We start from the raw sequence: 143726 nt of genomic DNA on the forward strand, positions 1-143726 counted from the left end.
AATCCACAGTGATTCTCTGTACATCCCCAAGACGCCTTTACGTTATATTTTCGTAATTTTGCTAAAATGCCTGTTAATGAATCTAAGCCATCGCAAAACTTCACAGCCTGGGATTTTTCTTGCTGGACTAGCGCGGATGTAGGGGGAAATTCTTCAAATTCAATCCCAATAGGATGTCGTTTCACCCTCTCCCATTTCCCATTGGTCTGTCCCACAGTCCTGTCCCCACATCCTGTGATGTGCTTCCTTTTTATCAGGGACTGGGAGCGCAGCGCAATACAACCTGTCTGATATATCAGCACACAGACCTCAAAATCCGTGAGACCGAGTTGAAATATCTCTGGATTTTTCAATTTCCGAAAATGAGTTCAATTTCCTCAGACACAAAACAAGCTCCACGTACATCCTGTGCGGTATAAAGTCATCTTGTAATTCAAGCCTCACTCTCAATGTATCAATTCTGTCTACCTCAACCACTCCATGTGACAGCAAGTTCCACATTCTCCCCATTCCCTGTGTGAAGAAACCCCGCCGGACATTAGAGGAGAGATTCCAATTCAAATATTCCCTCATCAGTTCAAAGCAAATTACTGCGGATGCTGGAATCTGACGAAGAGACATCCAGACTCGAAACGTTAGCTCTGTTCTCTCTCCACAGATGCTGTCAGACCTGCTGAGATTTTCCAGCATTTTTTTTTGCTCCATTATCAGTTGATGTTTCTCTGGGTTGGGGCCCCCGAGGGGCATCCATAAATATATATGAAACTACAAGTTTTTCGTCCTAGAAAATAAACCAAACTTCACAGATCGAACCCTCTAAATATCTTCCCTGTACTTGTTGTGTAAAATGTCTCCTTGACATTTGTGGCATTGTATGTTTTATTGTGAGCGGCTGCAGTCACGAACACAATTCACTTTCTGGATCTGGACCTCACACCGAGTTTCACCAGAGTGGTTTTAATCGACAGCGAGTTCAGACTGGTGAAAAATTCAATGGAATCTCTATCCCTCCCATCTCCACCACCTCTCTCTCTCCACTGCCAACATTCCCGGAGTCCAATCCACCCCCGACAGCTCAAAGATTTCCCTGCGCTAGTTCTCAGTTCGCGCCGGTTTTTATCTCCAGTGTGAAAGTGGTGAGGACATGGCCCGCTCTGTAATAATAATTCCCTGAGTGCTGCAGTGAACTTCATCGGGAAATAGCTGAACTGAGGATGTGCGGCAGTAACACCGAAACTGACTGCGGTTTGAATCAGGAAGTGCTGAGTGTGAAGATGGCTTCCATACAACAAGCAGAGAGTTGGACCGAGGAGACAATTTGTCCCATTTGTCTCGATTTCTTCACTGATCCAGTTTCACCGGAGTGCGGACACAACTTCTGCCGCTCCTGTATCACCCAGTGTTGGGAAAAGAAGGAGGAAAACTCCTGCCCGGAATGCAGAGAGGAGTTCCGGGAAGAAAACCTAATAGCCAACTGGGCCTTAGCGAATCTGGCCGAGAAAGCTCGACAATTAAAGTTAAATCCGAAAGAGAAGGAAAGTAAACTTCACTGTGAGAAACATCAGCAAGAACTGAAGCTGTTTTGTGAAACTGAGAAGAAATTGATCTGTCTGATTTGTGTGACTTCGGAGGAACACAGAGAACACCGCCTTCTGCAGATTAAAGAAGGTGTTGAAATCTACAAGGTAAAAGGGAAATATTATTTACCTGATAGTTTTATCACTTTTCAAAATCCAGCATTTCCATTCTGTGATTTTCTCACCCAATCCCAGGATCAGCTGAAATCTTCCTTAGATTCTCTCACAGAGGAGAAATCGGCGTTTCTGGAAACGGAACAGAAACAGAAAGGGAAGATTTCTGAAGTTCGGGTAAGGTCTCCCTGTGCTGGTTTTCTGGGATCTCGGTTAGTTTTGTTCCCTTTATCGCGGGACATTAATTATGTCTCACATTTCATTGGGTAGGAACAGTCGAGCACTCTGCATACCCACATCACAGCCGAGTTCACTAAAATGCACCAGATTCTCACTGAGAAAGAGCAGCGATTACTCAGAGATCTCAGGGAAGAAGAGGAGACGATTCTAGAACCAATGGAGAGAAACCTTCGGGAGATTCAGGAGAATTTAAATTCTATTGAGGAGAAACTCTCAAAGTTGCAAAAACAGATGGAGCAAAAAGACGAGCTGATATTTCTGAAGGTGAGGAAGTATATTGTGGCTCAGTTCAGGGAAACTTCACACAGTCACTAAATCACTGATGGTAACTGTGAAATTAATACAGAATTTACTGAAAAGTACTAACAGAATTGAACAGAATTTTGTGTCCTTGCCTGAACTGTTTTCCTGCTTTCTCTGAATTAATGACTCCCACACTGTCTGCAGATTCCCGGGTATGCCTGTAACATCCTGAGAATGAGTCTTCTTGATCTTCAAACTTGCTTTGTGATTATTTCTGTGTTTTCCAAGTTCAATTTCCTCCTGGAACTGCCATAGTAATCCAGTTCCACTTCCATGTTGTGAGTGTGTGGGTGTGTCTGATATGGTCACTTTGTCTGTGAGCGGGACTGATGTTCAATTCCAGTTTATTTGACTCTCCACAATCTTCCTTCCAAAACGCATCACTTTACATTTCCGTATGAAATCTCATCTGCTCTGAGTCTGCTCATTTCACCAGCCGGTCTAACTGCTCCTGAAATCTGTTACTGACACCTTCACTGTTCCTGATTCATTTCTTTCAGGAGGAAGCTTGTCAGAAGAGAAGGTAGGACATGTTCTTTACTGAAATTCTGCAAATGGTAAAATAACTCAGTAAAGTGTTGCTTCGTATTTATTTTCATTTCTTGTCAGAATTCTAAAATATTTTTTTTTCTGGTGCCAACCATTGACACACAATTCATTTGTGAGTATAATCCACACATACGTTTATTACAATAACAAGTTTTATTGCAGTGATTAAACACTGATAGATTCTATATAACTGTTCTGTTGTACTAAATGACAAGATGTCAGGTAAATAATACAACCTGGTTCCCAGTCCTGAAGTGATCACTGATGATGGTTGTTAGCATCTATCACCTCCCGACTGACCCTGAGAGAGCCATATGGCCCATGTTTCCAAAGAGTGAGCCATCCACACCCCTGCATGGAGCCTGACCAAACTTAGAATGTCTCACGTTAAAGGGGGAATGGGTTCTATTTTAATACGAAATACAAACTGTCTCTGTGCCCTTACCAACTACTACAGTAAACACTTGTATTTATATAGCACCTTTCATGTAATATAAGATCCTAAGGAGTTTCACAGGAGCACTATAAAGTAATTTGAGAAAGAGGCAAATAAGGACATATTAATCAGGATGACGGCAGTGGACTTTAGAGAATGTCTGAAAGGAAGAAAGAGAAATGGAGAGGATCAGTGAGGGAATTCCAGAGCTCAGAACCTCGGCAGCTGAAGTCCAGCTCCTAATGGGGGAGTGACTCAAATCAGAGATATGCAAGGTGCCGGAAGTAGAGGAGAGCAGGAGAGTTGTGGGGTCCAGGGATTGCAGAAATGGACATTCAGCTTTGGGATGTTTTCAGACTTTGTCTTTGTTCTACAAACTTTATTTATAATGCAGCAAGTGGACAGAGTAAATATTTATCTCTTCCTGCAGTCAGTGATGGCTGTTATCCAGTTTTGAACCTTATTCAGGACATGGCTGTTTCCATTGTCTGCCCTCGAATTTTCAAGGTAATCCTTTCTCAGTTCGAGAAACAAGGCTAACATTTCATTTTGGACATTTTCTTGCATTTTCTTAAACATTTACAGGATTAGTGTAGATGAGCAGAAACTCTCAGTATTTGATGCCGTCCTGTCTATCGGGAAGTTCAAAGAACTTTTTCAGTGCACAGCGTGGAGAGAAATGATGATTCCAGGTAAAATTCTTGCATTAATTTTCCTGATTATCAATTCATTTGTGAAGAAAGTAAATTGGCTTCAAACTCCCAGATTGAATATTCACATTTCCATTTGTTAACTCCTGGAGTCGCCCGTTCTCACATTTTACTTTCTATGGGTTTCTCTGGGTAAGTGTCTGAAGCCATCAGTGTGTCAGCAGTGAAGGAATCTTATAACCAGAGAAATAGAGCACCAACCTCAGGATGTAAAATATAATTCCTCAAGGAGAGTGGAGTGGTCTTGTCTGTCATTCTGGGAAACATTGTTGTAACATCAGCACTGTGTCAAAGCAGTGAAGAGATCTGTATAACCAAAGGAGTAGAGCACCAATCTCAGGATGTGAAATATAATTCCTCTCGGAGACTGGACTTGGTCTCCTCTGTCATTCTGAAACGGCAGATAATCTGTTTGGTTGAAATGGACACCTTAATCAAGAGGAGGGACTGCAGGAACTATGAATCTGCACTGGATCAGGGAGGGAGTGTGATGACCTTATTGAAATGTTCAACTTTCAAGTTCATGAGCATAGGAGCAGATTTAGGCCATTCGGCCCATTGAGTCTGCTCTGCAATTCTATCATGGCTGGTATGCTCCTCAAACCCATTTTCCTGCCTTCTCCCCATAACCTTCAACCCATTACCAATTAAAAATCTGTCTAACTCTTCCTTAAGTTTACGCACTATCCAAGCATTCGTCATGCTTTGCAGTAGCGAATTCTACAGATTCACAACCCTTTGGGAGAAGTAGTTTCTCTTCTACAATGTTTTAAATTTACTCCCCCTTATCGACCCCTCTTTGACCCTTCATCCTAGAATGCCCCACAAGAGTAAGCATCCGCTCCATGTCTACCTTATCCATACCTTTTATCATCTTATTTATCTCAATTTGATCTCCCCTCATTCTTCTAAATTCTAAAGAGTATAGGCCTAAACTGTTCAATCTCTCTTTATACGACAAACCCCACATCTCTGGAGTCAACCTAGTGAACCTCACCTGAACTGCCTCCAATGGCATTCTATCTTTCCTCAAACAAGGGAACCAAAACTAAGTGCACAATACTTCAGATGTGATCTCACCAATGCCTGTAGGGTTGCAACAATACCTTGATATTCTGTTCCTTTAGCTATAAATGCCAACATTCCATTCACTTTTTTAAATCATTTGTTGTACCTGCATTTAGTCTTCTGTGACTCACGAACGAGGACATCCAGATCCCTCTGCATCAGAAAACCCAAAGTCTCTGCCCATTTAGATAATAAGTCGTCTTCCCATTTTTTGACCAAATTGCATGACCTCACACTTGTACTCCAGCTGTCACACTTTGGCCCATTCTCCTCACCTATCTATATCCATTTGTAGGGTTCTTATTTCCCAGTAGTTACTTTTTGCCATCCAGATAATTAAAAAAATTATCCAGACTCTCTGCCTTCTGTCCATCAACCAGTCACCTACCCAAGCTAATAAATTCCCCCAATCCCATGTGATCCATCCTTGTGAATTAACCTTTTGTGCCTTATCAAACGACTTCCAGAAGTCGAGATATACTACAGCACCAGGGTCCCCATCATCCACTTTGCTGTTACATCTTCAAAGAACTGTAGCAAATTAGTCAAACATGATTTCCTTCCATAAAACCGTGCTGACTCTAATGGATAACGTTTTGACTTTCCAAATGCCCTGATATTGCTTCCTTGATAATTGATTCGAACACTTTCCCAGCAACAGACGTTAAACTACTTGATCTGTAATTTCCCAGATTTTGCCTCCTTCCCTTCTTGAATTAGGGTGTTACATTAGCATTTTTTCCAATCCACTAGAATATTTCCATGTCCAGGGAATTTTGGAATATTATAACCCCTACCTCCGCCGCCACTTCCTTTAACACCCTAGGATGTAGGCCATCAGGGCTGGGGAACTCGTCTGCTCTCAATCCCAATAGTTTGCTGAGTGCCTTTTCCTTATTAATGTTGATTGTTCGAAGTCCTACCCTTTCTATTACCTCTGACTTGCCGGTTCCTATAGGAATGGTGCTAGTGTCCTCCACTATGAAAACTGAGGCAAATAATTAATTTCGCATCTCTGCCATTCCAGTGTTCCCTACTGTTAACTCTCTAGTTTCATCTTCCAAGGGACCCACATTTGCCTTAGTGACTTCCCTCCCTTTTAAATACTTATAGAAGCTTTTGCTATTCTTTTTGATATTTTGCGTTATTTTAAATTTGCTTTTAAAAAGCTTTTAAATTTGTTCTGTTGGTAAATTTCCCTACTCTTTTATAAGTCCAAAAAGACATTCACCCATTCTGTCCCTCACCTTTATTGTCTGGTAACCATCCACTACATCGCTAACCTGCACTCTTACCTCTTTCTTTAAATTGCATTTGTTAATTTCCCCTCCAGTTGAACTCCCCCTCCCTCCCACCCCACCCATTGCTTTCACTTTGAAGCCCTATCTGCAGCCCTAGTTCTGTGATTCACTAGGAGTCAGGTTCTATTTAGCATGAATCAGATGAAGACTATTCTATCGGAACAGGTCCCTTCTTCCCCAATATTGGCGCCAATATCCCCAGAATTCAAACCCATTTCTCCCACACCAATCTTTAACGCATGCATTTACCTGCTTTTTCTTATTGATCCTGTGCCAATTAGCTTGTGGTTCAGGTAGTAATTCAGGGATTATCTTTTTGGTTGTGCTTTTATTTTAGCTTCTCGCTTTTCATACTCCCTTAGCAGAACCATTACCCTTGTTTTATCTATGTTGTTGGTATCTACATGGACTACGACAACTGGATCTTTACCCTCCCACACCAAGTTCCTTTGCAGCTCAGATGAGATATCCCGAACCCGTGCACCAGGTAGGCAACACAACCTTCAGGACTTTCAACCCTTGTCACAGAGAACAGCATCTATGCCCCAAACTATACTGTCCCCAATTACAACTATACTTCTTTTCTCTCTCACCTCTCCCACGCTGTTGCGATCAGTTGGCTCATCCTCCCTGCAGTCCTGAAGGGAGACAGTAACATCCACAGGATTGACACAGTCACACAGTCTAGATCCAAGAAGATGTAGCTTTAAATTTAGAACAGGGAGAATGACAAGGCAGTTTGGATTGAGTGAGGTGTGTTCTTGAGTGACTCCATTGAGATAGTGAACCCACCACTCAATCTATGAATTTGATCAGAGGTCCAATCCATTCTGAGGACTGATCTTCAGAACAATATCACTGTCCAGTTTCCCACTGGTTTACAGCGTGGGGAGATGTTCTGAGGACGGCACAGGAGACAAGGAATCCCCCTCTGAATCCGGAGAAGGAGTGACAGTGCGAGTGAGAGAGGGAAAGGAGCAGAAGTAAGAAAATTAACCCACCTGGTCATAAAAAAATCATCAAAAGCTGCCTTTATTCCCACAGTGTGAGCCTAAACACTTCAGAACCAGTGGAATAATTCTGAGGAACAGTCACTGTTGTCATGTAAGAAATGTAAAAATGAATTTCCAAACAAGATCACAGGAACAGCATTGTGATAATGATGAAGTTTTCTGTTTTGATGGTGTCGTTTCCGGTATAAATATTAGGTGGGAAACAGGAAATAAACTCCTTACATCATTTCCATCGGGGTTTCCAGTGGTCCCTTTAAGACCAGTGATTTGCCCATTCTACAGGCTTCATCCAATGGAAGATCAAGATTGTACGGAGCCTTCTGATATGCCAAATGCCTCCAGTTTGTACATGCAATGAGAATCCCCCTTATGTTTAGTGTGGGAACACTGAATACCGATTTTGAAGCTGCTACGTAATTGTGGGAGTTTGATAGCTGCCATTCTTGATATTCTGATAAGTCGTCTGACCTGCCATTCATCTTTGCGCAGTTATATGCTTTTTCCTTAAATTTGATGTTTCCTTAAATGCCTTAATGGATCGTGAATAGTAAGTTCTCCCATTGGGGATTTTCTTTACAGTAGGAATATATTTATTTTGTATATTCTTAAATACCCTCTGAAATATCTACCATTGCTTCTCTATTGATGTACCCCCAAGCCTGGGGACCCGGTTCACTGCAACTAGCTCAGCTTTCATGACCAGATAGTTGCTCCTTTTCAAGTTTAAAATACTGATCTTAGATCCACTCATTTCCCTTTCAAACTGGATTTCAAATGCAATCATATTGTAGTTACTGCTACGGAGAGCAGATGGACGACCCAGTAGTGCCAACAGCAAACTGTGTTGCCACATCCAGCCTCATGATGAGAATGGTAAAAGATCCCAGCTGCACAATGTTTTTGGCAGCTCAGCAGACAGGGTACCGCGCAGATACACCTAATCAAGGCCAGGAAGAATTCCAGGATAGAATTTCTGTTTTGTCCTGAGTGTTCACACTCAGATTGAATGATCTCCGGCAGGTATAGGAGTTATGCTTTATTTATACAGAGCATTAGTAAAAGCAGAATATGAGCACTATTTAAAAGCAAACACCATTTGATTCCTACTCTCGTGTTTTCTGTCCATTTACCTGTTATTATTCCATCAAATTTCTAGTGCTCTAATTTGTTTACTAATCTCTTGTGTGGGACATAACCAAAAACTTTCTCAAAATCTAATGCACTACACCCACCAGTTACACCTTCACTATTCTGCCGGTTTCTTCTTGCACAGTGGCACAATGGTTAGCACTGCTGACTCACAGCACCAAGGACCCGGGTTTAATTCCAGCCTTGAGTAACTGCCTGTGTGGAGTTTGTCCATACTCTGTGTCTGTGTTAGTTTCCTCAGGGTGCTCTGCTTTTATCCCACAGTCTAAAGATGTGCAGGCTAGAAGATTGGCCATGATAAAAAAAAAATGCCCTTTGGTGTCCCAAGATGTGTTGCTCAGATGGATTAGCCATGGTAAGTGTTTTGGACTGTGGGAAGAAGGTCTGGGTAAGATATTCTGTCAGAGTGTCAGTGCAGACTTAAAGGGCCAAATGTCCAATTTCTGCACTGGATTCCCTTTCATAAATCCATCTTGACTCTGCCCAAATTTACCATTATTTTCCATCACAGCCTTTGTTAAAGATTCTTGCATTTTCTCTCCTACTGATGTCAAGCTAATCAATCTGTCATTGCCCATATTCTCTCTTAAACATGGAGTTACATTTGCACCTTCCAATCTGCAGGAACAATTCTAGAGTCTGTAGAGTTTTGAAAGATGACCACCAATGCATCTATTTTCTCTGCATTCATCTCTTTCAGCATCTGAAGCCTGGGAGAATAATGGGATTAATCACATTATTTTCTCTACTATTAGTCTTACAAGCAAGATAAGAATAAAAGTCTTGCAGTTCGTCATTACTACAGTAATTTATTGTCTATAATTTATGGGAGGTTTTTGATGGCGATCATTGACGTTTGGGTGGATCATTGAGAATGTTGTGTGTTCTGCCTTGGTTGTTTAATTTAACATGTCGTTTGTTGTGCGTGTGACCAGTTTTCCTGTTAATTCATTCTTACCTAATGTTAATTATTTATTTTAGAGTATAAGATATGTAGCATTAACTGTTTGACTCTTGAACAGTAAAATTATTCTTCCTTTCACCATTTATTCTAATTCAAGATTCTGGGGAGTCAGAGTCTATCCCATTGGGTATTAATTGCAGTACACCCAGAATCAGACGCCAGTCTATCACAGGGCATACACTCACACACAAACTAAGGGCCATTCCCAATCGACCTAATTTGCACATCTTTGGTCTGTGCATGGAAACTGGAGCACCCGATGAAGTGGGGAGAGTGCGCAAACTCCACACTGACGTTCAAGGCTGGATTGGAACCAGGGTCCCTGGAGCTGCGAGGCAACAGTGTGCCACCTCTAAAAGTATTGTATTTCTTTAAAATTAGGGAATCTTATGATGTTACCTATTGCAAAGGCCAGTGGCACACTGGAAGATTGGGAAACTTATAATGATCAACAAATGTTCACGGAAAAAGAGCTAAAGGGAGCAGATAAATTATGAAAGTGCAAAATATAAAAAAGTACAGCAAAAGGCTCTATAAAGGATGTAAAGCGGAAGAGAGTAGCAAGACTGAATGTTGGTCTCTTGGAAAATGAGGCTGGGAAGTTAATACTGGGAAACACAGGAATGGTTTGCCTCAGTTTTCACGATGGAGGACAGGAGCACATCCCAATAACAACAGCAAATGCAGAGGTCATAGAAAGGGAGCAACTTGGGACTATCCTCACCACGAAGAAAAAGGGGCATTGGAACACAAGTAGGCCAATAATCCCCTCAAACTCACTCCGCCATTCAATAAGATCATGGCTGATTTGTGGCCGAACTCCATATACCTACCCCAGGCCCATATACCTTGATACCCCCGCTCAATAAAAGTACCACAGACTTAAAGTAGTGTGGCACAGTAGCACAGTAGTTAGCATTGCTGCCTCACAACACTAGGGGCCCAGGTTCAATCCTGGCCATGAATCACCGTCTATGTGGAGTTTGCACAATCTCCCCGTGTTTGTGTGGCTTTTCTCCAGGCGTTGTGGTTTCCTCCCATATTCCGAAGATGTGCGGGCTCGGTGGATTGGCCATGTTAAATTGCCCCTTAATGTCAGGGAAATTAGGGTACAGGGATAGTTGTTGGTGCAGACTTGATGGGCCAAATGACCTCCTTCTGCACTGCAGGGATTAAACCTAACAATTGAGCCAGCATCCACCACTGTTTGAGGAAGAGAGTTCCAAACCTCCACCACTCTCCACAGGGAGAATTGTTTTCCAACATCTTTCCTGAACAACTTGGTCCTAATTTTTAGATTATGGCCCCTGGTTCTAGAGCTTTCAACTAGTGGAAACAGTTAATCCTTATCCATTTCGACCTTCTCTGTGATTATTTTGTAGACGTCTATTAGATCGCACCTCAGTGGTTTCAGTGGTACTGTCCTCGGAGGATTCTTCAAAGCCTCCCTCCGAGGTGTCATCCAGGGGGGCAGTTTGCTCCAGAACATCAGAGGGGGCGGGGGGGTGGGGCGGGGGTTTGGTTGATGTCACCAACACCAAAGGACCGGGTTCCTCTGGCTCCAAAACTGCAACAAAAAAACACACATTAGGGGGAGGGAGGTAAAACGTTCTACACAGCATCACACTTACTTCAAGGAAGGCCGACGTTGAGGGCTACGCTTATGCTCACTTGCATGCTGGTCACCGACCTGGCTGTCCGTCACCATTCTGGCTGAACCATCTACTCCTGCCAACTCCAGGGCATGCTCTTCAACGCTGGTCAGCTGCCGCAGGTCAGGCACAGCATCACCAGTCTGTGCCCTTACATGGCAGTTATGCTTTTCTGCTGTAGGAGCAAAAGGTGCCTCGCAAGGATTAATATATTGAAATGCATGGTGTGTAATGCGTGCCTGTGTCTCGGGAGTTTTGTGCTGGCAGTTGCGGGGCAAAGGGTCACCACTGAAGGCTGCTTGTTGAGGGGTGAGGGGAAGGGGTTAGATTCTGTTCCTGGGGGAAGGAGGCCTTGTTGAATTCTCGCACAGGGTTTGAGATCTGTGCCAAGCAAGTGCGGATTTCCAAGTGGGATCCTCACTCACCCTTACTGTTCAAAAAAGGTCAAACAGTGTATCCTGACCCTGCCGGCCAGAGCACAGTGTCAGGCTCCAGGCATTCACCACTTCTGCCACCGCCTCCCACAATGCGGTGGTTGCTGCACCCCTTGGGCGAGGCCCCGGGCTGAGGAAGAGCTGCTGACGCCTCTCCTCCATGGCATCAAGCAGGCGCTACTGGTCGGCCTCAGTGAATCTTGGGGCTGATTTCCTCGAATGTATCTTTGTGGCGTGACTGGTTGTGTGTCCATTCCTGCAGCTTATATACAGCTCTTGGGGGGTGGGGCGCAGTGACTTTAGCCAGTCAAGGGCCAGTTGGTGAGAAATTTTGGAGGCTGCTTTCAATTGAATGTTGAATTTGAAAAAGTGACCAAAGAGGTGGATTAGGGTAAGGCAGTTGACGTGGTGTATATGGGTTTTAGCAAAGCGTTTGATAAGGTTCCCCATGGCAGGCTACTGCAGAAAATGCGGATGCATGGGATTGAGGGTGATTTAGCAGTTTGGATCAGGAATTGGCGAGCTGATAGAAGACAGAGGGTGGTAGTTGATGGGAAATATTCAACCTGGAGTTCAGTTACAAGTGGTGTACCTCAGGGATCTGTTTTGGGGCCACTGCTGTTTGTCATCTTTATAAATGACCTAGATGAGGGTGTAGAAGGATGGGTTAGTAAATTTGCTGACGACACCAAAGTCGGAGGAGTTGTACACAGTGAGGATGGATGTTACAGTTTGCAGAGGGAAATAGATAAGCTGCAGAGCTGGGCTGAGAGGTGGCAAATGGAGTTTAATGTGGAAAAGTGTGAGGTGATTCACTTTGGTAAGAGTAACAGGAGTACAGAATACAGGACTAATGGAAGGACTCTTGGTAGTGTCTGCGAGCAGAGAGCTCTCGGTGTACATGTGCATAGATCCCTGAAAGTTGGTACCCAGGTTGATAAGATTGTTAAGAAGGCATACGTTGTGTTAGCTTTTCTTGGTGGAGGGATTGAATTTCGGAGCTGTGAGGTCATGTTGCAACTGTACAAAACTCTGGTGCGGCCGCACTTGGAGAATTGCGTACAGTTCTGGTCGCTGCATTATAAAAAAGATGTGGAGGCATTGGAAAGGGTGCAGAGGAGGTTTACCAGGATGTTGCCTGGTATGGTGGGAAGGTCTTATGAGGAAAGGCTGAGGGACTTGAGGTTATTTTCGTTCGAGAGAAGAAGGTTAAGAGGTGACCTAATTGAGGCATACAAGATGATCAGAGGGTTAGATAGGGTGGATAGTGAGAGCCTTTTTCCTTGGATGGTGATGGCTAACACGAGGGGACATAGCTTTAAATTGAGGGGTGGTAATTATAGGACGGATATCAGAGCAGGTTCTTTACTCAGAGGGTAGTAAGGGTGTGGAATGCCCTGCCTGCAGCAGTTGTGGACTCGCCAACTTTAAGGACGTTCAAATGGTCAGTGGATAGGCATATGGATAACATTGGAATAGTTTAGGTTAGAGGGTCATTAGATTGGTTCCACTGGTCGGCGCAACATCGAGGGCTGAAGGGCCTGTACTGCGCTGTAGTGTTTTATGTTATGCATCCCTCGGGGTGCTGATTGGCTGCCATTCAATAAGCTGCTGTGTCCAGGCGGAGGTGCAATACTCTGGGCTCCAAATCAATAAGCTGCTGTGTTCAGGGCAGGTGCAATACTGAGGACTCCCATTCAAGAGAGGGAATGCTCACAAGCTGGGGTCGTGCATGAACATAGAACATAGAACATAGAACATTACAGCGCAGAACAGGCCCTTCGGCCCACGATGTTGCGCCGACCAGTTACAAAAACAATGACCCACTAGCCTATACCAATCCCTTTTCGTCCATGGTAGCACAACACAAGTTCTCTGCAGGGCAGCAGTGAGATCAGTATGTTCGAGGGATGGGGTATCCACATTATCCAGATCCGTGGAGCATAGGGTGAGTAGGCAGTAGTGACTGTGCGGGGTGGGGGTGGGGGCGCCAGAATGTCCTACAGGGAGGGCAGTGATATCAGTATTGGCGGGGGAGCGATGTTTGTATTGTGGGGGGAGCGATGTTTGTATGGGGGGCAGCAATGTTAGTATGGAGGAGACAGCGATGTCCATTTGTGGGGGGAGAGGGGGAAGGGGGGGAAGGGGGCAGCAATGTCTGTATGAGGGGGCATCAATGTCTGTAGTGGAGGGTGTTCATCAATGTCTGTTTCGAGGGGTGGGGGGAAGTGGTGCCAGCGATGAGGGCAGTGATGTCTGTATGGAGGTTATGGGACCAGCGGCGTCTCGGGGGAGGGGGAGGGGGGTGGGTTGTGGGGTCCAACGATGAGGCCAGCAATATCTGTGGGGGTGGGGGGGTGCTCTGAGGAGCAGTAGTGTTTGTAGGGGGGCTGTGGGGGCCAGCAATGTCTAAGGGGAAGCTGTGGGGGCCAGCAATGTCAGAGGGGGTTGGAGGGCAGTGATCTGAATGCTGGGAGATCTTTTCAGTGATCTCCCAGAGATGTGCACATACACGGGTTCCCGCTCATCCTACCGATTTCAGGCTGTTTGGTGTGAATATGCCGCGCCCCACAGCTTTTAATGGTATTCATGACTGTGATTTCTGCAATGCACTGAGTGTTGGAGATTCGAGTCTGAACATGCACTGGGCAGCCTGTCATGGTTTAAACCAGTTTTCTCACCAATTCCCTCACAGACATCGCAGGCTTCATCGCTGACCCCCCAAAACATCCCACAGATATTGGTGGCATCATCGCTGGCCCTCACAGCCGCCCACCCCGCCACCCCCCCAAACATCGCCAATTTTGGGAGAAATGGCCCCAACTTCTCGGAAAAGAGTCAGCAGTCTGTGGAATTCACCACCCCAAGAATGTGGTGAAGACCCGGACTTTGGGTGAGAAAGAGGTGGACAGATTTTTAATTAGTTTGGCATTGAAGGGTTGTATTGAAGGGGCAGGAAAGTAGAGTTGAGGCTGAGAAGAGATTAGCCAAGATTGCATTAAATGGTGGAGCAGGTTCGGAAGGCTAAATTGACTACTCCTGCTCCGAGTTCCAATGATTTATACTCTCAGTAAATAACTGGGATTTCAAATTAGATCCAAGAACTAAAACATGATTCTTCCGATTCTGAACATTACCAAATATTAAGGTTCCATCCAAGTTTTAACAAATTTGGGGTCTGGTCTAGTCTGGTATTGTACCAAGAGAAAATGCAGAACTCTAGGGTACAGAGGGAGCTGGATACCCTGGCGCACAAATCATAGGAAATTAGTCTGCAGGTCCAGCAAGTAGTTGTTTGTCCATCGTCATCGATGAGGACCACGACACCATTAGTCATTTTGAGGCTAGTTGCGGTGTGTCCGAAGATGACTGATCAGGCCTGGCACATATTGGCAGACTTGTGTAGACACTGTTGTTGTTACGCTGGTGGCTCTGGACTTGCACAGCTCACGCTTAAGTTGTGCTTCAGCAATACACCTTGCATCGTAAGCTTGACAGCCTTTGTGATGAGGCAGTGCCGGGTAGGGCGGTTTTGTGCCAGCATTTCCCAGGTGGTCATGTCTATGTCAAGCGACTTCAGGGAGGCCTTGAGTGTGTCTTTGAAATGTTTCTTCTGCCCTCCACGCGAGCGCCTTCCAGCAGAGAGTTCTCCAAAAAGGAGCTGCTTGGGTATACGCTCATCTGACACACGATGACATGCTCTGCCCACCGAGTCTGCCGTCTCATCAGCAGTGTGTGAACTGATGGTAGACTTGAGAGAACCTCAGTGTCTGGTACTCTCTCTTGCCATCTGATGCGTAATATTCTGCGAAGACAAGTCGTGTGGAAATGATTGAGCGGTCTTGCATGCCTTCGATACACAGTCCAGAAGCATACAGGAGGGTAATGAGTCCTGCGGCGCTATAGACCTTCAGTTTTGTTGCTGGGCTGATTCCTTGACGTTCCCATATAGTGGCGCGCAGTCTACCAAAAGCAGAACCTGCCTTTGCTATTCTGCAGTTAACTTCTGAGTCAATCCAGCAAGTAATTTGGAAGGTAAATAGGATGTTGGTATTTATTGCAAGGACACTCAGGTATAAAAATATGCAATTGTTCCTGCAGGGGCACAGGAACTTAATGAGACCATATCTGGAGTAATGAGTAGTATTTTTATCCCCTTATAAGATCATGAGACCATAAGACATGGGAACAGATGGAGGCCATTTGGCCCATCAAGTCTGCTTTGCCAGTTAATTTTACCATAACTGATCAAACAGAGGTGTTTTCTCCTCACCTATGTTTTAAATGGGTGACCCCTCACTCTGAGATTATGCCTCTTATCCTAGACTCTGCCACAAGGGGAAACAACACCTTAGCGTCTATCCTGTCAAGCCTGCAGAGAATTATATAGGTCTGAATAAAGTTCCTTCTCAATCTTCTAAACTGCAATGAGTACAGGTCCAACTCACTTACCCTCTCCTCATGAGAAAATGTCTCCATACCTGGAATCAATCTAGTGAACCTTCTCTGGACTGCCTCCAATGCCAGTATATCTTTCCTTAGATAAGGAGACCAGAATTGCTCACAGTATTCCAGCTGTTGTCTAACTAGTGCCTTGTATAGATCGCCCTATTTCTATATTCCATTCGCTTTTAAGAAGAACATTCCACTTGTCTTTCCTAATACCTGCTGAACTTGCATGCTAGCTTTTTGTAATCAATGCACGAGGACCCAGAAATCCCTCTGAGCTGCAGCTTTCTGCAGTCCTTCTCCATTTAAATAATGTCCAGCTTCTTTATTCTTCCTACCAATGTGCATAACTTCACATTTTCTTACATGATATTTCATCTGCCAAATGTTTGTCACACAGCAAACCTGTCTGTTTGCAGACTCTTTGGGGATGACATTACCATTGTGCCCCACCAGCTGATGGGCGGAGCGAGCTGGTAGAATCGCCAGAGAGCTGAGAAGTCAGGTTCACACCCGGTTTCTCACCTCACGCAATCTTACTGGCACTGGGTATCAGGCTCGATAAATCTTGCACCTGGAATGGATGCAAAGTTAAATGTATTACTTAAATTTATTATAATACTAATTTAAATTGAATAAGCGAGCCTGGGATAGAACTGCCTTGGATCACTTGCCTGTGTGGCCACACTCCTGCGAGGATCACGTATTGTCCCCATCAAGCTCTCCTTCTTACCTCAGCATTTTCCACTATCTCTCTCTCTACTTCACACAATCAATCTCCTTGTCATGCACTGAGCTTTCCCTCCCACTCTCTATCCCCATTCTCCACCCACTCTCCCTTTCATCTTCACATACATTCTACTCCTGCTCCTCCTCCTCAAAGAACATTAAGATCAATAGGTTACATTGGAAGAGCCACTTGAAGAGCAGTTGGGTGAGGAGGAGACGTTTCAGGAACGGGAAAGACAGATGGAGAGGTTAAAAGAACTCTGCTCGCCCCCAGTCTAGCAACACATACTACCCCCATTCCCCCCCACAGCCCCCCAGCAACACACACTCCCCCCAACATGGTCCCCCAACAACACACTCCCCATACCCCCCAACAGTCCCCCAGCAAACCACACTACCCACATTCCCCCACAGCTCCCCCACCTCCAAAATATACACTCTCCACATTTCCCAACTCATAGACCTCCAGCAACACACACTTCCCACATTTCCCAACCCACAGACCCCCAGAACACACACTCCCCATACCCCCACAGCTCCCCAGCAACACACACTCCCCACATCCCCCCACCCCCCAAGTTCACTAGCAACACAGCTGTCCTCATTTCCGCTCCACTCACAAACACAAACCTAGAGTCCATGCAGTCTGGGCTCCAAACAGCACTGCTTGATAGGTTCTGAGGCTGCAGCACTGCCACTTCAGAGAGTTTCCAGCCCATTCTCCCACCAGCAACAGTCCTTGCTGCTGCCAGGACAAGGACTCAGATTCAGCAGTAAGACCCAAGATCAGCACTCAGACCTGGGTCTGTGTTGAGAATCAAAAGTCGAACGCTATGAACAGCAACAGCCGCTCCTCACCCCCACATCCCACCGCCGCCGCGCCCCCCCCCCCTACTCTCCCGCACCCCAAAACGCAACCTGGACATCATGAAATACCCCAAAGCCGTTTGAAATCTGAGACTGACCTCCTCGCTAAACCTCTGCTCTCTGAATGCGACTGTTATACTTGAGGTATTTTCCTCACTGATTCCAACTGCAGCAAATGGGCTGGGATGATTCGGAGTGAATTTTGTTAACTACATTGTGATGAATACAACTGATGCAAATTGATGCTTTACCCATTTTGGGCAGGCTCCCGATCGTGCCAATTCTTTTGGTGGTAAAATGGGAATGGGTGCAAAAATGGTCTCCATTCCAGCTAGTCATAAGCTGGCAGATTTTATGACATTTTTCCAGCACAAAACGGTCACAATTAGGTCGTTAAATTCTGCCCATACACTCCACATCTTCATATTGTTCTCTTACAACCTGCCACAATATCTGCCACCCAGCTGCTGTCTATACACTGTATCTCAAACCTTCAGGCTCTGACTTGCCCTCTCCCTCATGTTGTTCTCACTCTCCCTCTTCACGATCCTGCTCCCTCTGGTTGCTGCCCTGTTTTCCCTCTTCCCACTTCAGTGCTCCATCTCCTTCTCTTCCTCCTCCCTTTCTCTCACTCTCTCCCTTCATCCTTGCATCTCCTTTCTGCTCTCCTCTCACTCCTCTCCCCTCCCTCTAGCTCCATGCACCCATCATATTCCTGCTGTTGTTCCCGTCCCCTTCACAAGTCTTTCTCCTCTCTTCCTCACTCCTCACTCTCTCTCTCCTCCCCACCCCCTCTCTCTAAATCACTGACTGTGTTATTTTAATTTTCCCCCAGCTCCAGCCTCTCTGACTCTGGATCCGAACACAGCGAATCCCCAGCTCATCCTGACTGAGGACCGGACCAGTGTGAGACTCGGAGACAAACGGCAGCCGCTCCCTGACACCCCGGAGAGGTTTGATCCCTGGTTCTTTGTCCTGGGATCAGAGGGATTCACATCAGGGAGGCATTACTGGGAGGTGGAGGTGGGGGAGAAGACTGCGTGGATTCTAGGGGTGGCCGGAGAGTCTGTGAAGAGGAAAGGGTTTATCTCCCTGAGCCCTGAGTCCGGATTCTGGATTGTGAGGCTGAGACCCAGAGGTGGTTATTTTGCCTTCACCTCCCCATCACAGACTCCCCTCACCCCGAGTGTGAATCCCCGGAAGATCGGGGTTTTCCTGGACTGTGAGGGTGGACAGGTGTCATTTTACAATGCGGACAACCTGTCCCATCTCCACACTTTCACCCACACTTTCACTGAGAGAATCTTTCCCATCTTCAACCCGGGATCGAATATCGACGGGAAAAACTCGGCACCGCTGACAATCTGCGGGATTAAAGGTCTCTAACAGATCCATCCCATAATTTCACACCGTCTCCCTGCCTCCTGCCAGCTGTAAACTGATGGAACCTGTTCATATTGTGGTTATTATATAGAATTATAATTTACATTGGGGGCTCCATGATTACATTTGTAAAATGATTCTTCAAACAGAACAATCTGAGAACCACTGGAATAGAAACAGTTTTTCTCAAAGATTCCACAGTTCATCATTAAATCCAAGAAGCAGAAACTCAACATGTTGTTTGTGTCTGTCACTGAGTGAGGGAGGCGGGATTCCGGGGAATGGAGAAGCCGATTGGCCGCAGCTCCTGTCACTCTGAGTGAGGGAGGCGGGATTCCAGACTCCTGGAAGCTGATTGGTTAGAATTCCGTCACTCTGAGCGGGGAAGACAGGTTTCGGGAGAGTCTGAAAGCCTATTGGTCAGAGTGCCTATCATTCAGAGCGAAGGGGCGGCCCTCCTGCGGAATGGGAAGCGGATTGGCCGCAGTGCCTTTCATTCAGCTGAAGAGGCGGGTTTCCTGGGTCTCGGAAACGGATTGGTCAGAGCTCCTGTCATTCACAGTGAGTGAGGCGGGTTTGAGCGGAATGGAGAAGCCGATTGGCCGGTGTGGTGTTATTTACATTGAGGGAGGCGGGGAATGTGAAAGCTCATTGGCGGTTCCGCCTGTTCATCAGAGAAGAAGAGGGTTTTCTCGGCAAACAGAAAGCGATTGGTCAGAGCTCCTTTCACCTGGGCAGAGGGAGGCGGAGATCATGAAACTTGGAAAGCGATTGGTTGATCCGCCTGTCACTCTGGGGGGATTGGGGGGTAGGTTGGTGTGGAGGGGGGGAGAGGAGGAGGGGGCGGTTGGGGGGGAGGAGGTGGGCGGTGGGGGGGAGGGGGAGGAGGCTCTTCACTCTCACCTCTCACCCCTCACACACTCTTCATCTCCGCCCCTCACACACTCTGCACCCCACTCCTCACACACACTCCATCCCCACCTCTCACGCACTCTCCACCCTCACCCCTCACACACTCTGCACCCCACTCCTCACACACACTCCATCCCCACCTCTCACACATTCTCCACCCTCACCCCTCACACATAGTGTGTTCAGAGTGAACCCCTTATAAAACATTGTTTCGACCTCAACTCGAGCATTGTGGCAAATTCTGGGCATCGCAGCTCCGAGCGTGTGAAGGCATCGGGTAGCGTGTAGAAAAAGATTTGTGAAATGGATCCATCAATGAGAGTGTGTGAGCTTTCATTACAAATGAGCATTCCATCCAATAAAACTTTTACCCTGGTTCTCTGTGTCTCCACAAATGCTGTGGATATGCCGGCGTTGGACTGGGGTAAACACAGTAAAAAGCCTGACAACACCAGGTTTAAGGCAACACGGTTTCATTAAAGGGAAGTCGTGTCTGACAAATTTACTGGAGTTCTATGAGGATGTGTCTAGGGCAGTGGATAGAGGAGAGCCGGTGGATGTGGTCTTTCTGGATTTTCAGAAGGCGTTTGACAAGGTACCTCACAAGAGGTTATTGCAGAAGGTCAGGGGACATGGAGTTGGGGGTAGGGTGTTAGCGTGGATAGAGGATTGGTTGTCAAATAGGAGGCAGAGAGTGGGGGTCAATGGGTGCTATTCGGATTGGCGGTTGGTGACTAGTGGGGTGCCCCAGGGGTCGGTGCTGGGGCCTCAGCTATTTACCATTTATATAGATGATCTGGAGGAGGGAACCGAGTGCAGGGTGTCGAAATTTGCTGATGACACCAAGATTGGGGGAAAGGCAAATTGTGCGGAGGGTGTGGAGAGTCTGCAGAAGGATCTAGATAGGCTGGGCGAATGGGCCAGGAAATGGCAAATGGAATTTAATGTTGGCAAGTGTGAGGTGGTCCACTTTGGTAGGAAGAATGGTAGGAAGGACTATTACTTACGTGGCGAAAAACTGCAGCAGGCGACGGTGCAGAGGGACCTCGGGGTCCTTGTGCATGAGTCGCAAAAACCCAGCTTGCAGGTGCAGCAGGTGGTCAGGAAGGCGAATGGGATGCTGGCCTTCATAGCGAAGGGGATTGAATATAAAAGTAGGGAGGTCTTGCTGCAGCTGTATAGGGCATTGGTGAGGCCGCAGCTGGAGTACTGTGTGCAGTTTTGGGCGCCGCACCTGCGCAAGGATATTTTGGCCCTGGAGGGAGTGCAGAGGAGGTTTACTAGGCTGATACCGGAGTTGAGGGGATTGAGCTATGAGGAGAGGCTGAATAAACTAGGCTTGTACTCGTTAGAGTTTAGAAGAATGAGGGGAGATCTCATTGAGACGTATAAGATGATGAATGGGATGGATAGGATAGAGGTGGAGAGACTCTTCCCGCTCAAAAAAGACAGTAGGACTAGGGGGCACAGCCTCAAGATAAAGGGGAGGCAGTTTAGAACGGAGTTGAGGAGGAACTTCTTCACTCAAAGGGTGGTGAATCTCTGGAATTCTCTGCCCGTTGAAGTGGTGGAGGCTGCCTCGCTAAATATTTTTAAGAAGCGGGTTGATGGGTTCTTGATAAGAGAGGGGATTAAGGGTTATGGGGAGAGGGCGGGAAAGTGGAACTGAGCCACAACAGATCAGCCATGATCTTATTGAATGGCGGGGCAGGCTCGAAGGGCTAGGTGGCCTACTCCTGCTCCTATTTCTTATGTTCTTATGTTCTTATGTTCAATTTGTTTGATAGTAAACTCACTAGCTTTCGGGGTTAGTCCCTTCGTCAGGTGAATGGAGAGTTCTGGCCTCACACAGAGCATATAAATCGGTTGGAATCAAACCTGGTGTTGTCAGACTTTTTACTGTCTCCACAAACGCTGCCCGAGCTGCTGAGTATTCGCAAAATTTTTTGTTTGAATACAGATTGGGAAATAGTATTTAGCTCTGAGATTGATAGGGCTGTAAACCTGTATCGATGAGTTCAGACTATTGCCCTGCTGTGCTCTCCTGCAGCTCACGTTGCTTTCCTTTGACAGTGTACTTGGCTCTTTCCTGATACTACACGCGGTTGCTTCCTTGTTCTCCTTTCATGGCCCCCCCTGAGGTATTGAATAAATCGTCCACATTTTAACGAAACCACAATTAAATCCACTTCTGTTGAATGCCAGAGAAGACGAGGATTTTTAATGTAACCAGCTGCCGTCCTCCGTCCGCTCCGGCCCGATTGCTGCTGTGAAAAAGATTTGTTTTGTTCTTTTTTGTTTTCAGAAACCACACTGTCCATATCAAATCTGTGTCGATGCAAATTTGCAACCTCTTCTGATCCGCAGCGGCCAAATAAGCCAAAAGCCCGGAGATATATATGCGTATTTTTAATATACGTGCTTATTAAAAGTTTGTTAACTCAAATTATTTTTATACAGAAGGAAAACCTTTATGACTATATCTAGATTTTGGGTTTGTATAATAAAACATATTGTTTTAACTCTCATAAAATCTGGTTCTGATATAATTTGTAGTCATGCATATCGAGTGTCCTACAGAGGCAGAAGTGGAAATTCAAGATTTTATGTAGCTAAGAATTACAGACAGCCACAACAAGAATTATATCGAGTTTAATGTAATTAAAGAAGGGTGAAGGGACTCCACAAATAGTCCAGTCCTCGGTGATGGGAGAGCTCAGAACATCAGTGCAAAAGACAAAGTGAAGCATTTGCAACAATCTTCAGTCAGAAGCGTCAAACTTGGCCTCGCCCTGAGATCCACAACACCACATAAGCCAGGTTTCAGCCAATATTATTCACTTCACATGTCATCATGAAATGACTGAAGGACTGAAGCCAGCTATGGAGTATTATAGTACAGAACCATTCAAAAGATATGGATTAGAAAGAGCCCATTCAGCCCATCTTGTCTGTGCCGGCCAAACAGACAGAGAAAACAAAACTAGCCACTCATTTTAATCCAATTTCCCAGCACCTAGTCCATTGCTCTGCAGATACAGCACTTCAGATGCAGATTGTCGAATCATATGGTCTTAGAATTTTACGCACAGGAAAAGGCCCTTTGACAATTGTGTCTGCGCCTACCATCAAGCACCTATCCATTCTAATCCCACTTTCCAGCACTTAGTCAGTCGCCTTGCATGCTATGGCATTCGAGTGCTCATCTAAATGCTTCTAAAATGTTTTGCGGGTTCCTTCCTCGATCACCATTTCATGATGTGAGTTCCAGGGTCTCACCATCCCCCGGGTGCAAAGGTTTTTTCCTAAAATCCCCTCTAAAGCTCCTGCCCTGACCTTAAATCTATGCCCCTGGCTATTGATCACTCTACTAAGGTGGGGCGGGAATGAAGTTTCGTCCTATCTACCGCATACACGACTGTCATAATTGTGCACACCTCGACCAGCTCCCCACCCCAAGCAGGCACCTCCCAGCCTCCTGTGCTGTAAGGGACAAAAACAGTCTCTCATAAACCATAAACAATTGTGGTCCCAACACTAATCCCTGAGGCACACCACTAGTGCCTTATTGCTGAGCAACTGCTGCTTGATAGCGCCATTGACGACCCCTTCCATCACTTGACTGATGTTCGAGAGTAGACTGATTGGACAGTATTTGTCCGGGTTGGATTTGTCCTGCTTTATGTGTATAGGACATACCTCGGCAATTCTCCACATTGTTGAGTAGGTGTCAGTGTTGTGACCACACTGGAAGAGCTTGGCTAGGGGAGCGACAAGTTCTGGAGCACAAGTCTTCAGTACTAATGTTGGAATGTTATCAGGCCCCATTGAATTTGCAGTATCCAGTGCCTCCAACTATTTCTTGATATCACGTGGAGTGAATCGAATTGGCTGGTGACTAGCATCTGAGATGCTGGGGACCAATGGAGGAGGCCGAGGTGGATCATCCAGTCCGCACTTCTGACCGAGGATTGCTGCAAATATCGTTGGTGCGATTGCTGCCTTATCGTCGGTGCAGGCTCGATGGGCCAAATGGCCTCCTTCTGCACCGATTCTATTCTATGATTCTATTCCTTATTAACACTGCAAAAAGAAGTGACCTATGAATTCACAATGAACAGTGCAGATATTCTCTCCAGTAAGCACTGCAGCCAGTGAAGCGGGTTGCGTTGTTCTTCATGGTGCTGAATTTCATGTGTGCTGTTAGAGCTACACTTTACTAGGTATCACTTCACAATCCTGATTTGTGCCTTTTGTAGGGGGGCAAACTTTGGCAGATGAGTTACCTACTGCAGCATTCCCAGCCTCCGATCTTGTCCAGCAGTTTATATATGATCCGCCCAACTCTGTTTCTGGTCAATAACACCACAGGTTGTTAATGGTGAGGGACTCAGTGCTGGCGATGCTGCTGAATAACAAGAGGCGTTGCTTAGATTCTCTCTTGTTGAAGATGTTCATTGCGTCATATTTAAGTTGCATGAATGTTACTCACCACTGATCATCCCAATTCAGGGTGTTGTCCAGTTCTTCCCGCATGCAGATACAAACTGTTTCAGTCGCTGAGGAGCTGCGATTGCAACTGAGCACTTCGCAATCATCACTTCACACCGAATATCGGAGAGAAGCTCAGTGAAACTCTCCGCCTGGTGTCTGGAAGCCATGGGGAGTTTCAGCACTTTCTCATTCAAATTGCTGAGGTCACATTTCTGTGAGTGAATCCCGCCCCTGTTCTGTTCAGCTCCCTGATGTGTGACTGTATTTACTCTACAGTGAGTGAAAGTTATATATCAGACATTAACAGACCCAATCCTTAATACATCATAAAATACAGGAAGCACTCAACAGATCAGGCAGCATCAACAGAGAGAGCAACACAATTCACTTTTCAAATCGATCGCCTTTCATCGGAACTGGAATATTTTACAGAGTAAATAATTTCTCAGCAAGGACAGTGTGGGGGAAAGGGCGGAGAATAACAACAGGGAAAGTTCTATGAAATGGTGCAGCACAGGAGAGGTGAAATGTCTAAAGGTGTAACGGTACAAAGTATAAGAGAATGGGGAATGGGACTGGTGAAGAAGCATAAGGTGGTTCCAGAGCAGTGTTAATGGTTACAGCAGAATGGTAACGGTGGTTAGAATCTGAAGTTCCTGAATTCAATGCTGAGGCTGAAAGGCTGGAAAGGGCAGAATGGGAATATTCCTAATTCCTGTCAGGAACAACTGACACTGCATTACCAGAGCTGTGTATAAGCGGCTGTTGGAAAGGAAGATGTGTCGATGTCCTTTTAGAAACGAATACAGCTGTTAACAGTGAACTCAGTAAATTAAGATTAATAATTATTTAAGAATACAGTTTAGATGGAACATATCGGGATCACAGTAGATTTTATGCTGTTCAGTGACTCTATGATCCCCTGTGAAGTCTAACGAGGTCCATGGAGAGAGTTCAGTGTCCAACATTTCATCCGGCAGAATGAATCCTATTGCGATTTTCACCAGCTGAACCGACAAACCAGGAGTGCAGTAGATTGGAGTTGACTTGTACAAGTCAGAGTCTAGATGCCAAGGCTGACAGTGACCCTGTTCAGATCCTGATTTCCCCAATCACTTGTTCTCCATTGTTACTGTTGTTAAATCCTCGTGTTAGCACAACAATTTATATTTAAATATTTTTATTGCAGATTTCAAAGCCAACTAATTGCATCAGCATAGATTGAATTATTGCAGAATTTCAGTGTGTAAATCCATCTCGTCGAATGGTGAGCTCATTTTTTTCAGACAAAAAACAAACTCCATATACAACCTGTGCGATATAAAATCATCTTGTAATCCAAGCCTCCCTATCAATGTACCAACTCTCTCTCCCTCAACCATTCCATGTGACGGCGAGTTCCACATTCTCCTCATTCTCTGTGTGAAGAAACTCCGCCGGATATTGGAGGAGAGATTCCACTTCAAATGTTCCCTCATCAGTTCAGAGCAAATTACTGCGGATGTTGGAATCTGACGAAGAGACATCCAGACTCGAAACGTTAGCTCTGTTCTCTCTCCACAGATGCTGTCAGACCTGCTGAGATTTTCCAGCATTTTCTGTATTTACTCCGTCTTCAGTTGATGTTTCTCTGGGTCAGGGTCCCCGGGACGGATTCATAAGCATTTATAAAACCGCAAGTTATTCTTTCTAGAAAATGAACCAAACTTCACAGATCGAACCCTCTAAATATCTTCCCTGTAGCTTTTGTGTAAATTTCACTTTGATATTTATAGTATTTGATGTTTTCATGTGAGCGGCTGCAGTCATGAACACAATTCAGTTTCTGGATCTGGATCTCACACCGAGTTTCACCAGGGTGGTTTTAATCGACAGCGAGTTCAGACTGAAGAGAAATGTAATGGAATCTCGATCCCGTTTATCTCTCCCTCCTTTCTCCCTCACGCTCTCCCTCTTTCCACTGTCAACATTTCCGGGAGCCCAACCCCCATCACCACCACCCCCACCCACCCCCCACCCCCGACAGGGCTCAATGATTCCCCACCATCATCCTCGAGACCGCGCCAGTTTTTATCTCCAGTGTGAAAGTGGTGAGGACATGGCCCGCTCTGTAATAATAATTCCCTGAGTGCTGCAGTGAACTTCATCGGGAAATAGCAGAACTGAGGATGTGCGGCAGGAACACCGAAACTGAAAGCGGTTTGAATCAGAAAGTGCTGAGTATGGACATGGCTTCCAGACAACAGCTCCAGAGTTGGACCGAGGAGACAATTTGTCCCATTTGTCTCGATTTTTTCACCGACCCGGTAACACTGGAATGTGGTCACAACTTCTGCTGCTCCTGTATCACCCAGAGTTGGGAAAAGAAGGAGATAAACCCCTGCCCGGAATGTAGAGAGGAGTTTCCAGAAAAAAACCTCAGGGTAAATCGGGCCTTAGCGAACCTGGCCGGGAAAGCTCGAGAATTAAAGCTGAATTCGAAAGAGAAGGAAAGTAAACTTCACTGTGAGAAACATCAGGAAGAACTGAAGCTGTTTTGTGAAACTGACAAGAAATTGATCTGTTACACTTGTGTAGTTTCGCGGGAACACAAATCCCACAACTTCCTGCCCATTGATGAAGCTGTTGAAATCTACAAGGTAAATGGAAAATATTTTATAAGATGATACTTTTATCACATTTTCAACATCCAGCACTTTCATTCTGTGATTTTTTTTCTCCCAATCCCAGGATCAGCTGAAATCTTCCTTAGATTCTCTCACAGAGAAGAAATTGGCTGTTCTGGATACGGAACAGAAACAGAAAGGGAAGATTTCTGAAGTTAGGGTGAGGTCTCCCTGTGCTGATTTTCTGGGATCTCGGTTAGTTTTGTTTCCTTTATCGCGGGTTATTAATTATGTCTCACATTTCATTGGGCAGGAACAGTCGAACAGTCTGCAGACCCACATCACATCCGAGTTCACTAAAATGCACCAGATTCTCACTGAGAGAGAGCGGCGATTACTCAGAGATCTCAGGGAAGAAGAGGAGAGGATTCTAGAACCAATGGAGAGGAACCTTCGAGAGATTCAGGAGAATTTAAATTCTATTGAGGAGAAACTCTCAAAGTTGCAGAAACAGATGGAGCAAAAAGACGATCTGATATTTCTGAAGGTGAGGGTATGTATTGTGGCTCAGTTCAGGGAAACTTCACGCAGTCACTAAGTAACTTATGGTAACTGTGAAATTAATATAGAATTTACTGAAAATACTAACCAAATTGAACAGAATTTTGTGTCCCTTCCTGAACTGTTTTTCTGCTGTCTCTGAACGAACGGCTCCCACACTGTCTGCAGATTCCTGGGAATATCTGAAACCTCCTGAGAATGAGTCTTGATCTTCACACTTGCCTTGTGATTATTTCTGTGTTTCCCGAGTTCGACTTTCTCCTGGAACTCCCATTGTAATCCAGTTCCAGTTCCATGTTGTGAGTGTGTGTGTGTCTGGCACGGTGTGTGAGAGTCACTGTGTCTGTGACCGGGACTGATGTTCAATTCCAGTTCATTTGACTCTCCACAATCTTCCTTCCAAAATGCATCACTTTACATTTCCGTGTGAAATCTCATCTGCTCTGAGTCTGCTCATTTCGTGGGTATGCCGGCGTTGGACTGGCGTAAACACAGTAAAAAGTCTGACAACACCAGGTTTTAATCCAACCGATTTATTTGATAGTAAACGCACAAGTTTTCGGGGTTAGTCCCTTCGTCAGGTGAATGGAGAGTTCTGGCCTCAGACAGAGCATATAAATCGGTTGGAATCAAACCTGGTGTTGTCAGACTTTTTACTGTCTCCACAAATGCTGCCCGAGCTGCTGAGTATTCGCAAAATTTTCTGTTTGAATACAGATTGGGAAATAGTATTTAGCTCTGAGATTGGTAGGGACTAACCCCGAAAGCTTGTGCGTTTACTATCAAATAAATCGGTTGGATTAAAACCTGGTGTTGTCAGACTTTTTACTCTGCTCATTTCACCAGCCTGTCTAACTGCTCCTGAAATCTGTTACTGTCACCCTCACTGTTCCTGATTCATTTCTTTCAGGAGGAAGCTTGTCGGGAGAAAAGGTAGGACATGTTCTTGACTGAAATCCGCTGTTTATTAAAATAAAATGTCATTTTCGTTTATTTATTGGTTGTTGTCACAACATTAAATGACCTGTCATTGGGCCATGGAAATTCAGTGTGTAGTTCACGGACCAGACTTTTAAAAAACTGCCTTTATTACAATTATTTTACATAACTGCTACAATATCGTAATAAATAACCGGGAAGTGTAATTAATACAATCTGGTTCCCAGGCCGGAAGTGATCACGCCCGATGTTGGCTGCTAGTGTCTGTGACCTTCCCACTGACCCTGAGAGAACCGCAGAGTCCATGTTTCCAATGAGTGGGTCACCCATGTCCCTGCATGGAGCCTGACCAACCCGAGAAGGACTCACATTAAAGGGGGAACCGATTCTATTTTTATCCTAAATACAAACTGGCTCTGTGCCCTTAACAACCACAGTAGGAAAGACCTGTCTTCATATAGCACCTTCATTGTAAGTTAATATCATAAAGAGTTTCACAGGAGCGTTATAAACTAAACTGACACAGAGCCAAATAAGGAAATATTAATCCGGATGACAGAGGTGGATATCAGAAGGACAAAAGAGAAATAGAGAGGATCAGGGAGGGAATTCCAGCGCTCAGGATCTCGGCAGCTCAAGGTCCAGCTCTCAATGGGGGAATGACCAAAATCAGAGATGTTCAAGGTGTGGGAAGTAGAAGAGAACAGGATTCTGGGAGAGTTGTGGGGCCCAGGGATTGTCGAATTGGATATTCAGCTTTGGGATGTTTTCAGCCTTTGTCTTTGTTCTACAAACTTTGTCTATAATACACCAAGTGGACAGGCTGAATGTTCAATCTTTCCTGCAGTGTGTGATGGCTATTATCAGATTTTGAACCTTTTTCAGGGCATGGCTGTTTCCATTCTCTGCCTTAGAATTTATAAATTATCCATTTTTTAATTAAAAAAAACAAGATTATCATTTCACTTTGGATATTTTCTTGTATTTTTTTAACATTTACAGGATTAGTGATGGTGAGCGCACACTCTCAGTATTTGATGCCGCCCTGTCTATCAGGAAGTTCAAATACCTTTCTCAGTGCACAGCGTGGAGAGAAATGATGAAACCCAGTATTGCCGGTAAAACTCTTATATTCATTTTCCTGATTACCAATACAGTTGTGAAGAAACTAAACAGACTTTAAGATCCCAGATTCACATTTCCACTTGTTAATCCCTAAAGTCTCCCGTACTCATATTTATCTTTCTGTGGGTTCCTCTGGGTAAGTGTCTGAACAGAGTAAGAAGTCTCACAACACCAGGTTACCGTCCAACAAGTTTATTTGGTAGCAAAAGCCACTAGCTTTCAGAGCGCTGCTCCTTCATCAGGTGATTGAGATTTCAGTTCACAAACAGGGCATATAAAGATACAAACTCAATTTATAAAATACTGGTTGGAATGCAAGTCTTAACAAGTAATCAAGTTTTTAAGTTACAAACAATGTGAGTGGAGAAAGGGTTAAGCGCAAGTTAAAGAGATGTTTATTGTCTCCAGCCAGGACAGTTAGTGAGATTTTGCATGCCCAGACAAGTTGTGGCAGTTACAGATAGTGCGACATGAACCCAAGATCCTGATTGAGGCTGTCCTCATGTGTGTGGAACCTGGCTATCAGTCTCTGCTCAGCGACTCTGCGTTGTCGTGTGTCATGAAGGCTGCCTTGGGGAACGCTTACCGGAAGATCAGAAGTCGAATGCCCGTGACCACTGAAGTGTTCCCCAACAGGAAGAGAACACTCTTCCCCGGTGATTGTCGAGCGATGTTCATTCATCCGTTGTTGTAGCATCTGTATGGTCTCCCCAATGAACCATGCCTCAAGACATCCTTTCCTGCAGCATATCAGGTAGACAACATTGGCCGAGTTGCAAGTGTACTTGGGGGATGGTGTTTTCACGTGAGATGATGGCATCCGTGTCGATGACCCAGTCCGTCTTGCAGAGGTTGCTTTGGCAGGGTTGTGTGCTGTCGAGGTCACAGTTCTCCTGAAGGCTGGGTAGTTTGCTGCGCACAATGGTCTGTTTGAGATTGTGTGGTTGTTTGAAGGCAAAAAGTGGGGGTGTGAGGGTGGCTTTGGTGTGATGTTCGTCTTCATCAATGACATGTTGAAGGCTCCGGAGAAGGTGTCATAGCTTCTCCACTTTGGTGAAGTACTGGTCGACGAAGGGTGCTCTGTCCACTGTGTCCAAAGTCTGAAGTGTCTGAAGCCATCAGCACTGTGTGTCAAAGAAGTGAAGAGATCTGTATAACCAGAGGAATAGAGCATGAATCTCAGGATGTGAAATAGAATTGCTCTTGGATTTTGGACTGGTCTCCTTGTTATTCTGGGAAATATTTTTTTAATCATCATTTATCAGGAAGGCATACAGACATTCGAGAACAAGTAATGAGCTGTAGATAATCTGTTTGGTGGAATTGGATGACCCAGCAGTGCTGACAGCAAACTATATGCCACATCCAACTTCATGAGGAGAATGGTAAAAGACCCCAAGCTGCACAATACTTTTAGCAGCTCAGTTGACAGGGTGCTGCACAGATACACCTAATCAAGGCCAGGCAGATCCGCCTGTTCCAGCATAGAATTCCTGTTTCATCCTGATTTTTCACAGTCAGATTGAGTGCTCTCCAGCAGGTCTAGAGTTTATGCTTTATTTATACAGAGCATTGGTGAGAGCAGAACATGAACACTGTCTAAAAGAAAACACCAATTGATTCCTACTCTCGTGTTTTCTGTCCATTTACTTGTTATTATTCCATCACATTTCTAGTGCACTAAGTTGTTCACTAATCTCTTGTGTGGTCTTAATTGAAAACTTACTGAAAATCTAAATATTCTACATCCATCAGCTTTAGTTCCACTGTTCTGCCAATTGCATTTTGCACAGTGGCACAGTGGTTAGCACTGCTGACTCACAGCACCAAGGACCCGGGTTTAATTCCGGCCTTGAGTAACTGTCTGTGTGGAGTTTGTACATTCTCCCCATGTCTGTGTCGCTTTCCTCAGGATGCTCCGGTTTTCTCCCACAGTCTAAAGACGTGCAGGCTAGTAGATTGGCCATGTTTAAAAAAAAATGCCCTTGAGTGTCCCAGGATGTGTTGGTTAAATGGATTAGCAATTGTAAGTGTTTTGGGTTACGAAGAGAGGGTCTGGGTAAAATGTTCTGTCAAAGTCAGTGCAGACTTTAAGGGCCAAATGTCCAACTTTTGCACTGGATTCCCTTTCATGGGTCAATCTTGACTGTGCCCAAATTTACCATTATTTTTTACCACATTCTTTGTTAAAGATTCTTACATTTTCTCTCCTACTGATGTCAGACTAATCGATCTGTCATTCCCCATATTCTCTCCCCCTCCTCGATGACCCCTGCTGAATAAAAGTATCTCAGACTTAAAGTATGGTGGCACGGTAGCACAGTAGTTAGCATCGCTGCCTCACAGCGGCAGGGTCCCAGGTTCAATTCTGGCCACAGGTCACTGTCTGTGTGCATTTTGCACATTCTGCCTGTGTCTGTGTGGATTTCCTCTGGGAGCTGTGGTTTCCCCCCACAGTCCAAAGATGTGCAGGTTAGGTGGATTGGCCATGTTAATTTGCCCCTTAGTATCATGGAGATTAAATACGTAGGGTTACAGGGCTAGTTGTTGATGCAGACTTAAGAACATAAGAACATAAGAAATAGGAGCAGGAGTAGGCCATCTAGCCCTTCGAGCCTGCCCCGCCATTCAATAAGATCATGGCTGATCTGTTGTGGCTCAGTTCCACTTTCCCGCCCTCTCCCCATAACCCTTAATCCCCTCTCTTATCAAGAACCCATCAACCCGCTTCTTAAAAATATTTAGCGAGGCAGCCTCCACCACTTCAACGGGCAGAGAATTCCAGAGATTCACCACCCTTTGAGTGAAGAAGTTCCTCCTCAACTCCGTTCTAAACCGCCTCCCCTTTATCTTGAGGCTGTGCCCCCTAGTCCTACTGTCTTTTTTGAGCGGGAAGAGTCTCTCCACCTCTATCCTATCCATCCCATTCATCATCTTATACGTCTCAATGAGATCTCCCCTCATTCTTCTAAACTCTAACGAGTACAAGCCTAGTTTATTCAGCCTCTCCTCATAGCTCAATCCCCTCAACTCCGGTATCAGCCTAGTAAACCTCCTCTGCACTCCCTCCAGGGCCAAAATATCCTTGCGCAGGTGCGGCGCCCAAAACTGCACACAGTACTCCAGCTGCGGCCTCACCAATGCCCTATACAGCTGCAGCAAGACCTCTCTACTTTTATATTCAATCCCCCTCGCTATGAAGGCCAGCATCCCATTCGCCTTCCTGACCACCTGCTGCACCTGCAAGCTGGGTTTTTGCGACTCATGCACAAGGACCCCGAGGTCCCTCTGCACCGTCGCCTGCTGCAGTTTTTCGCCACGTAAGTAATAGTCCTTCCTACCATTCTTCCTACCAAAGTGGACCACCTCACACTTGCCAACATTAAATTCCATTTGCCATTTCCTGGCCCATTCGCCCAGCCTATCTAGATCCTTCTGCAGACTCTTCACACCCTCCGCACAATTTGCCTTTCCCCCAATCTTGGTGTCATCAGCAAATTTCGACACCCTGCACTCGGTTCCCTCCTCCAGATCATCTATATAAATGGTAAATAGCTGAGGCCCCAGCACCGACCCCTGGGGCACCCCACTAGTCACCAACCGCCAATCCGAATAGCACCCATTGACCCCCACTCTCTGCCTCCTATTTGACAACCAATCCTCTATCCACGCTAACACCCTACCCCCAACTCCATGTCCCCTGACCTTCTGCAATAACCTCTTGTGAGGTACCTTGTCAAACGCCTTCTGAAAATCCAGAAAGACCACATCCACCGGCTCTCCTCTATCCACTGCCCTAGACACATCCTCATAGAACTCCAGTAAATTTGTCAGACACGACTTCCCTTTAATGAAACCGTGTTGCGTCCGCCCTATCAAGCAATTCCCTTCAAGATGCCTCGCAATTTCCTCCTTAATGACGGTTTCTAACATTTTACCTACCACAGACGTTAAACTAACCGGCCTATAATTCCCCGCCTTTTGCCTGGCACCCTTCTTAAACAACGGCGTAACATTAGCCGTTTTCCAATCTTCCGGCACTTCCCCGGAATCCAGCGACGTCTGGAAAATAACCACCAAGGCATCCACTATCACCTCCGCCATTTGATGGGCCAAATGGCCTCCTTCTGCAATGTAGGAATTAAAATTAACAACTGTTTGAGGAAAAGGGTTCCAAACATCCACCTCTCTCGACGTGGAGAATTGATTTCTAACATCACTTCTGAGCAACTTGGTTCTAATTTTTAGGTTATGGCCCCTGGTTCTAGGCCTTCAACTAGTGGAAATAGTTTATCCTTATCCACCCTGACCTTCCCTGTGAATATTTTGTAGACTTCTATTAAATCACCCCTCAACCTTCTGAATTCGAGAGAATAAAGGCCAAATTTTTCTAATCTCTCCTTGTAACTCAATCCTTGAAGCCTAGGTATCATTCTTGTAAACCTGCTTGGAACTTCCTCCATGGTCAAATCATCCTTCTTAAGATATGATGTCCATACGCCCAGTGAGGTCTAACTCAGGTTTTAGACAACTGAAGGGCAAATCTTTGACAAATTTGCTTGAGTTCTTCAAAAATGTAACAAGCAAAGTGGATACTGATGATCCTGTAGATGTAGTATAACTGGAGTTGCAGAAATCATTTGATAAGGTGTCACACAAAAGTTTTGTTCATCATGGGATGAGGGATAGTTTATTATTTTTGATAGAACATTGGCAAACAAGCAGATAGCAGGAAGTCAGGATAAATGGGTGCTTTTTGAGTTGGCTAGATGTAACTATTGGGGTGCCAAAGGGTTCAGCCCTCGGACCCCAACTATTTATAATCTACATTAATCACCCGCATTCAGGGAATAGTGGATACCATAACCAAATTTTCAGATGACACTAAAATAGATGGGAAAGTAAGTTGTGATAACAAAAGAAGAAATTTATAAATGGGTATGGAGAGTTTAAGTGAATAGGACAAAATTTGGCAGATGGGATTAAAGTGAATAAGTGTAAGGTTATCCATTTTGATAGGAAAAATACAAAGGCAAATGATAACGACCTGGGTGTCCTCATGCACGAATGGCAAAAAAACTAGGATGAAGGTATAGCAGGTAATAAGGAAAGCAAATGGAATCTTCATATTTATTGTTAAAGGTATAGAACATAAAAGTAGTGAAGTGTTATTGCTATTGTGTAAAGCATTTGTGAGACTGCACTTGTGTACAGTTTTCGTGCCCTTTCTTGAGGAGGGATGGAATTGCATTGGAGTTGGTTCAGAGAAGGTTCACTTGCTTGATTCTGGAGATGAAGGGTTTGTCTTATGAAGAGAGGTTAGCCAGTTTAGGCCGATTCTCTCTGGAGCTGAGAAAAACGTGAGGAGATATAATTGAGGTATAGAAGATGCTAAGGGGCATTGACAAAGCAGACTCAGAGCAGATGTTTCCTCCTGTGGGGTGATTTAAACCGAAAGCTGACAGTTTTAAGATATGGGGTGGCAGATTTAAAACACAGACGAGTAGAAATTACGGGGGCGATTCTCCCATTGCAATGCACTCATTTTGTTGTCGGGTTGGGTTGGGAGATGCTTGTGTCAACCTTTCCGTGGGTTCCCCAGAGTGTTTACAACCTGCGCACATCTCCTAACCGGGGAAAAAATGGGCCGCCGGGACCGCACTGAAAACTGTCCGACCACTGATTTCCATCACTTACCGTACTTTGGAATGTCATTATCGGGATCGACATGACAATCTCCACCCAGGTTAGCGTCTCCCACCTCTTTGGCGTGATGTCACTTTGACACAAATCAGAGTAGATATGTAAAAGACTCAACTTGGTGTGGCAGCCTTGAACTGGCATCAGGAGGTAAGCGCAGCGTGCAGAGTGCGAGGGACATTGTCGGCAGGCCCTGGAGATGCTTGGTGGGCTTCTTCCTGCTGCCTTCGGATGTTGGCCTGCGGATCAGTGATATCTGGGTTGCGGGCAGGGGTGCTTCTATTTTCTCAGAGCTGTGTGGGTGAGGGTCCCTGAAGGAATCCTGCTCAGCCTTTCCCTCCAGAGCACTGTGCAGTGGCATTGTCTTGCTGTGGGCTATGGTCAGGGGATACACTGAGTGCTGGGAGAGGAGTGCACCATGTGCTGACTGAGGCCTAACTAGATGAAGCAGTTACTGCTCCAGACTGGCATGCCGAGGTTCAGACATGGACTGCACAGAATCTGCTGTCACTGGGCACACATCTGCTAATGATTTGCAATCTGTCCCGGCCCTTTGCTGTTTGTAATATATACAAATGATTTGGAAGAAAATGTAACTGGTTTGATTAGTAAGTTTACGGACAACACAAAGGTTAGTGGATTTGCAGATATCGATGAGGACCATCCGAGGATACAGCAGGATATAGATCAGTTGGAGACTTGGATGGAGATGGCAGGTGGAGTTTAATCTGGAGAAATGAGAGGTAATGCATTTCGGAAAGTCTAATACAGATAGCAAATATACACTAAATGGCAGATCCCTTCAGAGTATTGATAGGCAAAGGGCTCTGGGTGCACAGGTACACAGGTCACTGAAAGTGGCAATGCAGATGGAGAAGGTCGTCAAAAAGGCAAAAGGCATGCTTGCCTTCATCGGCCAGGGGATGAGTTTAAAAATTGGCAAGTCATGTTGCAGCTTTATAGCTTAGTTGGGCTGCACTTGGAATACAGTATTCTGGTCACCACACTACCAAAAGGATGTGGAGGCTTTGGAGAGAGCACAGAAAAGATTTACCATGATGTTGCCTGGTATGAGGGCATTAGCTATGAGGGGAGGTTGGAGAAACTTGGTTTGTTCTCACTGGAACGACGGAGGTTGAGGGGCGACTGAGAAAAGTCTACAAGATTATGAAAGGCATGGACAGAACTTTTTCCCAGGATGGAAGAATCAATTACCAGGGGCACGGGTTTAAGGTGCAAGGCGCAAGGTTTAAACAAAACAGAAGCAGATTGTTTTTTTACGCAAAGTAGTGGGTGCCTGGAACTTGTTGCTGGGAGAGGTACTGGAAGCAGATATAGTAGTGACTTTTAAAGGGCATCTTGATAAATACATGAATAGGATGGGAATAGGGGGATATTGTCCCCAGAAGGGTCGGGGTTTTTAGTTCAGTCGGACAGCATGGTCGGTGCAGGCTTGGAGGGCCAAAGGGCCTGTTCCTGTGTTGTAATTCTTTTAGTTCTTTGAAAGGGTTCCACTCCCTAAATGTGCAGATCATATGTGACCATCGAATGGAGACCATGCAGGTCGATGCATGCCATCCAGGGAGTGTCAATGACAGTTTTGTGCTCAGGCAGTCGGACATCCCCGGCCTCTTTGAAGACCGGCCCAGGCTACCAGGATGGCTACTGAGTGACAAAGGTTACCCACTGAGGTCACGGCTGATGACACCTGTGCGGAGGCCCGAGACCGAGGTGGAGACCTGCTACAACGAGACCCATGCAGCACCCATGTCGAGCAGTGCATCATCCTGCTGAAAATGCGGTGCCGCTGTTTGGACCACTCTGGCGGGGTCTCCAGTTTGACCCTGTGTGTGCCTCACACATTATAATTATCTGCTGTGTGCTGCACAACATCAACCAGCAGCAGGGAGACCAGCTGGAGCAGGAGGAGGAAGAGGAGGAGGATGAGGGGCAAGGGGGCGAAGTGGTCGTCCCACCATATGAGGAGAAGGAGGAAAGAGGATGGAGGCGATAGCAGGTGCCCGGCCGGGAAGGGCAGCGAGGGACGCCTTGATTACAGCCCGCTTCACCGAGCTGGTGCTGTGCAGTGAGGGGGCTGCAACCACCACACTCCAGGAGCAATTGCAGCCGCTATTCCCCCTCCAAACCGATCTGGGCCCTCAAACCGCCACATCACCCTTCCACAGCCTCTGTCAACCCACCACCATATCCCTCCAGAAAGATCCAAACCTGTTAATCTGCCTGGACTGGCAGTGGTTGTGTGTCTTGGTTGAAAGCTGGAGGATGATGACCTCTCACTGTTGTGCACACTGGGATCCTGTCCCTGGGGCCACTCAAGCCTGATCCCTAACCTCTACTCTGAATGCACGCTGCCACCCTGGCCCAAGTAGCTGTAAGGGTTGGGGAGACATGTTTGTTGGGTAATTGGGGGATGGGGGTGGTGGAGGGGCTCACTTGCACTCAGAGTCTGGTGGGTGTTGGAGAAGGTAGGACAGGCACTCTCTAACATGTGGCTGAGTCTCCAAGCACCTCTATGCAAGGGAATGGGAACAACTCTGCACTTTGGGGTGGGGTGGGGCAGGGAGGTGTGGAATTAGAGACACATTAGTCACAGCTGTGAAGTGCAAATAAAAGTTTATTGTGCTCTTAACGTTAGTGATAGAACATAGAACATAGAACACTACAGCACAAACAGGCCCTTCGGCCCATGAGTTGCGCCGATCACATCAACACCTACCAATCCATAGACCTATCTATAACCCCCAATCCCATTAAATCCCATATACTCATCCAGAAGTCTTTTAAAAGACCCCAGCGAGTTCGCCTCCACCACCACTGACGGCAGCCGATTCCATTCACTCACCATCCTCTGAGTGAAAAACTTACCCCTAACATCACTTCTGTACTTGCCTCCCCGCACCTTAAAGCTGTGTCCTCTCATAGCGACCATTTCAACCCTGGGAAATAGCCTCTGAGAATCCACCCTATCTATTCCTCTCAACATTTTATAAACTTCTATCAGGTCGCCTCTCAACCTTCGTCTCCCCAGGGAGAAGAGTCCCAGCTCCCTCAACCTAACTTCATAAGACATGCCTCCCAGTCCAGGCAACATCCTTGTAAATCTCCTTTGTACCCTTTCAATAGCTTCTACGTCCTTCCTATAGTGAGGCGACCAGAACTGCGCACAGTACTCCAAGTGGGGCCTGACAAGGGTCTTAGAAAGTTGCAGCATTACCTCCCGATTCCTAAACTCAATCCCTCGATTAATGAAGGCCAGTACACCATACGCCTTCTTGACCACGTCCTCCACCTGCGAGGCCAATTTAAGAGTCCTGTGGACCCGGACCTCAAGATCCTTCTGCTCTTCAACACTACTAAGTCTCCTGCCCTTGATAGTGTACTCGTTCATCCCATTGGTCCTGCCAAAATGGACGACTACACATTTATCCGCGTTGAAGTCCATCTGCCACTTCTCCGCCCAGTCCTGCTTCCTATTTATGTCCTGCTGCAACTTCTGACACCCTTCCAGACCATCCACAACACCACCGACCTTCGTGTCATCAGCGAACTTACTAACCCATCCCTCCACTTCCTCATCTAGGTCATTTATGAAAATGACAAACAGCAAGGGTCCTAGAACAGATCCCTGGGGCACTCCACTGGTGACTGACCTCCATGCAGAAAAAGACCCATCCACAACCACTCTCTGCCTTCTGCAGGCAAGCCAGTTCTGGATCCACAAGGCCAAAGCCCCTTGGATCCCGTGCCCTCTCACCTTCTCAAGAAGTCTTGCATGGGGGACCTTATCAAACGCCTTGCTGAAGTCCATGTACACCACGTCCACTGCACTTCCTTCGTCAATGTGTTCAGTCACATTTTCGAAGAAAATGATCAATAAACCCTGACTACTGATAACCTTCACCAATGTTCTCTTACTGAACTCGAACTTTCCAACTTTCTGTGGTCTACTGCTGCTTCTATGTGCGACCCCAGGATGCACACCAGAGGTGGAGGTGTCCAGCAATGATGCACACCGCGTTGCCTGTGATGACCTTGGCGGGTGTCCGCTGGGTGGCCGGGACCTGGAGGGCCCCAGCTGACTGGCCGCTGGCACTATTTTGGTGCCACCCTGTTCTTCTAGCTGGCCCTGAGATGCCCCGGTGTGCGGAAGGGGGGGAATCAGAAGGTCTCAGGACGTCTGGGATCACTTGGGCGGAAGGACCCGGCATGGGCCCCAGCCCTCCCTCCTCACTTGTGGGGCCCAGAGGCCCCAGGGACACTCCATGGGACGCCTGGGTAGCTGGACTGAGCTCCAGGAACTCCGGTATCACCTGGCCGTGCCAGTCCTGGAGGCTCAGATGCGTCTCCCCATGATCAGTGATCCCTCAGTTCTGGCCCTCTGAGACTGGGCCAAGCTCTGGAGCCCCTCCACTGCAGCATTCTGTGAGCAAGCCAGGCTCTGGAGCCCCTCAGCAGTAGCCCTCTGACGCTGGGCTAAGTTATCGAGGCTCACAGACACGGCCAACTGTGTCTCCAGAATGCCAGTGAAAGTCCCAGCCATGGCCAACAGTTTCACCCACACGCTCCCAACACCCATGGCTAAGGAAGGCTGTGCCTCCTGGCTGGCGCCAACACCCTCGCTCGTGGCCTGCTGTGTCTCCAGGATGTCCTGGACCCTGTCACCCATGAGGACAGACCCCTGGGTCAGACTTTCCACTGTGGTCGCAACACTTGTAATGTTGGCCTGGTTCACAGACTGTGTCAGCACAACCTCCTGCAGCAGCACTCTGTTGGACTCCCCTAAACAGCCTTGCAGTCGCAGCATGGTTGCTGACAGCCCTTCCACAACCCTCCGTGTTTCCTGTGCATCACCACCAACCTTGGCCCCGAGGCGTAGCATCTGGCTTGAGGATAGGTGAATCCTCGCCTCTGGCTGACCTCTATGTGCCCGAGCCCTAGGATGTGCATCAGTGTCTGTGATGTGCTCACCAGATAGTGACCCGAAGCCTCAACACTAAAGCTACCCACTGTGGTGATAGTCTCTGTATTCGTGGGTTGTGTGGTAGATGCCAGTGCCGTTTCAGTGGTGCTGTCCTCAGAACATAAGAACTTAAGAACATAAGAAATAGGAGCAGGAGTAGGCCATCTGGCCCTTCGAGCCCACCCTGCTATTCAATAAGATCATGGCTGATCTGTCGTGGCTCAGTTCCACGTTCCCGCCCTCTCCCCATAACCCTTAATCCCCTCTCTTATCAAAAACCCATCAACCCGCGTCTTAAAAATATTTAGCGAGGTAGCCTCCACCACTTCAACGGGCAGAGAATTCCAGAGATTCACCACCCTTTGAGTGAAGAAGTTCTTATTCCGTTCTAAACCACCCCCCCTTTATCTTGAGGCTGTGCCCCCTAGTCCTACTGTCCTTTCTGAGTGGGAAGAGACTCTCCACCTCTATCCTATCCATCCCATTCATCATCTTATACGTCTCAATGAGATCTCCCCTCAGTCTTCTAAAGTCTAACGATTCTTCAAAGTCTCCCTCCAAGGTGTTGTCCAGGGGGATCGTGGGCAGTTTGCTCCAGAACAGCGGAAGCTGGGGTGGTGGTGGGATCACCAATACCCAAAGGGCCAGGTTCCTCTGGGTCCAAATCTGCAAAGAAAACACACATTAGGGGAAGGGAGGTCAAACATTCTGCACAGCATCACACTTTTTTCAAAGAGCACTTACATTGAGGGCTATGCCTATGCTCACTTGCAAACTGGATGCCAACCTGGCTGAATGTCACCATTCTGGATGAACTATCTCCCCCTGCCAACTCCATGGTACGCTCTTCAACGCTGGTCAGCTGCTGCAGGTCAGGCACACCATCACCACTCTGTGCCCTCACGTAGCGGTTATGCTTTTCTGCTGTAGGAGCATAAGGTGTCTCGCAAGCATTAATATATTCAAATGCATGGTGTGTAATGTGTGCCTGTGTCTTGGGAGTTTTGTGCTGGCAGTTGAGGGGAGAAGGGTCACCACTGAAGGGTGCTCGTTGAGGGGTGAGGGGAAGGGGTTAGATTCTGTTCCTGGGGGAAGGGGGCCTTGTTGAATGCTCGCACAGGGTTTGAGATCTGTGCCAAGAAAGTGCGGAGTTCCAAGTGGGATGCTCACTCACCCTTGCTGCTTAAAGAAGGTTGTACAGTGTTTTCTGCCCCTGCCGGCCAGAGCACAGTGTCGGGCTCCAGGCATTCACCACTTCTCCCACCTCCTCCCACAATGCCATGGTGACTGCACCCCTTGGACGAGGCGCCTGGCTGGGGAAGAGCGACTGAATTCTCTCCTCCATGGCATCAAGCAGGCGCTCTTGGTCGGCCTCAGTGAACCTTGGGGCTGATTTCCTCAAATATATCTTTGTGGTGTGATTAGTTGTGTGTCCATTCCTGCAGCTTATATACAGCTCTTGGGGGGTGGAGGTTGCAGGGACTTTGGCCAGTCAAGGGACAGTTGGCAACAAATCCTTGTGAGAAATTTTGAAGGCTGCTTTCAATTGAATGTTATGCATCCCTCGGGGTGCTGATTGACTGCCATTCAATAAGCCGCTGTGTCCAGGGGGAGGTGCAATACTCAGAGCTCCGAATTAATAAGCTGCTGTGTTCAGGGCAGGTGCAATACTGAGGAATCCCATTCAAGAGGGGGAATGCTCACAAGCTGGGGTTGTGTATGGTAGCACAATGCAAGTTCTCTGCAGGGCAGCAGTGAAGTCAGCATGTTCAAGGGGTGGGGTATCCACATTATCCAGATCCGTGGGGCATGGGGTGAGTAGGCAGCAATGTCAGTGCGAGGGGAGGGGTGGGGGGGCAGGGTGTGCAGTGATGTCTGTACGGCGGGGATGGGGGCGGGGGGGGGAATCGATGTCTGTAAGGAAGGGGCAGCAATGTCTGTGTGGGGTGGGGGGAGGGATCTTTGTATGGGGAGGGCAGCGTTCTCTGTCTGGGGGTGGGGGGGGGTGGCAAAGTCACTAGCGGGTGCGGTTGCCAACGATAAGGTCGGTGATGTCTGTATGGAGGTTGTGGGGCCAGCGATATCTCTGGGGAGGCGGGGAAGTGGTTTGGGGGTCACCGATGAGGCCAGCAATATCTGTGGGGGTGGGAGGGTGTTGTGGGGAGCAGCAGTGTTTGTAGGGGGGCTGTGGGGGCAAGCAATGTCTGAGGGGGTTGGAGGTCAGTGATCTGAATGCTGGGCGATCTTTTCAGTGATCTCCCAGAGATGTGCACGTGCACAGATTCCCGCTCATCCTACAGATTTCAGGCTGTTTGTTGTGAGTATGCTGTGCCCCACAGCATTTAATGATATTCATGATTGTGATCCCTGCAATGCACTGAGTGTGGGAGATTCAGGTCTGAAGTTGCACTGAACAGACAGTCGTGGTTTAAACCAGTTTTCTCACCATTTCCCTCACAGACATCGCAGACCTCATCACTGACCCCCGAAACCATCCCACAGACATGATCTGGACAGATTTTTAATTAGTTTGGCACTGAAGGGTTGGATTGAAGGAGCAGGAATGTGGAGTTGAGGCTGAGAAGAGATTAACCAGGGTTGTATTAAATGGCGGAGCAGGTTCAAGAGGCTAAATTGCCTACTCCTGCTCCGAATTCTTACGACTTACACTCTTAGTAAACACCTGGGATTTCAAATTAGATCCAACAACTAAAACATGATTGTTCCTATCCTGGACATTACCAAATATTAAGGTTTCATCCAAGATCGTAACAAATTTAGGGTTTGGTCTGGTCTGGTATTGTACCAAGAGAAAATGAAGAACTCGAGGGTACAGAGTGAGCTGGATGTCCTGGTGCATAAATCACAAAAAGTTAGTCTGCAGGTCCAGCAAGTAATTAGGAATATAAATAGGACGTTAGTATCTATTGCAAAGATACCCAGGTATAAAAATATGCAATTGTTCCTGCAGGGGCACAGGACCTCAGTGAGACCATATCTGGAGTAATGAGTACTATTTCTATCCCCTTATGAGATCATGAGACCATAAGATATGGGAACAGATGGAGGCCATTTGGCCTATCAAGTCTGCTCTGCCATTTAATGTTACCATAACTGATCAAACAGAGGCGTTTTCTCCTCACCTATGTCTTAAATGGGCGACCCCTTACTCTGAGATTATGCCCTCTTATCCAGGACTCTGCCACAAGGGAAACAATGCCTTAGTGTCTGTCCTGTCAAGCCTGCAGAGAATTATATAGGTCTGAATAAAGTCCCCTCTCAATCTTCTAAACTCCAATGAGTACAGGTCCAACTCACTTACCCTCTCCTCATGAGAAAATGTCTCCATACCTGGAAGCAACCTAGTGAACCTTCTCTGGACTGCCTCCAATGCCAGTATATCTTTCCTTAGATAAGGGGACCAGAATTGCTCACAGTATTCCAGCTGTTGTCTAACTCATGTCTTGTATAGATTGCCCTATTTTTAAACTCCATTCCCTTTTAAGTAAAGACGAACATACCACTTGTCTTTCCTGATACCTGCTGAACTTGCACGCTAGCTTTTTGTAACCAATGCCTGAGGACCTAGAAATCCCTCTGAGCTGCAGCTTTCTGCAGTCCATCTCCATTTAAATAATATTCAGCTTCTTTATTCTTCCTATCAATGTGCATAACTTCACATTTTCTTACATGATATTTCATCTGCCAAATGTTTGTCACACAGCAAACCTGTCTGTTTGTAGACTCTTTGGGGATGACATTACCATTGTGCCCCACCAGCTGATGGGCGGAGCGAGCTGGTAAGATTGCCAGAGAGCTGAGAAGTCAGGTTCACACCCAGTTTCACACCTCATGCGATCTTACCGGCACCGGGTATCAGGCTTGATAAATCTTGCACCTGGAACAGATGCAAGTTTGAAAGCATTATTTAAATTTATTGTAATACTAACTTAAACGGAATAAGCAAGCCTGGGATAGAATTGTCTGGGATCACTTGCCTGTGTGGCCACACTCCAGTGAGGATCATGTATTGTCCCCCATCAATCTCTTCTTCTTACCTCAGTATTTTCCACTATCTCTCTCGCTACTTCACACAATCAATCTCTCTGTCAAGCACTTACCTTTCCCTCCCACTCTCTATCCCCATTCTCCATCCACTCTCCCAGTTGGCCCCTTCCCATGCTCTTATTCATTTTCACATGCATTCTCCTCCTGCCCCTCCTCCTCAAAGAACAGTAAGATCAATAGGTTACATTGGAAGAGCCATTTGAAGAGCAGGTGGGTGTGGAGGGGGTGTTTCAGGAAGAGGAGAGACAGATGGAGAGGTTAAAAGAACTCTGCTCGCCCCCAGCTCAGTAACACATACTACCCCCATTCCCCACCACAGCTCTCCAGCAACTCACACTCCCCCTTACACGGTCCCCCAACAATGCACACTCCCTATACCCCCAACTGTCCCCCAGCAGCCCACACTACTCACATTTCATCACAGAACTCAGCAACATGCACTCCCCACATTTCCAAACCCACAGACCCCCCAGCAACACACACTTCCCACATTCTCCAACCCACAGACCCGCAGCAACACACACTCCTTATACCTCCCCAGTACCCCTGCAATGCACACTCACCACATTACCCCTCCCCACAGATCCCCAGCAAAACATACTCCCCACATCATCTCCCCAGCCTCAAGACCACCAGCAACACAGCTGTCCTCATTTCCCCTCCACTCACAAACACAAACCTAGAATCCATGCTGTCCAGGCCTCAAACAGCACTTCTTAACAAATTCTCAGGCTGCAGCACTGCCACTTCAGAGAGTTTCCAGCCCATTCCCTGCCAGCAAAAGCCCTTGCTACTGCCAGCACTAGGACCCAGATTCAGCAATAAGACCCAAGATCAGCGCTCAGACTTGGGTCAGCGTTGAGAATCCAAAGTCGAACCCCGTGAACAGCAGCAGCCTCTCACCCGCACTCCAAAATGCAACCTGTACAGCATGAAACAACTTCCCCCCCACCCCCCAGCAACACAGAGCCATTTGAAATCTGAGACCTCCTCACTCACCCTCTCTGCTCTCTGAATGCGACTGTTGTACTTTCCTCACTGATTCCAACTGCAGCATATAAGCTGGGATGATTCAGAGTGAAATTTGTTAACTACATTGTGATGAATACAAATGATGCAAATTGATGCTTCACCCATTTTGGGCAGGCTCCCGATTGTGCCAATTTTTTTGGTGGTAAAATGGGAATGGGTGCAAAAATAGGCTCCATTCCAGCTAGTCATATCATGCCAGATTTTATGACATTTTTCCAGCACAAAACGGCCACAATGAGGTCGTTAAATTCTGCCCATACACTCCACATCTTCATATTGTTCTCTTACAGCCTGCCACAATATCTGCCACCCAGTTGCTGTCTATACACTGTATCTCAAACCTTCAGGCTCTGACTTGCCCTCTCCCCCATGTTGCTCTCATTCTCTCTCTTCACCCTCCTGCTCCCTCTGTTTGCTGCTCTGTTTTCCCTTTGCCCACTTCAGTGCTCCATCTCCTTCTCTTCCTCCTCCCTTTCTCTCACTCTCTCCCTTCATCCTCACATCTCCTTTCCGCTCTCTTCCCACTCCTCTCCCCTCCCTCTGTTCCATGCACCCATCACATTCCTGCTGTTTTTCCCCTCCCCCTCACAAACCTCTCTCCTCTCTTCCTCACTCCTCACACTCTCTCCCCTCCCCACCCCCTCTCTCTAAATCACTGACTGTGTTATTTTAACTTTCCCCCAGTTCCAGCCTCTCTGACTCTGGATCCGAACACAGCGCATCCCCGGCTCATCCTGTCTGAGGACCGGACCAGTGTGAGACTCGGAGACAAACGGCAGCCGCTCCCTGACACCCCGGAGAGGTTTGATCCCTGGGAATGTGTCCTGGGATCAGAGGGATTCACATCAGGGAGACATTACTGGGAGGTGGAGGTGGGGGAGAAGACACGGTGGTTTCTGGGAGTGGCCCGAGAGTCTGTGAACAGGAAAGGGGAAATCCCCCTGAGCCCTGAGTCCGGATTCTGGTTTGTGGGGTTGAGACCCGAAAGAGGTTATTTTGCCCTCACCTCCCCCTCACTGACCCCCCTCACCCCGAGTGTGAATCTCCGGAAGATCGGGGTCTCCCTGGACTATGAGGGTGGACAGGTGTCATTTTACAATGCGGGCAACATGTCCCATCTTCACACTTTCACCCACACTTTCACTGCGAGAATCTTTCCCATCTTCTGTCCGGGATCGAATAAGAACGGGGAAAATTCGGCGCCGCTGACAATCTGCGGGATTAAAGGTCTCTAACAGATCCATCCCATAATTTCACACCGTCTCCCTTCCTCCTGCCAGCTGTAAACTGATGGAACCTGTTCATATTGTGGTTATTATATAGAATTATAATTTACATTGGGGGCTCCATGATTACATTTGTAAAATGATTCTTCAAACAAAACAATCTGAGAACCACTGGAATAGAAACAGTTTTTCTCAAAGATTCCACAGTTCATCATTAAATCCAAGAAGCAGAAACTCAACATGTTGTTTGTGTCTGTCACTGAGTGAGGGAGGCGGGATTCCGGGGATGGAGACGTCGATTGGCCGGATCCCCTGTCACTCTGAATGAGGAAGGCGGGATTCCGGGATTTCGTGAGTCGATTGGTCAGTTCACCTGTCCATCCAAACAAAGAGACGGCCCTCGGGAAAGCGTGGGAGCTGATTGGCCTTAATGACTGTCATTCAGAGTGAGGAACGGGTTTCCTTGGACTTGGCATCCGATTGGTCAACGCAGCCGTCATTGAAAGAGAGGTGTGGCCAGCCGCAAGGTGGGGAAGCGGATTGGCTAAGATCCCTTTCATCCAGAGTCAGGGGCGGGTTTCCTGGGAACGGGAATCCGATTGGACAGCGTCCTGTCACTCAGACTGAAGGGGCAGCGTCTCGGAAAAAGATGTCAGTTGGTGGCTGCATCTGTCATTTATAGTGAGTAGTCTTACAACACCAGGATAAAGTCCAACAGCTTTATTTGGTAGCAAACACCACTAACGTTCGGAATGGTGACTCACCGGACGAAGGAGCAACGCTCCGAAAGCTAGTGGCTTGTGCTATCAAATAAACCTGTTGGCCTTTAACCTGGTGTTGTGAGACTTCTTACTGTGCTTACCCGAGTCCAACGCCGGCATCGCCACATCGTGCGGTTAATTTATACCGTGGGAGGCGGTTCTGGGGAATGGCCAAGTCGATTGGCCGAGGTTCCTGTCAATCAGAGCAGAGAACGTCATTTCCTTGGCATCCGGAATGGGAAAGTTCCTGCCACTGAAACGGCGGGAGGCGGGTTTGATAGTCCTTGGATGGCGATTGGTGAATCCTCCTGTCTCTCTGCGCCAGAAGCACAGCTTTCCGGGAAATCTGTAAGTGGATTGGTTTAAGTGCCTGTCAGTCACAGTTGGAAGGCGGGTTTTTAAATTGTTTGTTGGTGGAATGGTCAGACCAGCTGTCATTCATGAGTAGCCATTCACCTGACGAAGGGGCTAACCCCGAAAGCTAGTGGGTTTACTATCAAATAAATCGGTTGGACTGAAACCTGGTGTTGTCAGACTTTTTACTGTGTTTACCCCAGTGCAAGGCCAGCATATCCACATCATTCATAGTGAGGGGCCGGATTCCGAGCAATGGATTGGTCGGTGTGACTTCTTGACCTGACAGGGAGGCGGATCCCATGAAGCTGGGAGACGATTGGTTAATGCTGCTGTCACTCAGCGTCGGATAGGCGGTTTCCCGGAAATGAACAAGCCGATTGGTAGCCGTGCCTGTCACTCAGGCCGAGGAGGTGGGATTCCGGGATACCTGTTAACGGATTGGCCAGAGCTCCAGGCACGCAGGGAGAGGGAGGCGGGTTTGCTGAGGTTTGGAAGGTGATTGGTTCGTTCTCTCGTCACTCTGGGCGAGGAATACCGGTTTCCGGGGATTCTGTATTAGGATTGGTGAAGGCCCCTGTCAGTCAGCGTGCGGGAGGAGGGTTTTTGTACAACCGTAAATCCGATTGGTCAGATTCTCCGTCACTCAGGAGGATTTCCGGGGCGTGGCTTTGGCACTGTGGCGGTGAGTTTGCGGTTGCATCCTGTTGTGCGGGGATTTAGAGTCGGTGGTGTTTTGATTTATTATTGTCACATGTATTAGTGTATAGTGAAAACTGTTGTTTCTTGCACGCTATAAGAACATAAGAACTAGGAGCAGGAGTAGGCCGTCTAGCCCTTCGAGCCTGCCGCGCCATTCAATAAGATCATGGCTGATCTGTCGTGGCTCAGTTCCACATTCCCGCCCTCTCCCCATAACCCTTAATCCCCTCTCTTATCAAAAACCCATCAACCCGCTTCTTAAAAATATTTATCGAGGTAGCCTCCCCCACTTCAACGGGCAGAGAATTCCAGAGATTCACCACCCTTTGAGTGAAGAAGTTCTTCCTCAACTCCGTTCTAAACCGCCCCCCCCGCCCCTTTATCTTGATGCTATGCCCCCTAGTCCTACTGACTTTTTTGAGCGGGAAGAGTCTCTCCACCTCTATCCTATCCATCCCATTCATCATCTTATACGTCTCAATGAGATCTCCCCTCATTCTTCTAAACTCTAACGAGTACAAGCCTAGTTTATTCAGCCTCTCCTCATAGCTCAACCCCCTCAACTCCGGAATCAGCCTAGTAAACCTCCTCTGCACTAGACAATGCATACCGTTCATCGAGAAGAAAAGGAGAGAGTGCAGAATATAGTTACAGTAAGTAATCTCACAACACCAGGTTAGAGTCCAACAGGTTTATTTGGTAGCACGAGCTTTCAGAATGTTGCCCTTTAGTCAGACGAGTGCAAGGTTTGTTTTATAACCAGGGCATGTATAGACAGGAACTCAATTACAAGATAATGGTTGGAATGTGAGTCTTAATAGGTTATCAAGTCTTTACAGATGCAGACAATGTGAGTGGAGAGAGGGCTAAGCACAGATTAACCTCCTTAAACTGTGCTTACCAACGATTTACCGTGCTGACCCCAGTTCAACACTGGCAACTCCACATTATAGTGTTAAGGTCACAGCTCGGCTGTAGAGAATGATCAACTGAGTGTGAGGTCGGTCCATTCAGAAGTCTGACGGCAGCAGGAAAGAAGCTGTTCTTTAGTCGGTTGGTACAAGACCTCAGAATTTTGTATTTTTTTCCCGATGGAAGGAAAAGAATATGTGTGTGGAGTCCTTAATTACCTCCATCTCTCCAGGGAGAAGAGACCGAGCTCTCTCAACCTATCTTCGTAAGGCATGCCTCTCAATCCAGGCAACAGCCTTGTAAATCTCCTCTGAACCCTCTCAGTCGGTTCCACATCCTTCCTGTAGTGAGGCGACCAGAACTGCGCACAGTACTCCAAGTGGGGTCTGACAAGGGTCTTATAAATTTGCAACATTACTTCCCAACTCCTAAACTCAATCCCTCGATTAATGAAGGCTAGCACACCATACGCCTTCTTGACTACATCCTCCACCTGCGAGGCCGATTTAAGAGTCCTATGGACCCGGACCCCAAGGTCCTTCTGCTCCTCAACACTGCTAAGAGTCCTACCCTTGATATTGTACTCCTTCATCCCATTGGACCTACCAAAATGGACCACGACACATTTATCCGTGTTGAAGTCCATCTGCCACTTCTCCGCCCAGTCTTGCATCCTATCTGTCACGGCGCAACTTCTGACATCCCTCCAGACTATCCACAACACTTCTTGGAGGAAGTGTTTTTGTTCCCTAGCCTTATTGATTACAGTCTGTGGGTTAGGAAGTTCAGGATCCAGTCGCAGAGGGAGGAGCCAAGCCTCAGGCCATGGAGTTGGAGTTGGAGATAAGTTTTGTAGGAATAATGGTGTTGATGTCTGAGCTGTAGTCAATAAAGAGACTGACGTTGTTGTCTTTGTGGTCCAAGATTGCATGTAGGGCCAGGAAGATGGCATCTGTCGTGGCAGTAGGTGAACTGTAATGGATCCAGACAATCTGCGAGGCCAGAATTGATTCATGCTATACTAACCTTTCGTAGCACTTCATAATGATGGATGTCGGAGCCACTGCACAATAGTCATTGAGGCACGCTGCCTGGCTTTTCTTTGGGACTGGGATAGTGGAAGGGAGTGATGGTAGCTGCCTGATTTTATCCTCGGAGTGGATATATTATTGAAAGGTTTTAATTCTTGTTATCGTTCACTTGCTGGAAGCGTCATGGCAACGGCTTTAGTGAGTGAGCTGGAGAATAACTTCTTCACCAAAAACCTGCTGCACAACAAGGACTGGAGTAAGGAGAAGTGAGGGAGGGGGAGGGAGGAAGAGGTTGACCAAGAAGTGGGGGTGGACATAAAGAGGAGTGGGAAAGGGGGCGCACAGAGATCTGACAGGGGAAGAAGTTGGGGGTTTGTGATGGTTTTTTTAAAAATTCCTTCAGCTTTGGGACAGATTGTTCCACAGGGTAAAACTCCTTTTAATCAGTATTTGTGATCACGTACTCTGCTGACCCAGTGAGTGAGCCCATGGTGCTGGATGTACATGATGTACTCCAGATTGTACCATTCTAATGTGTCATCCATTTCACAGTGAGATAGGGAAGTACATTCCTGTCAAGTGTTGGTTATTTGCTTATTTGGGTTCAATGTACAGCATCAGCTTTTGAATTAACAAACCACAGTCACGTCTTCAACTGTTTACACCCTGATACCTGGAATGTTCTCACGGCAGCTCATCCCAACCAGTCCATGCTGGTGTTCGGGTTCTGTTTTGATTTCCTTCATCTTTCCTTTTTGCCCACTTACTTAACCTGTCAATATTGATTTGATGTATTATTGTCACATGTATTGGTATACAGTTCCAACCGTTGTCTCTTACGTGCGATATAGACAAAGCGATATAGTACGTAGGGGAGGTGGAAAGGAGAGGGTGCAGAATGTAGTGTTACAGCAAGGGTGGAGACAGAGATCAACTTAATATAAGGTAGGTCTTTTCAAAAGTCTGATGGCAGCAGGGAAGAAGCTATTCTTGAGTCGGTTGGTCTGCAACTTCAGACTTTTGTACCTTTTTCCCGACAGAAGAATGTAGAAGAGAGTATGTCCAGAGTGTGTAGGGTCCTTGATTATGCTGGCTGTTTGTTTTGAGAAGGTGGGAAGTGTAGACAGAGGCAATAGATGGGAGTCCAGTTTGTATGATGGACTGAGCTATGTTCACAATCTTTGTAGTTTCTTGCAGCCTTGGACAGAGCAGGAATTATACCAAGCTGTGATACATTCTGAAAGGTGCATCTGTAAAAATTGGTGAGAGTTGTAGCATTCATGTCAAATTTCCTGAGAAAGTAGAGGCATTGGTGGGCTTTCTTAACTATAGCATTGGCATGGAGGGACCAGCCAAGACAGGTTGTTGGTGATCTAGACACCTAAAAACCTGAACCTCTCGACCACTTCAACTTCATCCCCATTGATGTAGACAGGAGCATGTCCTCCACTACACTTCCTGAATATCTCTTTGCAAACTGTCTGCATCCCTCCCACAATTTGCCAATCCACCTATTTTGATGTTTCTGCAAATGTGGCTACAGTACATTCACTTCCTTCCTCTGAGTCATTAATATATATGGTAAACCATTGCAGCCACAGCACTGATCCCTGTAAAATCCCACTACTTGAAAAATAACCCCTTATCCCCACTCGATGTTTCCTCCCCTTCAGCCAATTCTCAATTGATGCCAATATACTACCTCTAACACCATTGGCACTAATCTTATGACTTAACCTTTTGTGAGGTACCTTGTTGAACATCTACGGGAAGTCCAGATGCAGCACGTGTACTGTTTCCCTTTATCAAATCTGGTTGAGATTTCCTCAAATAATGCTAATAAATTTGTCAGACATGATTGCCCTGTCATGAATCAGTGCTGACTCAGCTTGATTAGATTATAATTTTCTAAATGTGCCCCTATTACTTCCTTAATTGATTCTGACTTTTTTCCAACAATAGACATTAGGCTAATCAGCCTATAATTACCTACTTTTTGCCTCCTTCCTTTTATTGAATAGCGGTGTCACATTGGCAGTTTTCCAATCCTCTGGTACTTCTCCAGGATCCAAGGATTTTTGGTAAATTGCAACCAATATAGTTACTTCATTTAGCATTCTAGGAGGCAAGCCATCAGGGCGAGGGTACCGATCTTCCTCCAGCTTCATTAGTTTATCAAATACTACTTCTCTAGTGATGGTACTCAATTCCTCCCCCGTGTTCTTTCGTATTAATGGGATGTTTCCAGTATCTTCCTCTGTAAAAACTAACACAAATTATCTGTTTTGCTCCTCTGCCATTTACTTGTTCCTCATAACTGTCATCCAGATTCATTTTCAAAAGGGCCTGTGTTCACGTTGATCCCTTTCTCTCTTTTCATATGTTTAAAGAAGCTCTCATTGTCAGTTTTTACATACCTAAGCCTTCCTTACATCGAGCCTGCACCGACAACAATCCCACCCAGACCTGATCCAGCAACCCCATGTATTTACCCTCCTAATCCCCCCTGACTCTAAGTGGCAATTTAGTACAGCCAATCAACTTAATCTGCAGACCCTGAGTGTGGGAGGAAATGGGAACACATGGAGAAAATCCACGCAGGCATGGGAGAACGTGCAAACTCCACGCAGACATTCACCCAACTCTGGAATTGAACCTGGGTTCCTGGCACTGTGCGGTAGCATTACTAACCACTGTCCTGCACGTAGGAATTCCATTTCCTTATCCCTTTAACTGACTCCTCTGTCCAATTAATATCAGGGTAGTGAAATCCCTCACCCACTTCTCCAACAATTATAATTCTGTTCTTTATTCAGTTTCTGTATATGTCCTTGTATTTCTTTCTCCACCTTCCTCCCATTGCAGTATGATGGATCCTGAGAATGCTCAGGGAACTGCCTTGGCATATGTTATCAAAGGCGCGACATAAATGCAGGCTGTAGTCAATTTCTGTAGTCATGTTGGGAGAAGGTTACAGTTCCCAATGTGTATGGAAATCTGCTGCCCTTAGTCTAGTCAATTGCACATGGCTGGGAGTTCTGGGGTCAGAGTTGGGTTGGTGACTCGTGCAGTAGCAAAGAGTTGTGTTGATCCAGTGTCTTTACTGTAGAAAACCTTGTCGATGTGTGAAGACAAATAGAGGAGCAGCTCTACTTTCCTAGAAATTGAGCGAAAGCAATTCCAGTATCAATTTTTCTGAAGCATTTAAAATGTGCAGTAACTGTTCAGGAAATGAATTACCAATTAGTGAAAATCATTCAAAACTTCAGACAGTCAGCAGTGGGAAAATGCCAGAATCTAATGTTAATGCTGTGGAAATGCTGATAAATAAATGAAATTGAGACGCACTTATGAGGTAATGATGTTTGAGAAGGATTATTTTGAGAACATGTCTAGTCAGATGGATTAGTGGGTGAGGGAGATGCGGGGCAATCGTGTGTAGAGCAGTTGGAGTTTCAAAAAGCATTTGATATGGTGCCACACAGACGATTGTCCAAAATGATTAGTCCTGTGATTGCGGGGGTGATATATTAACATCAATAGAAGATTGGTTAACAATTGGAATAATCAGTAATTTTCCATTTGGAAGGTGATAGTTAAAGACTGCAGGGATCAGTGGGTTATTTATAGTCTGTATCATTGACATCAATGAGACATCGCAGTTTGCTGCTTGTATGAAGTTCAGTGTGACAGTTTGTGTGGAGAACAGAAAAGGGCTTCAAAGAGATATGAAGAGGTTGTGAGTGGACAAGAACATGGTGGATGGAATACAGTATGGAGCAGGGTGACATTTTTCATTTTGTTAACAAAAGTACAAAAAGTGCTGAATATTTTTTGGGATGGAGAGAGACTGGAAAGTGTTTGCCTTCAGAGGGATCTGGGTGTCTCTGTACAGTTAATGTGCAGAGATAGAAAACAATTAGGAAGGTAAATGGTATCTTCATTAGTACAAAGCAATTGGAGCAGTAAAGAGATCTGAGTGTAGTTGATTGGTGCCTTGGTGAGCATTGTGTCGAGTTTTGGTCACCTTGCCTAAGGAATGATATAGCAAGGAGTGTCATAGAGGGAGGCCTGTGAAGCTTTGTTAGACTGATTTCTGGGTTGAAGGAGGGAGGTGGATGGCTCCAAAGAGCACAGCTGGTGGTTAGTAGGCAACTCGTGACAAAATGTCCGTTCTCCTAGGTGAACGATCATTCTTGACAAGGGCTCATGTGTTGAGTCTGTCTATAACGCAAAGACAATGGCCTATCTGTAAAGTCTAAGGGGCAGTGGAGTCAAACAGGATGATGTTGGAGGAAGGCTACTCGCACAAGGCTCTCATCACCCTGGTCAAAGAGCAAGGTTTCTATGTGCATTCATGTATTAACAGGAGCAACATTCTTCTCCACTTCTCCAGGATGTTATTTGCCTAGAAGGATTGAAGTGGGGATGTCATGTCTGGACAGGACCCAGACTAAGAGCATCACATTGGCCTGCAGGTTTTGAATTGGAGGGAAATGTGTAAAGTGAGTGCTCACTAAATTTATTATTTCAATGCATTCATAGATGTGCTGAGATATTGTTGATGAAAGCTGCAGGCAACCCTGCCTTTGTACTGACTCTCATCCAGATGAAGAGAAGGAGGGTCTGTCACAGATTGACACAGGGTCAGGAGCGGAATGATGTGGCAGACAGGTCCATGTCAATCTGATAGCTACCAGATTCCAGGCAGTTTAAACTGGTACATTTATTGAATTTCTTTCAATCCTTCACTGGCTGGACAGCCTCAGGATTTTTTTTACTTATTTACTGACATTATTTTCCCCTCATGTACCTTGACTTATGAGAGCAGAATTAAACTTCACGAGTTAACATGTTCCTTGCTGTGGGTTTGATCATTTCCATGCACTACACTGTTTCAAATAGAGATGATGCTAAGTGCACACATGAGGACCTGCACAGCTCCCTGTTCCCCCACAACCTCAAGACACCTGTCAGTAGAATTGTGATTTCACTCATTCACTCTCAAAGTCCGTGTGTACAGCGGCTTGAAAACAGTATCAAATCTAAACTTACCAGGGATACACTCATGTCGCCCTGACATCTGCTTCCAGTGGGGGACTGAACTGGCAGAGAGCTCTTTCAGGCAGAACCAGATGGATGGGCCCACAGGGAGGAGGAGCAGCATGAGAACAACATTCGGCCCTTTAAGATCGCTGTCTAATGCAGATTGATGACGGATGTTCATGTTTCCTGCTCCTGATTGTCAACTGTGTATCATATTTGTAATCCACTTGCTGAGCCTCCCATCTGCACTGTGCGGTGCAACCAATCTGAACCCACCAATCATAGACACACCTATAGGTCTCAGTCCTAGATTGCCTTCACTTAAGTGTGAGACTGTGATCTGCCATTCTGGCTCCCCAGCCAAGGTAAACATTTTCCTGCCTGAGCCTTATAGAGGCCGATGATTGCTGCTGATGCTTCACATCGATAGCCCGGCACTTCACAGCACAATCCAGTACACAGGCCCAATCTATTCTCTCTCTCTCTTTTTCTTTCCTCATGCACTCAAAACCCGACCCTTGAATGATGTCCATAGAAATTTGTTTGCCAAATCTTGATGTGAGGTCTATTGCCAGCCTTGACAGGCAGATGGACGTGACACACAAATCTTCATGTGACATCTGAGAAAGGCTTCAAAACCAGGAGCAAGAGAAAGCCATTCGACCCATTGAGCCTGCTCCACCATTCGATTTGATCGTGCTTGAGCCCCCTCTCAATGTCATAATGCCGCTTTCTCCCTATTCCCCAGGATGCCTTGAAAGTGTAGAAATCTATCTATTTCCTTATTACAGATCAGCCATGATCTTATTGAATGGCGGGGCAGGCTCGAGGGGCTAGATGGCCTACTCCTGCTCCTATTTCTTATGTTCTTATGTAAACATATGCAGTGATTTTTGCCTCCACACCTTCTGTTCTAGAGAATTTCACAGGTTTCCCAAGCTCTGAGTGAAGATGTTTTTCCTCACTGCAGTCCTAAATGGCCTTTGCTACATCATGAGAAGGTGAACTCTTGTGGTTTACCCCCAGCCAGAGGAAATAACATCTCCACATCCAGCCTTTCCAACCCTGTCAGCATTTTATATGTTTCAGTAAGTTCCCTCTGAATTTTCTTACCGTGGTGCATACAAGACTAGTCACCAAAATCTCTTCTCATTCAACAATCGGGAATCAAATTGGCCAGCCTCTGCTGCACTTTCTACCTGTTAAGTATGGCCTTATACTGGTAAGGAGACAAAACCTGCACACCATTCTCCAGATGTGGTCACACCGAGGCCCTGTACAGCTGCAGCGAGATACCCTTGCTCCTTTAGTGAAACTCCTTGCCAATGAAGGCCAACATAGCATTTGCCATTGTAACTGCTCGGTGCATCCGCATGTTTCCTTTCAATGATTAGTGTGCAAGGGCACCCAGGTCCCTTTGTCAATCATTTCCCAATATTTCACTATTTAAATAATACTCTGCCGCTCTGTTTTTTTCTTACGAAAGTGGATAACTTTCCACTGATCCAGCTCATTGCAGATCTGCCATATATTTGACCACCCACCCTACTTGTCTCAATCACCCAGATGCCTCTTAACATCTTCTTCACCACTCACATCCCCACCAAGTTTCGGATTGTCAGCAAACTTGGAATATTTGCATTTGAAATGAAAATTGAAAATGCTGAATAAGCTCAGCAGGTCTGGCAGTATCTGTGGCGAGAAGCAGAGTTAAATTTCAGATTTAAACAATCCTGCCACACAAACTCTGCAGAAATATTGCATTTGGTTCCTTCATCCAAATTATTGATATAGATTGTGAATAGCTGGGCAAGATACTGCAGAAGATGGAAACCTGGAACAGACATGCTGGAAATACTGAGCCGGTCAGGCAGCATCTGTAAGGAGAAATAGAATTAATGTTTCAGGTTTCAGTGGGTGGCACGGTAGCACAGTGGTTAGCACTGCTGCTTCACAGCTCCAGGGACCTGGGTTTGATTCCCGGCTCGCGTCACTGTGTGGAGTTTGCACATTCTCCTTGTGTCTGCGTCGGTTTCCTCCCACAGTCCAAAGATGTGTGGGTTAGGTTGATTGGCTATGCTAAAATTGCCCGTTAGTGTCCTAAGATGATTAGGTTAGAGGGCAAAGCGGGTAAAATATGTAGGGACATGGGGGTAGGGCCTGGGTGGGATTGTGGTCGGTGCAGACTTGATGGGCCGAATGGACTTTTTCTGCACTGAAGGGTTCTATGATTCTAACACTAATGAAAGGTCATCTCGACCTTTTACTATATGAAAAAATGTGGGATTCTCTCTCCTTATAGCCTGTGGATACTGGGACGATTGAAGCTTCCCAGAATATCAAGGGATATTGGAGATAAGGTGGGTAAATGGCGTTGCAATAAATTAACCATGAAACGCGGAAAAGGGCTGAATGGATCACTGCTATCTTCCTCTGAACAGTTCAGTCAACCCGGTGAGATGTTAAACCAAAAGCAACGTCTGTCTCAAGTTTCAAATGCCAGGGTTAAGAGCAGCAGGGGAGTTTCCCCGGTGCCCTGATCAACATTCCTCCCTCAATCAGCACCACCAGGGAGGAATTATTTGCTCATTCACCTGCTTTCTCTCTCTCTCTCTTTGGGACCTAGTGTTTTTAAAGTGGCTTCTGCGTTTCCGAGTTAACGGCAGTTCCTACACTTGTGAGTAATTCATTGCGAGTGCAGTCAGTTTCTGGGATGGGTTGAGACTGTGAAGTCGCCTTTCATTGTTACAAAGCGCACCGCTGCCACCTGCTGACAGAATCTTGGTGCTGCAGGAAGTTTCTCTCTGTCGACGCTGCCGAGACCCCTCATTTTTTTGTAAGCTTCTGTTCATTCCGCACTCAACAGTCCCGATCTCTTCATCGGCTTTTTTTTAAAGTCTGTCAAATTCAGATTTTAATTTGATTCCTGGTTAGTTATAATTTGTCATTTAAGAAGAGAATTCAAATGTTATTGCACGCCTTGTGTGTCGAAGGTTTTCTTGATTTCACTTCTCGAAGCTCTCCCTCTCATCTTTATGCAGTAAGAAGTCTCACAACGCCAGGTTAAAGTCCAACAGGTTTATTTGGTGGCAAAAGCCACGAGCTTTCGGAGCGCTTGCTGCTCTTTCATCAGGTGACGAAAGACTTTAACCTGGTGTTGTGAGATTTGCTCCTGTGTTTACTCCAGTCCAACGCCGGCATCTCCACATCTCATCTTTATACCATGCACCCTCTTATCTGCTCCCTAGTCCTCGAAGGAGCAAAATAGTTTCTCTCCATCTACCCTGTTGTCAGTATAGGTATCCTAAATCGATGCAGAATGGAGCAATGAGGAATAGGAGTAGTGATTCAATCACAGACCCTTACGTCTGAACCAGAAAGTCCCTTTCGAGGATTTGGTAACTAGAGAAGGGGGTTTATGGATTGATATTCCTTCTTATACTTCCACCCTATTTTCCAAAGTGAAATAGCGTATGAAGATATGAAACATCGATTTGAAGATACTGAGGTGGAGAAACAATTTCTATCGATTTAATTATTAACAACGTGGAAAGAAAGAAATTGCCTTTAAACACGTGCATTTGTGACCAAATTTAGAATTGCAGGCTCAGATAAACAATAGTCTGACAGATGTTAAACCGTTTTGTTGACAAAAGCAATCTGGAGTAATTTGAAGAAGCTGAATTCTTTAATGTCTCACACAGACTCAGCTGTCTGGCAGAATCAGATCCCAACGCTCATGCACCACGATTGTATGTAGAACATGCGGCTCCCTATATCTTCTGGGATTCTGAACTCTCCTCCTGGTCGTCCCAAGGGCAGTCACTCGGCACTCGCCAACATTCACTGCCTGATGACATTTACAGACTTTGTAGAACAAGAGAAAAAACCGTGACCATCAAACTAAATTTGGAAGTACAATTCGAGAACAGTGATTCAATTTGTAAACTAAATGATTTAAAACCAAATCAAATGATGTGATAATTAATATACTAAATTTACAAAAACACGGTGGAGGACGGCATTGGATAATGAGTGTTTCTCACTAATCCGATTTTAGTAATTTAATGATATTGATTAAGAGACATTAACGTCCTTCCAAATTGTTCTATGTCAATGGCGGATTACGATACCCAAAATGCTCAGGATGAGTGAATACGATCTATCGCCATCAGAAAGCTGAAACGTTCGGGGTGGAGCAGCTCAGTGGGGTCGGAGTGCAGGCTCAGCAACAACGAGAGCGCCTCTCTGGGCCCAGTCTGAGCCGCAAGGCCCAACGAGTGCCCCGGGGGAGATCGGTAACCATAAAGCGATGGGGCAGCACCTTCCCCATCCGAGCCGCCGCCGCTTCCCGGATTCTCCTCCCCTTTTCATTGAGTCGGACTCACAACAAAGGAGCCGATCGGAACGGCCGGCCCATGGGAGCATGCGCACTATCATCTACAGGGTGAAGGGAACCTGTTGGATAGAGCGGTTTCTGGGGCGCGGAGCGTTGTGGGATTTAATATCGCCATTACTCAACAGATTTGGTATGGTTTATTGCAGCCTGACGGAAGGTCTGTTTCTCTCCACAGATGTTGCCTGAGGTGCTGAGTATTTGGGCGGCACAGTGGCACAGTACCCAGCACTGCTGCCTCAAAGCACCAGCGACCCGAGTTTGATTCCTTGCTTGGATCACTGCCTGTGCGGAGCTTGCATGTTCTCCCTGTGTCTGCGTGGGTTTCCTCCGGGTTCTCCGATTTCCTCCCACAGTCCAAAGGACGTGCTGGTCAGGTACATTTGGCCATGCTAAATTCCCACCCTGTGTACCCGAACAGACACCAGAGTGTGGCGACTGGGGGACTGGGATACAGTGACTTCATTACAGCGTTACTGTAAGTCTACTTGTGACAAAAAAAATAAATTAACGATTTCCAGGATTTTCTCTTTCATCTCAGATTTCCAGTACCCTCACCATTTATCCCTTGTAATATTGCCAATGTTGCTCACAGAACCGAGGTGAGAAACACAGCCAAAGTAAGTGCTGATTGTTACCAGACAAGAACGGTGAGCGCAGAATTGTCTTTTGTGTAAGTTGCATCAGTTTGAATCTGAGTGGAGATGGCAGGAAATCCGTTGATTTCAAAGTTGCGTGCTCGAAGCCCAGTGGAGCTCAATAAATTCCAGCATGGGATTGCTAAGAAATGTAGATTCTCGAGGAGTTTAGTTTGCTAAAACTATTTGATACGTGGAGTGCCATGTAGAAGCTTACTTTCCTTCTGCAGCAACTACCCAACCATGACCACTACTATCTCAAAGATAACAGCAACTGACACATGGGAGTACCACAATTGGAAGTTGTCCTTCATGTCACTCTCCATACTGACTTGGAAATATATTCCTCTTCCGTCAGTGCCACTGGGTCGAAATCCTCGGACGCACTCCTGAGCAGCACAGACGGTTTACCTACAGAAAATGGACTTCAGCGACTGAAGAAGACAGATCACTGTCACCTTCTCAGGATGGGCAACGTCTGCATGGATTTCCTCCCTGTGCAGTAAATATTGTCCTAGCCTAGCGACGCCACATCCAGTCTTAGTTGTTTTCTTGTCTGTATTCTGACTCTGCGCAGTCCTCCAGTCACTGAGTATGAAGTGAGAATTTTTTTAAAAAAGTAAATCACGCTCTGCTACGTGCAAATCGTTACTTTCTAAATTGTTCCCATCCAAACTGCTGTAAAAGGAGTTTCCAAAATACATCACTATCAATCCAATCCAATCCAGGGTGACACAGAGGCACAGTGATTCACACTGATGCCTCAAAGCGCCAAGGATGCGGTGCTTCAATGGCGGTGCTCCCATGTGTCAGTTGCTGTTACCTTCGACACGGTAGTGGTCATGTGTTGGGAAGTTGCTGCAGAGGGAAACTTGGCTCCGGAAGGTCTCAACAATCCCCATCCCACAGCTTTCCTCTCCCTTGCTGAACATGTCCTCTCTCTCAAAACAATTCTCCTTTAAGAGATCTCACTTCCTGCAACTAAAAGTAATGGCTTTAAATTATTATTTCACATTGAAATGTATCTACTCTGTATATTCTGAAATATTCCTTGAAAGATCTGCCACCACCTCTGGGGATCTATCTTTTATGCACATTTGCTATTTATCATTATCTAGCTCTGCTTCCATTACTACATGACTGCCCTTATTTATGGTTAAAACACGAAACTTTGGTGCACTCTTCTCTCCCTAAAACTGAATTTAAATTTCAAATGTGTCATGGTTGCTGCTATCTAGATCTACTTCATTATGAGTTCATCAATGAACATTTTCTCCCTGCACTATACCAGCACGAGTATAGCCTGCCCTCTGGTTGCTTCCACGATGTACTACTGTTCTATGAAATTATCCCACAATTATTATATGAACTTTTCAGCAATGCCAATTTTTCCCATCCACTGTTTTCAATCTCATTGGAGATTCAAAACATCCCTGATTTATTATAACACCGTTCTGACAAGCTCTCATTATCTCTTCTTTTATCGACTGACCTACTGAGTAGTACCAATTACGGGGCCGTACATCACTCCCACAAATGACTTTCACATTTATAATTTCTCACCACAATGAAAGTTATATTTACACCCTGAGTTGCAGACCTTAGGTCAACCCTCTCTAATGTGCATCATTTATTTAGCGAGCTACCTCTCCATCTTTTCTCAACTTCCTATCCTTCCCAAATATCACATTGCCTTTCCATTCGATATCATCCTGTCGCCATATCTTTGCAAGTATCAGATCATACTTATTCATTTATATTCGTGCTTTCAGCTCATCTGTTTGTCTTAAATGCGACGTACAGAGCCTTACGTTTTGCCATTTTATTATTTTTATAGCATCTAGTCGTATCTGCTGGTTTACTTTTAATTTGTAGTCTCTGCTCCTTCCTGTCACGGTCTATCAGTTCCGATATTAATACTTTTTCTGCCCTGTCTCCACTCTTTGGTATATCAGAACTTCCCAAATTCGATCCATTGCCCCTATATTTAGTTTAAAACTCTCTCTCTGCTTCCCTTATTATGCAGCTTGGTAAAACATCAGCCCCAGCACAATTCAGATGTGGGCAGTCCCAACGGAACAGATCCCACTTTTCCCAGTACTGCTGCCAGTGTCCCATGAATTGAAACTGACTTCTCCCACACCGGTCTTTGGGCTTTGCATTCATCTCCCCATTCTTATTTACTCTGTGCCTATCTGCGTATGGCTCACACAATAAAGCAGAAATTGTTACGTTTGAAGTTTGTGCCTTAATTTGATGCCCAGCTCCTCATGCTGACTAAGCAGAAAGCCTTTCCTCGTCCTGCCTATGTCATTGGTACCTCCATGGAGCACGACCACTGGATCTGCAAGTTTCTTTCCTGCCCCGAGCAGATGTCCGGTTCGCTGTTACTGGGCAGGAAACACATCCAACTGAATTGTGTCTCTTTGCTGCGGTGAAAAGTGTCCATTCACCTCGCTCTGCTGCTCTACTACATACTGATGTGCTCCCTTCACATTTGAATGGCACCTTGCTCCCCTGCCCAGAAGCCTATCCTCGGTCACGTTGGTTCCAATGAGCCCAACGCAAACTGGACGAGCAGCATGTCATCATCCGATTGAGCAGGTCGGCACTCAACATTGAATTCAATAATTTTGCACTATAACCGTTCTCCGCCATTGTGAATATTTTTAAACCTGTAACTATTTTTGTGCCAGGGTAAACCCTCCCCTCCTCTACCGGGCCATCCGTCACTCGTTCTTTAGCATTATTTTCTGTAAGGACACTGACTTCTGTTCTTCCATTAACATTTTCTGCTATATTACCTTAACACCGCTGTCAGCTCTTTGTGTTGTCCATCACACTGCCTCTGTCTCGCACTCTAAACAGATGTGCACTACAATCTCTCCGAGCTCCCACCTCTCATTGGCTGTCCATCTGCTCCAGCTGCCCCTCTCTCTCTTAAACAACATATAACCCATCACATTTCTCACCGACTCGAAAAGTTAACTCTCTTTCTCTCTGCACAGATGCTGCCAGACCTGCTTTCGCGGCACTTTCTGATTTCATTTCTGTAGACTTGTTCTGCGAATAAACATTCCAAGAACTGGGCGGTAAGCGACTCCCCCTTAGAGCTCCCTGTCAGCTGTGAATCAGCTCTGGGTCAAAAAGTGCTGGGATCGAATCTCACTCCAGATACCTGGGACATCACCAAGGTTTGTTATGAGATTCTGTTCTTACGATAATCCATATGTATTCCGACTTTGCAGTGATCACCCCGCGGTCAAAAACCTCATTGGTTTTCAGGCGCTGTGGGAGTCCCCGGGTTTGGGGACACGCACCATAAAAACACAGCACTTAACTTTGTAACAAATAAAACCGAAAATCACAGCTACAACTCATCTAAATATCTTTCTAGTATTTGTCATTTTCTTGACAAGTGCAGTACTCTCTGCTCCAGGAGGGGCTGTACATCCATTCATACAATTCCTTGCATGGATCTGGAACATTCACCGTGTTTCACCACAGGGTTTGTAATCGGCAGCGAGTTCAGACTGGAGAACAATGCGATGGGATCTCCATCCCGCCCATCCCCGTCTCCTCCCTCTCTCTCGCTCCACTGTCACCATTCTCCAGTGTCCAACTCACATAAGAACATAAGCAATAGGAGCAAGAGGAGGCCATCTGGCCCTTCGACCCTGCCCCGCCATTCAATAAGATCATGGCTGATCTGTCGTGGCTCAGTTCCACATTCCCGCCCTCTCCCCATAACCCTTAATCCCCTCGCTTATCAAAAACCCATCAACCCGCTTCTTAAAAATATTTAGCGAGATAGCCTCCACCACTTCAACGGGCAGAGAATTCCAGAGATTCACCACCCTTTGAGTGAAGAAGTTCTTCCTCAACTCCGTTCTAAACCGCCCCCCCCCCCTTTATTTTGAGGCTGTGCCCCCTAGTTCTACTGTCCTTTCTGAGCAAGAAGTCTCTCCACCTCTATCCTATCCATCCCATTCATCATCTTATACGTCTCAATGAGATCTCCCCTCATTCTTCTAAACTCTAACGAGTACAAGCCTAGTTTATTCAGCCTCTCCTCATAGCTCAACCCCCTCAACTCCGGCATCAGCCTAGTAAACCTCCTCTGCACTCCCTCCAAAGCCAAAATATCCTTGCGTAAGTACGGCGCCCAAAACTGCACACAGTACTCCAGCTGCAGCCTCACCAATGCCCTATACAGCTGCAGCGAGACCTCCCTACTTTTATATTCAATCCCCCTCGCTATGAAGGCCAGCATCCCATTCGCCTTCCTGACCACCTGCTGCACCTGCAAGCAGGGTTTCTGCGACTCATGCACAAGGACCCCGAGGTCCCTCTGCACTGTCGCCTGCTGCAGTTTTTCTCCACGTAAATAATAATCCTTCCTACCAAAGTGGACCACCTCGCACTCGCCAACATTAAATTCCATTTGCCAGTTCCTGGCCCATTCGCCCAGTCTATCTAGATCCTTCTGTAGACTCTCCACACCCTCCGCACAATTTGCCTTTCCACCAATCTTGGTGTCATCGGCAAATTTCGACACCATACACTCAGTTCCCTCCTCCAGATCATCTATTTAAATGGTAAATAGCTGACGCCCCAGCACCGACCCCTGAGGCACTCCACTAGTCACCATCCGCCAATCCGAATAGCACCCATTGACCCCCACTCTCTGCCTCCTATTTGACAACCAGTCCTCTATCCACGCTAACACCCTACCCCCAACTCCATGTCCCCTGACCTTCTGCAATAACCTCTTGTGAGGTACCTTCTCAAACGCCTTCTGAAAATCAAGAAAGACCACATCCACCGGCTCTCCTCTATCCACAGCCCGAGACACATCCTCATAGAACTCCAGTAAATTTGTCAGACACGACTTCCCCTTAACGAAACCGTGCTGCGTCTGCTCTATCAAGCAATTCCCCTCAAGATGCCTCGCTATTTCCTCCTTGATGACGGATTCTAACATCTTACCTACAACAGACGTTAAACTAACCGGCCTTTAATTCCCCGCCTTTTGCCTGGCACCCTTCTTAAACAACGGCGTAACATTAGCCGTTTTCCAATCTTCCGGCACTTCCCCGGAATCCAGCGACGTCTGGAAAATAACCACCAAGGCATCCACTATCACCTCCGCCATTTCTTTCAGAACCTTCGGATGCATTCCATCCGGTCCTGGGGACTTGTCCACAATCAGCCCCTCCAGTCTGTCGAGCACCGCCTCTCTAGTAACGGTAATGTCATTAAGATCCTCCAGTCCTATCACCTTTCCATCTCTAACACCCGGCAAATTATTCACGTCCTCCTCCGTGAAGACCGGAACAAAAAAGTCATTCAAGGCCTCAGCCATTTCCCCATCCCCGACCACTAAGTCCCCCTTCTCATCCTCTAAGGGTCCAACGTTCACCCTAGCCAGCCTCTTCCTTTTTATACACTTATAAAAACTCTTGCTATCCTTTTTTATATTAAGCGCTAGCCCAGCTTCATAGTTTCTCCTACCCTCCTTTATCAATTTCTTTGTCAATCTTTGTTGACATTTAAACCTCTCCCAATCCTCTTCTCGCCCACTACTCTTAGCTACTCGAAACGCCTCCGCTTTTAATTTAACACTTTCCTTCACCTCCTTCGTTATCCACGGCTTATTACCTCTCCTCCTACGGTCCTTTTTGACCTTCGGAATAAATTTCTGCTGAGCACCAAGAAAGATCTCCTTAAAAATCCTCCACTGCTCCTCAGCAGACCTACCTTCCAACGCGCTCCCCCAGTCCACATTCGCCAATTCCTCTCTCATCCTACCGTACTCCCCTCTGTTCAAACAAAGGACGCGTGTCCGGGAACCCACTTTGTCGTCCTCCATCTGCACCAGAAACTCCACCATACAATGATCACTCTCCCCAAGAGGATCCTTCACCGCAAGGTCCCTGATTCTACCCGCCTCATTACATAACACCAGATCCAAGACAGCTCGCTCCCTCGTCGGCTCACCCCCGAAAGAGTTCAATGATTCCCCTCCGGGCTCCAACCCTGTTTCTCCTTCACACTGAGCGAAGAGTTAACAACCCGCCTGACAGTCGAGAGGACAGAGATTAATTCATAATAATATTTCCCTGTGTATTACAGTGAACGTCATCCGGAAACCGCGGACCTGAAGGTGTTCAGGAATGCAGGCACATGCCACAGTTAAAGCAGGTTGAATTAGGAAGTGCTGAGAGTGAACATGGCTTCGAAGCAGCTGGTCAAGAGTTTGAGTGAGGAGACAACTTGCCCCATTTGTTTCGATATCTTCACTGATCCGGTAACACTGGATTGTGGCCATAACTTCTGCCGCTCCTGTATCACCCAGTGTTGGGAAAAGGATATAACCTCCTGTCCGGAATGTAGAGAGGAGTTTCCGGAAAGAAACCTCAGGGTAAATCGGGCCTTAGCGAATCTGGCCCAGCAAACTCGACAATTAAAGCTGAATCCGAAAGAGAAGGAAAGTAAATTTCACTGTGGGGAACATCGGGAAGAAATGAAGCTGTTTTGTGAAACTGACCAGAAATCGATCTGTTACACTTGCAGAGATTTGCAGGAACACAAATCTCACAACTTCATGGAGATTAAAGAGGCTGTTGAAAAATACAAGGTAAAAGGGAAAATATTTATAAACTGACGTTTTCATCGCATTTTCCTGCTCTGACACTTTCATTCTGCGATTTTCTCTCCCAATCCCAGGATCAGCTCAAATCTTCCTTAGATTTTCTCACAGAGAAGAAATTGGCAATTCTAGAAACAGAACAGAAACAGCAACGAAAGATTTCTGAAGTTAGGGTAAGGTCTCTCTGTGCTGATTTACTGGGATCTCGGTTAGTTTTGTTCCCTTTATCGCGGGACATTAATTATGTTTCACATTTCATTTGGTAGGAACAGTCGAGCAGTCTGCAGACCCACATCACATCCGAGTTCACTGAAATGCACCAGATTCTCACTGAGAAAGAGCAGCGATTACTCAGAGATCTCAGGGAAGAAGAGGAATGGATTCTAGAATCAATGGAGAGAAACCTTCGAGAGATTCAGGAGAATTTAAGTTCTATCGAGGAGAAACTCTCAAAGTTGCAGAAACAGATGGAGCAAAAAGACGAGCTGATATTTCTGAAGGTGAGGGAATATATTGTGGCTCAGTTCAGGGAAACTTCACACAGTCACGAAATAACTGACGATAACTGTGAAATTAATATAGAATTTATGGAAAAAATAGAAAGCGAGTGAAACAATTTTTGACAATTCTTATTCTCTGCACTTGTCACAGTTTTAATCCCTCGTCACTGCCAGCAAAATTTCAGGAATACCAGCAATTTCCCTGGAATGAGTTGTCCTGACCTGGACATTGGGTTCCGATTATTTCCTGGTGCCTTTAGTGCCATTTTCTACTGGAATTGACATTGTAATTCAGTTCCTCACAGCACCGGGGACCCGGGTTCGATTCCTGCCCTGGCTGAATGGGTGGACTTTGCAAGTTCTCCCCGTGTCTGCGTGTGTTTCCTCAAGGTGCTCTGGTTTCCTCCCATACTCCAAAGATATGCAGGTTAGGCTGATTGGCCGTAGTCAATTACACCTTCGTGTCCCAAGGTTAGGGGTTTAGTGGCGTCGGTACGTTTTGTTATGGAATAAACTTGTGTAAGAATTAATGTAGTCTCGATGGCCCGAATGACCTCCTTCTGCACTGTTCATTCTTTATGATTCCCTGATTCGATGTTGTGGGTTTGTCTAATACAGTGGGTGAGAGAGTCATTCGTCTTAACTGGGATCTAGAATCTTATATTATCAACTCTACAGCACATAGGGGGAAAAAATCCTTTTATCTAGTCTGTGCTGGCTCAGTGAAAGAGCTTTCCAATTAGGTCCACTCCCACATCTCTTTACTCTGATTGGAAACAAATGTTTCCTTAACAAACATATCAAAGTGCTTCTCAAAATTATCATTGAATCAGTCTCCTCCTTCATGTCAATCAGTTAGCACGTTGCAGATTATCACAACTCATTGGATAAAAGAAAATTTCCTGTCTTGCTGTCCAATTATCTGGAATATTTGTAAACCTACCCCTCCGCAACCCCCCACCCCCCACCTCCAATCTCTGTGTTACCGGCTTCTGCTTCAATTGTCGTACTTTGTTTATGTTGTCTTTCCACATTCTTCTTTGCAAAATGTATCACATTACACTTCCGTACTCAATCATATCTGCTCTGTGTCTGCTCATTTCTCCACCCTGTCTATCTCCTCCTGAAGTCTGGTACTATCAGCCTCAATGTTTGTGTTTATATATTTCAGGAGGAGGCTTGTCGAAAGAGAAGGTAGGATATTCTTTTTACTAAAACTTTAAAAAGGATTGGTGATGAACATTCAGAATTGTGTTGCAACGATTCGGACTTCTTTCCTTTTCTCAGTGCCTAAATTATATTCTTGATTTTCTACTCACAAAGTCACGCTGACTGTTCCGAATCAGTCCTTTCCTCTCTAAATGTCTGCAGGTCCTGTCTTTCTGCATACCTTCTAACGACGTACCCACCACAGACCTTAGGCTCTTCGGCCTGTAATTCCCACGCTTTTCCCTGCGGCCCTTCTTAAACAAGTGAGTGTGTCTGAAGCTTGGTGGATGGCCAATTTGCCATCCTCCAAATTTCAGAGTCACTCATTCAATCCCACACACACACACTCATTTACACACACACACACAAAATCCCACACACATTCACTCACTCCCACACACACACTCACTCACTCACTCTCTCTCTCTCTCACACACACACACACACACTCAATCCCACACACACTCACTCACTCATTCACACACACACACACACACACACATACACACACTCACTGTCAGATCCACACATGCACTCCCACACACACTCACTCCCACAATACTCACTCCCACACACGCTCCCCAACATCAACACGACTACATACACTCAGTCATCTCCACTAATGTTCATACACACACTCACTTACTCAATCCCACATGCTCCCTCATACATACACACTTGGTCAGATCCCACTTGTGATATTGTGGTCACTAATCTGTTATCAGACTATGAACCGTTCTCTTCACATGAGTGTTTCCATTCTGTGTTTTAGTATTTGCAACTTATGTTTTGCTCAGTTATAGGCACAAGATTAATCTTTCAGTTTGGGATACATTCTCTCCAACAGGAAGAGTGCTGGCTGTTGGGAATGTTGGAATAGCTTAAACACTGAAATCCTTACTAAAATATTGTAACGAAGATGAATTTTTTCACATCATTTCGTTACATTTACAGGATCAGTGATGAATTTCAGCAACTCTGTGTAACAGATGCCGACCTGTCTTTTGGAAAGTTCAGAGGTCCTTTACAGTACACAACGTGAAGGGACATGATCAACTCCATTAAACCCGGTAAAACACTGATTTTTCCTGATTATAAATCCAGATGTGAAGGGACTAAAGGGTTAAATGCTCACATTTCCGCTTGTTAATTCCTAGAATCTGTCCAATGTCATATTTTGCTTCCTGTGGGTTGCTCTGGGTCAGTGTCTGAAGCCATCATGTGTCAAATTAGTGAGGAGTAGTTCTGCTGACTTTTTAAGCATCCTTTATCAGGAAGACATCAAAACATGAGAGAACCTGAGCCAGCTGGAGCTAACCTGTAATGATGAATGAGGCACATTAGACAAGTGAAGGAGATGAAGAAACTGCGAGTCTAAAATAAATAAGGAGAAGTGTGATGATTTTATTGAGGAATTGAAGCATGATGGAGAAGATAAACATCTACGGGTTTAACACAGTCACAGCGTCAATAACAAACTAAGGATATCCTTAACCTTGCAATAGGAAAGGTGATGAGTCCCTTTAAATTGAGTGAGTTTGATTTTATGAGTGACTCCAGAGATCAAGCAATTTGTGAAAGCAATGCTCTCTCTTTGATCAGAGGTCCAATCAAACCCCGAGGTCGGGCTTCAGTTCCAATTTTGCTGGCCAGTTTTCCACGGGTTTGCAGTGAGGGGAAGTGCTTGGCAGTCCTTGAGGAAAGGGCAAAGTAGAGGAAAACCATCGACAACCCGGGGTGGGGTGTGGGTGGTGCCAGGATTATGGAATATGGTGGGTGGGATGACGAGACAGGAAGTAACATAGCGGCGAACAGCTTTGTGAGCAAATAACTCACCTTTTGGTCACATTGACATCATTGCAAAAGTAAAAAAGAGGAATTTTCTCTGTTTTAACGTAGGATATTAGAAATCAATTTGCGAATAGTAAAGGCCCTGAAACAGCATGATGATGTTGTTTTCGGTATAAATATTGAGCAGGAAACAGAGGGAGACTCCTTACATCATTTCCGATGGGAGTTTCCAGTGGTCCCTTTCAGACCAGTGATTAAACCATTGTATAGACTGTTCATCTGGGTGGGGCATCACCATTCAAAGGAAGATCTAGATTGTATTGAGTCTCCAGTTATAGCAAATGTCTCCAGTTTGGATAGAGAATGAGGCTTCTCCTTGTGTTTAGTGTAGGGACACTGGATAAGTATTTTGTTGCGGCCACGTAATTGTGGGTGTTTGATGACATTTGTGGGAAGCAGGTAGGGAGTACTGTGTGTGAATTTAGTCTCAGGGTTGCTCCGATTAAGGTTTAAATCGGGGACATCCTGCAACGTAAATCATTCCCAGCCATTTTACCTGGAGGGTATCAAAGTGAATGTGTAAGTGTAAACGTTGTTCATCTCGCTGGCGTATTTTGAAGAGATTACAGAGAGGGCCGATGAGGATAGTGCTGTAGATGTGGTGAACAGTAAATTGACTTCAAAAAAGCGTTTGGAGAAATAGTTTCGTCAGAAAAATTGTTGCTAATAGAACATAACGGACAATATACACAGGAATGAAGAAGTGGCTGAGCGTCAGGAGACAGCAGTTGTCAATAGATGTTTTTCAGGCTGCAGGAAGGTTTATAGTGGACTTCCTCAGAGGTCAGGATTATGTCCCTTGCTCTTCTTGAAATATATTAATGATCTATATCTTGGTCTACAGGGCACAATTTCAACATATCTGCATGTTGTGAAGCTTGGGAGTTTTGTGAACTGTGAGGTTAATCGTGGAAAACGTCAAAAGGGCATGAAAATAGTGGAATGGATGCACATGTAAAAGACGAAACTAAATGCAGAGAAATGTGATGTGATTCGTTTTGCTAGAAAGAACATAGAAAGACAACATAAAAAAAGATATAATTATGAAGAAGTTGAAGGAGCAGAGTGTTATGGGTGAACATGTGCATTGGTAATTACAGGTGACAGGACATGCCGAGACTGTGGTTCATAAAGCATACAGTATCCTAGACTTAGTGAAAATCTCCCGTGAAAAAAGCCTTATTGCATGATTGACATATAATGAACGTTGTAAATATTGACTGCAATTGTATATGTAATGGGTAACATTCATTATTGGAACAAACTGATTTTTTTGCACTTAATATACTGTCAGCTTTCAAGAGTAATCGAATATGCTCTTATAAATGTTAGGAAACAAATATTTTGTGAAAAGTGATACGATTTTGTTTGGCTGCTTCTTGACATCCACAGGGCAGTTTTTCTAATGTTGGCAGAATTCCCTCGTGAGGAGGAGTTTGCAGTATTAACTGGACAGGTTGTTTCGCTGGTGTTTCTGCTTCGGAGGTTCATGCTGAGTGATCCGTCCAGTTTTATTTTAATCACTCTTATTGTAGCGGTTTGACACAACGATATCTGGGCCATTTCTGATGGCAGGGAAAAGTCACCCACATTGTTCAGGGTCTGGCCTCACCGGCAGACTAGAGCAGATTTCAATAGAATGGAATATCCGGTGCGTCACAGAACAAATGTTAATCCACCTGTTCTGTGCCGCCGTCTATTTCCAATTTTACCCCCTCTCTCTAAATCACTGACTGTGTTATTTTAACTTTCCCCCAGCTCCAGCCTCTCTGACTCTGGATCCGAACACAGCGAATCCCCGGCTCATCCTGTCTGAGGACCGGACCAGTGCGAGACTCGGAGACAAACGGCAGCCACTCCCTGACACCCCGGAGAGGTTTGATCCCTTGGAATATATCCTGGGATCAGAAGCATTCACATCAGGGAGACATTACTGGGAGGTGGGGGTGGGGGAGAAGACAGAGTGGGAAGTCGGAGTGGCCCGAGAGTCTGTGGACAGGAAAAGAGTAATCCTCCTGAGCCCTGAGCCCGGGTTCTGGCTAATGGGGCTGATACCTGCAAGAGGCCATTTCGCCATCAACTCCCCGCATGAGATCCCCCTCACCCCAAGTGTGAATCCCCGGAAGATCGGGGTTTTCCTGGACTATGAGGGTGGACAGGTGTCATTTTACAATGCGGACAACATGTCCCATCTGCACACTTTCACCCACAGTTTCACTGAGAGAATCTTTCCCATCTTCAGTCCAGGATCAAACATCGGTGATTATAACCCAACACCGCTGACAATCTGCGGCATTAACGGTCTCTAACAGATCCATCCCATAATTTCACACCGTCTCTCTGCCTCCTGCCAGTATGGGTCTCAGTCACGTGTGGAGACAGAAGCCAGGTTAACATATTCTGGGTATAAACCCTGTATGAGAACTGGGAACTGAAAGATCAGCAAGGACCCCTGTAGGGCTGGGGGAAAGAAGGAAAGGAAGGGAAGAAACAAATAGAAGCTCATTGTCGAGAGGAACTTACTGGTTTGAATGAGCTGTGAACTGCAGGAACCCGGTGACCTTCCTGCTTGTAATGTTGTTCTAATGGCGGTAGGTGGCGATAGATCACCGTGTTTGAGATGAATCAGTGCAGTGATTCTCAAACTGGGGACTGGGGAATCTTTACAGGAATCAAGGAAACAATTCCTTTGGAGGATGAAAACCAAAAAGAGGAACATAAGGGGGAAGAGGAAATGAAAGTGAAAAATCGCAGACGTTCCAGTTCACATGTATTCGTAGGTTTTAAGGGACAGACAAAGAGATAAAGACGTAAAGGGACGCGTAAGAGAGTGGCGAAAAAAAAAACCATGTCCCGCTTTGTATAAATTCCCAGTTGTCAGTATTGTTCTCTGAGAACACCTGTCAGCATTTCCATCCCAAACTTCCCAAATTCCCTCCACTCTTCAGTGTGATTGACAATTTCGGCTGCCATGGTTTTCAGCCGTGAGTCTGACATTTTCTTTGAGTAGGAGAGGAGGGGAGGGGAGGGGAGGAGGGAGAGCAGCTGCTGCTGTGATATTCGGATGTCTTGACTTTGAGCTCAGGCAGTGAACAAGTGCCGTTATCATGCTGCCTGGCCTGCTGAATAATCCCATCATTTTCTGACTGTCAGTTTGACTGACTTCAAACATTGGGTATGTTTCAGTGATGTAACTTTCTTTCATGATTAATCAACAGTGGCAAACTGGACTGCGTTTGTAATGGTCTGTAAAAATGGTCTGCCCAGAATGTAATGTCTAATTCTGTACTCCAACAAAATTGAGGGGAAGGAAAGCTGGGTGTTTCTTGGAGGTTTTATTTCACATTAAAATAGGAGCCTGCTTTTCGTCTCTTTAAGCAATAAGGTTCCTGAAGCAACACATTCCAAGCCCACTCCCGCTACCACCCAGAAGGACAAGGGCAGCAAGGGAATACAACGCCACAACCTGGCAGTTCCCCTTCAAGTCACTCACCATCCTGACTTGGAGATATATCGTCACTTCTTCACTGTCGCTGGGTCAAAGTCCTGCAACACACTCCATAACAGGACTGTGGGTGTATCTCAGGGACCACAGCGGTTCGAAAAATGCAGCTCAACACCTTCTTCCCGAGGACTGGGAATAAATGTTGGCCTCGACAACGATGGCCACATTCCATAAATGAATGAAAAAAAACGAAAATGATGTGACACTGCTGTGAATACTGATTTGGCAGTCTATCTGTATTGAGCATGATGTGTGAACTGATTGGATTTGTATGACATTAACACACAATGTTTAACCAGTAGAAAAACAGTTCAGTTGCTGCACTGGAATGTTAGTGAGGTCACAGTTATCATTTATCTCTGGTTTGTCCGGTCTGTCTCACCACTGACCACATCAGTGAATTGGCCCTGAAATCTGTAATGATTTATTATTGAAGCACTCTATCTATGAAAGCCTTTGATATTGTGGCTGTTATTAAACATTATAATTTACACTGTGAATCCAGATACATTTCTGAAGAATCAAAGGTGACAGGAGGGAAAAAGCTTTTTATTGAGGGGCAGCGTTTCTAACTTGAAATGAACGGACTGAGAGGGCGGTGGAGGCAGAGACAGTCAGGGCTTTCAAAAGAGGATTGGATCTTTATCTGAAGAAGAATTTTGAGGACATTGAGGTAAAGGCAGGGGAGTAACATTGATCTTGCAGAGAGCTAGCACAGACGAATGGGACCGAATGTCCTAATTTTGTTCTTTAGCCATTCTCTAATTCAGCGATTTTCCGAATTTTGATTCAATGATGATTGATCTGTCCGTCAGCTCCATTTACTCACCTTGTCTCCAATTCACTACAGTTTACATCAATCCCATCCAGAATCCATAAGAAATACCAACAGCATCCTCCTGTTTCTCAGGAAAAAGGGGACCTGGAATTCTGTTCATCATCACACGCAGTAGGAAGGGTGCAGAGGAGATTCGACAGTTGTTGCCTGTGCTGGGGCATTTCAGCTCTGAAGGGAGGTTAGAGAGACTGTTTTTTTCCCCCTTGCAGCATAGAAGGCTGGGAGGTGCCGGGTAGGGAACTTGTCGAGGTGAACACAATTATGACAGTCATAGATAGGGCACATCGGACGAAACTCCTCCCTTAGTCGATGCATCAATAATCAGGGACATCCATTTAGCGTCAGGGCAGGAGATTTAGAGGGGATTTTAGGAAAAACCTTTGCACCCGGGGAATGGTGAGAACCTGGAATTCACGACATGAAATGGTTAAAGACGATGGAACCCGCAAAACATTTAAGAAGCATTTAGATGAACACTCGAATGCCATAGCATGCAAGGCTACGGGCCAAGTGCTGAAAAGTGGGATTGGAATAGATAGGTGCTTGATGGCAGACGCAGACACATTTGTCAAAGGTCCTCTTCCTGTGCTGTAAAATTCTATGACCATATGACTCGACCGTCTGCGTCTGATGCAATGAACTATGGACTAGGTGCTGGGAGATTGGATTAAAATGAGCGGCTAGTTTATTTTTTCTCTGTTTGTTTGGCCCGCACAGACAAGATGGGCTGAATGGCTTCTTTCTAACTCATATCTTTTGAATGGTTCTGTGCTATAATACTCCATAGCTGCCTTCAGTCCTTCAGTCATTTCATGATGATATGTGAAGTGAATAATATTGGCTGAAACCTAGTCTATGTGATGTTGTAGACCTCAGGGAGAGGCCAAGTTTGACGCTTCTGACTGAAGATTGTTGCAAATGCTTCATCTTGTCTTTTGCACTGATGTTCTGAGCTCTCCCATCATCGAGGACTGGGATATTTGTGGAGTCCTTTCACCCTTCTTTAATTGCATTAAACTCGATATAATTCTTGTTGTGGCTCTCTATAATTCTTACCCACATAAAATCTTGAAGTTCCAGTTCTGCCTCTACCGGATACTGGATATGCATGACTACAAATTATATCAGAACCAGATTTTATGATAGTTAAGAAAAATATGTTTTTATTATACAAACCCAAAATCTAACTATAGTCATAAAAGCTTTCCTTCTGTATAAAAATAATTTGAGTTAACATACTTTTAATAAGCACGAATATTAAAAAACGCGCATATGTATCTCTGAGCTTTAGGCTTATTTGGCTGCTACGGATCAGAAGAAATTGCAAATTTGCATCGACACAGATTTGATATGGACAGTGTGGTTCCTGAAAACAAAAACAAAGAACAAAACAAACCTTTTCACAGCAGCAATCGGGCCTGAGCGGCCGGAAGACGGCAGCTGGTCACATTAAGAATTCTCTTCTTCTCTGGCATTCAACAGAAGTGGATGTAATCACGGTTCACTTAAAATGTGGACGATTTAATCAATGCCTCAGGCGGACCCATGAAAGGACAACAAGGAAGCAACCGTGTGTAGTATCAGGACAGACCCAAGTACACTGTCAAAGGAAAGCAACGTAAGCTGTAGGAGACCACAGCAGTGCAATAGTCTGAACTCATCGGTACAGGTTTACAGCCCTACCAATCTTACAGCTAAATACTATTTCCCAATCTGTGTTCAAACAGAAAATTCTGCGAATACTCAGCAGCTCGGGCAGCATTTGTGGAGAGACAGAGAACCAGGGTAAAGGTTTTAGTGGATGGAATGCTCATTTCTAATGAAAGCTCACACATTCTCATCGTTGGATCCATTTCACAAATTTTTTTCTACACGCTACCCCGATGCCTTCACACGCTCGAAACTGAATTTGCCACAATACTCGAGTTGAGGCCGAAACAATGTTGTATAAGGGGTTCACTCTGAGGACCAGTCATATTGAACTCGAAACGTTAACTCTGCTTCTCTCCACAGATACTGCCGGACCCGCTGGGTTTGTTCAGCATGTTTTGTTTTCTCTTACTTCTAATTCAGTGATATCTAGATATCAACATAGAAACCAGAGTATGCCATTCAGCCAATTGAAAATGTTCAGCCATTCATTAACATTGCTGTTGATCTCTATCTTAACTCCATAGTCCATATCCTGCAAGAAATGCTCTGAAATCCATGTTTTTCTGTTTCACAATGAAATTCCAGCTCTGGTAAAGACTAATGATTCTGAGAGACTGTGTGAGGGGTGAGGGTGGAGAGTGTGTGAGGGGTGGGGGTGTAGTGTGTGTGACGGGTGGGGCTGGAGAGTGTGTGAGGTGTGGGGGTGAGGACTGCATTGCCGCTTGGGGGTGAAGAGTGTGTGAGGGGTGGGGACCAGGGAGTGTCTCGATGTTGGCGGGGGTGTGGTGGAGGAGGGTCTTCTGGTCGTAGGAAGAGGGTGTGGCGCGAATGAAGCGGCGCACTGAGCCACTTCAACTGTTAATCCTTTGGCCAGGCTCCGGTTAAAATGACTGCTGTATTTTCCTTCATAGCGGATGCTCCTGAGATTGTGATTAATTGCTTTCGGGTGCCGTCAGTTTCTGGGATGGGTTGATGTTACAAAGCGCACCGCTGCCATCTGCTGACAGAATCTCGCTGCTGCAGGAAAGAATTCCCCATTGAAAACGGCCCAAAAAGTGGGGACTGTCTTTGAATTTGACAGTCCAGTCCCACGCGTTGGGTCTGATGTCCTTTCTCCGTGTTGGGTCATTCTCGGATTCTTATGTACTCTTAGATGTTATTCTGATCAAATCCACATCGTGATAATTGATTTCATTCGATCCTATTCTTTGATTAAATGTCCCGAGGTCATCATTGGGAAAGAGCAGCGAAAGAATCCCACATTAATATCCACAACCATGTGGAAAATACATACGGATTAGGATTCGCTATTAAAGTGTAAGTTTTGGTGAATACTGCAATATTTAGCTGACTCTGACTTTGCACCACAAAAATCATAAGAACATAAGAACATAAGAAATAGGAGCAGGAGTAGGCCATCTGGCCCTTCGAGCCTGCCCCGCCATTCAATAAGATCATGGCTGATCTGTCGTGGCTCAGTTCCACTTTCCCGCCCTCTCCCCATAACCCTTAATCCCCTCTCTTATCAAAAACCCATCAACCCGCTTCTTAAAAATATTTAGCGAGGCAGCCTCCACCACTTCAACGGGCAGAGAATTCCAGAGATTCACCACCCTTTGAGTGAAGAAGTTCCTCCTCAACTCCGTTCTGAACCGCCCCCCCTTTATCTTGAGGCTGTGCCCCCTAGTCTTTTTTGAGCGGGAAGAGTCTTTCCACCTCTATCCTATCCATCCCATTCATCATCTTATACGTCTCAATGAGATCTCCCCTCATTCTTCTAAACTCTAACGAAAATCAATATGATTGACATTATTGTTCCTACGGAAGGGTCCAGTAATGTCCAGTAATGGTGGAGGACAAGTGATTGGTGAACTTACGAATTGAACAGGATCACTGGCAGTCTTGATATGGTGACAAGTCTCACAACACCAGGTTAAAGTCCAATATGTTTATTTGGTAGCACAAGACGCGAGCTTTCAGAGCGCTGCCCCTTTATCGGGTGAGTGGGAGTTCTGTTCACAAACAGGGCCTCTAAAGACCGAAACTCAATTTGCAAAATAATGGTTGGAATGCGAGTCTTTACAGGTAATCAAGTATTAAAGGTAGAGACAATGTGAGTCGAGAGAGGGTTAAGCGCAGGTTAAAGAGATGTGTATTGTCTCCAGACTGGACAGTTAGTGAGATGTTGCAAGCCCAGGCAAGATGGGATGTTACAGATCGTGTGACATGAACCCAAGTTCCTGGATGAGGCCGTCCTCGTGTGTCCTCTTGGGTTCATGTCACACTATCTGTAACCCCCACGACTTGCCTGGGCTTGCAAAATCGCACTAACTGTCCTGGCTGGAGACAATACACACCTCTTTAACCTGTGCTTAACCCCATCTCTACTCACATTGTCTGGACCTTTAAGATTTGATTACCTGTAAAGACTCGCATTCCAAACATTATCTTGTAAATTGAGTCTGTGTTTTTATATGCCCTGTTTGTGAACAGAACTCCCACTCACCTGATGAAGGGACAGTGCTCCGAAAGCTTGTGGCTTGTGCTACCAAATAAACCTTTTGGACTTTAACCTGGTGTAGTGAGACTTCTTACTGTGCTTTACCCCAGTCGAATGCCGGCATCTCCACAATCTCTATGTGGACATTTTGGATTGGGAAAATCAACTCCAATCTGCTACACTCCGAGTGTCGGTTCTTCTGATGAATTTTCAGCTGAAATTCACTCTGCAGAGCGAATTGTTTGACGCTCACCTCCGGGTATCTCCTTCGACAAGACAAAGGATAAAACGGAGAGGGGAGTTTAGTCAATGCATCGTTCACCCTGGAATATATATCTAAATTATGTCTTTGTATATTTTATTCTCATTTAATGAGTTCACTGTTAACTCATGTCTTACTTCTATTTGAGAATTTTGCAAGTATAAGAATAAAAAATACTGTCAGCAACTTTAAACAACTTTGCTGAGGCCACACTGGAGATTTATGTACAGTCTTGAAGACTTTATCTGAAGGAAACGGTCACTGCCTTTCAGACAGTGCCACCAAAGTTCTGTATGTGGATTTCTGGGGAGTGCTCGATGAGAAGGAATGAGTAGATTCTGTCGATATTACACAGAGTTTAGAAAAATCAGACGTGATCTCATTGAAATATAACATTCTTAAAGGACTGCAAAGGGATGACGCTGGGAGGAAGTTTCCCCTAGTTGTGGAGACTTGAACGAGAAGTCTCATCAGCAATTAAAGTAATGTTCCTGCAGTGGAAATCCAGAGGCTGAGATTAATGCTCTCGAGTCTTGAGTTCAAATCCCACAGCTGGAGAATTTAAATTAATTCATGAAATAAATCTGGAATAAAGAGCTAGTCTCAGTAATAACGACAATGAAAGAATGAGGTTGTTCCCAAGGAAGGAAATAAAGCGTCCTTACCAGGTCCAAGTCCAGAGAACTGTTGTTTACTCTGAAATGGCCCAGAACACCACTCGATTATACCAAACAGCGGTGGAAACGTCAAACAAGATTAAGTCAAAAGCAACTACTTGGCATTCACCGAGTCTTCAGATGTGGCAAAGGAACCTCGCACTGACATTTCGGGATTTGTGCCAAAATTGGGAGATCTTCTCCGCTGACTGGTCACTGGGGAGTTGTGAATGGTGCTAAACACTGTGTAATTATCATCTTCATTTCTGACCCTATGATGGATGGAAGTTCATTGATGAAGTAACTGAAGATGGTTGAGTTTAGGACAGAAAAAATGTAATCGTCCGATTGTGTCTGTGAACCTTCTCCACTTCTTGGGCCGTTTTCAAAGGGGAATTGTTTGCTGCCGTACCGAGATTCTGTCAGCAGGTGGCAGCGGTGCGCTTTCTAACAATAAAAGACTTGAGTTCACACAGAGTCTCAACCCATCCCAGAAACTTACTGCACCCGCAATGAATCACTCAGAGTAGCTACCCTACCCTTCACAGTAAATCCCACAGATTGTCCTCTGCTAACGGCACTCATAACAGCAGCAAGGTGGCACAGTGGTTAGCACTGCCGCCTCACAGCGCCAGGGACCCGAGTACAATTTTGGCCTCGTTCCACTGTCTTGTGTGAAGTTTGCACATTCTCCCCGTGTCTGCGTGGTTTTCAGGGGGACTAATAGGTTAAATACCAAGGGTTAAATTACCTCCTTCTGCACCGGAGGGATTCTATGATCCAATTCTATGATCATACTCCTGATTAATACAGAAAATAAAAATGACAGGGACACATTCACAATGCAGCTTTGTCAGTTTTGACAAAGGCTCATCTGCACTCGAAACGTCAGCTCTTTCCTCTCGTTACAAATGCTGCCAGACCTGCTGAGAGTTTCCCTTTTGGTTCCAGATTCCAGCATCCGCAGTAATTTGCTTTTTTCACATTTACAATGAACAGTGCAGATATTCTGTCCGGTAAAAACTGCAGCGGATGAAGCGGGTTGCGTTATTCTGGATGGTGCCAAATTTCGTGTGTGTTGTTGGAGCTGCACTTTACCAGGCACATGGAGAATATCACTTCACAATCCTGGCTTGTGCCTTTTATTGGATGAGCAGACTTTGGCAGATGAGTCACCTACTGCAGAATTCCCAGCCTCTGATCCTGTTTCACAATATTTATCTGATCCGTCCAACTGTGTTTCTGATCAATGACACCACAGGTTATTGATGGTGCGGGACTCAGCGCCGGCAATAGAAACATAGAAGATAGGGGTAGGTGGGGGCCATTCCGCCCTTCGACCCTGTTCCGCCATTTTTCACGATCATGGCCGATCGTCCAACTCAATAGCCTAACCCTGCTTTCTCCCCATAACCTTGGATCCCATTCGCCCCAAGTGCTATATCTAGCCGCTGTTTGAATACATTCAATCTTTTGACATCAAATATTTCCTGTGGTAATGAATCCACAGGATCGCCACTCTTTGGCTGAAGAAATGTCTCCTCATCTCCGTCCTAAATGGTTTATCCTAAATCTTCAAACTGTGAGCCCTGGTTCTGGACACCCTCGCCATTGGGAAGATCCTTCCTGCATCTACCCTGTCTAGTCCTGTTAGAATTTTGTAAGGCTCTATGAAATCTCCTCTCCCTTCAACTCCCCTCATTCATCTGAACTCAGCGAAAACAATCCTAACCGAGTCAATCTCTCCTCATACATCAGTCACGCCATACCCGGAATCATCCTGGTAAACCATTGCTGCACTCCCTCGAGAGCAAGAACATCCTTCCTCAGAAAAGGAGACCAAAACTGCACACAATATTCTAGGTGTGGCTGCATCAAGGCCCTGTATAATTGCAACAACACAACCCTGCTCCTGTACTCGAAACCTCTCGCAATGAAGGCCAACGTACCATTTGCCTTTTTTACCGGCTGCTGCACCTTCATGCTTACCTTCAGCGACTGGTGCATAAGAGCAGCCAGGTTCCGCTGCACACTCCACTCGCCTAATTTGAAGCCACTCAGGTAGTGATCTGCCTTCTTATTTTTGATTCCAACGTGAATTTAGCATTGCTGTTCCATATCACGGGGCGTTGGTTAGTTCTATGAAATGGTGCAGGACAGGAGAGGTTAAATGTCTAAAGGTGTAACGGTACCAAGTATAAGAGAATGGGGAATGGGACTGGTGAAGAAGCATAAGGTGGTTCCAGAGCAGTGTTAATGGTTACAGCAGAATGGTAACGGTGGTTAGAATCTGAAGTTCCTGAATTCAATGCTGAGGCTGAAAGGCTGGAAAGGGCAGAATGGGAATATTCCTAATTCCTGTCAGGAACAACTAACACTGCATTACCAGAACTGTGCAAAAGCGGCTGTTGGAAAGGGAGATGTGTCGATGTTCCTTTAGAAACAAAGACATCAGTTATCAGTGAACTCAGTTAATGAGGAATAATAATTACATCAGAACGAACTTTAGACGGAACATATCCAGATCACAGTCGATTTTATTGTGTGCAGTGACTCTCTGATCCTCTGGGGACTCTGATTGAGATCGCGGAGCGTTTAATGTCCAACATTTTATCCGGCAGAGCACATTCCATTGCGGTATTCAGATGAACAGACAAACCAGGAGTGCAGTAGATTGGAGTTCTTTTGCACAAGCCAGAGTCTCGATTCCAAAACCGACAGCGACCCTGTTCAGATCCTGAGTTCTCCAATCACTTGTTCTCCACGATTCCTGTTGTTAAATCTCACAACGATTTATATTTAAACGGTATTCATTGCGGGTTTCTCAGCCAACTAAATGTCGCAGTACGCACTGAGTTTTTGCAGAATTTTAATGCGTAATTCCTTCTCACAGAATGGTCAATATTAATGTGACATTCTTCCAATAACCTTTCCCACTGAGAGTCGGGAACATCTCACCAAACAATGGGATTTACTGATTGGGATTTGTTAATCTGGATTTCATCAGATCCAACACGAAGAATATATAACAATCCTAGTCTCCTACAACACAGAAGGAGGGTAATTCTGTCCATCGAATCTGTGATTCTTCAATGATAGTCTCCACTTCTTGGGCCGTTTTTAATGGGGAATTCTTCCCTGCAGCACTGTGATTCCAGTAAGAAATCTCACAACACCAGGCTAAAGTCCAACCTGTTTGTTTGGTAGTAAACACCACTAGCTTTCGGAGCGCTGCGCCTTCGTGAGCGGGGAGTTCTGATCACAAACAGGGCATGTAAAGGCACACACAGTTTACAGAATACTGATTAGAATGCGAATCTTTACACCTAATCCTCTAATCAAGTCTTAAAGGTGCAATGTGAGTGGAGATAGCAGTAAGTATAGGTTAAAGAGCTGTGTATTGTCTCCAGACAGGACAATAAGTGAGATGTTGCAAGCCCAGGCAAGTCATGGGGGTTACAGATAATGTGACGTGAACCCAAGATCGAGGTTGAGGCCATCCTCATGTGTGCGGAACTTGGCTATCAGTTTCTGCTCAGCGAGTCTTCGCTGTCCTATGCCGTGAAGGCCGCCTTGGAGAACGTTTACCCGAAGATCGGAGGCCGAGTGCCCGTGACCAGTGAAGTGTTCGCCAACAGGAAGGGAACAGTCTTGCCTGGTGATTGTCGAGTGGTGTTCATTTATCCGTTGTCGTAGCGTCTGCATGGTCTCCCCAATGTACCATGCCTCGGGACATCCTTTCCTGCAGCTTATTAGGTAGACAACGCTGGCCGACTTGCAAGAGTATGTGCCGTGTACCTGGTGGATGGTGTTCACACGTGAGATGATGGCATCCATGTCGATGATCTGGCATGTCTTGCAGAAGTTGCTGTGACAGGGTTGTGTGGTGTTGTGGTCACTGTTCTCCTGAAGGCTGAACAGACAATGGTCTGTTTGAGGTTGTGCCGTTGTTTGAAGGCAAGAAGCTGGGGTGAGGGGATGGCCTTGGCGAGATGTTTGCCTTCATCAATGAAATGTTGAAGACTCCGGAGAAGATGTCGTAGCTTCTCCGCTCTGGGGAAGTATTGGATGACGAAGGGTGCTCTGTCCACCGTGTCCCCTGTTTGTCTTCTGAGGAGCTCGGTGCGGTTTTTCGCTGAGGCGCGTCGGAACTGATTCCGTCAGCAGGTGGCAGCAGTGCGCTTTGTAACAGTGAAAGACTGGTGTTCACCCAGAGTCTCAACCTATCCCGGAAACTTACTGCACCCGCAATGAATTAATCACAAGAACAGGAGCAGCCGTCAAGCAGAGAGATTGTCACAAATGGCAGAAACTTCCCAGATTTTCCTTGTGTTGAAATGAAAATCAGTAAATTCCACTGCCCCCATTTCCCCCCAGGTCAGATTCTCCTTTCTGTTCTCCAGACAGGAGCTGTTTAACACCCAGGCAGTAGCAATAAAACCCAATGTTCAATACGGTCAGATATATGAAACATTTCACAAAAAACCAAACAATATCTCTGCGATAAAACGAGGCATAGAATGACAATCCACATTGATTCTCTGTACTTCCCCAAGACGCCTTTACGTTATATTTTCGTAATTTTGCTAAAATGCCTGTTAATGAATCTAAGCCATCGCAAAACTTCACAGCCTGGGATTTTTCTTGCTGGACTAGCGCGGATGTAGGGGGAAATTCTTCAAATTCAATCCCAATAGGATGTCGTTTCACCCTCTCCCATTTCCCATTGGTCTGTCCCACAGTCCTGTCCCTACACCCTGTGATGTGCTTCCTCTTTATCAGGGACTGGGAGCGCAGCGCAATAAATCCTGTCTGATATATCAGTACACAGACCCCAAAATCCGTGAGACCAAGTTGAAATATCTCTGGATTTTTCAATTTCCGAAAATGAGTTCAATTTCCTCAGACACAAAACAAGCTCCACGTACATCCTGTGCGGTATAAAGTCATCTTGTAATTCAAGCCTCACTCTCAATGTATCAACTCTGTCTACCTCAACCACTCCATGTGACAGCGAGTTCCACATTCTCCCCATTCCCTGTGTGAAAAAACCCCGCCGGACATTAGAGGAGAGATTCCAATTCAAGTGTTCCCTCATCAGTTCAAAGCAAATTACTGCGGATGTTGGAATCTGACGAAGAGACATCCAGACTCGAAACGTTAGCTCTGTTCTCTCTCCACAGATGCTGTCAGACCTGCTGAGATTTTCCAGCATTTGTTTTGCTCCATCATCAGTTGATGTTTCTCTGGGTTGGGGCCCCGAGGGGCATCCATAAATATATATGAAACTACAAGTTTTTCGTTCTAGGAAATAAACCAAACTTCACAGATCGAACCCTCTAAATATCTTCCCTCTACTTGTTGTGTAAAATGTCTCCTTGACATTTGTGGCATTGTATGTTTTATTGTGAGCGGCTGCAGTCACGAACACAATTCACTTTCTGGATCTGGATCTCACACCGAGTTTCACCAAAGTGGTTTTAATCGACAGCGAGTTCAGACTGGTGAAAAATTCAATGGAATCTCTATCCCTCCCATCTCCACCACCTCTCTCTCTCCACTGCCAACATTCCCGGAGTTCAATCCACCCCCGACAGCTCAAAGATTTCCCTGCGCTAGTTCTCAGTTCGCGCCCGTTTTTATCTCCAGTGTGAAAGTGGCGACGATATGGCCCGCTCTGTAATAATAATTCCCTGAGTGCTGCAGTGAACTTCATCGGGAAATAGCTGAACGGAGGATGTGCGGCAGTAACACTGAAACTGACTGCGGTTTGAATCAGGAAGTGCTGAGTGTGAAGATGGCTTCCAGACAACAAGCAGAGAGTTGGACCGAGGAGACAATTTGTCCCATTTGTCTCGATTTCTTCACTGATCCAGTTTCACCGGAGTGTGGACACAACTTCTGCCGCTCCTGTATCATCCAGTGTTGGGAAAAGAAGGAGATAAACTCCTGCCCGGAATGTGGAGAGGAGTTTCGGCAAGAAAACCTTAGAGCCAACTGGGCCTTAGCGAATCTGGCGGAGAAAGCTGGACAATTAAAGTTAAATCCGAAAGAGAAGAAAAGTAAACTTCACTGTGAGAAACATCAGCAGGAACTGAAGCTGTTTTGTGAAACTGAGAAGAAATTGGTCTGTCTGATTTGTGTGACTGCGGAGGAACACAGAGAGCACCGCCTTCTGCAGATTAAAGAAGGTGTTGAAATCTACAAGGTAAAAGGGAAATATTATTTACCTGATAGTTTTATCACTTTTCAAAATCCAGCATTTTCACTCTGTGATTTTCTCACCCAATCCCAGGATCAGCTCAAATCTTCCTTCGATTCTCTCAATGAGAAGAAATCGGCGATTCTAGAAACAGAACAAAAACAGATACGGAAGATTTCTGAAGTTAGGGTAAGGTCTCCCTGTGCTGATTTTCTGGGATCTCGGTTAGTTTTGTTCCCTTTATCGCGGGACATTAATTATGTTTCACATTTCATTGGGTAGGAACAGTCGAGCAGTCTGCAGACCCACATCACATCCGAGTTCACTAAAATGCACCAGATTCTCACTGAGAAAGAGCAGCGATTACTCAGAGATCTCAGGGAAGAAGAGGAGAGGATTCTAGAATCATTGGAGAGAAACCTTCGAGAGATTCAAGAGAATTTAAATTCTATTGAGGAGAAACTCTCAAAGTTGCAGAAACAGATGGAGCAAAAAGACGATCTGATATTTCTGAAGGTGAGGAAATATATTGCGGCTCAGTTCAGGGAAACTTCACACAGTCGCTAAATAACTGATGGTAACTGTGAAATTAATAGAGAATTTATTGAAAAATAGCGAGATAATTGAACAGAATTTTGCGTCGAATCTGACGGCTCCCACGCTGCTGATTCCTGTGGATACCTGTAATCTCCTGAGAATTTGATTTTCACACTTCTTTCTGATTATTTCCGTGTTTGTCAAACTTAAGTTTTTCTGGAACTCCCATTGTAATCCAGTTCCGGTCCCATGTTGTGACTGTATGGGTGTGTCTGGTACGGTGTGTGAGAGTCACTGTGTCTGTGAGCGGGACTGATGTTCAATTCCAGTTTATTTGACTCTGCACAATCTTCCTTTCAAAATGTATCACTTTACATTTCCGTGTGAAATCTCACCTGCTCTGAGTATGCTCATTACACCAGCTTGTCTTACTGCTCCTGAAATCTGTTACTGTTACCCTCAGTGTTCCTGATTCATTTCTTTCAGGAGGAAGCTTGTCGGGAGAAAAGGTAGGACACGTTCTTTATTGAAAATCTGCGGTTCGGTAAAAGCACCCAGTAAAGTGTTGTTGTTTATTTATTTTTTTGTTTCCTGTCACAACTTTAAAGGATGTGTTCTCCTGGCGCCAACAATTCACACACACTTCATTTGTTTGTATAATAAGTTTTTCCTTTATCTTTGCTCCACATGCTTTTTTGTAATGCAGCAAGTGGATAGGCTAAATGGTTATCATTTCCTGTAGGGTGTGATGTCTTGACAACGAGTCTCTTCGCAATTCTTGAACATTTTTCAGGGCACGGATTCTTCCATTCTCTGCCCATGAATTTCCAACTTAGATTTTGTGCAGTTAGAGAAACAAGGATAGAGGTGGAAAGACTCTTCCCGCTCAAAAAAGACAGTAGGACTAGGGGGCACAGCCTCAAGATAAAGGGGGGGCGGTTCAGAACGGAGTTGAGGAGGAACTTCTTCACTCAAAGGGTGGTGAATCTCTGGAATTCTCTGCCCGTTGAAGTGGTGGAGGCTGCCTCGCTAAATATTTTTAAGAAGCGGGTTGATGGGTTTTTGATAAGAGAGGGGATTAAGGGTTATGGGGAGAGGGCGGGAAAGTGGAACTGAGCCACGACAGATCAGCCATGATCTTATTGAATGGCGGGGCAGGCTCGAAGGGCCAGATGGCCTACTCCTGCTCCTATTTCTTATGTTCTTATGTTCTTATGTTCTTATTTCACTTTGTACATTTTTTCTATCATCAAAAATGTTACAAACTTGACGATTTAAACAACTTCTAAAATACTGTAACAAAGACAAATTTATGATATCAACTGTTTAATGTTCACAGGATTAGTGATGACACTTACACACTCCCAATATCTGCTGCCGCCCTGCCTATCGGAAAGTACAAAGCTCCTTTACAGTACACAGTGTGGAGAGAAATGGTGAACTCCATTAACCCTGGTAAAAAAAACATTAATTTTATTGATTAGCAGTCCAGTTATGAAGGGACTAAAGCGTCTTTAATGTCCCAGATTAAATGCTCAAATTGCCGACTGTTCATCCTTGGGCGGCACGGTAGAACATAAGAACATAAGAAATAGGAGCAGGAGTAGGCCAACTAGCCCTTCGAGCCTGCCCCGCCATTCAATAAGATCATGGCTGATCTGTCGTGGCTCAGTTCCACATTCCCGCCCTCTCCCCATAACCCTTAATCCCCTCTCTTATCAAAAATAGCTTTTCACCTTTTAAATAATAATCTCTCCTACTACTATTTCTGGCAAAGTGGATAACCTCACACTGACTAACATTATACTCCATCTGCCAGGTCCTTGCCCACTCGCTCAGCCTATCCAGATCGCTCTGCAGACTTTCCACACCCTCCACGCAATTTGCTTTTCCACTCATCTTCGTGTCATCAGCAAATTTCGTCACCCTACACTCAGCCCCCTCCTCCAGATCATGTATTTCAATGGTAAACAGTTGAGGCCCCAGCACCGATCCCTGCGGCACTCCACTAGTCACCAGCCGCCAACCAGAATAGCACCCATTGATGCCAACTCTTTGCTTCCTATTAGACAGCATGGATTTGTTAAGGGGAAGTCATGTTTGACAAATTTATTGGATTTCTATGAGGATGTGACTAGTGCAGTATGATGTGGGTATGCCGGCGTTGGACTGGCGTAAACACAGTAAAAAGTCTGACAACACCAGGTTTTAGTCCAACCTATTTATTTGATAATATACTCACAAGCTTTCGAGGGACACCCTCTTCATCAGGTGAATGGAGAGTTCTGGCCTCAGACAGAGCATATAAAGCACAGACAGTTTAGAGATTACTGATTAGAATGCGAAACCAAGTTCCGCACACATGAGGACGGTCTCAACAGGGATCTTGGGTTCATGTCGCACTATCTGTAACCCCCGTGACTTGCCTGGGTTTGCAAAACCTCACTTACTGTACTGTCTGGAGACAATACACATCTCTTTAAACTGTGATCAGTGCTCCTTCCACTCACATTATCAGCCACTTCAGGTCTTGAACAGTAGGTTAGGTGTAAAGATTCGCATTCTGATCAGTAATCTCTAAACTGTCTGTGCTTTATATGCTCTGTCTGAGGCCAGAACTCTCCATTCACCTGACGAAGAGGGTGTCCCTCGAAAGCTTGTGAGTATATTATCAAATAAATAGGTTGGACTAAAACCTGGTGTTGTCAGACTTTTTACTAGTGCAGTAGACAGAGGGGAACCGGTGGATGTGGTGTTTTTAGATTTCCAAAAGGCGTTTGACAAGGTGCTTCACAAAAGGTTGCTGCAGGAGGTTAAGGTGCATGGAGTTGGGGGTAGGTGTTAGGGTGGATAGAGGATTGGCTGTCTAATAGGAAGCAAAGAGTTGGTAGCATAGTGGTTAGCACTGCTGCTTCACAGCACCAGGGACCGATTCCCGGCTTGGGCCATGTCTGTGTGGAGGTGCACGTTCTCCCTCCGTCTGTGTGGGTTTCCTCCAGGTGCTGTGGTTTTCTCCCATATTATGAAAGACATGCTGGTTAGTGGCATTGACCCAAAAAGGCACCAGACTGTGGCAACTAGGCGAATTTCACAGTAACTTCATTGCAGTGTTAATATAGAGCCTTACTTGTCACTAATAAATAAACTGCTCATATTTTGTTTTCTGTGGGTTCCCCCGGGTAAATGTCTGAAGCATTGTGTGTCAAAGCATTGAAAGGATCTGTATAACCAGAAGAGTGGAGTATGAGTCTCAGGATGTGAAATAGAATTGCTCTAGGAGATTGGACTGGTCCCAGCTGTCAGTCTGGGAAACAACTTTATCATTGATCAGGAAGACGCACAGACATTAGAGAGCAAGTGATAAATGGCAGATAACCTGTTCAGTGGAAGTGGACACATGAATCAAGAGGAGGGGCTGCAGAAACTGCAAGTTTGCTCTGGATAAGGGAGGGAGCGTGTTGATCTTTTTGAAATGTTCAAGTTCAAAAAAAAAGGGGGGATTGTAAACATCCATAGGTTTAACACAGTCACAGAGACCAGATCAAAGTATGGACGGCTTTAAATCTAGAATAGGGAGGATGACAGGGCAGTTTGGATTGAGTGAGGTTGAGTTTCTGAGTGACTCCATTGAGGTAGTGAACCAGTGAACCCACCGCTCACTCTATGAATTTGATCAGAGGCCCAATCCATTCTGAGGGCTGATCTTCAGAACAATATCACTGTCCAGTTTCCCACTGGTTTGCAGTGTGGGAAAATGTTTTCTGGTTCCTTGAGAGGGTCATGATGTGGGTATGCCGGCGTTGGACTGGCGTAAACACAGTAAAAAGTCTGAAAACACCAGGTTTTAGTCCAACCGATTTATTTGATAATAGACTCACAAGCTTTCGAGGCTTCCCTCTTCGTCAGGTGAATGGAGAGTTCTGGCCTCAGACAGAGCATATAAAGCACTGACAGTTTAGAGATTACTGATTAGAATGCGAATCCTTACACCTAACCTGCTGTTCAAGACCTGAAGTGGCTGACAATGTGAGTGGAAGGAGCACTGCTCTGTCTGAGGCCAGAACTCTCCATTCACCTGACGAAGAGGGAAGCCTTGAAAGCTTGTGAGTCTATTATCAAATAAATCGGTTGGACTAAAACCTGGTGTTGTCAGACTTTTTACTGTCCTTGAGAGGGGACAGGGACAAGTAATCCTCATGAATATGCAGCAGGGCTGAGAGAGAGGGAAAGGAGAAGTGAGCAGCAGCAAGAAAAATAACTCATCTCCTGGTCACAGAGAAATCATCAAAAGCTGCCTCAATTCCTGCATCGTGAGCTTAAACACTTCAGAACCACTGGAATAATTTTGAGGAACAATCATTGTGTGGGACCTTATCAAAAGCTTTCTGAAAATCTGAATACATTCCGTCCACCAGTTACGCTTCACTATTCTGTTAGTTGCATCTTGCACATTTTCACAGTTGTTAGCACTGCTGCTCACAGTACCAGGGATCTGGGTTTAATTCTGGCCTTGGGTAACTATCTGTGTGGAGGTTGCACATTCTCCCCATGTCTGTGTGGGTTTCTTCTGGGTGCCCCAGTTTTTTTCCGACAGTCTAAAGATGTGCAGGTGAGTAGATTGACCACTGTAAAAATAAAATGTCCTTTAGTATCCCAAGGTGTGTTGATTAGATGGATTATTCATGGTAAGTATTTTGAGTTACGGGGAGAGGGTCTGGGTAAGATATTCCTCAGAGAGTCACTGCAGAGGGCCAAAATGTCAAACTTCAGCACTTGATTCCCTTTCATAAAGCCATTTTGACGAAGCTTAAATTTAGCATTATTTTCTCCCATATCCTTTGTTAAAGATTCTTGCATTTCCTCTCCTACTGATGTCAGCTAATCAGTCTGTCGTTTGTCATATTCTCTCTCTCTCCTCTCTTAAACATTGGGTTACATTTGCACCTTCTAATCTGCGGGAACCATTCCAGAGTCTGCAAGTTTTTGAAAGATGACCATCAATGCATCTATTTTCTCTACACTCATCTCTTCCCTCATCTGAAATCTGAGAGAATTATCTACTTTAAATCCCATTATTTTCTCTACTGTTAGTCTTACAAGCAAGATAAAAGTAAGAGTCTTGCAGTTCCTCATTAATACCTGCCCCTTTATCGTCCATTCTTTATGGGAGGTTTTTGGTGATCATTGACGTTTGGGTGGATTATTGAGAATGGTTGTGTGTTCTACCTTGGTCACTTAAATTAACATGAAGTTTATGGTGTCTGTGACCACAGTTTTCCTGTTAATTCACACTTCCCTCATATTACTTATTTACGTTAAAATATAAGATTTATAGTATTAACTGTTTGACTTGAACAGTAAAATTATTCTTCATTTCACTGCTCATCCTAATTCGGGATCCCAAGGAGTCAGACTCTATCCTACAAGGCACTGGGCTTTAAATACAGTACACCTGGAACTGGACGCCAGTCTATCACGGGGCCTACACTCACACACAAACTGAGAGGCAATCAACCATGGCCAATCGACCTAACTTGCAAATCTTTTGTTTGTGCATGGAAACTGGAGCACCAGTGAAATGGGGAGCACGTGCAAACTCCTCGCTGATGCCCAAGACTGGTTGGAATCAGGGTCCCTGGAGCTGTGAGGCAGCAGTTCTCACCACTGTGCCACCTCTAAAATTATTGTGTTTCCTTCACATTAGGGAATCTTATGATATTACCTATTGCAAAGGCTCGTGTGACACTGGAAGATAGGGAAAATTTTAACGATCAACAAAGGCTCACTAAAAAAGATACAGAGAGCACAGATAAATTATGAAAGTGCAAAATATAAAACAAGTGCAAAATATAAAAATGGACAACAAAAGCCTCCATAAGGATGTAAAAAGGAAGAGAGTAGTGAAAGTGAATGTTGGTATCTTGGAAAATTAGGCTGGAAATTAATGTTGGGAAACACAGAAATGGCTGAGATCCTAAATCAATACCTTGCCTCAGTTTTCACGATGGAGAATAGGAGTACCATCCCAATAACAACAGAAAATTCAGAGGTCATAGAAAGAGAGCAAATTGGGACTATCCTCATCACTAAGAAAAAGGGACATAGGAACACAAGTAGGCTATTCATCCCCTCTAACCTCACTCTGCTATTCAATGAGATCAATCACTGATTGTGGTCTAACTCCATATACTTGCCCTAGGCTTATATACCTTGATACCTCTGCTCAATAAAAGTATCACAGACTTAAAGTAGTGTGACACAGGAACACAGTAGTTAGCATTACTGCCTCACATACCCAAGGACCCGGGTTCAATTCTGGCTGTAGGTCACTGTGTGGAGTTTACATATTTTCTCTCTGTCTGTATGGGTTTCCTCCAGGAGCTGTGGTTTCCTCCCACACTCCAAAAAAATGTGTCAGCTAGGTGGATTGCCCCTTAATGTCAGGGAGATTAGCAGGGAAAATATATAGGGTTACAGGGATAGTTGTTGGTGCAGCCTTGATGGCCCAAATGGCCTCCTTCTGCATTGTAGGGATTAAACCTGACAATTGAACCAGCATCCACCACTATTTGAGAAAGAGATTTCCAAACCTTCCCCACTCTATACATGTAGAGTTGTTTTCTACCATCTCTCCTGAACAACCTAGTCCTAATTTTTAGATTATGGCCCCTGGTTCCAGAGCTTTCAACAGTTTATCCTTATCCACTCTGACCTTCTCTGAATATTTTGTAGACTTCTATTAGATCACCCCTCAACCTTCTGAATTCGAGAGAGTAAAGGCCAAATTTATCAAATCTCTCCTTGTAACTAAACCCCTGAATCCAGGTATTTTTCTTGTAAATCTGCTTGGAACTCCTTCCAGGGCCAAAACATCCTTCCTAAGGTATGAAGTCCTTCCCTGCTCGTAATACTCTAAGTGGGGTCTAATGAGTGCTTTAGACGACTTAATCTTTGACTAATTTGCTTTGAGTTCTTCAAAAATGTAACAAGCAAAGCCGATAATGATGATCCTGTAGATGTAGTATATCTGGAGTTCCAGAAAGCATTTGATAAGGTGCCACACAAAAGATTAGTACACAAGGTTAGTTCACATGGGGTGAGGGAATAATGTATTAGTTTTGATCGAAGCTTGGCAAATGAACAGATAGCAGTAAGTCAGGGTAAATGGGTGTTTTTTGAGTTGGCAAGATGTAACTAGTGGGGTGCCACAGGGTTCAACCCTCAGGCCCCAACTATTCACAATCTATATTAATCACATGCATACAGGAATAGTGGATGCCATAGCCAAATTTTCAGATGACACTAAAATAGGTGGGATGATAAGTTGTGATAACAAAGGAAGAAATTTATAAATGGGGTATGGATAGTTTAAGTGAATAGGACAAAATTTGGCAGATGGAGTTTAAAGTGAATAAGTGTGAGGCTTTGGTAGGAAAAATACAAAGGCAAATTATTAGTGACCTGGGCATCCCAATGCATGAATTGCAAAAAAAACCTCGGATGCAGATATAGTAGATCATAAGGAAAGCAAATGGAATATTCATATTTATTGTTAAAGGAATATAACAAAAGTCTTGCTGCCATTGTACAAAGCATTTGTGTGACCGCACTTAGAATATTGTGTACAGTTTTCGTCCCCTTGAGGAGGGATGGAATTGCATTGGAGGTGGTTCAGAGAAGGTTCACTAGCTTGATTCTGGAGATGAAGGGTTTGTCTTATGAAGAGAAGTTTAGGCCTGTACTCTCTGGAGCTGAGAAAAATGTGAGGAGATCTAATTGAGATGTACAAGATGATGAGGGACATTAACAAAACAGAACGTTTCCTTTTGTGGGGCAATTTAAACCTAAAAGTGATAGTTTTAAGATGCAGGGTGGCGGATTTAAAACACATAAGAGGAGAAGTTACAGGGCTGATTCCCTCATTGCAACATGCTAGTATTTTGGAGGGTTGGGTCATGAGATGCATGTGTTACCCATTTCGTGGGTTCCCCATGAGCCTTGTGCCCCATGCATATCTCCCAACCAGAGACCCGGAACACGCTGAAAACTGGCATGCCTCTGATTTGCATCATTACCATACTTTAGCATGCCATTATCGGGAACGACAGTCTCCGCCCATGTTAGCATCTCCCACCTCTTTGACATGATTTCACACCCCAGGAACAAGTGCAGCCGCTATTTCCCCTCCAAACCGACCTCGGCCCACAAACCATCACATGACCCTTCCCCAGCCTCTCTCATCCCACCACCCTATCCCCCAAAAACATCCAAACCTGTTAACGTGCCTGGGCTGGCAGTGGTTGTGTGTCTTGGTTGAAAGCTGGAGGATGATGACCACTCGCTGTTGTGCACACTGGGATGCTCTCTCTGGAGCCACTCAAGCCTGATTCCTAACCTTTACTCCGAATGTACGCTGCCACCCTGGCCCATGTAGCTGTAAGGGTTGGGGACATATGTTTATTGGGCAATCTGGGGGTGGGGGTGTGGGGTGGGGCAGGGCTCTGCTGCTCTCGGGACATTGGGAATCCCAGCAATGGGAGCGAAGCCTAGAGCCCGGGCCTCCTGCTGCGCATGGCCCAAATCGAAGTTTATGTATTGCCCTGCCCGGACAAACAGGCAAACATATCTGTGCACGGAGGCTTGGGAGATCCCAATGCGGCCACCACTGGGTGCCTGAGATGAGCCAGAAGTGAAAAGTTCAAGGCATCTGTCACCTTTACGTCCACAGGAAGCGGGTGGCCGCCCCTCCCCTGAGGTACCAGGTGTGCGAACACCTTGCACCAAGAGTCTGGTGGATGTTGGGGAAGGTATGGCAGGTACTCTCTAACATGCAGCTGAGTCTCCAAGGGACAACAGACAGCACCTCTATGCAAAGGAATGGGGACCACTCAGCACTTTGGGGGTGGTTGGGGTGGGGATGGGGGTGAAATTAGAGACACATGATTCACAGCTGTGAGGTGCAAAGAAAAGTTTATTGTGCTCTTAACGTTAGTGATAAATAAACCCTGACCACTGGTGGCCTTCAATCGTGCCCTCTTAGTGAACTACAACTTTCTAACTTAGTGCGGTCTCCTGCTTCTCTTTGCTATTATCCCAGGATGCACATTGGAGGTTGTGTCCAGTTGTGATGCACGCCCCGTTCCTGTGATGCCCTTGGCGGATGTCCCCAGTGTGGTCGGGACCTGGAGGGCCCTGGCTGCCTAGCAGATGGCACTCCCTGTTCCTCTAGCTGGCCCTGAGAAGCCCTGGTGTGAGGAAGGGGGAAATCAGAAGGCCTCAGAATGTCCAGGATCTCCAGGGTGGAAGGCCCAGCATGGCTCAAACCCCACCCATGGCCAACAGTTTCACCCACATGCTCCCAACACCCTGGCTAAGGAAACCTGTGCCTCCTGGATGCAGCCCACACCCTCGCTCGTGGCCTGCTGTGTCTCCAGGATGGCCTGGACCCTGTCATCCATGAGGACAGACCCCTGGGTCAGATTTTCCACTGCGGTCACAACCCTTGCAATGTTGGCCTGGTTCACACACTGTGTCAGCACCACCTCCTGCACCAGCACTCTGTTGGACTCCCCTGAACAGCCTTGCAGTCGCAGCATGGTTGATGACAGACCTTCCACAACCCTCCATGTTTCCTGATGCATCGCCACCAGCCTTGGCCCCGAGGCTCAGAATCTGGCTTGGGGACAGCTGAATCCTCGCCTCTGGCTGACCTCTATGTGCTCGAGCCCTAGGATGAGCATCAGTGTCTGTGATGTGCTCACCAGATAGTGACTCGGAAGCCTCAACACTAAAGCTACCCACTGTGGTGATAGTCTCTGTATTCGTGGGTTGTGTGGTAGATGCCGGTGCCGTTTCAGTGGTGCTGTCCTCAGAAGATTCTTCAAAGTCTCCCTCCAAAGTATTCTCCAGGGGGATCATGGGCAGTTTGCTCCAGAACAGCGGAAGCGGGGGTGGTGGTGGGATCACCAATACACAAAGGGCCAGGTTCCCCTGGGTCCAAAACTGCAAAAAAAACACACATTAGGGGAAGGGACGTCACACATTCTACACAGCATCACAATTACTTCAAAGAGGACTTACGTTGAGGACTATGCTTATGCTCACTTGCAAACTGGATGCCGACCTGGCTGAATGTCACCATTCTGGATGAACTATCTCCCCTTGCCAACTCCACGGTACGCTCTTCAACACTGGTCAGCTGCTGCAGGTCAGGCACACCATCACCACTCTGTGCCCTCACGTAGCGGTTATGCTTTTCTGCAGTAGGAGCTTAAGGTGTCTCGCAAGCATTAATATATTCAAATGTGTGGTGTGTGATGTGTGCCTGTGTCTCAGGAGTTTTGTGCTGGCAGTTGAGGGGAAAAGGGTCACCACTGAAGGGTGCTCATTGAGGGGTGAGGGGAAGGGGTTAGATTCTGTTCCGAGGGAAGGGGGCCTTGTTGAATGCTCGCACAGGGTTTGAGATCTGTGCCAAGAAAGTGCGGAGTTCCAAGTGGGATGCTAACTCACCCTTGCTGCTCAAAGAAGGTTGTACAGTTTTTTCTGCCCCTGCCGGCCAGAGCACAGTGTCAGGCTCCAGGCATTCACCACTTCTGCCACCTCCTCCCACAATGCCATGGTGACTGCACCCCTTGGACGAGGTGCCTGACTGGGGAAAAGCGACTGAATTCTCTCCTCCATGGCATCAAGCAGGCACTCTTGGTCGACCTCAGTGAGTCTTGGGGCTGATTTCCTCACATGTATCTTTGTGGTGTGATTAGTTGTGTGTCCATTCCTGCAGATAATATACAGCTCTTGGGGGGTGGCAGTTTCAGGGACTTTGGCCAGTCAAGGGACAGTTGGCAACAAATCCTTGGGAGAAATTTTGAAGGCTGCTTTCAATTGAATGTTATGCGTCCCTCGGGGTGCTGATTGGCTGCCATTCAATAAGCCGCTGTGTCCTGGGGAAGGTGCAATACTCAGGGATCCAAATCAATAAGCTGCTGTGTTCAGGGCAGGTGCAATACTGAGGAATCCCATTCAAGAGGGGGAATGCTCACAAGCTGGGGTTGTGTATGGTAGCACAACGCAAGTTCTCTGCAGGGCAGCAGTGAGGTCAGCATGTTCAAGGGGTGGGGTATCCACATTAAACAGATCCGTGGGGCATGGGGTGAGTAGGCAGCAATGTCTGTGCGAGGGGAGGGGAGGGGGTAGGGTGTGCAGTGATGAATGTACGGCGGGGGTGGGGGCGGGGATCGATGTCTGTCAGGAAGGGGCAGCAATGTCTGTATTGGAGGGGGAGGGATGTTTGTACGGGGAGGGCAGCGTTGTCTGTCTGGGGGTGGGGAGGTCGGCGGCAAAGTCAGTAGCAGGTGGGGTTGCCAACGATAAGGTCGGTGATGTCTGTATGTAGGTTGTGGGGCCAGCGATATCTCTGGGTGGGGGAAAGTGGTTTGGGGGCCACTGATGAGGCCAGCAATATCTGTGGGGGTGGGAGGGTGTTGTGGAGAGCAGCAGTGTTTGTAGGGGGGCTGTGGGGGCCAGCAATGTCTGAAGGGGTTGGAGGGCAGTGATCTGAATTCTGGGAGATCTTTTCAGTGATCTCCCAAAGATGTGCAAATGCACAGATTCCCGCTCATCCTACAGATTTCAGGCTGTTTGGTGTGAGTATGCTGTGCCCCACAGCATTTAATGATATTCATGATTGTGATCCCTGCAATGCACTGAGTGTGGGAGATTCGGGTCTGAAGTTGCACTGAACAGACAGTTGTGGTTTAAACCAGTTTTCTCACCAGTTCCCTCACAGACATCGCAGGCCTCATCACTGACCCCCGAAACCATCCCACAGACATGATCTGGACAGATTTTTAATTAGTTTGGCATTGAAGGGTTGGATTGAAGGAGCAGGAATGTGGAGTTGAGGCTGAGACGAGATTAACCAGGATTGTATTAAATGGCGGAGCAGGTTCGAGAGGCTAAATTGCCTACTCCTGCTCCTAATTCTTACGATTTATACTCTTAGTAAATATCAGGGATTTCAAATTAGATCCAAGAACTAAAACATGATTGTTCCTATCCTGGACATTACCAAATATTACCAAATATTAAGGTTTCATCCAAGATCGGAACAAATTTGGTCTGGTCGGGAATTGTACCAAGAGAAAATGCAGAACTCTCGGGTACAGAGGGAGCTGGATGTCCTGGTGCATAAATCATAAAAAGTTAGTCTGCAGGTTCAGTAAGTAATTAGGAATATAAATAGGAGTTTACATAAGAACATAAGAAATAGGAGCATCTATTGCAAGGATACCCAGGTACAAAAATACGCAATTGTTCCTGCAGGGGCACAGGACCTCAGTGAGACCATATCTGGAGTAATGAGTACTATTTCTATCCCCTTATAAGATCATGAGACCATAAGATATGGGAACAGATGGAGGCCATTTGGCCTATCAAGTTTGCTCTGCCATTTAATGTTACTATAACTGATCAAACATAGGCGTTTTCTCCTCACCTATGTCTTAAATGGGTGACCCCTTACTCTGAGATTAAGCCCTCTTATCCTAGACTCTGCCACAAGAGGAAACAATGCCTTAGTGTCTGTCCTGTCAAGCCTGCAGAGAATTATATAGGTCTGAATAAAGTCCCCTCTCAATCTTCTAAACTCCAATGAGTGCAGGTCCAACTCACTTACCCTCTCCTCATGAGAAAATGTCTGCATACCTGGAATCAATCTAGTGAACCTTCTCTGGACTGCCTCCAATGCCAGTATATCTTTCCTTCGATAAGGGGACCAGAATTGCTCACAGTATTCCAGCTGTTGTCTAACTAGTGCCTTGTATAGATCACCCTATTTTTATACTCCATTCCCTTTTAAGACGAACATTCCACTTGTCTTTCCTAATACCTGCTGAACTTGCACGCTAGCTTTTTGTAATCAATGCCTGAGGACCCAGATATCCCTCTGAGCTGCAGCTTTCTGCAGTCCTTGTCCATTTAAATAATATTTAGCTTCTTTATTCTTCCTATCAATGTGCATAACTTCACATTTTCTTACATGATATTTCATCTGCCAAATGTTTGTCACACAGCAAACCTGTCTGTTTGTCGACTCTTTGGGGATGACATTACCATTATGCCCCATCAGCTGATTGGCGGAGTGAGCTGGTAAGATTGCCAGAGAGCTGAGAAGTCAGGTTCACACCCGATTTCTCACCTCACACGATCTTACCGGCACCAGGTATCAGGCTCGATAAATCTTGCACCTGGAATGGATGCAAGGTTGAATGCATTATTTAAATTTATTGTAATTCTAATTTAAACAGAATAAGCAAGCCTGGGATAGAATTGACTGGGATCACTTGCCTGCGTGGCCACACTACAGCGAGGATCATGTATTGTCCCCCATCAATCTCTCCTTCTTACCTCAGTATTTTCCACTTTCTCTCTCGCTACTTCACACAATCAATCTCTCTGTCAAGCAATTATCTTTCCCTCCCACTCTCTATCCCCATTCTCCATCCACTCTCCCAGTCGGCCCCTTCCCATGCTCTTTTTCATTTTCACATACATTCTCCTCCTGCCCCTCCTCCTCAAAGAACAGTAAGATCAATAGGTTACATTGGAAGAGCCATTTGAAGAGCAGGTGGGTGTGGAGGGGGTGTTTCAGGAAGAGGAGAGACAGATGGAGAGGTTAAAAGAACTCTGCTCGCCCCCAGCCCAGCAACACATACTACCCCCATTCCCCACCACAGCTCCCCAGCAACTCACACTCCCCCTTACATGGTCCCCCAACAATGCACAATCCCCATACCCCCAACAGTCCCCCAGCAGCCCACACTACTCACATTCCATCACAGAACTCGGCCACATGCACTCCCCACATTCCCCAACCCACAGACCCGCAGCAACACACACTCCTTATACCTCCCCAGTACCCCTGCAATGCACACTCACCACATTACCCCCCCCACAGCTCCCTAGCAAAACATACTCCCCACATCGCGCCCGCCACCCCCCCCCCCCCCACCAAGACCACCAGCAACACAGCTGTCCTCATTTCCCCTCCACTCACAAACACAAACCGAGAATCCATGCAGTCCAGGCCTGAAACAGCACTTCTTAAATTCTGAGGCAGCAGCACTGCCACTTCAGAGAGTTTCCAGCCCATTCCCTGCCAGCAAAAGCCCTTGCTGCTGCCATCACTAGGACCCAGATTCAGCAATAAGACCCAAGATCAGCGCTCAGACTTGGGTCAGCGCTGAGAATCCAAAGTCAAACCCTGTGAACAGCATCAGCCTCTCACTGCACTCCAAAATGCAACCTGTACAGCTTGAAACAACCTCCCCACCCCCACCCCCACCTCAGCAACACAGAGCCATTTGAAATCTCAGACTTACCTCCACGCTCACCCTCTCTGCTCTCTGGATGCGACTGTTGTACTTGAGGTGTTTTCCTCACTGATTCCAACTGCAGCAAATGAGCTGGGATGATTTGGAATGAATTTTGCTAACTACGTTGTGATGAATACAAATGATGCAAATTGATGCTTCACCCATTTTGGACAGGCTCCCAATTGTGCCAATTGTTTTGGTGGTAAAATGGGAATGGGTGCAAAAATGGGCACCATTCCAGCTAGTCATATCATGCCAGATTTTACGACATTTTTCCAGCACAAAACGGCCACAATGAGGTCGTTAAATTCTGCCCATACACTCCACATCTTCATATTGTTCTCTTACAGCCTGCCACAATATCTGCCACCCAGCTGCTGTCTATACACTGTATCTAAAACCTTCAGGATCTGACTTGCCCTCTTCCTCATGTTGCTCTCATTCTCTCTCTTCACGCTCCTGCTCCCTCTGTTCGCTGCCCTGTTTTCCCTCTCCCCACTTCAGTGCTCCATCTCCTTCTCTTCCTCCTCCCTTTCTCTCACTCTCTCCCTTCATCCTCACATCTCCTTTCTGCTCTCTTCCCACTCGTCTCCCCTCCCTCTGTTCCATGCACCCATCATATTCCTGCTGTTTCTCCCCTCCCCCTCACAAACCTCTCTCCTCTCTTCCTCACTCCTCACACTCTCTCTCCTCCCCACCCGCTCTCTCGAAATCACTGACTGTGTTATTTTAACTTTCCCCCAGCTCCAGCCTCTCTGACTCTGGATCCGAACACAGCGAATCCCTGGCTCATCCTGTCTGAGGACCGGACCAGTGTGAGACTCGGAGACAAACGGCAGCCGCTCCCTGACACCCCGGAGAGGTTTGATCCCGGTCTCTGTGTCCTGGGATCAGAGGGATTCAAATCAGGGAGACATTACTGGGAGGTGGAGGTGGGGGAGAAGACAGGGTGGATTCTGGGAGTGGCCCGAGAGTCTGTGAACAGGAAAGGGGGAATCTACCTGAGCCCTGAGTCCGGATTCTGGACGGTGGGGCTGAGATCCGGAAGTGATTATTTTGCGGTCACCACCTCCTCACTGGCCCCCCTCACCCCGAGTGTGAATCCCCGGAAGATCGGGGTTTCCCTGGACTATGAGGGTGGACAGGTGTCATTTTACAATGCGGACAACATGTCCCATCTCCACACTTTCACCCACACTTTCACTGAGAGAATCTTTCCCATCTTCAGCCCGGGATCGAATAACAACGGGGAAAACTCGGCGCCGCTGACAATCTGCGGGGTTAAAGGTCTCTAACAGATCCATCCCATAATTTCACACCGTCTCCCTGCCTCCTGCCAGCTGTAAACTGATGGAACCTGTTCATATTGTGGTTATTATATAGAATTATAATTTACATTGGGGGCTCCATGATTACATTTGTAAAATGATTCTTCAAATAAAACAATCTGAGAACCACTGGAATAGAAACAGTTTTTCTCAAAGATTCCACAGTTCATCATTAAATCCAAGAAGCAGAAACTCAACATGTTGTTTGTGTCTGTCACTGAGTGAGGGAGGCGGGATTCCGGGGAATGGAGAAGCCGAATGGCCGGAGCTCCTGTCACTCTGAGGGACGGAGGCGGGATTCCAGATTCTTGGAAGGTGATTGGTTAGAATCTCGTCACTCTGAGCGGGGAAGACAGGTTTCCGGAGAGTCTGCAAGTCTATTGGTTAGGACGCCTGTCATTCAGAGCGAAGGGGCGGCCCTCCTGCGGAATGGGGAAGCAGATTGGCCGCAGTGCCTTTCATTCAGCTGAAGAGGCGGGCTTCCTGGGTCTCGGAAACGGATTGGTCAGAGCTCCTGTCACTCACAGTGAGGGAAGCGGGTTTGAGCGGAATGGAGAAGCCGATTGGCCGGTGTGGTGTTATTTCCATTGAGGGAGGCGGGGAATGTGAAAGCTCATTGGCGGTTCCGCCTGTTCATCAGAGAAGAAGAGGGTTTTCTCGGCAATCAGAAAGCGATTGGTCAGAGCTCCTTTCACTCAGACACAGGGAGGCGGATATCATGAAACTTGGAAAGCGACTGGTTAATCCGCCTGTCACTCTGGGGGGATTGCGGGGTAGAGTGGGGTGGAAGGGGGACGGAGAGGAGGAGGTGGGCGGTGGGGGGGAGGAGGTGGGCGGTGGGGGCGAAGTGGGGAGGAGGAGGGAGGGGGAGGAGGCTCTTCACTCTCACCTCTCACCCCTCACACACTCTCCACCCCACCCTCACACACTCTTCATCTCCGCCCCTCACACACTCTGCACCCCACTCCTTACACACACTCCATCCCCACCTCTCACACATTCTCCACCCTCGCCCCTCACACAGAGTATGTTCAGAGTGAACCCCTTATAAGAACATAAGAACATAAGAAATAGGAGCAGGAGTAGGCCATCTAGCCCTTCGAGCCTGCCCCGCCATTCAATAAGATCATGGCTGATCTGTCGTGGCTCAGTTCCACTTTCCCGCCCTCTCCCCATAACCCTTAATCCCCTCTCTTATCAAGAACCCATCAACCTGCTTCTTAAAAATATTTAGCGAGGCAGCCTCCACCACTTCAACGGGCAGAGAATTCCAGAGATTCACCACCCTTTGAGTGAAGAAGTTCCTCCTCAACTCCGTTCTAAACCGCCTCCCCTTTATCTTGAGGCTGTGCCCCCTAGTCCTACTGTCTTTTTTGAGCGGGAAGAGTCTCTCCACCTCTATCCTATCCATCCCATTCATCATCTTATACGTCTCAATGAGATCTCCCCTCATTCTTCTAAACTCTAACGAGTACAAGCCTAGTTTATTCAGCCTCTCCTCATAGCTCAATCCCCTCAACTCCGGTATCAGCCTAGTAAACCTCCTCTGCACTCCCTCCAGGGCCAAAATATCCTTGCGTAAGTACAGCGCCCAAAACTGCACACAGTACTCCAGCTGCGGCCTCACCAATGCCCTATACAGCTGCAGCAAGACCTCCCTACTTTTATATTCAATCCCCCTCGCTATGAAGGCCAGCATCCCATTCGCCTTCCTGACCACCTGCTGCACCTGCAAGCTGGGTTTTTGCGACTCATGCACAAGGACCCCGAGGTCCCTCTGCACCGTCGCCTGCTGCAGTTTTTCGCCACGTAAGTAATAGTCCTTCCTACCATTCTTCCTACCAAAGTGGACCACCTCACACTTGCCAACATTAAATTCCATTTGCCATTTCCTGGCCCATTCGCCCAGCCTATCTAGATCCTTCTGCAGACTCTCCACACCCTCCGCACAATTTGCCTTTCCCCCAATCTTGGTGTCATCAGCAAATTTCGACACCCTGCACTCGGTTCCCTCCTCCAGATCATCTATGTAAATGGTAAATAGCTGTTCCAGGTTCTCACAATCCCCCGGGTGCAAAGGTTTTTTCATAAAATCCCCTCTAAAGCTCCTGCCCTGACGTTAAACCTATGCCCCTGGCTATTGATCACTCTACTAAGGTGGGGCGGGAATGAAGTTTCGTCCTATCTACCGTATACACGACTGTCATATTTGTGCACACCTCGACCAGCTCCCCACCCCAAGCAGGCACCTCCCAGCTTTCTGTGCTGTAAGGGACAAAAACAGTCTCTCCAACCCGTCTTCACAGCTGAAATGCCCCAGCACAGGCAAAACCTGGCGAATCTCCTCTGCTTCCTTCCTAGTGTGTGTGATGACGGATAGAATTCCACGTCCCCTTTTTCCTGAGGAACAGGAGGAAGCTGTTGGTATTTCTTATGGATTCTAGATGGGATTGATGTAAACTGTAGTGAATTGGAGCTAAGGTGAATAAATCGAGGGACAAATTAGTCACGATTGAATGAAAATTTGGGGGAGAAAACGATGAATTAGAGAATGGCTAAAGAACAAAAATAGGATATTTTGCCCCATATTTGGGGTGAGGGTGAAGTGTATGTGAGAGGTGACTAGTGGGGTGCCCCAGGGGTCGGTGCTGGGGCCTCAGCTATTTACCATTTATATAGAAGATCTGGAGGAGGGAACCGAGTGCAGGGTGTCGAAATTTGCTGATGACACCAAGATTGGGGGAAAGGCAAATTGTGCGGAGGGTGTGGAGAGTCTGCAGAAGGATCTAGATAGGCTGGGCGAATGGGCCAGGAAATGGCAAATGGAATTTAATGTTGGCAAGTGTGAGGTGGTCCACTTTGGTAGGAAGAATGGTAGGAAGGACTATTACTTACGTGGCGAAAAACTGCAGCAGGCGACGGTGCAGAGGGACCTCGGGGTCCTTGTGCATGAGTCGCAAAAACCCAGCTTGCAGGTGCAGCAGGTGGTCAGGAAGGCGAATGGGATGCTGGCCTTCATAGCGAGGGGGATTGAATATAAAAGTAGGGAGGTCTTGCTGCAGCTGTATAGGGCATTGGTGAGGCCGCAGCTGGAGTACTGTGTGCAGTTTTGGGCGCCGCACCTGCGCAAGGATATTTTGGCCCTGGAGGGAGTGCAGAGGAGGTTTACTAGGCTGATACCGGAGTTGAGGGGATTGAGCTATGAGGAGAGGCTGAATAAACTAGGCTTGTACTCGTTAGAGTTTAGAAGAATGAGGGGAGATCTCATTGAGACGTATAAGATGATGAATGGGATGGATAGGATAGAGGTGGAGAGACTCTTCCCGCTCAAAAAAGACAGTAGGACTAGGGGGCACAGCCTCAAGATAAAGGGGAGGCGGTTTAGAACGGAGTTGAGGAGGAACTTCTTCACTCAAAGGGTGGTGAATCTCTGGAATTCTCTGCCCGTTGAAGTGGTGGAGGCTGCCTCGCTAAATATTTTTAAGAAGCGGGTTGATGGGTTCTTGATAAGAGAGGGGATTAAGGGTTATGGGGAGAGGGCGGGAAAGTGGAACTGAGCCACAACAGATCAGCCATGATCTTATTGAATGGCGGGGCAGGCTCGAAGGGCTAGATGGCCTACTCCTGCTCCTATTTCTTATGTTCTTAGGTGGGGTGGACAGAGTGTGAGGGGTGGGGTGGAGAGTGCCTGAGGGGTAAGGGTGAAGAGTATGTGTGCGGTGGGGGGGGGGGGGACTAGGGAGTGTCTCGGTGTTGGGGGGAGATTGTGTGAGGGGTGGGGTGGAGAGTGTGAGGGCTGAGGGTGAGGACTGTGTGAGAGGTGGGAATGAATAATGTGTGAGGGGTGGGGGTGGAGAGTGTGTAAGGGGAGAGGGTGGAGAGTGTGTGAGGGGTGGGGACTTGGGAGTGTCTCGACGTGGGCGGGGGGTGGTGGTTGGTGGGGGGGAGTCTTTTGCTCGTAGGAAGAGGGTGTGGCTTAAATGAAGCGGATGGGTTGAGACTCTGTGAACTCAAGTCTTTCATTGTTACAAAGCGCATTGCTGCCACCTGCTGACAGAATCTCGCTGCTGCAGGAAAGAATTCGCCATTGAAAACAGCCCAAAAAGTGGGGACTGTCTTTGAATTAGACGGTCCAGTCCCACGCGATGGGCCTCATGCCCTTTCTCCGTGTTGGGTCATTCTCGGATTCTTACGTAGTCTTGGACGTTATTCTGATCAAATCCACATCGTGAAAATTGATTTCACTCGATCCTATTCTTTGATTAAATGTCCCAAGATCATCATTGGGAAAGACAAGCGAAAGAATCCCACATTAATATTAAAGGACTGCAAAGGGCTGATGCTGGGAGGATGTTTCCCCTAGCTGTGGAGAATTGAACGAGGAACCGCATCAGAAATGACAGTAATGTTCCTGCAGTGGAAATTCAGAGGCCGAAATTAATGCTTACGCGTCCTGAGTTCAAATCCTACAACAGCAGCTGGAGAATTTTAATCAATTCTTTCAATAAATCTGGAATAAAGAGCTAGTCTCTGTAATAATGACAATGATAGAATGAGGCTGTCCTCCAAGGAAGGAAATCTGCCGTCCTTACCAGGTCAGGCCAGCCTGTCCAGAGAACTGTTGTTTACTTGTCTCTCCGAAATGACCCAGAAAACCACTTGGTTATATCAAACGGCGGTGGGAAAGCCAAACAAGATTAAATCAATAGCAATTAACTGACATTCACCGAATCTTCAGATGTGGCAAAGGCAGATTCTGCTCAGACAACGCATCAGAGACCCTCGCACTGACATTTCGGGATTTGTGCCAAATTCGGGAGATCTTCCCCGCTGACTGGTCATTGGGGAATTGTGATTGGTGCTGAACACTGTGTAATTATCAGCGAACATCTTCATTCCTGACCCTATGTTGGATGGAAGGTCATTGATGAAGTAACTGAAGATGGTTGAGTTTCGTACAAAAGAAATGCAATCGCCCGATCGTGTCTCTGAACCTTCCCCGCTTCTTGGGCCGTTTTCAATGGTGAATTCTTTCCTGCAGCACCCACATTCTGTCAGCAGGTGGGAGCGGGGCGCTTTGTAACAATAAAAGACTTGAGTTCACGCAGGGTCTCAACCCATCCCAGAAACTTACTGCACCGCAATGAATCATTCAGCGTCGCTCCAGCACCCTTCACAGTAAATTCCACAAGTATCCTCTGATAACGGCACTCATTGTAACAGCGGCAAGGTGGCAGAGTGGTTAGTACTGCTGCCTCACAGCGCCAGGAAGCCGGGTTTAATTCTGGCCTCGTGTCACTGTCTGTGTGGAGTTTGCACATTCTCCCCGTGTCTGCGTGGGTTTCAGGGGGGCTAGTTGTTTTATTATTATTCATTCGTGGAACATGGGCGTCGCTGGCTGGCCAGCATTTATTGTCCATCTCTCGTTGCCCTTGGGAAGATGGTAGTGAGCTGCCTTCTTAAATCGCTGCAATCCATGTTCTGTGGGTTGACCCACAATGCCGTTAGGTAGGGAGTGGCAGGATTTTGACCCATCAACTGTGAAAGAATGGCCATATATTTCCAAGTCAGGATGGCGAGTGGCTTGGAGGGGAACTTGCTGGTGGTGGTGTTCCTATTTATCTGCTGCCCTTGATCTTCTAGATGGAAGTGGTCATGGTTTTGGAAGGTGCTGTCTAAGGATCTTTGGTGAATTGCTGCAGTGCATCTTGTCATGGTACACACTGCTGCTCCTGAGCGTCGGTGGTGGAGGGATTGAATGTTTGTAGATGTGGTGCCAATCAAGCAGGCTGCTTTGTCCTGGATGGTGTCAAGCTTCTTGAGTGTTGTTGGAGCTGCACCCATCCAGGCAAGTGGAGAGTATTCAATCTTGACTTGCGCCATGTAGATAGTGGATAGGCTCTGGGGAGTTAGGAGGTGAGTTACTCGCCGCAGTATTCCAAGCTTCTGACCTGCTTTGTAGTCACTGTGTTTATGAGGTGAGTCCAGTTAAGCTTCTGGTCAAAGATGTTGACAGTCGGGTATTCAGTGATGGTTATACCATCGAATGTTTGGGCCGATGGTTAGAGTATCTCTTATTGGTAATTGCCGGGCACTTGTGTGGCGTGAATGTTATTTGCCACTTGTCAGCCCAAGCCTGGATGTTATCCAGATCTTATTGCATTTGAACATGGACTGCTTCAGTACCTGAGGAGTCACGAATGGTGCTGAACATTTTGCAATCATTGGCGAACATCCCTACATCTGACCTTATGACGGAGGGAAGGTCATTGATGAAGTAGCTGAAGATTCTTGGGCCGAGGACACTCCCCTGAGGGACTCCTGCAGAAATATCATGAGCTGACTTACTCTCCACAACCACAACCATCTTCCCACGGATCAGCAGCGAATTTGCCTCCTGCTACCCATTGATTGTAATTTCGCAAGGGCTCCTTGATGCCACACTCGGTCGAATGCGGCCTTGATGTCAAGTGCTGTCACTCTCACCTCACCCTCCAATTCAGCTCTTTTGTCCATGTTTGAACCAAGGTCAGGATAATGAGGTCAGGAGCTGAATGACCCTGGCAAAACCCAAACTGGGCGTCATTGAGCAGGTAATTAGGAACATAAGAACTAGGAGCAGGAGTAGGCCATCTGGCCCCTCGAGTCTGCTCCGCCATTCAATAAGATCATGGCTGATCTTTTCATGGACTCAGCTCCACATACCCGCCCGCTCACCATAACCCTTAATTCCTTTACTGTTCAAAATTTTATCTATCCTTGCCTTAAGAACATTCAATGAGGTAGCCTCAACTGCTTCACTGGGCAGGGAATTCCACAGATTCACAACTCTTTGCATGAAAAGTTCCTCCTCAACTCAGTCCTAAATCTGCTCCCCCTTATTTTGAGGCCATGCTCCCTAGTTCTAGTTTCACTCGCCAGTGGAAACAACTTCCCTGCTTCTCCCTTATCTATTCCCTTCATTAGCTTATACGTTTCTATAAGATCTCCCGTCATTCTTCTGAATTCCAATGAGTATAGCCCCAGTCTACTCAGTCTTTCCGCATAAGCCAATCCTCTCAACTCCGGAATCAACCTAGTGAATCACTTCTGCACCCCCTCCAGTGCCAGTATATCCTTTCTCAACTAAGGAGACCAAAACTATACACAGTACTCCAGGTGTGGCCTCACCAGTACCTCATACAACTGCAACATAACCTCATTGTTTTTAAACTCCAGCCCTCTAGCAATGAAGGACAAAATTCGATTTGCCTTCTTAATTACCTGCTGTAGCTGCAAACCAACTCCTTGTGATTCATGCACAAGGACACCCTTTACACAGCAGAATGCTGCAATTTTTTTTTACCATTTAAAGAATAGTTCATTTTACAGTTATTCCTACCAAAATGGATGACCTCACACTTATCAATATTGTACTCCATCTGCCAGATCCTCGCCCACTCACTTCGACATCTATATCTCTTTGCAGACTTTCTGCATCCTCTGAACTCTTTGCCCTGCCATTCATCTTAGTGTCATCTGCAAATTTTGACACACTACACTTGATCTCCACTCCAAATCATCCGTGTAAACCATAAACAATTGTGGTCCCAACACTGATCCCTGAGGCACACCACTAGTGCCTTATTGCTGAGCAAGTGCTGCTTGATAGCACTGTTGGTGACCCCTTCCATCACTTGACTGATGATCGAGAGTAGACTGATTGGGCAGTATTTGGCCGGGTTGGATTTGTCCTGCTTTTTGTGTATAGGACATACCTCGGCAATTCTCCACATTGTTGGGTAGGTGTCAGTGTTGTGACCATACTGGAAGAGCTTGGCTCGGGGAGCGACAAGTTCTGGAGCACAAGTCTTCAGTACTAATGTTGGAATGTTATCAGGCCCCATTGCATTTGCAGTATCCAGTGCCTCCAACTATTTCTTGATATCACGTGGAGTGAATCGAATTGGCTGGTGACTAGCATCTGAGATGCTGGGGACCAATGGAGGAGGCCGAGGTGGATCATCCAGTCCGCACTTCTGACCGAGGATTGCTGCAAATATCGTTGGTGCGATTGCTGCCTTATCGTCGGTGCAGGCTCGATGGGCCGAATGGCCTCCTTCTGCACCGATTCTATTCGATGATTCTATTCCTTATTAATATTGCAAAAAGAAGTGACCTATGAATTCACAATGAACAGTGCAGATATTCTCTACAGTAAGCACTGCAGCCAGTGAAGCGGGTTGCGTTGTTCTTCATGGTGCTGAATTTCATGTGTGCTCTTAGAGCTACGCTTTACCAAGTAAATGGACAGTATCACTTCACAATCCTGATTTGTGCCTTTTATAGGGGGGCAAACTTTGGCAGATGAGTTACCTACTGAAGTATTCCCAGCCTCCAAACCTGTCCAGCAATTTATATATGATCCGCCCAACTCTGTTTCTGGTCAATGACACCACAGGTTGTTAATGGTGAGGGACTCAGTGCTGGCGATGCTGCTGAATAACAAGAGGCGTTGCTTAGATTCTCTCTTGTTGAAGATGTTCATTGCGTCATATTTAAGTTACATGAATGTTACTCACCATTGATCATCCCAATTCAGGGTGTTGTCCAGTTCTTGCCGCATGCAGACACAGACTGTTTCAGTCGCTGAGGAGCTGCGATTGGAACTGAGCACTTCGCAATCATCACTTCACACTGAATATCGGAGAGAAGCTCAGTGAAACTCTCCGCCTGGTGTCTGGAAGCCATGGGGAGTTTCAGCACTTTCTCATTCAAATTGCTGAGGTCACATTTCTGTGAGTGAATCCCGCCCCTGTTCTGTTCAGCTCCCTGCAGTGTGACTGTATTTACCCTGCAGCGAGTTAAAGTTATATATCAGACATTAACAGACCCAATCCTTAATACATCATAAAATACAGGAAGCACTCAACATATCAGGCAGCATCAATAGAGAGAGCCACAGAAATCACTTTTCAAATCGATCGCCTTTCATCGGAACTGGAATATTTTACAGAGTAAATAATTTCTCAGCAAGGACAGTGTGGGGGAAAAGGGCGGAGAATAACAACAGGGAAAGTCCTATGAAATGGTGCAGAACAGGAGAGGTTAAATGTCTAAAGGTGTAACGGTACAAAGTATAAGAGAATGGGGAATGGGACTGGTGAAGAAGCATAAGGTGGTTCCAGAGCAGTGTTAATGGTTACAGCAGAATGGTAACGGTGGTTAGAATCTAAAGTTCCTGAATTCAATGCTGAGGCTGAAAGGCTGGAAAGGGCAGGATGGGAATATTCCTAATTCCTGTCAGGAACAACTAACACTGCATTACCAGAGCTGTGCATAAGCGGCTGTTGGAAAGGAAGATGTGTCGATGTCCTTTTAGAAACGAATACAGTTGTTAACAGTGAACTCAGTAAATTAAGATTAATAATTATTTAAGAATACACTTTCGATGGAACATATCGGGATCATAGTAGATTTTATGCTGTTCAGTGACTCTATGATCCTCTGTGAAGTCTAACGAGGTCCATGGAGAGAGTTCAGTGTCCAACATTTCATCCGGCAGAATGAATCCTATTGCGATTTTCACCAGCTGAACCGACAAACCAGGAGTGCAGTAGATTGGAGTTGACTTGTACAAGTCAGAGTCTAGATGCCAAGGCTGACAGCGACCCTGTTCAGATCCTGATTTCCCCAATCACTTGCTCTCCACTATTACCGTTGTTAAATCCTCGAGTTAGCACAACAATTTATATTTAAATATTTTTATTGCGGATTTCAAAGCCAATTAATTCTAGCAGCATAGATTGAATTATTGCACAATTTCAGTGTGTAAATCCACCTCGTCGAATGGTGAGCTCATGTTTTTCAGACAAAAAACGAACTCCATATACAACCTGTGCGGTATAAAATCATCTTGTAATCCAAGCCTCCCTATCAATGTACCAACTCTCTCTCCCTCAACCATTCCATGTGACGGCGAGTTCCACATTCTCCCCATTCTCTGTGTGAAGAAACTCCGCCAGATATTGGAGGAGAGATTCCTCTTCAAAGTTCAAAGCAAATTACTGCGGATGTTGGAATCTGACGAAGAGACATCCAGACTCGAAACGTTAGCTCTGTTCTCTCTCCACAGATGCTGTCAGACCTGCTGAGATTTTCCAGCATTTTCTGTATTTACTCCGCCATCAGCTAATGTTTCTCTGGGTCAGGGTCCCCGGGAGGGATTCATAAGCATTTATAAAACCGCAAGTTATTCTTTCTAGAAAATGTACCAAACTTCACAGATCGAACCCTCTAAATATCTTCCCTGTAGCTTTTGTGTAAATTTCTCTTTGACATTTATAGTATTTGATGTTTTAATGTGAGCGGCTGCAGTCATGAACACAATTCAGTTTCTGGATCTGGATCTCACACCGGGTTTCACCAGAATGGTTTTAATCGGCAGCGAGTTCAGACTGAAGAGAAATGTAATGGAATCTCGATCCCGCTCATCTCTCCTTCCTTTCTCCCTCACGCTCTCCCTCTTTCCACTGTCAACATTTCAGGGAGCCCAACCCCCATCACCACCACCCCCCCACCCACCCCCCACCCCCGACAGGGCTCAATGATTCCCCACCGTTATCCTCTAGACCGCGCCAGATTTTATCTCCAGTGTGAAAGTGGTGAGGACATGGCCCGCTCTGTAATAATAATTCCCTGAGTGCTGCAGTGAACTTCATCGGGAAATAGCTGAACTGAGGATGTGCGGCAGGAACACCGAAACTGAAAGCGGTTTGAATCAGGAAGTGCTGGGTATGGACATGGCTTCCAGACAACAGCTCCAGAGTTTGACCGAGGAGACAATTTGTCCCATTTGTCTCGATTTCTTCACCGACCCGGTAATACTGGATTGTGGACACAACTTCTGCCGCTCCTGTATCACCCAGAGTTGGGAAAAGAAGGAGATAAACTCCTGCCCGGAATGTAGAGAGGAGTTTCCAGAAAAAAACCTCAGGGTAAATCGGGCCTTAGCGAATCTGGCCGAGAAAGGTCGACAATTGAAGCTGAATCCGAAAGAGAAGGAAAGTAAACTTCACTGTGAGAAACATCAGGAAGAACTGAAGCTGTTTTGTGAAACTGACAAGAAATTGATCTGTTTGATTTGTAGAGATTCGCGGGAACACAAATCCCACAACTTCCTGCCCATTGATGAAGCTGTTGAAATCTGCAAGGTAAATGGAAAATATTTTATAAGACGATAATTTTATCACATTTTCAACATCCAGCACTTTCATTCTGTGATTTTGTTTTCTCCCAATCCCAGGATCAGCTGAAATCTTCCTTAGATTCTCTCACAGAGAAGAAATTGGCTGTTCTAGAAACACAACAGAAACAGAAAGGGAAGATTTCTGAAGTTAGGGTAAGGTCTCCCTGTGCTGATTTTCTGGGATCTCGGTTAGTTTTGTTCCCTTTATCGCAGGACATTAATTATGTCTCACATTTCATTGAGTAGGAACAGTCGAGCAGTCTGCAGACTCACATCACATCCGAGTTCACTAAAATGCACCAGATTCTCACTGAGAAAGAGCAGCGATTACTCAGAGATCTCAGGGAAGAAGAGGAGAGGATTCTAGAACCGATGGAGAGAAACCTTCGAGAGATTCAGGAGAATTTAAATTCCATTGAGGAGAAACTCTCAAAGTTGCAGAAACAGATGGAGCAAAAAGACGAGCTGATATTTCTGAAGGTGAGGGAATATATTGTGGCTCAGTTCAGGGAAACTTCACACTAAACAACTGATGGAGGGACATGTGATGTGCTGTTTCTGTATGATGTGGGAGCTGGTGGACTCCAAGGTACTTCCCAGTGACCATGTCTGCAGTAAGTGCTGGTTGCTTGAAGAGTTGAGCTTCAGACACTGAGACTCATCGGGGAGGGGGAGTGTAACCTGGATAATGTGTTACAAGAGAAAGTCAAACCCCCTAAACTGACTAACTCTGAGGGTCAGGAATAGGAGGGGGTTGCTGAGGGAAGGAAGGGTGAGAGGAAGGAGGGGGGAGTGGGGAGGAAGGGGGGAGGTGTGGGGAGGAAGGGTGAGAGGAAGGAGGGGGGGACCCAAAAGCCTCAGCCCCTGAATCTGCACAACAGGTTTGAGATTCTTGTCCCCAGTGTGGACAAGAACGAGGGCTGCAAGGTGGACGAGCAAACTGCCCACGGTACAGTGGTGCAGACAGAGGTCAAAGCAGAAGAAGTAAAGAGGAATGTAGTAGTAATTGGGGATAGTGTGGTTAGGGGTATAGACACTGTCTTTTGTGACAAGGATAAAGAATACCGAAGGGTGTGTTGTCTGCTCGGGTCCAGGATGTCTCATCTGGGCTGCAGAGGAACCTGGAGTGGGAGGGTGAGAATCTGGTCATCGTGGTTCATGTGGGTGCCAACGACATAGGCAAAATAGGAACTAAGGATCTGCAGAGGGAGTATGATGTTCTGGGAACCAAATTAAAAAGCAGAACCGACAAGCTGGTTATCTCTGGATTACTACCTGAACCACGTGCAAATTGGTGCAGAGTAAACAGGATTAAGGAGATGAATGTGTGGCTCAGGGATCAGTGCTCTTCCATGTTGAACACCACTTAGGTAGGGCATTTCAATGTCCAGCACCAACATTGGCTCACAGTACCACTGCTGGCTGAGTAATAAAGGATAGATCTACCAGATTAGCCATGTGACTGGTGGTGAAATAAGGAACAAAAGCAAAAACATCTATTTGAACTCACTCTCACAAATCTACCAGTCACAGATGCATCTGTCTATGTCAGTACTGGTAGAAATGATCACCACGTAGTTCTTATGGAGAGAAAGTCCCAGTTTTACACTGAGAACAGCTAACATTGTGTTTTGTGGCATGACCACTCTGTTAAATAGAATGGATTTAGAACAGATCTAATGGCTCAGGATCCTTGAGACACTGAGGGCAATCATCAGCAGCAGAAATGGATTCAACTACTATCTGTAACCTCATGGCCTGACACATCCTTCTCTTTCGCATTACTCATAAGCCAGGAGACTAACCCCAGTGCAACAAAATGGGTGGAAGAGAATGCCAAGGGCACTACCTACAAATAAGAAACTAACCTGGTGAAGATGCAACACAAGTCAACATGCATGCCAAACAGTAGAAGCAGCATGCTATAGATTGGACTAAGTAATCCCACAACCAACAGATCAGATCAAAGCTCTACAGTCCTGGCATGTTCAGTCATAACTGGTGGTGAGCAGTTAAGAAACTAACCAGAGAGGGAGGCTCCTCAAATATACTCAGTGATGGGAGAGCTCAACATGTCAGTGCAAAAGTCAAGGCTGAAGCATTTGCAACCATAATTAGCTAGCAGTTCTAAGCGGTTGATTCATCTCACCTTCCTCCTGATCATATCACAGATGCCCGTCTTCAGCCAATCTGATTCACTCCATATATCAATAAAAAGCAGGAGGCATTGGATACAGAAAATGCTGTGGGGTCTAACAACATCCCAGCTGCACATAAGACTTGTTCTCCCTAGCTAGCAGCATCTTTAATCAAGCTGTTCCAGGACAGCGACAAAACTAGCATCTCCTTGACAACCAGGAAAATTATGCAGGTATATTCTGGCCATAAAAAGCAGGACAATTCAGCAAATTATCACCCCATCAGTCTAATCAATCATTAGCAAAGTGATTAAAGCTGTCACCCTCAGTGCTACCAAGTGGCCCTCACTGGAACTTAGAAGAATGAGAGGGGATCTCATAGTAACAAATAAAATCCTGATGGGACTGGACAGGTTAGATGCGGGAAGAATGTTCCCAATGTTGGGGAACAGTCGAAGAATAAGAGGTCAGCCATTCAGGACTGAGATAAGGAAGAATTTCTTCATTCATAGAGTCGTTATCCTGTGGAACTCTCTACCACAAAAAGCTATTGGGGCCAGTTTATTGCATATGTTCAAGAGGGAGCTGGATAAAAAAAAAGGAAACAAAAAGAAGTCGGTCCACTTCGTGTCCAACAAGGGGCATACACGCGATGGGTCGTACTGGGGCTGCTCTTGGTTGTTCGAGATTGGCCTAGTGCTTCATGTCGTTAGTGTGTGCCTAAACTGGACAAGACGACAGCTCAGTGACTATCGGTGATTGCTGTGCAGACACATGGATTTGGGCCGGTGTCTGTGGGAGTTTGCGCATTCTCCACGTGCTTGCGTGGGTTTTCTCCGGGTGCTCCGGTTTCCTCCCACACCCCAAAGATGTGCTGTTAGGCTGATTGGCAGGAATAAATTGTCCCTAAATCAGTTTTCCCTCAATCTGGATGGCCATAAAACATTAGATAGGGGTCATGGGTAGAGAGGTGGTGTTGAGATGGCAGCGTGGGCTCGTTGGGCCGAAGGGCCTGTTTCCCGGGCTGATTTTGTTCTTTGTTCTTTTGTTCTTTGAATGGATTTGAATTTATGGGGCATTGGCACCAGTATTGGGGCAGATGGGTTCTGTTCAGATGGGATGGTCTTCGTCTGAATCATGCCGGGACCAGAGTCCTGTTGAATCGTATAACTAGGACTGTAGATAGGGCTTTAAACTAATTGCGGGGGGCGGGGGGTGGAATTATAAAATCTAAAGTAAAGGAGAGGGTACTTGTGCAGGTAAATGTTGAGGATGTTCCACGAATAAAAAGAGTAGGGGGCATGAGAGAGGTTAGTAGCATTTCTACAAATAAGGTCCAAATAAAAGCTGGTATAAAGACACTTTACCTGAATGCATGAAGCATACGGAACAAAGTGAATGAGCTCATGGCACAAATCAGCGCAAATGGATATGATCTAGTGGCCATTACGGAAACATGGTTGCAGGGTGACCGGGACTGGGAGCTGAATGTCCAGGGGTATCAGGTGTTTAGGAAGGATAGACAGGAGGAAAAAGGGGGCGGGGTAGCTCTGTTAATTAAGGATAATATCAGGGCGGTAGTAAGAGAAGATATAGGCTCCAAAGAGCAGAATGTGGAATCGTTGTGGATGGAGATAAGGAATAGTAAGGGGAGGAAGACGATGGTGGGTGTGGTCTATAGGCCCCCAAATAATAACTTTGAGGTGGGGTGGGCAATAAGCAAGCAAATAATTGATGCGTAGAGAAACGGAACAGTGATAATTATGGGGGATTTTAATCTGCATATTGATTGGTTAACCCAAGTCGGACGTGGTGGGCTTGAGGAAGAGTTCTTGGAATGCTGTCGGGATAGTTTCCTTGAACAGTATGTAACGGAACCTACGAGGGAGCGAGCTATCTTAGATCTGGTGCTGTGTAACAAGGCAGGTAGAATTAGGGATCTTCTTGTGAGGGATCCTCTTGGGACGAGTGATCATAGTGTGATTGAATTTCTGATGCAGATGGAGGATGAGAAAGTAGGGTCCCGAAACTGTGTCCTCTGTTTGAACAGAGGGGAGTATGATAGGATGACAGCGGAATTGGCAAATGTAGATTGGGGGCGCAGATTGGTTGGTAGGACGGATGAGGAACAGTGGAGGATTTTTAAGGAGATCTTTTATGGTACTCAGCAGAAATATATTCCAATGGTAAAGAAGGACTGTAGGAGAAGGGTTAACCAGCTGTGGTTATCTAAGGAAATGAAGGAGAGTATTAAATTAAAAGCTGATGCGTTCAGAGCGGCTAAAAATAGTGGGTGATTAGAAGATTGGGAAAGATTTAAAAATCAACAAAGAATGACGAAGAAGGTGATAAAGAAAGGAAAGATAGAGTATGAAGCTAAACTAGCTCTAAATATAAAAAATGACAGTAAAAGTTTTTACAAATATATGAAGGAGAAGAGATTGGCGAGAGTGAATGTTGCACCCTTGGAGGATGAGAGGGGGAATTTAGCGGTGGGCAATGAGGAAATGGCTGAAGCTTTAAATAAGTTTTTTTGCCTCAGTTTTCATGGAGGAGGACACGAATAGTTTGCCAGATATTAAAGATAGAAGGATGGTAGGAGATGAGGGCCTTAATGTGATCACTGTCACTAGAGAGGTAGTGCTTGATAGACTAACAGGACTGAAGGTAGACAAGTCCCCGGGACCGGATGGAATGCATCCCAGAGTTCTGAAAGAAATGGCAGAGGTGATAGTGGATGCATGAGTAATTATTTATCAAAATTCGCTGGACTCCGGGGAAGTGCCAGAAGATTGCAAAACGGCTAATGTTACGCTGCTGTTTAAAAAAGGTAGCAGACAAAAGGCAGGGAATTATAGGCCGGTTCGTTTAACGTCTGCAGTTGGAAAAATGTTAGAATCTGTCATCAAAGAAGAAATAGCGAGGCACCTAGAAAAGAATGGTTTGATCGAGCAGATGCAACACGGATTCATTAAGGAGAAGTCGTGTTTAATGAATTTATTGGATTTCTATGAGGATGTGACTAGTGCGGTAGACAGAGGGGAACCGGTGGATGTGGTGTTTTTAGATTTCCAAAAGGCGTTTGATAAGGTGCCTCACAAATTTTGCTGCAGAAGGTTAGGGTGCACGGAGATGGGGGTAAGGTGTTAGCGTGGATTGAGGATTGGCTGTGTGATAGGAAGCAGAGAGTTGGAATCAATGGATGCTACTCTGGTTGGCAGTTGGTGACTAGTGGAGTGCCACAGGGATCGGTGCTGGGGCCTCAACTGTTTACCATTTACATAGATAATCTGGAGGTGGGGGCTGAGTGTAGGGTGACGAAATTTGCTGATGACACGAAGATGAGTGGAAAAGCAAATTGTGTGGAGGGTGTGGAAAGTCTGCAGAGGGATCTGGATAGGCTAAATGAGTGGGCGAGGACCTGGCAGATGGAGTATAATGTTAGCGAATGTGAGGTTATCCACTTTGGTAGAAACAATAGTAGGAGGGATTATTATTTAAAAGGTAAAAAGCTGCAGCATGCTATGGTGCAGAGGGACCTGGGGGTCCTTGTGCACGAATCACAAAAAGCCAGTCTGCAGGTGCAGCAGGTGATCAAGAAGGCAAATGGAATGTTGGCGTTTATAGCGAGGGGGATAGAATATAAAATCAGGGAGGTTTTGCTGCAACTGTACAGGGTACTGGTGAGGCCGCAGCTGGAGTACTGTGTGCAGTTTTGGTCACTGCACTTGCGGAAGGATATATTGGCCTTGGAGGGAGTGCAGAGAAGGTTCACTCGGCTGATACCGAAGATGAGGGGGTTAGCCTACGAAGAGAGAGACTGAATAGACTGGGTCTGTACTCATTGGAGTTTAGAAGGCTGAGGAGGGATCTGATAGAGATGTATAAGATAATGAAGGGAATAGATAGGTTAGAGGTAGAGAGATTCTTCCCACTTAGAAAGGACAGCAGGACTAAAGGGCACAGCCTCAAGATAAGGGGGGGATGCAGTTTAGATCAGAGTTGAGGAGGAACTTCTTCACTCAAAGGGTGGTGAATCTCTGGAATTCTCTGCCCGTTGAAGTGGTGGAGGCTACCTCGCGGAATATATTTAAGTCACGGGTAGATAGGTTTCTGATAGACAGGGGAATTAAGGGTTATGGGGAGAAAGACGGAAAGTGGAACTGATCCACTTCAGATCAGCCATGATCTTATTGAATGGCGGGCCAGGCTCGAAGGGTTAGGTGGCCTATTCCTGCTCCGACTTCTTATGTTCTTAACTGTGAAATTCATATAGAATTTACTGAAAAATACTAACTGAATTGAACAGAACTTTGTGTCCCTTCCTGAATGGTTTTCCTGCTGTCTCTGAACTAATGGATCCCACACGATCTGCAGATTTCTGGGAATTCCTGTCATTTCCTGAGAATGTGTTTTCTTCAGCTTCAAACTTGCTTTGTGATTATTTGTGTTTCCCAAGGATAATTTTCTCCTGGAACTCCCATTGTAATCCAGTTCCAGTTGCATGTTGTGAGTGTGTGGGTATGTCTGGTACGGTGTGTGAGAGTCACTGTGTCTGTGAGCGGGACTGATGTTCAATTCCAGTTTATTTGACTCTCCACAATCTTCCTTCCAAAATGCATCACTTTACATTTCCGTGTGAAATCTCGTCTGCTCTGAGTCTGCTCATTTCACCAGCCTGTCTAACTGCTCCTGAAATCTGTTACTGTCACCCTCACTGTTCCTGATTCATTTCTTTCAGGAGGAAGCTTGTCGGGAGAGAAGGTAGGACATGTTCTTTACTGAAATCCACTATTTGTTAAAATAAACTTAGTAAAGTATCATTTTTGTTTATTTATTCGTTGTTGTCACAACATTAAATAATCTGTCATTGGGCCATGGAAATTTGGTGTGTAGTTCATGGACCAGAGTTTAAAAATAACTGCCTTTATTACAATGATTTTATATAACTGCTACAATATTGTAATAAACAAGCGGGAGGTATAATTGATACAATCCGGTTCACAGGCCAGAAGTGATCACTTGCCCGATGTTGGCTGTTAGTGTCTGTGACCTTCCTACTGACCCCAAGAGAGCCACACGGTCCATGTTCCCAAGTAGTGGGTCACCCATATCCCTGCATGGAGCCTGACCAACCCGAGAAAGTCTCACGTTAAAGAGGGGAAACAGATTCTAATTTTATACTAAATACAAACTGGTTCTGTGTCCTTAAACACAACAGTAATGACTTGTATTTATATAGTGCCTTTATCGTAAATTAGTACCTCAAGGAGTTTCCCAGGAGTGTTATAAAGTAAATTGACACAGAGCCAAATAAGGAAATATTAATCCGGATGGCAAGAGGTGGATTTCAGAGAGCGTTTCGAAGGAAGAAAGAGAATTAGAAAGATAGAAAGGATCAGGGAGAGAATTCCAGAGCTCAGGACCTTGGCAACTGAAGGTCCAACTCCCAACAGGGAATGACTGAAATCAGAGATCTTCAAGGTGCCAGAAGTAGAAGAGAGCAGGATTCTGGGGGAGTTGTGACTCACCTGATGAAGGGGTAGTGCTATGAATGCTAGTGGCTTGTGCTACCAAAGAAACCTGTTGGGCTTTAACCTGGTGTTGTGAGACTTCTTATAGAGTTGTGGGGTCCAGGGATTGCAGAATTGGATTTTCAGCTTTGGGATGTTCTACAAACTTTATTTATAATACAGCAAGTGGACAGACTAAATGTTTGTCAATTCCTGCAGTGTGTGATGGGCTGTTGTCAGATTTTGAACCTTTTTCAGGACATGACTGTTTCCATTCTCTGCTCTTGAATTTATAAGTTATCTTTTTCAATTAAAAAAAACGAGATTACCATTTCACTTTGGATATTTTCTTGCATCTCTTTTTAACGTTTACAGGATTAGTGATGGTGAGCGCAGACTCTCAGTATTTGATGCCGCCCTGTCTATCCAGAAGTTCAAATACCTTTTTCAGTGCACAGCTTGGAGAGAAATGATGAAACCCAGTATTCCCGGTAAAAATCTTATATTCATTTTCCTGATTACCAATACAGTTGTGAAGAAACTAAACAGGCTTTAAGGTCCCAGATTAAATATTCACATTTCCACTCTATGAATTTGATTAGAGGCTCAATCCATTCTGAGGGCTGATCTTCAGAACAAAATCACTGTCCAGTTTCCCACTGCTTTGCACTGTGGGAAAATGTTCTGTGATTCCTGAAAAGGGGACAGGGGACAAGAATCCGTCATGATAAACAGTGGGGGTGAGAGAGAGAAAGGAACAGTGAGCAAGAGTAAGAAAAATAACTCATCTCCTGGTCAGAGAGAAATCATCAAAAGCTGCCTTCATTCTCGCAGGAGCAGTGCAATAATTTTGAGAAACAGTCAGTGTTTGAATGTAGAAAATGAGAAAACCAGTTTCCAAACCACAAACTCACTGGAACAGCATTGTGATAATGATGTCGCTTGCGGTTTATAGAGCAGGAAACAGAGCATCATTTCCAAAGGGTTTTCCAGTGGTCCCTTTAAGACCTGTGATTAGTCCATTCTACAGATTGTTCCTCTCGGTGAGGCATCGCCATTCAATTGAAGATCAAGATTGTATAAGAACATAAGAAATAGGAGCAGGAGTAGGCAATCTAGCCCCTCAAGCCTGCCCCGCCATTCAATAAGATCATGGCAGAACACAGAAATGGCTGAGATCCTCAGTCAATGTTTTGCCTCAGTTTTCACAACGGAGCACGCTACCATCCCAAAAGATACAGAAAATGCAGAGGTCATAGAAAGGGAGCAACTTGGAACGATCCTCATCATTAGAAAAAGGGACATAGGAACATGGGAATATGAGTAGGCCATTCATCCCTTCAAACTCACTCCACCATTCAATAAGATCATGGCTGATCTGTGGCCTACCTTCATATACCTGTACTAGGCCCGTGTACCTTGATACCCCTGCTGAATAAAAGTATCTCAGACTTAAAGTATGGTGGCACAGTAGCACAGTAGTTAGCATCACTGCTTCACAGCAGAAGGGACCCAGGTCCAATTCTGGCCACAGGTCACTGTCTGTGTGGAATTTGCACATTCTGCCTGTGTCTGTGTGGATTTCCTCTGGGAGCTGTGGTTTCCCCCTACACTCCAAAGATGTGCAGGTTAGGTGAATTGGCCATGTTAAGTTGCCCCTTAGTATCATGGAGATTAACAGGCAAAATAAGTAGGGTTACAGGGATAGTTGTTGATGCAGACTTAATGGGCCAAATGGCCTCCTTCTGCACTGTAGGGATTAAAATTAATAATTGATCCAGCATCCACCACTATTTGAGGGAAAGGGTTCCAAACATCCACCTCCCTCTCCATGTAGAATTGTTTTCTAACATCTCTCCTGAACAACTTGATTCTAATTTTTAGATTATGGCCCCTGGTTCTAGGCCTTCAACGAGTGGAAATAGCTTATCCTTATCCACCCTGACCTTCCCTGTTAATATTTTGTAGACTTCTATTAAATCACCCCTCAACCTCCTGAATTTGAGAGAATAAAGGTCAAATTTTTCGAAACTATCCTTGTAACTAAACCCTTGAAGCCTAGGTTCCATTCTTGTAAACCTGCTTGGAACTTCCTCCATGGTCAAATCATCCTTCTTAAGATATAATGTCCATACTCCCAGTGAGGTCTAACTAAGGTTTTAGACAACTGAAGGGGAAACCTTTGACAAATTTGCTTGAGTTCTTCAAAAATGTAACAAGCAAAATGGATCATGATGATCCTGTCGATGTAGTATAACTGGAGTTCCAGAAAGTATTTGATAAGGTGCCACACAAATGGTTCGTTCATCATGGGATGAGGGATAATTTATTATTTTTGATAGAACATTGGCAAACAAGCAGTTAGCAGAAAGTCAGGATAAATGGGTGATTTTTGAGTTGGCTCGTTGTAACTATTGGGGTGCCAAAGGGTTCAGCCCTCGGACCCCAACTCTTTATAATGTATATTAACCTCCCGCATTCAGGGAATAGTGGATACCACAGCCAAATTTTCAGATGACACTAAAATAGATGGGAAAGTAAGTTGTGATAACAAAAGAAGAAATTTATAAATGGGTAAGGAGAGTTTAAGTGAATAGGACAAAATTTGGCAGATGAGATTAAAGTGAATAAGTGTGAAGTTATCCATTTTGATAGGAAAAATACAAAGGCAAATGATTAGCGACCTGGGTGTCCTCATGCACAAATGGCAAAAAAACTAGGATGAAGGTATAGCAGGTAATAAGGAAAGCAAATGGAATCTTCATATTTATTGTTAAAGGTATAGAACATAACAGTAGTGAAGTGTTATTGCTCTTGTGTAAAGCATTTGTGAGACTGCACTTGTGTACAGTTTTCGTGCCCTTTCTTGAGGAGGGATGGAATTGCATTGGAGCTGGTTCAGAGAAGGTTCACTCGCTTGATTCTGGAGATGAAGGGTTTGTCTTATGAAGAGAGGTTAGCCAGTGTAGGCCGGTTCTCTCTGGAGCTGAGAAAAATGTGAGGAGATACAATTGAGGTATACAAGATGCTAAGGGGCATTCACAAAGCAGACTCAGAACAGATGTTTCGTCTTGTGGGGCGATTTAAACCAAAAGCTGACAGTTTTAAGATATGGGGTGGCAGATATAAAACACAGACGAGGAGAAATTATGGGGGCGATTCTCCCTTTGCAATGTGCTCGTTTTTTGGTGGGTTGGGTTGGGAGATGCATGAGTCGAACTTTTCACAGGTACCCCAGAGTGTTTACGACCCGCACGCATCCCCTAACCGGGAAAAAATGGGCCGCCGGGAGAGCACTGAAAACTGTCCAACCACTGATTTCCATCACTTACCATACTTTGGAATGCCATTATCGGGATCAACGTGACAATCTCCACCCAGGTTAGCATCTCCCACCTCTTTGGTGCGATGTCACTTTGACACAAATCAGAGTAGATATATAAAAGACCTGGTGTGGCAGCCTTGAACTGGCGTCAGGAGGTAAGCACAGCGTACAGAGTGTGAGGGACGTTGTAGGCAGGCCCTGGAGATGCTTGGTGGGCTTCTTCCTGCTGCCTTCAGATGTTGGTCTGTGATATCTGGGTTGCGGGCAGGGGTGCTTCTATTTTCTCAGGGTGAGGGTCCCTGAAGGAATCCTGCTCAGCCTTTCCCTCCAGAGCACTGTGCAGTGGCATTGTCTTGCTGTGGGCTATGGTCGGGGGATACACTGAGTGTTGGGAGAGGAGTGCACCATGTGCTGACTGAGGCCTAACCAGATGAAGCAGTTACTGCTCCAGGCTGGTGTGCCGAGGTTCAGACATGGACTGCACGGAATCTGCTGTTACTGGGCACACATCTGCTAATGATTTGCAGTCTGTCCCAGCCCTTTGCTGTTTGTAATATATATAAATGATTTGGATGAAAATGTAACTGGTTTGATGAGTAAGTTTACAGCCGACACAAAGGTTAGTGGATTTGCAGATATCGATGAGGACCATCAGAGGATACGGCAGGATATCGATCAGTTGGAGACTTGGATGGAGATGGCAGGTGGAGTTTAATCTGGAGAAATGAGAGGTAATGCATTTCGGAAAGTCTAATACAGATAGCAAATATACACTAAATGGCAGATCCCTTCAGAGTATTGATAGGCAAAGGGATCTGGGTGTACAGGTACACAGGTCACTGAAAGTGGCAATGCAGATGGAGAAGGTAGTCAAGAAGGCAAAAGGCATGCTTGCCTTCATCGGCCGGGAGACGAGTTTAAAAATTGGCAAGTCATGTTGCAGCTTTATAGAAGCTTCGGCTGCACTTCGAATATAGTGTTCTGATCGCCACACTACCAAAAGGATGTGGAGGCTTTGGAGAGAGCACAGAAAAGATTAACCATGATGTTGCCTGGTATGAGGGCATTAGCTATGAGGAGAGGTTGGAGAAACTTGGTTTGTTCTCACTGGAATGACAGAGGTTGAGGGGCGACTGATAAAAGTCTACAAGATTATGACAGGCATGGACAAAACTTTTTCCCAGGATGGAAGAATCAATTACCATGGGCACAGGTTTAAGGTGCAAGGCGCAAAGTTTAAAGTTTAAACAAAACGTACGAAGCAGATTGTTTTTTTACGCAAAGTAGTGGGTGCCTGGAACTTGTTGCTGGGGGAAGGTACTGGAAGCAGATATCGTCGTGACTTTTAAAGGGCGTCTTGATAAATACATGAATAGGATGGGAATAGGGGGATTTTGTCCCCAGAAGGGTCGGGGGTTTTAGTTCAGTCGGACAGCATGGTTGGTGCAGGCTTGGAGGGCCAAAGGGCCTGTTCCTGTGCTGTAATTTTTTTAGTTCATTGAAAGGGTTCCACTCCCTAAATGTGCAGATCATATGTGACCATCGAATGGAGACCATGCAGGTCGATGCATGTCATCCAGGGAGTGTCAATGACAGTTTTGTGCTCAGGCAGTCGGACATCCCCGGCCTCTTTGAAGACCGGCCCAGGCTACCAGGATGGCTACTGAGCGACAAAGGTTACCCACTGAGGTCACGACTGATGACACCTGTGCGGAGGCCTGAGACCGAGGTGGAGACCTGCTACAACGAGACCCATGCAGCGCCCATGTAGAGCAGTGCATCATCCTGCTGTTTGGACCACTCTGGGGGGGGTCTCCAGTTTGACCCTGTGTGTGCCTCACACATTATAATTATCTGCTGTGCTGCACAACATCACCCAGCAGCAGGGAGACCAGCTGGAGCAGGAGGAGGAAGAGGAGGAGGATGAGGGGCAAGGGGGCAAAGTGGTCGTCCCACCATATGAGGAGACGGAGGAAAGAGGATGGAGGTGATAGCAGGTGCCCGGCCGGGAAGGGCAGCGAGGGACGTCTTGATTACAGCCCGCTTCACCGAGCTGGTGCTGTGCAGTGAGGGGGCTGCAACCACCACACTCCAGGAGCAATTGCAGCCGCTATTCCCCCTCCAAACAGACCTGGGCCCTCAAACCGCCAAATCACCCTTCCACAGCCTCTGTTAACCCACCACCATATCCCCCCAGAAAGATCCAAACCTGTTAATGTGCCTGGACTGGCAGTGGTTTGTTTGTCTTGGTTGAAAGCTGGAGGATGATGACCACTCGCTGTTGTGCACACTGGGATCCTGCCCCTGGGGCCACTCAAGCCTGATCCCTAACCTCTACTCTGAATGCACGCTGCCACCCTGGCCCAAGTAGCTGTAAGGGTTGGGGAGACATGTTTGTTGGGCAATTGGGGGATGGGGGTGGTGGAGGGGCTCACTTGCACTAAGAGTCTGGTGGGTGTTGGAGAAGGTAGGACAGGCACTCTCTAACATGTGGCTGAGTCTCCAAGCACCTCTATGCAAGGGAATGGGGACAACTCTGCACTTTGGGGTGGGGTGGGGTGGGGAGGTGTGGAATTAGAGACACATTAGTCACAGCTGTGAAGTGCAAATAAAAGGTTATTGTGCTCTTAACGTTTGTGATCAATAAACCCTGACTACTGATAACCTTTACCCATGTTCTCTTAGTGAACTAGAACTTTCTAACATCCTGTGGTCTACTGCTGCTTCTATGTGTGACCCCAGGATGCACACCAGAGGTGGAGGTGTCCAGCAATGATGCACACCCCATTGCCTGTGATGCCCTTGGCGGGTGTCCTCTGGGTGGCTGGGTCCTGGAGGGCCCCAGCTGACTAGCCGCTGGCACTATTTCGGTGCCACCCTGTTCTTCTAGCCGGCCCTGAGATGCCCCGGTGTGCGGAAGAGGGGGGAATCAGAAGGTGTCGGGACGTCTGGGATCACTTGGGCGGAAGGCCCTGGCATGGGCCCAGCCCTTCCTCCTCACTTGTGGGGCCCAGAGGCCCCAGGGACACTCCATGGGACGCCTGGGTAGCTGGACTGAGCTCCAGGAACTCAGGTATCACCTGGCCGTGCCAGTCCTGGAGGCTCAGATGCATCTCCACATGATCTGTGATCCCTCAGTTCTGGCCCTCAGACTGGGCCAAGCTCTGGAGCCCTTCCACTGCAGCATTCTGTGAGCAAGCCAGGCTCTGGAGCCCCTCAGCAGTAGCCCTCTGACGCTGGGCTAAGTTATCGAGGCTCACAGGCACGGCCAACTGTGTCTCCAGAATGCCAGTGAGAGTCCCAGCCATGGCCAACAGTTTCCCAACAGCCATGGCTAAGAAAGGCTGTGCCTCCTGGATGGCATCAACACCCTCGCTCATATCCTGCTGTGTCTCCAGGATGTCCTGGACCCCGTCACCCATGAGGACAGACCCCTGGGTCAGACTTTCCACTGTGGTCGCAACCCTTGCAATGTTGGCCTGGTTCAAACACTGTGTCAGCACCACCTCCGGCAGCAGTGCTCTGTTGGACTCCCCTAAACAGCCTTGCAGTCGCAGCATGGTTGCTGACAGCCCTTCCACAACCCTCCGTGTTTCCTGATGCATCACCACCAGCCTTGGCCCCGAGGCTCGGCATCTGGCTTGAGGACAGCTGAATCCTCACCTCTGGCTGACCTCTATGTGCCCGAGCCCTAGGATGTGCATCAGTGTCTGTGATGTGCTCACCAGATAGTGACCCAGAAGTCTCAACACTAAAGCTACCCACTGTGGTGATAGTCTCTGTATTCGTGGGTTGTGTGGTAGATGCCGGTGCCGTTTCAGTGGTGCTGTCCTCAGAAGATTCTTCAAAGTCTCCCTCCAAGGTATTCTCCAGGGGGATCGTGGGCAGTTTGCTCCAGAACAGCGGAAGCGGGGGTGGTGGTGGGATCACCAATAGCCAAAGGGCCAGGTTCCCCGGGTCCAAAACTGCAAAAAAAAAACACACATTAGGGGAAGGGAGGTCAAACATTCTAAACAGCATCACACTTATTTCAAAGAGGACTTACATTGTGGGCTATGCTTATGCTCACTTGCAAACTGGATGCTGACCTGGCTGTCCGTCAGTATTCTGGATGAACTATCTCCCCCTGCCAACTCCACGGTACACTCTTCAACGCTGGTCAGCTGCTGCAGGTCAGGCACATGATCACCGCTCTGTGCCCTCACGTAGCGGTTATGCTTTTCTGCTGTAGGAGCTTAAGGTGTCTCGCAAGCATTAATATATTCAAATGCATGGTATGTAACGTGTGCCTGTGTCTCGGGAGTTTTGTGCTGGCAGTTGAGGGGAAAAGGTTCACCACTGAAGGGTGCTCGTTGAGGGGTGAGGGGAAGGGGTTAGATTCTGTTCCTGGGGGAAGGGGGCCTTGTTGAATGCTCGCACAGGGTTTGAGATCTGTGCCAAGGAAGTGCAGAGTTCCAAGTGGGATACTCACTCACCCTTGCTGCTCAAAGAAGGTTGTACAGTTTTTTCTGCCCCTGCCGGCCAGAGCACAGTGTCGGGCTCCAGGCATTCACCACTTCTGCCACCTCCTCCCACAATGCCATGGTGACTGCACCCCTTGGACGAGGTGCCTGGCTGGGGAAGAGCGACTGAATTCTCTCCTCCATGGCATCAAGCAGGCGCTCTTGGTCGGCTTCAGTGAATCTGGGGTTGATTTCCTCAAATGTATCTTTGTGGTGTGATTAGTTGTGTGTCCATTCCTGCAGTTTATATACAGCTCTTGGTGGGTGGCGGTTGCAGGGACTTTGGCCAGTCAAGGGACAGTTGGCAAAAAATCCTTGTGAGAAATTTTGAAGGCTGCTTTCAATTGAATGTTATGCGTCCCTCGGGGTGCTGATTGACTGCCATTCAATAAGCCGCTGTGTCCTGGGGGAGGTGCGATACTCAGCTCCAAATTAATGAGCTGCTGTGTTCAGGGCAGGTGCAATACTGAGGACTCCCATTCAAGAGAGGGAATGCTCGCAAGCTGGGGTTGTGTATGGTAGCACAACGCAAGTTCACTGCAGGGCAGCAGTGAGGTCAGCATGTTCAAGGGGTGGGGTATCCACATTATCCAGATCCGTGGGGCATGGGGTGAACAGGCAGCAATGTCTGTGCGAGGGGAGGGGAGGGGGCAGGGTGTGCAGTGATGACTGTACGGCGGGGGTAGCGGGGGGGGGAATCGATGTCTGTAAGGAAGGGGCAGCAATGTCTGTATTGGGGGGGAGGGATGTTTGTATGGGGAGGGCAGCGTTGTCTGTCTGGGGTTGGGGGGGGTGCAGCAAAGTCAGTAGCGGGTGGGGTTGCCAACGATAAGGTCAGTGATGTCTGTATGGAGGTTGTGGGGCCAGCGATATCTCTGGGTGGGGAGAAGTGGTTTGGGGGCCACCGATGAGGCCAGCAATATCTGTGGGGGTGGGAGGGTGTTGTGGAGAGCAGCAGTGTTTGTAGGGGGGCTGTGGGGGCCAGCAATGTCTGAGGGGGTTGGAGGGCAGTGATCTGAATGCTGGGAGATCTTTTCAGTGATCTCCCAGAGATGTGCACATGCACAGATTCCCGCTCATCCTACAGATTTCAGGCTGTTTGGTGTGAATATGCCGCGCCCCACTGTATTTAATGATATTCATGATTCTGATCCCTGCAATGCACTGAGTGTGGGAGATTCGGGTCTGAAGTTGCACTGAACAGACAGTCGTGGTTTAAACCAGTTTTCTCACCAATTCCCTCACAGACATCGCAGACCTCATCACTGACCCCCAAAACCATCCCACAGACATGATCTGGACAGATTTTTAATTAGTTTGGCATTGAAGGGTTGGATTGAAGGAGCAGGAACGTGGAGTTGAGGCTGAGACAAGATTAACCAGGATTGTATTTAATGGCGGAGCAGGTTCGAGAGGCTAGATTGCCGACTCCTGCTCCTAACAATTTATACTCTTAGTAAATACCTGGGATTTCAAATTAGATCCAAGAACTAAAACATGATTGTTCCTATCCTGGACATTACCAAATATTAAGGTTTCATCCAAGATTGTAACAAATTTAGGGTTTGGTCTGGTCTGGTATTGTACCAAGAGAAAATGCAGAACTCTAGGGTACAGAGAGAGCTGGATGTCCTGGTGCATAAATCATAAAAAGTTAGTCTGCAGGTCTAGTAAGTAATTAGGAATATAAATAGGAGGTTAGTATCTATTGCAAGGATACCCAGGGACAAAAATATGCAATTGTTCCTGCAGGGGCACAGGACCTCAGTGAGACCATATCTGGAGTAATGAGTACTATTTCTATCCCCTTCTAAGATCATGAGACCATAAGATACGGGAACAGATGGAGGCCATTTGGCCTATCAAGTCTGCTCTGCCATTTAATGTTACCATAACTGATCAGACATAGGTGTTTTCTCCTCACCTATGTCTTAAATGGGTGACCCCTTACTCTGAGATTATGCCTTCTTATCCTCGACTCTGCCACAAGAGGAAACAATGCCTTAGTGTCTGTCCTGTCAAGCCTGCAGAGAAATATATAGGTCTGAATAAAGTCCCCTCTCAATCTTCTAAACTCCAATGAGTACAGGTCCAACTCACTTACCCTCTCCTCATGAGAAAATGTCTCCATACCTGGAATCAATCTAGTGAACCTTCTCTGGACTGCCTCCAATGCCAGTATATCTTTCCTTAGATAAGGGGACCAGAATTGCTCACAGTATTCCAGCTGTTGTCTAACTAGTGCCTTGTATAGATCACCCTATTTTTATACTCCATTCCCTTTTAAGTAAAGACGAACATTCCACTTGTCTTTCCTAATACCTGCTGAACTTGCACACTAGCTTTTTGTAATCAATGCCGAGGACCCAGAAATCCCTCTGAGCTGCAGCTTTCTGCAGTCCTTGTCCATTTAAATAATATTCAGCTTCTTTATTCTTCCTATCAATGTGCATAACTTCACATTTTCTTACATGATATTTCATCTGCCAAATGTTTGTCACACAGCAAACCTGTCTGTTTGTCGACTCTTTGGGGATGACATTACCATTGTGCCCCACCAGCTGATGGGCGGAGTGAGCTGTTAAGATTGCCAGAGAGCTGAGAAGTCAGGTTCACACCTGATTTCTCACCTCACGCGATCTTACCGGCACCGGGTATCAGGCTCGATAAATCTTGCACCTGGAACGGATGCAAGGTTGAATGCATTATTTAAATTTATTGTAATACTAATTTAAACAGAATAAGCAAGCCTGGGATAGAATTATCTGGGATCACTTGCCTGTGTGGCCACACTCCAGCGAGGATCATGTATTGTCCCCCATCAATCTCTCCTTCTTACCTCAGTATTTAAGAACATAAGAACATAAGAAATAGGAGCAGGAGTAGGCCATCTAGCCCTTCGAGCCTGCCCCGCCATTCAATAAGATCATGGCTGATCTATCGTGGCTCAGTTTCACTTTCCCGCCCTCTCCCCATAACCCTTAATCCCCTCTCCTATCAAAAACCCATCAACCCGCTTCTTAAAAATATTTAGCGAGGCAGCCTCCACCACTTCAACGGGCAGAGAATTCCAGAGATTCACCACCCTTTGAGTGAAGAAGTTCCTCCTCAACTCCGTTCTAAACCGCCTCCCCTTTATCTTGAGGTTGTGCCCCCTAGTCCTACTGTCTTTTTTGAGCGGGAAGAGTCTCTCCACCTCTATCCTATCCATCCCATTCATCATCTTATACGTCTCAATGAGATCTCCCCTCATTCTTCTAAACTCTAACGAGTACAAGCCTAGTTTATTCAGCCTCTCCTCATAGCTCAACCCCCTCAACTCTGGTATCAGCCTAGTAAACCTCCTCTGCACTCCCTCCAAGGCCAAAATATCTTTGCACAGGTGCGGCGCCCAGAACTGCACACAGTACTCCAGCTGCGGCCTCACCAATCCACTATCTCTCTCGCTACTTCACACAATCAATCTCTCTGTCAAGCAATTACCTTTCCCTCCCACTCTCTATCCCCATACTCCATCCACTCTCCCAGTCGGCCCCTTCCCATGCTCTTTTTCATTTTCACATGCATTCTCCTCCTGCCCCTCCTCCTCAAAGTACAGTAAGATCAATAGGTTACATTGGAAGAGCCATTTGAAGAGCAGGTGGGTGTGGAGGGGGTGTTTCAGGAAGAGGAGAGACAGATGGAGAGGTTAAAAGAACTCTGCTTGCCCCCAGCCCAGCAACACATACTACCCCCATTCCCCACCACAGCTCCCCAGCAACTCACACTCCCCCTTACATGGTCCCCCAACAACGCACAATCCCCATACCCCCAACAGTCCCCCAGCAGCCCACACTGCTCACCTTCCATCACAGAACTCGGCAACATGCACTCCCCACATTCCCCAACCCACAGACCCGCAGCAACACACACTCCTTATACCTACCCAGTACCCCTGCAATGCACACTCACCACATTACCCCCCTACAGCTCCCTAGCAAAACATACTCCCTACATCGCCACCCCCGCCACCAGGACCACCAGCAACACAGCTGTCCTCATTTCCCCTCCACTCACAAACACAAACCTAAAATCCATGCAGTCCAGGCCTCAAACAGCACTTCTTAAATTCTGAGGCTGCAGCACTGCCACTTCAGACAGTTTCCAGCCCATTCCCTGCCAGCAAAAGCCCTTGCTGCTGCCAGCACTAGGACCCAGATTCAGCAATAAGACCCAAGATCAGTGCTCAGACTTGGGTCAGCGTTGAGAATCCAAAGTCGAACCCTGTGAACAGCATCAGCCTCTCACTGCACTCCAAAATGCAACCTGCACAGCATGAAACAACCTCCCCACTCCCACCCCCACCTCAGCAACACAGAGCCATTTGAAATCTCAGACTTACCTCATCGCTCACCCTCTCTGCTCTCTGAATGCGACTGTTGCACTTGAGGTGTTTTCCTCACTGATTCTAACTGCAGCAAATGAGCTGAGATGATTTAGAATGAATTTTGTTAACTACATTGTGATGAATACAAATGATGCAAATTGATGCTTCACTCATTTTGGACAGGCTCCCGATTGTGCCAATTTTTTTGGTGGTAAAATGGGAATGGGTGCAAAAATGGGCACCATTCCAGCTAGTCATATCATGCCAGATTTTATGACATTTTTCCAGCACAAAACAGCCACAATGAGGTCGTTAAATTCTGCCCATACACTCAACATCTTCATTTTGTTCTCTTACAGCCTGCCACAATACCTACCACCCAGTTGCTGTCTATACACTGTATCTCAAACCTTCAGGCTCTGACTTGCCGTCTCCCTCATGTTGCTCTCATTCTCTCTCTTCACCCTCCTGCTCCCTCTGTTTGCTGCTCTGTTTTCCCTCTGCCCATTTCAGTGCTCCATCTCCTTCTCTTCCTCCTCCCTTTCTCTCACTCTCTCCCTTCATCCTCACATCTCCTTTCTGCTCTCTTCCCACTCCTCTCCCCTCCCTCTGTTCCATGCACCCATCATATTCCCGCTGTTTTTCCCCTCCCCCTCACAAACCTCTCTCCTCTCTTCCTCACTCCTCACACTCTCTCCCCTCCCCACCTCCTCTCTCTAAATCACTGACTGTGTTATTTTAACTTTCCCCCAGCTCCAGCCTCTCTGACTCTGGATCCGAACACAGCGAATCCCTGGCTCATCCTGTCTGAGGACCGGACCAGTGTGAGACTCGGAGACAAACGGCAGCCGCTCCCTGACACCCCGGAGAGGTTTGATCCCTGTGAATTTGTCCTGGGATCAGAGGGATTCACATCAGGGAGACATTACTGGGAGGTGGAGGTGGGGGAGAAGACAGAGTGGATTCTGGGAGTGGCCCGAGAGTCTGTGAACAGGAAAAGGGAAACCTCCCTGAGACCTGAGTCCGGATTCTGGATTGTGGGGCTGAGACCCGGAAGTGATTATTTTGCCCTCACCTCCCCCTCAGAGACCCCCCTCACCCCGAGTGTGAATCCCCGGAAGATCGGGGTTTTCCTGGACTATGAGGGTGGACAGGTGTCATTTTACAATGCGGACAACATGTCCCATCTCCACACTTTCACCCACACTTTCACTGAGAGAATCTTTCCCATCTTCAGTCCGGGATGGAGAATCGGGAAAAACTCGGCGCCGCTGACAATCTGCGGGATTAAAGGTCTCTAACAGATCCATCCCATAATTTCACACCGTCTCCCTGCCTCCTGCCAGCTGTAAACTGATGGAACCTGTTCATATTGTGGTTATTATATAGAATTATAATTTACATTGGGGGCTCCATGATTACATTTGTAAAATGATTCTTCAAATAAAACAATCTGAGAACCACTGGAATAGAAACAGTTTTTCTCAAAGATTCCACAGTTCATCATTAAATCCAAGAAGCAGAAACTCAACATGTTGTTTGTGTCTGTCACTGAGTGAGGGAGGCGGGATTCCGGGGAATGGAGAAGCCGATTGGCCGGAGCTCCTGTCACTCTGAGGGACGGAGGCGGGATTCCAGATTCTTGGAAGGTGATTGGTTAGAATCCCGTCACTCTGAGCGGGGAAGACAGGTGTCCGGAGAGTCTGCGAGTCTAATGGTTAGGACGCCTGTCATTCAGAGCGAAGGGGCGGCCCTCCTGCGGAATGGGGAAGCGGATTGGCCGTAGTGGTTTTCATTCAGCTGAAGAGGCCGTCTTCCTGGGTCTCGGAAACGGATTGGTCAGAGCTCCTGTCACTCACAGTGAGGGAGGCGGGTTTGAGCGGAATTGAGAAGCCGATTGGCCGGTGTGGTGTTATTTACATTGAGGGAGGCGGGGAATGTGAAAGCTCGTTGGCGGTTCCGCCTGTTAATCAGAGAAGAAGAGGGTATTTTTCGGCAAACAGAAAGCGATTGGTCAGAGCTCCTTTCACTTACACAGAGGGAGGCGGAGATCATGAAACTTGATCCGCCTGTCATTCTGGGGGCAGTGGTGGGGTAGAGTGGTGTGGAGGTGGGAGAGGAGAAGGGTAGGGGGAGGAGGTGGGCGGTGGGGGCGAAGTGGGGAGGAGGGGGGAGGGGGAGGAGGCTCTTCACTCTCACCTCTCACCCCTCACACACTCTTCACTCTCACCCCCACACACTCTGCACCCCTACCCTTCACACAGTCTCCAACCACCCTCACACATTCTCCACCCCACCCTCACACACTCCTCATCTGCGCCCCTCACACACTCTGCACCCCACTTCTCACACACACTCCATCCCCACCTCTCACACATTCTCCACCCTCACCCCTCACACATAGTGTGTTCAGAGTGAACCCCTTATAAAACATTGTTTCGACCTCAACTCGAGCATTGTGGCAAATTCTGGGCATCGCAGCTCCGAGCGTGTGAAGGCATCGGGTAGCGTGTAGAAATAGATTTGTGAAATGGATCCATAAATGAGACTGTGTGAGCTTTCATTACAAATGAGCATTCCATCCAATAAAACTTTTACCCTGGTTCTCTGTGTCTCCACAAATGCTGTGGATATGCCGGCGTTGGACTGGGGTGAACACAGTAAAAAGTCTGACAACACCAGGTTTAAGTCCAACCAATTTGTTTGATAGTAAACTCACTAGCTTTCGGGGTTAGTCCCTTCGTCAGGTGAATGGAGAGTTCTGGCCTCAGACAGAGCATATAAATCGGTTGGAATCAAACCTGGTGTTGTCAGACTTTTTACTGTCTCCACAAACGCTGCCCGAGCTGCTGGGTATTCGCAAAATTTTCTGTTTGAATACAGGTTGGGAAATAGTATTTAGCTCTGAGATTGATAGGGCTGTAAACCTGTATCGATGAGTTCAGACGATTGCACTGCTGTGCTCTCCTGCAGCTCACGTTGCTTTCCCTTGACAGTGTACCTCGCTCTTCCCTGATACTACACGCGGTTGCTTCCTTGTTCTCCTTTCATGGCCCCCCCTGAGGCATTGAATAAATCGTCCACATTTTAACGAAACCACAGTTAAATCCACTTTTGTTGAATGCCAGAGAAGACGAGAATTTTTAATGTAACCAGCTGCCGTCCTCCGGCCGCTCCGGCCCGATTGCTGCTGTGAAAAAGGTTTGTTTTGTTCTTTTTTGTTTTCAGAAACCACACTGTCGATGCAAATTTGCAACCTCTTCTGATCCGCAGCAGCCAAATAAGCCTAAAGCTCGGAGATATATTTGCGTATTTTTAATATACGTGCTTATAAAAGTTTGTTAACTCAAATTATTTTTATACAGAAGGAAAACCTTTATGACTATATCTAGATTTTGGGTTTCCATAATAAAACATATTGTTTTAACTCTCATAAAATCTGGTTCTGATATAATTTGTAGCCATGCATATCGAGTGCCCTATAGAGGCAGAAGTGGAAATTCAAGATTTTATGTAGCTAAGAATTACAGACAGCCACAACAAGAATTATATCGAGTTTAGTGTAATTAAAGAAGGGTGAAGGGACTCCACAAATATCCCAGTCCTTGGTGATGGGAGAGCTCAGAACATCAGTGCAAAAGACAAAGTGAAACATTTGCAACAATCTTCAGTCAGAAGCGTCAAACTTGGCCTCGCCCTGAGATCCACAACACCACATAAGCCAGATTTCAGCCAATATTATTCACTTCACATGTCATCATGAAATGACTGAAGGACTGAAGGCAGCTATGGAGTATTATAGTACAGAACCATTCAAAAGATATGGATTAGAAAGAGCCCATTCAGCCCATCTTGTCTGTGCCGGCCAAACAAACAGAGGCAAAAAAAACTAGCCACTCATTTTAATCCAATTTCCCAGCACCTAGTCCATTGCCCTGCAGGTACAGCACTTCAGATGCAGATTGTCGAATCATATGGTCTTAGAATTTTACGCACAGGAAAAGGCCCTTTGACAATTGTGTCTGCGCCTACCATCAAGCACCTATCCATTCTAATCCCACTTTCCAGCACTTGGTCAGTCGCCTTGCATGCTATGGCGTTCGAGTGCTCATCTATATGCTTCTAAAATGTTTTGCGGGTTCCATCCTCGATCACCATTTCATGTCGTGAGTTCCAGGTTCTCATCATCCCCCGGGTGCAAAGGTTTTTTCCTAAAATCCCCTCTAAAGCTCCTGCCCTGACCTTAAATCTATGCCCCTGGCTATTGATCACTCTACGAAAGTGGGGCGGGAATGGAGTTTCGTCCTATCTACCGTATACACGACTGTCATAATTGTGCACACCTCGACCAGCTCCCCACCCCAAGCAGGCACCTCCCAGCCTTCTGTGCTGTAAGGGACAAAAACAAACTCTCCAACCTCTCTTCACAGCTGAAATACCCCAGCACAGGCAACAACCTGGCGAATCTCCTCTGCTTCCTTCCTAGTGTGTGTGATGATGGATAGAATTCCACGTCCCCTTTTCACTGAGGAACAGGAGGAAGCTGTTGGTATTTCTTATGGATTCTAGATGGGATTGATGTAAACTGTAGTGAATTGGAGCTAAGGTGAATAAATCGAGGGACAAATTAGTCACGATTGAATGAAAATTCGGGGGAGAAAACGGTGAATTAGAGAATGGCTAAAGAACAAAAATAGGATATTTTGCCCCATATTTGGGGTGAGGATGAAGTGTATGTGAGGGGTGGGGTGGACAGAGTGTGAGGGGTGGGATGGAGAGTGTCTGAGGGGTAAGGGTGAAGAGTATGTGTGCGGGGGGGGCGGGAACGAGGGAGTGTCTCGGTGTTGGGGGGAGATTGTGTGAGGGGTGGGGTGGAGAGTGTGTGAGGGCTGAGGGTGAGGAGTGTGTGAGAGGTGGGAATGAATAATGTGTGAGGGGTGGGGGTGGAGAGTGTGTAAGGGGTGAGGGTGGAGAGTGTGTGAGGGGTGGGGGTGGAGAGTGTGTAAGGGGTGAGGGTGGAGAGTGTGAGGGGTGGGGGTGGTCCACTTTGGTAGGAATAATGGTAGGAAGGACTATTACTTACGTGGAGAAAAACTGCTGCAGGCGACGGTGCAGAGGGACCTCGGGGTCCTTGTGCATGAGTCGCAAAAACCCAGCTTGCAGGTGCAGCAGGTGGTCAGGAAGGCGAATGGGATGCTGGCCTTCATCGCGAGGGGGATTGAATATAAAAGTAGGGAGGTCTTGCTGTGGCTATATAGGGCATTGGTGAGGCCGCAGCTGGAGTCCAGTGTGCAGTTTTGGGCGCCGCACTTACGCAAGGATATTTTGGCCTTGGAGGGAGTACAGAGGAGGTTTACTAGGCTGATGCCGGAGTTGAGGGGGTTGAGCTATGAGGAGAGGCTGAATAAACTAGGCTTGTACTCGTTAGAGTTTAGAAGAATGAGGGGAGATCTCATTGAGACGTATAAGATGATGAATGGGATGGATAGGATAGAGGTGGAGAGACTCTTCCCACTCAGAAAGGACAGTAGGACTAGGGGGCACAGACTCAAGATAAAGGGGGGGGCAGTGTAGAACGGAGTTGAGGAGGAACTTCTTCACTCAAAGGGTGGTGAATCTCTGGAATTCTCTGCCCGTTGAAGTGGTGGAGGCTACCTCGCTAAATATTTTTAAGACGCGGGTTGATGGGTTTTTGATAAGAGAGGGGATTAAGGGTTATGGGGAGAGGGCGGGAATGTGGAACTGAGCCACGACAGATCAGCCATGATCTTATTGAATGGCGGGGCAGGCTCGAAGGGCCAGATGGCTTACTCCTGCTCCTATTTCTTATGTTCTTATGACTAGGGAGTGTCTCGATGTGGGCGGGGGGTGGTGGTTGGTGGAGGCGGGGGAGTCTTCTGTTCGTTGGAAGAGGGTGTGGCTCAAATGAAGCGGCGCACTGAGCCACTTTAACTGTTAATGCGCCACTGTCCTTGGGCCAGGCTCCGGTTAAAATGACTGTTGTATTTTCCTTCATAGCGGATGCTCCTGAGATTGTGATTAATTGCTTTCGGGTGCAGTCAGTTTCTGGGTGAGTTGAGACTCTGTGTGAACTCAAGTCTTCCATTGTTACAAAGCGCACCGCTGCCACCTGCTGACAGAATCTCGCTGCTGCAGGAAAGAATTCCCCATTGAAAACGGCCCAAAAAGTGGGGACTGTCTTAGAATTTGACGGTCCAGTCCCACGCGATGGGCCTAATGTCCTTTCTCCGTGTTGGGTCATTCTCGGATTCTTATGTACTCTTAGACGTTATTCTGATCAAATCCACATCGTGAAAATTGATTTTGTTCGATCCTATTCTTTGATTAAATGTCCCAAGATCATCATTGGGAAAGAAAAGCGAAAGAATCCCACATTAATATCCACAACCATGTGGAAAATACATGCGGATTAGGATTCGCTATTAAAGCGTAAGTTTTGGTAAGTACTGCAGCATTTAGCTGACTCTGAGTTTGCACCACAAAAATCAATATGATTGACACCATTGTTCCTACAGAAGGGTTTAAGTCCAGTAATGGTGGAGGACAAGTGACTGGTGAACTCACGAATTGAACAGGATCACTGGCAGTCTTTATACGGACATTTTGGATTGGGAAAATCAACTCCAATCCGCTACACTCCGAGAATCGCTTCTTCTGATGAATTTTCAGCTGTAAATCACTCTGCGGAGTGAATTGTTTGACGCTCACCTCCGGGTACCTCCTTGGACAAGACAAAGGATGAAACGGAGAGGGAAGTTTAGTCAATGCATCGTTCACCCTGGAACGTAAATCTAAATGATCTCCTTGTATATTTTACTCGCCATTTACTGAGTTCACTGTGAACTCATGTCTTATTTCTATTTGAGAATTTTGCGAGCATAAGAATAAAAAATACTGTCAGCAACTTTAACCAACCTTGCTGAGGCCATACTGGAGGTTTGTGTACAGTCCTGAAGATCTTACCTAAAGGAATAGATAATTGCCTTTGAGACAGTGCCAGCAAAGTTCTATAGGTGGATTTCTGGGCAGTGCTCGATTAGAAGAAATGAGTAGATTCTGTCCAAATTACACAGAGTTTAGAAAAATCAGACGTGATCTCATTGAAATATAACATTCTTAAAGGACTGCAAAGGGTTGATGCTGGGAGGATGTTTCCCCTAGTTGTGGAGAATTGAACGAGGAACCTCATCAGCAATGACAGTAATGTTCCTGCAGTGGAAATTCAGAGGCCGAGATTAATGCTCTCGGATCCTGAGTTCAAATCCTACAACAGCAGCTGGAGAATTTTAATCAATTCTTTCAATAAACCTGGAATAAAGAGCTAGTCTATGTAATAATGACAATGAAAGAATGAGGCTGTCCTCCAAGGAAGGAAATCTGCCGTCCTTACCAGGTCAGGCCAGCCTGTCCAGAGAACTGTTGTTTACTTTTCTCTCCGAAATGACCCAGAAAACCACTCGGTTACATCAAACAGCGGTGGGAAAGTCAAGCAAGATTATATCAAAAGCAATTAACTGACATTCACCGAATCTTCAGATGTGGCAAAGGCAGATTCTGCTCAGACAACGCATCAGAGACCCTCGCACTGACATTTAGGGATTTGTGCCAATATTGGGAGATCTTCCCCGCTGACGGGTCATTGGGGAATTGTGATTGGTGCTGAACACTGTGTAATTGTCAGCGAACATCTTCATTTCTGACCCTATGATGGATGGAAGGTCATTGATGAAATAACTGAAGATGGTTGAGTTTCGTACAACAAAAATGCAATCGCCCGATCGTGTCTCTGAACCTTCCCCGCTTCTTGGGCCGTTTTCAATGGTGAATTCTTTCCTGCAGCACTCAGATTCTGTAGCAGGTGGCAGCGGTGCGCTTTGTAACAATAAAAGACTTGAGTTCACACAGCGTCTCAACCCATCCCAGAAACTTACTGCACCCGCAATGAATCATTCAGCATAGCTGAACCACCCTTCTCAGTAAATCCCACAAGTATCCTCTGATAACGGCACTGATTGTAACAGCGGCAAGGTGGCAGAGTGGTTAGTACTGCTGCCTCACAGCGCCAGGAAACCGTGTTTAATTCTGGCCTCGTGTCACTGTCTGTGTGGAGTTTGCACATTCTCCCCGTGTCTGCGTGGGTTTCAGGGGGGCTAGTTGTTTTATTATTATTCATTCGCGGGACATGGACGTCGCTGGCTGGCCAGCATTTATTGTCCATCTCTCGTTGCCCTTGGGAAGATGGTAGTGAGCTGCCTTCTTAAATCGCTGCAATCCATGTTCTGTGGGTTGACCCACAATGCCGTTAGGGAGGGAGTGCCAGGGTTTTGACCCATCAACTGTGAAAGAATAGCCATATATTTCCAAGTCAGGATGGCGAGTGGCTTGGAGGGGAACTTGCAGGTGGTGGTGTTCCTCTTTATCTGCTGCCCTTGTCCTTCTAGATGGAAGTGGTCATGGTTTTGGAAGGTGCTGTCTAAGGATCTTTGGTGAATTGCTGCAGTGCATCTTGTAATGGTACACACTGCTGCTACTGAGCGTCGGTGGTGGAGGGATTGAATGTTTGTAGATGTCATGCCAATCAAGCAGGCTGCTTTGTCCTGGATGGTGTCAAGCTTCTTGAGTGTTGTTGGAGCTGCACCCATCCAGGCAAGTGGAGAGTATTCCATCTTGACTTGCGCCATGTAGATAGTGGATTGGCTCTGGGGAGTTAGGAGGTGAGTTACTCGCCGCAGTATTCCAAGCTTCTGACTTGCTTTGTAGTCACTGTGTTTATGAGGTGAGTCCAGTTGAGCTTCTGGTCAAAGATGTTGACAGTCGGGTATTCAGTGATGGTTACACCATCGAATGTTTGGGCCGATGGTTAGAGTATCTCTTATTGGTAATTGCCAGGCACTTGTGTGGCGTGAATGTTATTTGCCACTTGTCAGCCCAAGCCTGGATGTTATCCAGATCTTATTGCATTTGAACATGGACTACTTCAGTGCCTGAGGAGTCACGAATGGTGCTGAACATTTTGCAATCATTGGCGAACATCCCTACATCTGACCTTATGACGGAGGGAAGGTCATTGATGAAGTAGCTGAAGATTCTTGGGCCGAGGACACTCCCCTGAGGGACTCCTGCAGAAATATCACGAGCTGACTTACTCTCCACAAGCACAACCATCTTCCCACGATTCAGCAGCGAATTTGCCTCCTGCTACCCATTGATTGTAATTTCGCAAGGGCTCCTTGATGCCACACTCGGTCGAATGCGGCCTTGATGTCAAGTGCTGTCACTCTCACCTCACCCTCCAATTCAGCTCTTTTGTCCATGTTTGAACCAAGGTCAGGATAATGAGGTCAGGAGCTGAATGACCCTGGCAAAACCCAAACTGGGCGTCATTGACCAGGTAATTAGGAACATAAGAACTAGGAGCAGGAGTAGGCCATCTGGCCCCTCGAGTCTGCTCCGCCATTCAATAAGATCATGGCTGATCTTTTCATGGACTCAGCTCCACATACCCACCAACTCACCATAACCTTTAATTCCTTTACTGTTCAAAATTTTATCTATCCTTGCCTTAAAAACATTCAATGAGGTAGCCTCAACTGCTTCACTGGGCAGGGAATTCCACAGATTCACAACTCTTTGCATGAAAAGTTCCTCCTCAACTCAGTCCTAAATCTGCTCCCCCTTATTTTGAGGCCATGTTCCCTAGTTCTAGTTTCACTCGCCAGTGGAAACAACTTCCCTGTTTCTACCTTATCTAGTCCCTTCATTAGCTTACACGTTTCTATAAGATCTCCCCTCATTCTTCTGAATTCCAATGAGTATAGCCCCAGTCTACTCAGTCTCTCCTCATAAGCCAATCCTCTCAACTCCAGAATCAACCTAGTGAATCACTTCTGCACCCCCTCCAGTGCCAGTATATCCTTTCTCAACTAAGGAGGCCAAAACTATACACAGTACTCCAGGTGTGGCCTCACCAGCATCTCATACAACTGCAACATAACCTCATTGTTTTTAAACTCCAGCCCTCTAGCAATGAAGGACAAAATTCGATTTGCCTTCTTAATTACCTGCTGTAGCTGCAAACCAACTCCTTGTGATTCATGCACAAGGACACCCTTTACACAGCAGAATGCTGCAATTCTTTTTACCATTT

At 46.3% G+C, this 143726-nt stretch overlaps 5 protein-coding genes across 5 annotated transcripts; all 5 read left to right on the forward strand.

Annotated features, from left to right (window-relative positions):
• Window positions 1–1055: 1055 nt before the first annotated feature.
• LOC145337780 (zinc-binding protein A33-like) lies at window positions 1056–18976 on the forward strand. Its single transcript, XM_080182625.1, has 6 exons — window positions 1056–1685; window positions 1773–1868; window positions 1962–2195; window positions 2735–2757; window positions 3805–3911; window positions 18391–18976. The coding sequence occupies exons 1-6, from the start codon at window positions 1215–1217 to the stop codon at window positions 18939–18941; spliced, it is 1482 nt and encodes a 493-aa protein (XP_080038751.1). The 5' UTR covers window positions 1056–1214; the 3' UTR covers window positions 18942–18976.
• Window positions 18977–26571: 7595 nt separating this feature from the next.
• On the forward strand, window positions 26572–73801 carry LOC145337782 (zinc-binding protein A33-like). The gene is made up of 6 exons (XM_080182627.1): window positions 26572–26983; window positions 27075–27170; window positions 27264–27497; window positions 28422–28444; window positions 29453–29568; window positions 72393–73801. Exons 1-6 carry the CDS (start codon window positions 26573–26575, stop codon window positions 72941–72943), a joined length of 1431 nt encoding a protein of 476 aa, XP_080038753.1. The 5' UTR covers window position 26572; the 3' UTR covers window positions 72944–73801.
• On the forward strand, window positions 66655–70075 carry LOC145337762 (nuclear factor 7, brain-like). Its single transcript, XM_080182608.1, has 4 exons — window positions 66655–67062; window positions 67152–67247; window positions 67341–67574; window positions 69941–70075. The coding sequence occupies exons 1-4, from the start codon at window positions 66655–66657 to the stop codon at window positions 70073–70075; spliced, it is 873 nt and encodes a 290-aa protein (XP_080038734.1).
• A 12044-nt stretch (window positions 73802–85845) lies between the features above and the next one.
• On the forward strand, window positions 85846–102454 carry LOC145337772 (zinc-binding protein A33-like). The gene is made up of 6 exons (XM_080182619.1): window positions 85846–86256; window positions 86344–86439; window positions 86533–86766; window positions 87274–87296; window positions 88127–88242; window positions 101904–102454. The coding sequence occupies exons 1-6, from the start codon at window positions 85846–85848 to the stop codon at window positions 102452–102454; spliced, it is 1431 nt and encodes a 476-aa protein (XP_080038745.1).
• A 10754-nt stretch (window positions 102455–113208) lies between these two features.
• On the forward strand, window positions 113209–134961 carry LOC145337787 (zinc-binding protein A33-like). The gene is made up of 6 exons (XM_080182631.1): window positions 113209–113679; window positions 113772–113867; window positions 113961–114194; window positions 120594–120616; window positions 121741–121856; window positions 134312–134961. The coding sequence occupies exons 1-6, from the start codon at window positions 113209–113211 to the stop codon at window positions 134857–134859; spliced, it is 1488 nt and encodes a 495-aa protein (XP_080038757.1). The 3' UTR covers window positions 134860–134961.
• Window positions 134962–143726: the final 8765 nt, after the last annotated feature.

The sequence above is a fragment of the Carcharhinus amblyrhynchos genome, unplaced genomic scaffold (genome assembly GCF_965287045.1).
Source record: "Carcharhinus amblyrhynchos unplaced genomic scaffold, sCarAmb.v2.hapA scaffold_73, whole genome shotgun sequence".
Classification (NCBI taxonomy): Eukaryota; Metazoa; Chordata; class Chondrichthyes; order Carcharhiniformes; family Carcharhinidae; genus Carcharhinus; species Carcharhinus amblyrhynchos.

What these genes read in the sequence shown, in the direction of transcription:
- LOC145337780 (XM_080182625.1), top strand. Translation starts at nt 1,215, where the DNA reads ATGTGCGGCAGTAACACCGAAACTGACTGCGGTTTGAATCAGGAAGTG. An exon ending in GGAAGATTTCTGAAGTTCGG is followed by an intron (nt 1,869 to 1,961) that starts GTAAGGTCTCCC and finishes TTCATTGGGTAG; the next exon opens with GAACAGTCGAGCACTCTGCA. An exon ending in GAAGCTTGTCAGAAGAGAAG is followed by an intron (nt 2,758 to 3,804) that starts GTAGGACATGTT and finishes AAACATTTACAG; the next exon opens with GATTAGTGTAGATGAGCAGA.
- LOC145337782 (XM_080182627.1), top strand. Translation starts at nt 26,573, where the DNA reads ATGGCTTCCAGACAACAGCTCCAGAGTTGGACCGAGGAGACAATTTGT. An exon ending in AAGCTGTTGAAATCTACAAG is followed by an intron (nt 26,984 to 27,074) that starts GTAAATGGAAAA and finishes TCCCAATCCCAG; the next exon opens with GATCAGCTGAAATCTTCCTT. An exon ending in GGAAGATTTCTGAAGTTAGG is followed by an intron (nt 27,171 to 27,263) that starts GTGAGGTCTCCC and finishes TTCATTGGGCAG; the next exon opens with GAACAGTCGAACAGTCTGCA.
- LOC145337762 (XM_080182608.1), top strand. Translation starts at nt 66,655, where the DNA reads ATGGCTTCGAAGCAGCTGGTCAAGAGTTTGAGTGAGGAGACAACTTGC. An exon ending in GAAAGATTTCTGAAGTTAGG is followed by an intron (nt 67,248 to 67,340) that starts GTAAGGTCTCTC and finishes TTCATTTGGTAG; the next exon opens with GAACAGTCGAGCAGTCTGCA. An exon ending in ACGAGCTGATATTTCTGAAG is followed by an intron (nt 67,575 to 69,940) that starts GTGAGGGAATAT and finishes GTTAATTCCTAG; the next exon opens with AATCTGTCCAATGTCATATT.
- LOC145337772 (XM_080182619.1), top strand. Translation starts at nt 85,846, where the DNA reads ATGGCTTCCAGACAACAAGCAGAGAGTTGGACCGAGGAGACAATTTGT. An exon ending in GAAGCTTGTCGGGAGAAAAG is followed by an intron (nt 87,297 to 88,126) that starts GTAGGACACGTT and finishes TAATGTTCACAG; the next exon opens with GATTAGTGATGACACTTACA. An exon ending in GGTGAACTCCATTAACCCTG is followed by an intron (nt 88,243 to 101,903) that starts GTAAAAAAAACA and finishes ACTTTCCCCCAG; the next exon opens with CTCCAGCCTCTCTGACTCTG.
- LOC145337787 (XM_080182631.1), top strand. Translation starts at nt 113,209, where the DNA reads ATGTGCGGCAGGAACACCGAAACTGAAAGCGGTTTGAATCAGGAAGTG. An exon ending in GAAGCTTGTCGGGAGAGAAG is followed by an intron (nt 120,617 to 121,740) that starts GTAGGACATGTT and finishes TAACGTTTACAG; the next exon opens with GATTAGTGATGGTGAGCGCA. An exon ending in GATGAAACCCAGTATTCCCG is followed by an intron (nt 121,857 to 134,311) that starts GTAAAAATCTTA and finishes ACTTTCCCCCAG; the next exon opens with CTCCAGCCTCTCTGACTCTG.